The 144,179-nt window shown below is 39.3% G+C and overlaps 2 protein-coding genes across 2 annotated transcripts; one reads left to right on the top strand and one right to left on the bottom strand.

The window, feature by feature from the left end:
- Positions 1-30,809: 30,809 nt before the first annotated feature.
- otud7a (OTU deubiquitinase 7A) lies at positions 30,810-97,909 on the top strand. Its single transcript, XM_081355824.1, has 11 exons — positions 30,810-30,932; positions 46,818-47,000; positions 50,437-50,655; positions 53,831-53,932; positions 54,103-54,230; positions 56,905-57,017; positions 60,167-60,294; positions 61,620-61,769; positions 92,874-92,988; positions 93,739-93,823; positions 94,124-97,909. The coding sequence occupies exons 1-11, from the start codon at positions 30,848-30,850 to the stop codon at positions 95,639-95,641; spliced, it is 2,826 nt and encodes a 941-aa protein (XP_081211950.1). The 5' UTR covers positions 30,810-30,847; the 3' UTR covers positions 95,642-97,909.
- Positions 97,910-120,452: 22,543 nt separating this feature from the next.
- klf13 (Kruppel like factor 13) lies at positions 120,453-139,891 on the bottom strand. Its single transcript, XM_081355825.1, has 2 exons — positions 139,122-139,891; positions 120,453-122,015 (listed from the first exon to the last, which is right to left on the bottom strand). The coding sequence occupies exons 1-2, from the start codon at positions 139,570-139,572 to the stop codon at positions 121,690-121,692; spliced, it is 777 nt and encodes a 258-aa protein (XP_081211951.1). The 5' UTR covers positions 139,573-139,891; the 3' UTR covers positions 120,453-121,689.
- Positions 139,892-144,179: the final 4,288 nt, after the last annotated feature.

The raw sequence follows: 144,179 nt of genomic DNA, 5'->3' as shown, positions 1-144,179 counted from the left end.
TTCCATTGTTGTTCAAGAACAGCTGCAGGAATAAAAATCTGAATGGGACTTTTAGTACACACTTGTAATATTTAACCTACAGTAACGCCAGCCATGTTCTTGATGTCACAAGTGGACCCAGTGTTTTACAGGATGTTGCAGTAATACTGTTGTTAGCACATGTCATCTTATCACCATGAACTTTTAAGAAGTATTTCATTCCCTCCCAATGAATTCAGAAGTAAATAGTTCCGAAGTTGCCTAAGAGGTTCAATAGTGGTATGTCTTTGTCTCCTATACATTTTCACTCACAGTTAGCATGCTAGTGTTGTGCTTTAGCTCTTAGACAGGACAGTAAAATCCACATTGAGAAGCTGTCTTCAATTTTGTTGACTTTGCTGTTACAGCTAAACATTATTTAAGCCCATGTGTCAACATTTAGTTAACATGTACTGTATCTTGAGCATCTTGTGGCATGAACACTATGTTTTTACGACAGAAAGTATTTCCCTTTTCTTTTCATTATAAAGTAATGGCCACACACGTTAGTGTTAACAATGCTAACATTATCAATTGTTGTTTATCTTCAAATTGAGGAGGCGTTTGGACATTTTGAGGCTGCTTTTATTTTTATTTGACACCAGTTCATCTGTTTTGTGAACAATAGCTCTAATTTGTGGAGGGTGGTGTTGGATTAGCTCAAATAAGGAAGCTAAAATGTGCCCTTTCTGCCTTTTCTTCACTGTTGCACGTTATTCCAAATGCAGAAATCTTTCATTGAAATCTCTTCCATTTCTTAAATTACTTTCCTTTTGAGGGGTCGTTTACGTAACACATTTTTTAACTAAAAAGGAAAACTTTTAATCCATTTTGGCCGTTCATTTACACGACAACGGCATGTCGGGGGCCTGAAAATGCAAAGACCTTTGGGAATAGGTTTCAAAGTGCAAGTTTTTGAAAACTATACCGTTATTGTTTTCAAGATTCAAGATTGAAAATGGTGATGTCATGCGCATGCATATTACGTGTTCAGTCTATAGATGCGTAGACATCGCCACCTACTGGCCTGGCATTAATAATACAGCGTTTTTAGTCGTTCTCGCGGGTCTGTGTGAACGGGGATCGTTTTGACATCATTGTCGTCTGTACAAGAAAAACGAAAAGGAAAAACTTTTCAGTTTTTTGTACATCGTTGTCATGTAAACATGCCCTGAGTTAAGGTTACCTTATTATATCTCTATCCAAAGGGGCTTTTGCACTGAAGGAACAGTTTTCATAGTTTTCATAGTTCCTATTGGTGGAACAACCCCTTTTTGCCGCGTTTGCATTGGCCACTATGTGCACTCAGTGTACACTTGTTTCTGTACTATTACCCAACAGTCCATGGCAAATAGTGGACTGCAAATGCTGATGCTCCAAAACTTGAAGCTCCATATACTGTATATATACGGGGGTCTACAGCTGGGTGTAAACTTCATGTTCTTTCTATATTATACTCAATAGACGTAAGTAGGCCATTCTACTACATTTGGAAAATTTCTGCATACTTCAACTAGGCAGAAGTAGGACATGAATTAAAACAATCCGAAGAGACTGAAAGCATCTCTCAGTAGCGTAAGAGAACGGAAAGAAAAGAATGAAGGAGGGGTGAAGGATACGGATGTTTGGGCTCTTCTCTAAAGGAAGAGAGGGGGCAATGTCAACCGTATCTGGAAGAAAGCCATGTTGAGACACATAAGTGAGACAGTGAAAATTCAATTAAGAGGGACGCTGGGTGTTTTGGCACAAACAAACACACCCTCGCTGGACAAACGCAGGCACATGATGAAGGGCTGGTGGCCAGCGGTGACATTCGTACTGTGGCGTTTACTCTGTCATGGGGGATGGGTGCAAGAAAATGACAGGCCAGACACAAACTGACATGCAGCAGGCAAAGCAAGCTCAACAGACACGTCACCTCCACCCAATGTCCCTCTGAGCCATTGTTTCCCATCAGCACTGTCTCAGGAGGCAACAACGAGCTGTTGTGTACCAACACTACTACATAATTTCAAAGTCGAGTATTCAAGCAATTGAGAACCAACAAAGTTGAGAAATCAACCCTCACCCACACTGTCTGTAAATACGGTGTAATGTCATCAGTCAGATATGCTTGATCGACCTTTAAGGATGTTGTAGTTTTTGCTGTTTTACAGTGTTAGTTTGTCATGTTTGACAAAATCTAACAAGCCAGCATTGTTTATGTATACTGTACGTCCCTCAGACGTGGACAAGCACGTTATTTAGATAGTAGGGCCCTATAAAATACATTTTATTTTTCATTTTGATTGTTCTGGATTCTGTTTAATGGTTAAATTAGATTTTAGAAATCAAAAAGCATGTCTGTTTGATTGAAATTATGAAACGTATACAATTTAACAAAAACAAAAAAGGACCCTATGAAATCTGTTCTACTTTTCCCAAACTCTGTTCTATTTTTCCCAAATTCCATTTAAAATTTTCTAGATTCCGTTTTAATGGTTTAATTAAATTGATAATAATCAAAAAGCATGTCTAACCAATTCAATTTATATACGTTTAACAATTTAATAGTTTATTACAATTTTTACAGTAATTTTACAGTAAATAGGATATTTAACAATTTAAATATCTTCTAAAATGCAATCAAAAGCAATTTTAACATGCAACACAATAAAGGTTTACTTTTAAAACTAAAACATGGAGGGAATATTGTAATTCGTACAATAGTAAAAATATATCGGTCACAATTTTTATTTAGGATAAGCCAAACTTTTATTTTGACAGGTTGTCATGAAGTTTTTATGTGTATAATATATGATATGACAAGTTTTTCTCAAATGAAATGGCGAAGTGCTGGTGAAGTGGTTCTCAGAACAGCTTTGCAGATGAAGTTCATGTGTTCATGTCCTCATATAGTGAGACGGCATCATTTGTGCTTCAGTATGTGTAGAAGATGAAACTCATTCACACAGAGACATGCAGAACATGCAAACCTCATATTTAAATAGTAGTCTTTTGTATTGTAATATTCTAAGACACTTGTCCATATCATGATTTGATTTATTGTACAGCCCTGCTTTTGATTTATCTCAGCAAAATGTCTTTACAGGTTTAGCTAAAATCTCATTTGCACTTTGAGACATTTTCCGCTCCAGACAACCTGCCACCTCAGTGTCGACATTCAGCTGTGAAAAATTGCACCTTGCTCCATATGTCACTCTATAACAAATTACATTTCATTTAGGGAAATCTTTGGAATTGCCTTCATGTAAATCACCTGATGGACCCCTCTAGATTTGGGTCAACTGATGTTGCATTAGCTGAGCTCTTGTTCAGATGGCTGAAAAGTAGGACAGAAACAAGAGAGAGACACAATGAGAGAAAAGGAGAGGCCCGGTTCTGGCTCAGCCGGCCCAACCTACCGCTGCGTTCAAAGCCATGTTGGTTCTGTCTGTTCCCATGCCAATCCGTAGAGAGTCCAGGCCTAAACACAGAGCCTTTACTAGAAAAGGATTGGACCAGAGCCATGCATACAGAGAATGCTAAAGCTAGCAAGCTAAGTCTGTTTTCTGCCTTTACTTCTATGTGGACAGTAATGTCTTTTCTTTTTTTATGTAGGAAAATTTACAGGCATTAGCTGGGGATTTTATTTTGGACTAAATCAGAAAAGATAATGCGTTTCTCCCATCATTCAGAAACAAACCACCAACTCAGTTCAATTACTGATTTTTGACAAATGTTGTAATTGGTCATTTAATTCTATGCAAATCAACATCTCTGAGTTTACAAGAAGAAATTGGACCTTTTAATTTTAGGAAAATATTTTTGGACATTTTTTATTGTTGCGGTGCACGAAAATTAGTATGTTTGACAAGAACTACAGTACACGAACAAAATAATGTTCTCGTCCAAACGCAGAAAGAGAAAAAAGAAAAAGAAGAGTTTGTGTGTCAGTACCACTGTTTCCATTTGCTTTTTCCACTATTCTGTTTTTGACAAAGCAAAGGGGCATAATAAAAGCCTATTTAAAAGTCTCCAGCCTATTTCCAACCAATTAACCTTTTACCAAAAAACTTGTGTGCGTATTGATGTCTTCCTATATAAAATAATTGTCACATTTCTATACATAATTTTGTGTATATTGCAAATTCTGCACATCCAAGAAATCCACAAATCTATGTAAAATAGAGAGACTTAATGAGACCATTGAAATTAGCCAGTTTACGTCTTACTAATTCTATGAATAATTTAATATTATTAAATTAAGAAATGACGCCAAGCGGTTGTTTGTCTGATAAGACTGCTTGTAACTGCCTTCATGCAACAGCCCATTATGACGGAACTTTAATTTTGATATTTTTTATCAACTTTTGAGATTATTGATATCATACTGATTTAGAGTGAGAAAATCCAATTAACATCTTGCTAATATGTTGATGCTAATGCTAACTATGTTTAGCATTGCTGAAGTTTTGATTATGTTTGTGTAGATTCCCAACAAAATCAAACCCATTATTTCACTTCCCGGAAAATTATGTCATTAAAGGGATACTTCACCTCTGGGAAGATGAATGTGTGTTCAGTTGGAGGTTTGCATTTTTTGTTACGCTGCAACTATGACATTTCTAAAACAACTTTAACTCTTTCTAGTTTTCATTAACAGGCTTTAATATGCTGGTCCCTGATATATAAGTATACATTTTCTCCGCATAATTATTTTATTTGGAACAACCAAAATATTAAATATAAAAATAAATCTCTTTTTTTAAACAATTGGTTTGATAAAAATATACTTTTAGTGAGTCAACTTTTAGATGAAAGGGGTGTCTTGCTCTCTTATGAACACTTTATGCAAGAATTCTCTTTTCCAGTCCCCCCAAGAGAATATGCCATTGTTTTTGGGGCAATTCCTGATTGTATAAAACCTTTAGTCAATCCTGGCCCTAAAGGTCCTTTATGCCTACCACCTATATTTGACAACACTAATTTATTTGTTGATCAAACTCCTTTCAGCAGATTGTCAAACAAGAAAATTCGCTCAATTCTTAACAAGGATCAGATTTCTTTACCTGCTTGTGTAAGCTTTTGGAACAACAAATTTGATCATAATATAGTATGGGAAGATTTCTGGCTCCTTCAGAAAAAGTTATTTTTATCTAATAAAGTTGTTGAAGTATCTTTTAAAATTATTCATAATTGCTATCCAGTTAATTATAATTTTGCTAAATTTAATAATAGTATCTCCCCTTTGTGCACCTTTTGTCATCAGGTTGATGAGACAATTACTCATTTATTTTGGGAATGTATGTATTGCAAAATATTTTGGGTTGACTTTTCAAATTTTGTTAAAAGATATCTGTCTGTAAACTTTTGTATAAGCCAAAAAATTGTGTTTTTTGGTGACTCTATGAAAGTAGACCCTAATCATTTTAAATTTATTCTCAACTTATTATTTTTTCTTGCCAAATTTTATATTCACAAGTGTAAGTTTTCAAAGAAAACTCCTTCCTTTTTCATTTTTAAGAAAGATTTTGATATATATTTGAACTCCTTGAGGAATTCAAAAAACTCTGCTGCTTGTAAGACTCTACGTTGGTGTCAATCATTTAAGCTAGCTTAATATTCTTTGTTTATGTAATGTAACCCTCTTTTTCTGTGTACTGTTTATATGTTCATTTATTGCTTATTTATGGTTGTTTTGTATTTGTTATTGCATAATAATAAAAAAAAAAAGAAGATGAATGTGTATTTAAAATAGGCCATTTAAGTAGAAGAAATGTGAAGAAATTTTTGAATTTGGAGCTAGACTGAGAAAAGCCAGAAAATGTATTTTTGGCTTATGTGGATGAAAGACAACAACTCCCAGAATGCACTTGCTTCGCTGCCTTAGGAGGCCACGCCTACCGGTAAGAGTGCTCAGTTGAAAACAACAAGGCTAGCCTACACACAAGATTAAATAGTACACTTTTTAAAATGGGTAAACATGATACGGGAAGATGTTATTATTGTGGGCAAGAGGAAACAGTAGAACATGTTTTAATGCATTGTCAGAAATATGAGAATGAAAGAAGGTTGTTAATTCATAATTTAAAAAAAAATAAAAATGCAATTTATACCAAAGTATATTCTTCAAAATAACTCGAGAAATGAGTGTTATATTTTTATTCTTCAGTTTCTTGAGGAATCTAATTTGTGGGAGAGAATAAAAAAAAAAAAAAAAAAAAAGAAGTCGTCTTGATCCACACTCCATACCAGTTGGTGGCGGAAATACACCATTTTGTTGTTTGTCAACCGCCAATAAAATTCAAGAAGAAGAAGAAGAAGAAGGCTAGCCTATGTGATGAGTTTGCCAGGGATTTACAGAGCACCAAAATGTCCGTGATTCGGCTTTTGCGTTCTACAGTCGCCATTCATTATGTTTACTGTGGCGAGCAGGACGAGGCTGAATGGCCGTGGGAGAATGGCGCGAGGCCGGTGGCGTCATTACTGAGACGCGCCGGGTCTCGCATCTCTCACGCAAAATGACGATTTTTGCGTCATCGGAGGATTTTTTCCAGACTAAAAATACATAAATCTCTCCTCTCAGGGGGATATGAGGGTGGAAAACATGGTAATTCGAAAATACTACAGGTTTTCTACTAATACAAAGCTTAATGCTAAATCCTGAAGTATCCCTTTAAGAGCCTGGCTTTTGTTCGTTAAAGGGATAGTTCACCTCAAAATGAAAATATTGTCATAATTCACTCACCCTCATGTCGTTTCAAACTTGTATGAGTTTCCATCTTCTGCTAATTTCTTTTGCTAATTCTACAAATTAGCAGAATTTTGGTAACCAAACAGTTGCTGGTTGCCGGTGACTTCCATCGTTTTTTTTTTTTTTTTTTTTAACTATTCAATGGCTTTCCAACATTCTTCAAAATATCTTCTTTTGTGTTCAACAGACGAAAGAAACTCATACAGGTTTCGAACAACATGAAGGTGAGTAAATGATGAAAGAATTTTCATTTTTGGGTGAACTATCCCTTTAAAGGGATTTGTAAAAAAAAAAAAAAAAAAACTCATGCAGTCAGATGACAATTTATTCACATTGGAGGAGTTTTGTTTGTGATCCTACAAACCGAGATGGTCCTCACTGCAGAACATGAAATCCGGGGGATCCAGATCCAACTCCTCCCACCTTGCAAATACCTAAACCTACCCATTTTCACCCCCTGATCCTTAACCCCACCCCTAAACCTACCAATCTCCACCCCTTAGATCTGGATCCAACTCCGCCCCCTGGATCTCGTGTACTGCAGTGAGGTGCTACTCTACAAACCCGCAAAAAGTGCTTCTCACATTGTCAGTCACGTTCAACATTTATTTAAATGTCCTATTTAATAATAGGGAAACGCATATCTGTCTTGCTTCTTATCTCTCCAAATGATGGTGAATGTTGTCATTTTAAAAATGTGGAAATGAGCAAAAATAATCTAACACAACCTCTTATTTACATACTGTAAGGAAAACATTTGACCCAGTTACTTGTTTGACTAGTAAAATGATTTGTCGTGCAAGCCATACATGTATATAACACGTTTTACTTTTAATTTTTTTAGGTTTTTATAGTTTTTATGAACTTCACCAATATGTATTTATCAGTGTGATGAGTATCAGGTGAAAAATACATGCACTTTTGCGCTTTCAGTGCCAATCTCTCTCCGTCAGGTTTGTTTAGACACCTGTTGCTGGCTGTGAGAACTGGATTTTTGACTTTTCCGTCAGCTGTTGGAACAAACACTTGCACGGTCTGACTGGCGGCTGCAGATGCAGATCCAGATCACGAGTCGAGGCGTCAGGGACGAAGTTAGAAAGGGAAGGAGGGGGTGATGAAAAGCGCTTTCCTCACGACACTTAACCCCACTCGTTGTTTCCATGCGAAAAGACTTGACCTGAACAAGCAGAAGTTAGCCCTCTTAGTCCTCATGCAAGAGATGAGACTGATCCACCGTGGCCGACCTCATTGATCTTTGGGAATATTTGTGCAGAAATGAAAATAATGTGTCGGACGAACTTGCATTAATAAACACGTCGAAAATTAATGAAGCCATTTCCTCAAATGCCATAGATGTGAAAAGGAATCGAATATGCAGATAGATGTTTTCTCAGCTAAGAACTAATCACTCATTTCAAAGTGGTTCTTAGTCATTCTCACACAATGCTCAGTCATGATGCTTGGTTCTCATTTAATTAAATATATAATAAAAATCTGTCATCATTCTCACTGTTCCGAATCTTTCTTTTGTTGAACACAAAAGGTGAATTTCTGAGGAATATCCTGAACGCTCTATTTAGTTTCATTGAAGTAAATGAGGATTGGGGCTGTCAAGCTTCGAAATGATAAAAGCACCATAAAAGTAGTCCATATGACTACTGTACGCTCTATATGCGAGTCTTTTGACGTGATATGATGATACACTGTGAAAAAAAAGTTGCTGCCTTAAATTTTTTAAGTACAATCAACTTGGATGTTTATGTCATTTCAACTTAAATTACAATAAACTGACTTTAAAAAAATCTTGTATAACATAAAAAAGTTGAAAATTGCTTAATTTATTTTGATGAGGTAAAGCAATGTAAAAACATGTTGTCATAACATATTGATCATATCATTTTTACAGTGAACTTTGTGTGAGCAAATGCTGTTATTAAAGCGCCACTTCCCATTGTATTGGAAAAGAGCAACCTAGCACATAACTTAAAATATCTCCTTTTGTGTTCCACAGAAAAAGAAAGCCATAAGGCTTTATATTTCCAATATAAAAATAATGAACACTGAGATTTGGAATCAGTTGTTTGGTTGTACCTTGTACGACTGGAGTTATTACCGAACATGTTGACATGGTCTTGATAATGACTTGAGTCTTCAGCAGATCCGGTACATATGCTCTTTCCCGTACTTCCGTCCGGCTTTTAACACACACACACACACACACACACACACACACACACACACACACACACACACACACACACACACACACACACACGCACACACACACACACACACACACAAGCTAACCATTGTGGCTGGAGGAGGAGAGATTGGAAGTGAGTGATTGATTCAGAGGCTGAATAGCCTTTTCTATCCTGCATTGAAATTCAGTCATTGAATCTGCTGGTTTCGAGCAGGTTCCAACAGCAGAAGCACTTCCCGTGACTTAGTGTCCACTGTAACAATATCCCTTCACAAAGTCCATGGTGTGGATAACATTTTGGAACATATGTTTATAATAATAAGGCATGTGTTTGTGGTTGATATCAGTTTCATTTCGTCAATAATTTCTTTTCACAGTAAATAGGGAACTAATACTGGAATTATTCAGAACAGATGACCTTAAAAATGTTCCATTATGGTTTTTATAAGTGCATCTTGTAATAAAGCAGCTGTAAGAGATTTTTACTCATATACTGTAATATGAAATATATTCACTGAAAATCTTGACAATCTAGTTTTTTGGAGAAGTTGTCCGAATTGTAAAAGTATTATTATTATTATTATTTTAGTCAAATCTTTTCAATGAATCAGTTGATTCAGTTTACAAAACCTGTCTAAAAAAATGCATTCATAAATCATACTGATCCGGCTTTAAAGTCAATCACTGAATACGTTTAAAAAAAAAATTACATAACTTAGCGTTTTTTTATTATTATTATGTTTATAATAATATAATATAATATAATATAATTATTATCCCACAATGCAGTATATTTAGCTTGACCTTCCTTTCCAGTCTGATGAATGAACCTGAAACAAACTTTTGTGGCCACTACAAAAAAAAAAAATCAGTTTTACAAAACATTTTATTAAAACGCAAAATACAAATGCATTTCTGAATGCCATTTACAACATGCAATCTAATGAGGCCACTTTAGCATCTGTTCATATTGCATAGTTTCAGGTTTTTAACTGTGAAATGATCTTTTAGATATTTTATATTTATGGTATCCATGAAAACAATGACATTATGATCATATTGATGATGATTTTATGATGAGATCTATATACTTATCCCATTCATACATTTTTATGCACAGCTGAACCATCAGAACTCTCTAAGTGATCTAAGTGCATTTACGGCTGTGATTAATTGTTTTTAAAATCTATTTTATTGTGAGTTAAGACTTTCGTTGACCTTTCAGCCATTTAGACTTTTTTTATTGCAGCTTTGTCTTTGTCAGGAAATCAAAACAGGTTTTCAGTTCACAGCTGAGCACATTATCATAAAATGTCTGGTTTGGCAAATGTACCGTAGACTCAATGTACTGAATAAGCCTCTTACCTCATCAGTCATGTGTAGACCAGACATCATGATATTAGGCTGGAACAAGATGTCACATCTAAATCTCCATCTCTCTGTGTCTGCACATTTACCACAGACGTGAAGCACAACTTATCCAGAACTTGATTTCAAGTCCACACAAAGATAAATGCGTGTTTCGTCGTCCATTAAAAACCAGAGACCTCGTTTTACAAGCATGTCTTTTGGCTGAATTTTTACTATGTGGGTCTACATGCTTGAATTTACTGATTTTTATAATTGCATTAATAAATGTCTCTGTGTTGAGGTCTTTTATTTTGAAACAGTAAGGTTGGATGTAACACATCGAGGAGCACTTTTAAACCAAAACAAAACAAAAGACCCAGCCTGTAGGTTTTAGGGGGCGGGGCATTCTCATTCTGGAGAGCATTTGATTGGACAACAATCTGTGCAGTGCAGGATGAGTCATCAATCATTTTTATCCATTTTCCCAGGGAAGAGCAATTAATAAGCAGAAATCTTAAATCTGTATATCTTGTTAGAGTTCATTTTGTCAACTTTTTGGAGTACACCAAAATATGGAATTTACTGACACACAGACTATAAAGGCAACAAAACTGTAACTTAGATATCAAGTGATCTTTAAATAGTTTTTCAATAGATCTTTTAATCATTTGTATCGACAAAAGCATATGGGTTCTCTGTATTGAGGCCATGAAAATAACCCCTTTTTTGTCATGGCACATGAAGTGTTTAACCACATGACAGATGTGTAAACTGAAGTGCGAATGAGTCTGGTATCTGTGAAGATCTGTATCGGTGAAGAATCTGTTCCTGAGAATGCAAAGGCACGCAAAACACGATCACAGAGACAATTTATTCATAACTGTCTTTAATGTTGCATGGCTTGTCGTTTCCTCCCACATTTTTTTTTGCTGCAGTGACACACGGGTTTTGTTTTAATTTAATTTGAAAAAATGGCATGTTTAATGCTCGTCTTGTTGGTGAATATGTTTGATGAAATGAGACTGACCATCATTCACTACACTTAGTTATTTCTATTCGATCAAAATAAGAACTCAAAACGTGCTAAGATTATTATTATTAAGATCATGTAAGGATATTATTGTAACATTGTCATAATGTGATATAAATGTATCATTAAATATATAATTTAAAAAATAAGTATATAATTATAAATAATAAAATACTTTGCCAGAGTATATAAATGTATCAAATATATAAGTATTTAAAAATATAAAAATTATTATTTAATTTCTTTTCTGGCATTTTTTTTAGGATTATTTTTGATAATATTTAGCAAGAATCAACTGTAAATATAAATATCATTATATATATAATTAAATAAAAACGTATCTAATGATATATTTATATTATATATTAGAATGTAATGATATATGATATTTTAATTTGTTTTATTTTTATTCTGGAAATTTTGCATTATATTTGTATTATTTATTATTTAATTCATAATAAAATGATTAAAAAAATTTTTTTTAAAGTGTTAAAAAAAATAAAGAGGAGTTTTTTTATTATAACTTTTTTTTTCTTTTTTTTTTACATCTAAATCCTACAGTCCACAGTGGTTTCATAAATACCATGGTTTTTGTTTATATTTATGCTTGGAAAAAGTTGATGTCATGATGCCATGCTTAGTGGTGTTTTGTTTTGAATTTGTTTTCCGAAACCAAGAGTAGCGGTAGCTAATGAAAATATTATGTCATCATCACCCATCTTAGATTGCACATTAGAGTCTAACTTGAAAAGCTGGCATTAAACTGAGCCCAGCAGAGGGGTGTGGAGACTCCATCTGGTGTTCCTGGCATCCAGTGGGCACAGTGTTGCCCTGCCCAGCCTCACTGATCTCCAGAAACACAGAACACATGCTTCTGCAGGTACTTAAAGTCACCATGAAGTTGACCCTTTTAAATTTTTTTCTGGGATATTGCAGTAATTATTGTAAATGATTGATCAGTGCACATGTTTTTTTTGTTTGTTTTTTTTAAATGCATGTGCCCTCTTAATCTTTAATCAAATTAACTTCCCCTCCCTCTTGCAGCATCATCTCTTCTCTAAAAAATGTGTTTACTGGCCCGAGGGCTGGACAACCTGTCACTCACATGAGATTGAACTATAGCAAACCACAACCATTCAATCAATTCCCTATGAAAATAATCAAAATCACCCACATTTTTTGTAGTTCAACAATTTCATTCGGATATACGTCACAATAGGGAAGAAAATGCTATCGTAACTTCCGTTTCATGCCAACTTTAATGACGAGTTGTTGTATTAGGGGGTCTTAAAGGGATTGTTTATATGATGAACAGATTGAATTTAGGCTATTATTCACATATTAACATTGATCAGCGAACATAAACGGAAGCTCAGCTGAATATACTTGACCTCATTGGTTCTTACTGAAGCTCAAACCAGAGCCATATAGAGAGAGAGTTGCGACAACTCCATTGACAACAATGGAACGCTTTTTTTACAGCAATGGCGGCTCGTAGAGCCTCTCAATAGTTCCCGGAAGTAACAACAGCGCGGTAGAACAGACCGTTTGTGATGCACTTTTAAAAGGTAAGACGTTTAAAGAATAAGATTGTATATTATCAGTACATCTGAATCAAATAAACTTGTGTTTTAAAGCATGCTAGTTGATTTCGAAGCACTTCCTGGAACTATCTGAGGTCTACGCGAATCACGTGACAACGAAGCATTTTGAACTTCCGTTGTCGCAACTCTCTCTCTCTATGGCTCTGGCTCAAACGTGCTGCGTAACACGAGAATGAACCTCATTGGTTCTTGTGGAAGCTCAAACGTGCTGCGTAACACGAGAATGAACCTCATTGGTTCTTGCTAAAGCTCAAACGTGCTGCGTAACACGAGAATGAACCACATTGGTTCTTACTGAAGCTCAAACGTGCTGCGTAACACGAGAATGAACCTCATTGGTTCTTGCTAAAGCTCAAACGTGCTGCGTAACACGAGAATGAACCACATTGGTTCTTGCTGAAGCTCAAACGTGCTGCGTAACACGAGAATGAACCTCATTGGTTCTTACTGAAGCTCAAACGTGCTGCGTAACACGAGAATGAACCTCATTGGTTCTTGCTAAAGCTCAAACGTGCTGCGTAACACGAGAATGAACCACATTGGTTCTTGCTGAAGCTCAAACGTGCTGCGTAACACGAGAATGAACCACATTGGTTCTTGTGGAAGCTCAAACGTGCTGCGTAACACGAGAATGAACCTCATTGGTTCTTACTGAAGCTCAAACGTGCTGCGTAACACGAGAATGAACCTCATTGGTTCTTGCTGAAGCTCAAATGTGCTGCGTAACACGAGAATGAACCTCATTGGTTCTTGCTGAAGCTCAAACGTGCTGCGTAACACGAGAATGAACCTCATTGGTTCTTGCTGAAGCTCAAACGTGCTGCGTAACACCAGAATGAACCTCATTGGTTCTTGCTGAAGCTCAAATGTGCTGCGTAACATGAGAATGAACCTCATTGGTTCTTGCTGAAGCTCAAACGTGCTGCGTAACACGAGAATGAACCTCATTGGTTCTTGCTGAAGCTCAAACGTGCTGCGTAACACGAGAATGAACCTCATTGGTTCTTGCTGAAGCTCAAACGTGCTTCGTAACACGAGAATGAACCTCATTGGTTCTTGCTGAAGCTCAAACGTGCTGCGTAACACGAGAATGAACCTCATTGGTTCTTGCTGAAGCTCAAACGTGCTGCGTAACACGAGAATGAACCTCATTGGTTCTTGCTGAAGCTCAAACGTGCTGCGTAACACCAGAATGAACCTCATTGATTCTTGCTGAAGCTCAAACGTGCTGCGTAACACCAGAATGAACCTCATTGATTCTTGCTGAAGCTCAAACGTGCTGTGTAACACGAGAATGAACCTCATTGGTTCTTGCACTTCAAGCAAGCATGCTTGAGCTTCCATTTACCTTAATTGATGAGATGATGAATGTTTATATGTGAATAAATCAGATAATTTGAATGTTATGTATTGATTCTGAACATTTAGGAAGTGAAGAAACAGCTTACAGTTTCTATGAATAAAAAAAACAACAACTGTAATATAGTGGAGAATACTGAGAATACACGGTAGTGTTTGTTTTGGGCAAGTTGACTCATCGAGATGCCTCGAGCAGCTGGGTTGTTGCCCGATTTTAGTCAGCAAAACACAAAACCCCATACCTTCCTTGTGCTGGAAAACTTTTGAGCTCAACCTCAAACTCAAACATGTTGATAGTAGTGAGGAACACAGCAGATGATTTATGAGCCTGGGTTTCAGTGGATTTCATGCTCACCCAGGCTGCATTTATTTAATCAAATGATATATTATTACAATTTAAAATAACTGTATTCTACTTTAATATATTTTAAAAAGAAATATATTTCTGTGATAGTAAAGCTGAATTTTCAGCATCATTACTCCAGTCTTCAGTGTCACATGATCCTTCAGAAATCATTCTCATATGCTGATTTAATGCTCAAGAAACATTTCTTATAACAGTGTTAATATTTTAACAACATTCATCGGAAATAGGAACTTTGGTTACACTTTAGATTAGGTTCCAATTCTCACTATTAACTAACTATTACGACTTTTGCCTCAATAAACCTCTAATTACTGCATATTAATAATTAGTATGGTAGTTGTTAAGTTTAGGTATTGGGTAGGATAAAGGGATGTACTGTAGAATATGGTCTTGAAGAATAAGGCATTAATATGTGCTTTATTGGTTCTAATAAACAGCCAATATACTGGGAATATGCATGCTAATAAGCAACTAGTTAATAGTAAGATTTGGACCCTAAACTAAAGTGTTACCGAAACTTTTTTGTAATATTATACATCTTTACTGGGGCACTTCTGTATGATATTCAACAGCATTTTTTTTTTTTTTATTACCCTGATACTTTTTATTTCACGTTCCCAAAAATGTCAAAATGTATATTAATACAGAAATTAAAAATGCTCATCATAGAGGTATTCAAGTCACTGTATGAATTGCATTTTTTATGTATTTTTGAATAAATTACCAGATATAGACAAAAAAGAACCTTGTTTGTTCAAGTAGTTGCGATTTTGAATGTTATTGCGAAGTGTTTAGGTAAAATCTCACATTGTGACTTGCCTTTTTCCCTTTTTGTTTCCTCGAGTCCTTGTTAGCATGCCTTCACTTGAACAGAGGAGTGTTTCTCTCTAACTAGGTCTGAGAGACCGAATCTTCTCCGGCTTGTTGCTAAATATAAAGGAGGCGCCGTTTCACAGGAGGGTGCTGGTTCTTCTTTTAAATCCCTGTACACTTTAGTGTATTCTGATTTGTCTCACAGCAGCAATGAACATGGATAAATTAGGTGCTTGAAATTAGCCGTCAGCTGGGATCTGTAACCTACAGTAACAGCTAGCGATGACAACAGGCTTCTGAACGTTAGCATGCTAACAATCTGAGCAACAGATTGCATAGTATCCACTCTATATTATGGCAATTTGGATTTAATATTTTAATATTTAGGACTGATAATTAGTTATTAGATAAAGACCATCTGTTTTGCCTAGTTAGCATAGTTATCCTGTGTGTTTTTGCTGACTCACATCCTCATCCTCTGGAGAAATGCTTCTGGATACAAATCAGGCCATGTCCTTTTTTACGCGTCTCTGTGAGGATGTTTTGGTATGTTATGAGTCCATACTTTCATCATCGATCATCATCCACAGACATAGTATTGTTCGTTAACTGCTGTCCTCCAACACATTGATTATTAGGCCACACCTTTTGCTGTATGAATATTTATAAGTAGGAGGCACCAGATGGGAAATCAGTGTTAATGTTAAGAGGTGATGTTTGACGGAAATAGTGCAGTGCGAGCACCTTAGTGAAATTCTCACTTGTCAGCAGCGCAAACAAACGCTACACTGCCACAAGCAACGTGCAGCCAGAACCTTACAGCCTAAGCATGTCTACAGGGATTCAAGCTGAGAATTGGAATTTAGCCTCAATTAACGACTAGCAATTAACAACAGTTTAATTGTAACAGAACTAGATTCTTACATTTTCTGTTGAAAATGAGAGTTGGTTGTCGCTTTAACCCGCTGACTAAAAAACTGTGTAAAAGTAGCCTAATTCGGCGGGAAAACCACGTACTTGGCAACACTGCATTGTAAAAAAAAAAAAAAATTACATGATTTGTTATCACAACTTTTTTCTTTGGTCCCACTTTATATTAAGTGGCTTACTTACATGTACTTACATTGAAATTAATAATTTGATACAATGTACTTATTGTGTAACTACATGTTTTTACATTGTACTTACATTTTAAAAATGCCTGCATGTAATTACAGCTGTAATTAATTTATGTAATTACATTTGTAATTACACAGTTGACCCTTCCCTTACACCTTAAACCTACCCATTCCACCTCACCTGTCCCTAACCTTACCCGTATCACACCTCAATAGCAGCAAAAGTGTTTTACAATACAACATGAACACAATAAGTATTGTACTTATTTTTTGATGTAAGTACATAGTACTTAACGCCACTTAATATAAAGTGGGACCTTTTCTTTTGTCAAATCAACTTAGATAATTAACGTGGTTTAGATAACATCATATTTTGTGTTTCTGTTGAATAAATCAATGTCTTGCATTGTATTAACTCAATTTTTTTATTTCAACGAACTAATAATTTTAATGCAACCAGGTAACTTACTTTTTTAAGTTAAACAAACAGTCATTTTTACAGTGTGGTTATGTAGAAAGTCATTTGGCTATTGTTGGGATGTTTTGAATGGTTTTTAGGTGGTTACATACTGGCCTAAACCAAAAGTGTTCACCACGAAAGTCGATATGATATTTGATTCACTTAATGTTTGTTTTGAGTTTTCACTCTGTTGAGTATTGAGTATTAACACTCATTTGATCTTTGGACTAGTTTCTCAGTGTTGCCAAACAGTAAACAGGCTACTGTGTGGTTTTACTGTGGTCTATTTTTCTCTTCTCTCTACTCTCGCCTGATGCTTTTTCTTGTGGTGACACAAGCTTCAGCACAGAAGCAAGTTCTTCTGGTCGTGAGAAGCTTCTGCACAACACGCAGACCTACAACAGACCCTCAACATTATGCAAAAACACACTGTATCAGAGACTGAGCCAAATGAGCCAGCGCTGGAGCCATAATTACACTCATCTATTTGTTCTATCTTCATAATCGTCTTATGCTGTAACTGCAAAAGTGATTTATGAGGAAAATGTTTGTGTTTAATGTGTGTTCAGTAGTGTACAAGGCATATGGGAACATCGGGGAACAAGTTGTTTTCTCACATGATACATTAGAGTTGTGGTTATAATATTATCTATATAACAATTTAAAATAGTATATTATATTATTAATGAACAGATGACATTAAGTTTGAGATTTGAAATATTATATTACATACTTATTTTAAATTTCATTATATTATATCATTACATAATACATATGTAAATACATAATAATTTATAGTATGTTCAATTTTACATTACATTATACATCATTATATTATTATATAGATTATTATCTATATATTTTTTACAAATATTATTATATTATATTATATTAAAGTAATGTATAATGTTATCATATTTAAAATTTTTATTTTATGTCTGTTTTTTAATACAATGAAAATTTATTATTATTTTAAAAGATGATGATGATTATTATTGTGTCAACTATGTATGACAGGAGGTTGTTGACATCATAATAAAAATGTGTGAAAATTATTACATAATTATTATTTCTGCTTATATATATATATATATATATATATATATATATATATAATATGTTACTTTGTTACTAAATGATTACCATATTCCACCTATCATTTTTACGTTACTCCAAGTTATTTCAAATTATAGCATGGTATTGCCATAGTACATATCCCAAAAACATAATTGCCACAGTGTAGTAGGAAATGACAGATGCTCCGAGAACAGAATGAAGATTTGTTGCATTGAATTGAAAAATGAAAATAATAATAATAAATTGATTATGATTCTATCGAGACCTCTAAAAACAAAAAAAAAGATGAATGAATCAAAATGAATTCCTATAATCAACGTTACGCCACAAATGCTGTCAGTAGAGCTTAACCTGCAATATTTCGTCTTTAATGACTCGATTAATATGAAAAACAACTTTGACTGAACTAGAAAGCGAGTCATGAGAAGGGTTGAATGGCTCCTTGTATGCAGTCAGTGTGCGAGTCATAGAGAAGGCATCACACACTTTTGTAAACTCTGAGTCTGGCCTTGTTAAAGCACACATGGATGAATGAGCACTGCATGACATGTCCTGAGTCTTATTTTCATCGCTGGGCTTGTATCCCAGAATTCTTTGGGGTTGCTAGACCTGCAGCTGTGTCTCTTTGGCTTTGCAGGTCTATGAGGTAATCGGCTGCATGTTGAAGGCTCAGAGTCAGGGAACGCAGCCAGGTGTGTGTGTGTGTGTGTGTGTGTGTGTAATGCGTATGTACCTGAAGAGCACCTGTGGAAGCGGTAGTAAGGAACGCTTGAATAATGCAACACACACAGATGTTGTGTGAATGCTGTGTCTCTATTGGCAGGTGTGATCGATGTTGCTCATTATGTCCAGGAGTGTCAGCAGAGCTCTTTAACCTGTCTTTACCAAAGCTTCATAGATCAGTGATGGATTCATTTGAGTATGTGCATTCATCAAGTTTTACAGACATGACAGGAGTGTCGGTTCCATGTCTCTAGACAAAATATGTTGGGCATATATTGTTAGGGTGTTAGCCACACACGCACAACAACAGTGGTTAAACTCAAGACAGTAGATCGCTGGAGGTAATTAGTAGAAATCACAAACCACATCAAGTACAAAATGAGAACTGACAAAGAACAACTGAAACACAGGGGTATAAAAAAAACAATGCTGAACAAAGGCAACTAAACCAGATGCAGGTGAAACTAATGGGTGGATATAGAAACAAATCAGGGAATAATTAGTAACCAAGGAACCTAAACTAAACAGAACAGGGAAAGAGGAACTAAAGGAAACAGGACAGAAAATGAAAAATAAAATTCAACAGAACAGAACAGAACCCACAAATAAATACATGAACTGATAATATAATATAATAGCATGTTCATTTCTGTGATTGCGTTATTTTGTTATATAATATATTAAATTACATTATACTATATCATTACATATATTTGTACATAAGTACATATTAAGTTATAGTATGTTACATTTTACATTACATTATACATAATTATATTATTATATTGATTATAATCTATGTAACAATATATATATATTAAATATTATATTATATTATTAATAAACAGATGATTCATTGACATTAAGTTTGAGATTTGAACTTAGATTAGATTATATTATATTAATATCTAGTCAAATTTCATTTCATAGTGCTTAATAATAATTTAATATTAATAAGAAATATTCCATTTATAAATAATAATACAATAATATTATAATTAAATATTAATTAATACAAAATAATAATTTATGAACATATAACATTCTATTTTATAATGATTATGATACATATTGTATTGAGTTTTTATGCTTTTATTTAATTTAATTTTTAACAATAATTATATTACGTTTGTACATAACATTGCTACAGTATACCATTGCAATACTGTATATTATGCTGCATTTGTACAAAAATATATTTAATATGTCTATATACATTTAAGTTCACCTTAAAAAATTGCACTCGCACACACATGCACACCTACTCAATGTACATATTATGTAGAAATTGTGAGTAATTGCTTCCCATAATTCTCACACTTGCTTTGCATATCAGTTGGGTGCGATGGCAAATTTTTCCACCGCTGTCAGACGTCTGACACTCTGAAAATAAACCTCGCAGCCTCTGAGCGCAATTCTGAAGGTTACTGTGTTAAATTTAGCCGTGGAAACATTGATGATCAGCGGGAGAACAAGGAAATGTGATGAATGAGAAATGTTGTTGATGGTGACAACGGCTTCTCTGTCGACTGTGAGCTGTGGCAGAGGTGAGGCCCGTGTGGAAAGTGTTTTATATCGGAAATGGAGGTGAGAGCGAGGGTCTTTCTCGCGCTCACACTTTTACTGTGAATGTTTTCTAGCTTGTTAACGTGGACTCATAAATACTAGAAGGCTTCTGGTCCTTGTGCTCCCAGGTCAATGCGGCATGATGATGTGTCAACAAACTGGTTCGTGTTGTCTGTGAATGCACGTGTGGGTGGAAGTTATATTTGTTTGATAAATAAAGTATGTTCTTTTTTCAGTTTTTCTAATTACCTCCATTTATATACTTTTAAAAGCTTTCTTCAGAAACCGTGGATGTCCATTAGAGGTGGTATATCTGTACTTTATTCCTCATTTCTTACTAAAATTCAGCAGTAGCTGCGAGTTTAGCTTATTAAATTTGGTGTCAGTGAATGGAAATCAAACCTCTTTGTATTTTACTCAGTGAATTAGAAGTACTGCATTGTAGATTGTAAACCTGTGAAGAATTCATATACATATACATATATTTGAAGTGGATCAAAAATGTTCATCAAAGTTGTCCTTAAAGGGATACTTCACCTCTGGGAAGATAAATGTGTATTTAAAATAGGTCATTTAAGTAGAAGAAATGTGGAGAAATTTTTGAATTTGGAGCTTTCTAGACTGAGAAAAGCCAGAAAATGTATTTTTGGCTTATGTGGATGAAAGACAACAACTCCCAGAATGCACTTGCTTCGCTGCCTTAGGAGGCCACGCCTACCGGTTAGAGAGCACAGTTGAAAACAACAAGGCTAGCCTAAGTAAGTGATGAGTTTGCCAGGGATTTAGAGACCCAAAATGTCCGGGATTCGGCTTTTGCGTTCTACAGTCGCCATTCATCATGTTTACTGTGGCGAGCAGGACGAGGCTGACGGCCGCGGGAGAACGGCGCGAGGCCGGTGGCATCATTACTGAGACGCGCCGGGTCTCGCATCTCTCACGGAGGAGCGGGAATTTTCTTAGCAATGTTAAAACACACATCAACCGATCACTTGTTTAGCGTTCATGTAAACACTACAGTCAGATTCACCGATCGGAATTAATTCAGTTAGATTGAAACGAGAGGTGTGCATGTAAACAATGAATGGCGACCGCAGAACGCAAAAGCCGAATCCCGGACATTTTTAACAGTCTCGCCCGCCGGACAAGTCCAGGAAAAGGAAGATGGTAACACTACTTACTCAGCTTTCTCCTATTATTCAGCTTTCTCCACAGAACAAGAGCCTGCTAGCTTAGCTTCCAAAGAAAGACGGCTGATACTGTGTACATTCTGTGAGTGAGATCCCACCCTGTATGGGCGGGTTGAAAACATGCGGAACAACGCCATCTACTGGCTGTAGTCTTTAGCCTCTGGCCAGAAAATCCTCCGATGACGAAAAAAGACGATTTTTGCGTCATCGGAGGATTTTTTTCCAGACAAAAAATACATAAATCTCTCCTCTCAGGGGGATATGAGGGGGGAAAGCATGGTAATTCGAAAATACTACAGGTTTTATACTAATACAAAGCTTAATGCTAAATCCTGAAGTAACCCTTTAAACAAGAACGGGTATTGGTTAAAAATTCATGTATAACTTTGATGAGAGGTTTTGATCCACTTCAAATGTTGACTAAAAATAGTTTTGTCAGTTTTTAGGAGTACATTCGGTTACACTTTATTTTACAGTGTCCTTGCTACATATGTTACATGTAGTAATAACAGTAAGTTATGCATAGTTAACTTACATGCAATTAACCCTCAACCAAATCCTAATCCAACCATAACCCTATAGTAAGTAGGCTACATGTAGTTTCTTAATATTACTCAGTACTTAATTATATAATTACACTGTAACAATGACACCTTAAAATAAAGTGTAACTGTACATTCATAGAGGGTAGAATTTCCTAGTAGTTGTCTTTCCTCTCTTCTTCTCTCAACCTCTTTTCCTTCCCTGACCTTTGACCCTTGATCTAATGTAGATGTCCATCTCTTCCCCAGTCTAATACTGTAAAACCAGACTCAGCCATTCTATAAATGTCTTGTCAGAGCTGTGAGCCGTTCTTCGGTGTGCTGGATGAAATGACAGGGAAGAGAGGGAAATGTACAGCATGCATAGCTGTGAATTATGTCTTGTGATTCTTGCTTGTCGAGGTTACAGCAGCTCAAAGGACTCTTGCTGTAGAAACTGCTGCCGTCTGAGACTTTTGGGCCTGCTGAGGCATCAAATATGTATTGTGTATGCATAATGTTTCTGTGCCTGTAGAATGACCTCATCGCTGATAGTATACACAAACACACACACACACACACACACACACACACACACACACACACACACACACGCACACATCGCTTACAAAAAATGCCATAGTTTCCACAAAATTACATTAGTTGCTACAGTTACTACTGAAAAACTATCTCATCTCAAACTATGCATCTCTTTGGTTTTATTTCTTATTTTATATGACACTGGCTAATAGCATAATTAAAAATAATTTGTACAATTATTAAAGGAACACTCCGACTTTTTGGGACTTTAGCTTATTCACAGTATCCCCCAGAGTTAGATAAGTCCATACATACCTTTTTCATTTCTGTGCGTTCTGTAAGTGTTATTTGACGCACCCACCGCTAGCCTAGCTTAGCACAAAGACTGGATGTAAATGGATAAGGTAGCATACTAATCCCAATAAGTGACAAAATAATGCAAACATTTTCCTATTTACATGTTGTGATCTGTATAGTCACAGCGTGTACAAATAACAAGGCTATATGAGACAGAGACCATTATTAATCGTATAAATACTGGGAACTATATTCTCACTAGGCGTAGGAGCACAGCTACTTGGGCGGAGTGATTAGCGCAGCACACGAGACGCCCTGTGGTGAGGAGCAGAGAGTTCGCTCAGAGTTGGAGTAATAGAGTCAGCAATTACTAGATAGTAAATTTATAGTTTACAATCATGGGTGTTCGCTGTATCTTGTCTTACAGCTTCCAAAGTTTGTAACTCCTCGTCTGTGTATTCTGGCTCAAAACTGTATGGTTCTGGATCTTGGTTTGATACCCAGTAAAATTCCTCTGACAATTCCTCAAAGTCGGCCATGATCACGAGTCACGTTCGCTACTAGCTAGTTAGTCACGTTTGTTTTGTTTACGGAACCATCAACAGGGCGTCTCGTGTGCTGCGCTAATCACTCCGCCCAAGTAGCCACTCCGCCCAAGTAGCTGTGCTCCTACGCCTAGTGAGAATATAGTTCCCAGTATTTATACGATTAAAAATGGTCTCTGTCTCATATAGCCTTGTTATTTGTACACGCTGTGACTATACAGATCACAACATGTAAATAGGAAAATGTTTGCATTATTTTGTCACTTATTGGGATTAGTATGCTACCTTATCCATTTACATCCAGTCTTTGTGCTAAGCTAGGCTAGCGGTGGGTGCGTCAAATAACACTTACAGAACGCACAGAAATGAAAAAGGTATGTATGGACTTATCTAACTCTGGGGGATACTGTGAATAAGCTAAAGTCCCAAAAAGTCGGAGTGTTCCTTTAACCAACCTTCCTAATTAAAAAATGAGTTTATCTCAAAATGATCAAATCAAATCAAATAAAACACAGAGTAAAAAATTGCAATGATATTCTTTACTCTTTTCAATGCAAGTCTTGATTTTGAAGATTTTTACTGACAAACATAGTGTAAATGACTGTAAATGACGGTGGTGTAAATTTAAATTCATTATATTATATTATATTTTAAATAAACACATGTTTCGTTGATATTAAGTTCAAGATTTGTGTCCTCTCACAAGAAATAGTCCTATAAGCAACCACTACTCATTTTCGGTATATTGAAATTCTAGAACTGGTCCTGTGGTTTGTTCAAAATGTTAATGTGAGCAAATTTATCTAACACACACACACACACACACACACACACACACACACACACACACACACACACACACACACACACACACACACACACACACACACACACACACACACATTCTCTCACTACACTTGCTCCGTCATCTCAGAAATACCTTAATAAATTCGCTGTGATTCATGTCTGTTATTAGATGGTTGACAGGCTTTGTCAAATGTCATGAAGGAGAATGATGTTCCTCTCTCATGGGACACGAGGACTAGTTCATGTAAAGCATTACATCACCGTGATCAGTGAATACTCACTCGGTTCTCACATTCCTCATCTATACTACTTCAATTCTGTTCTAATCAAATGGTCCATCTATCAAACATGGATCTCATTTTATACATTTTTGCTTTCCCCCAGAATGTTATGAACATTTTCCCCGCAGTATCACTTTCAACACTTGAGCACCGAACTATGGAACACATATTTGAACATGTATAATATTTATGAAATAATATATATACATATTTCAACACTGAAACAGGGGGTAAACAAAAAACTATGCATTTAAATAAATGAAGGCAAAGTTTTTGACACAATTTGAACATTCAACAGCTTTCACTCTCTGTTTAGTGATGTTAGTGACTGTAAAAATGATATTTTTTACTTTTCCCTTTTCATTAGCTATGACCACTGCTGTGTTTGAACAAAAACAGCAATATAAAATTGCAGGGTTTTTTAAGAGGGTCAGTGGGATATTGGGTCACACTTGCATAATGTGCCTAGAGTCAGACAACATTACTGTGGTTTATAGGGCACAAGAGTTTATGTGAGATTTGTGCACTAATCGTTTTCTCTCTCGCTCTCTTTTTCTAGGCCTGCATTTGAGCCCGAGTCTTCCTCACCTGCCAGCTATGGACTAGACAAGTGGAGTGTGTGACCTCAGACATAACCATGGTGGTGAGATGGCTGCTCAACTTCCATTGAGAACACAGAACGTAAGAATGCCTTTGTTCATGTGCTCGTCTTTTATTTAGATGGTTTCAGAGAATCTGTTTCCGCGGAAGCTCGAGAAAAGCTCAGCAAATTTACATAGGATTTTAAAGGGATAGTTCACTTTGAAATTAAATTTTGGTATGTTTTAGCTTACCTCAAGGGCATTCAAGATGTAGGTGTCTTTGTTTCCGCAGTAGTTTCAATTTTGATATTTTTAGGTCAAACCGTTCTTGTCTGTCAGTCATATCATGCAGGTCTATGGTCACCCCCTCAAAGAGCATGCACAGAGTCCAAATTAAACAATTCCCCATCGTAAGTACACATTGATGGCCTAAGACACGAAACGAGCGGTTTGTGTGAGAAAACGAACAGTATTTATATAGTTTTTACCTCTTATACACAACCACGTCCAAGTGATCTGAGGGCGCGTGCGCATCCTGGTGTGTGACGTGTACACAGACTGGTGCATAGATACACTAGATGTCGCCTTAAAGACATTCGTTCCAATGAACTGCCGTAGACAAGGCGACATCTAGTGTATATACCTATGCACCAATCTGCGTACACGTCACACACCAGGAAGCGCTCGCGCCCTCAGACTCTGTGCATGCTCTTTGAGATAGTGACCATAGACCTGCATTATAGGACTGTTAGACAAGAACGGTTTGACCTAAAAATATCAAAATTTAATCTACTGCGGAAAAAAAGACACCTACATCTTGGATGCCCTTGAGGTAAGCTAAAACATACCAAAATTTAATTTCAAAGTGAACTATCCCTTTAATACAGGTCATTGCATAATTTCATTGACATTTTTCTGCACTGTATGTGTTGATTTACCTGTAAAAAACAAGTCTTTAGTTGTGTAAATGTTAAAATAATATACATTTTATAGTTAAAGTATGACAAACTCTAATATTTCAGCTGCCTGAAACTGCTCTTTGTACAATCTTGTACAAAAACGTTTTATAATTTTTACTAATAATTATTTTAAATAAATGTTTGTTAATCATATACAATACATACATATACATATACGCATTGTTTCAAATGGAATTCATTGGTCAAAATATACAAAAACAACCTTTTTTTTTGTAATAAATTATGCTTCAGTACAACGTTATTATATTATATTATATTATATTATATTATATTATATTATATTATATTATATTATATTATATTATATTATATTATATTATATTATATTATATTATATTATATTATATTATATTATATTATATTATAATGGTGGATGTGGATGCCAACACTGTTCATTTTTTTATTTGGCTGATTCTTACAGCAACTGTCATTTCATGCTGTAGAGATCTCAGAAATGAAAGTTAGCATGTTCACTGAAGATCTAGAGGGCTATTTCTGTTATCAGAACCCAGATGGGCACAAACCATTTTTAAAATGCATTTTGAAACGTTTTGAATTTATAATTATTATTTTTTTAATAAATTGGCTGTGGCCACTTGATAGGATAAACTCACATAAATCACACTCAATCCAGATCGTAAACACATGCTAGCAAGGACAAAGACACAGTTTTTTTGGGCTGTGGCTTTTGACATATTCATGTTTGAGTTTTATGGGATGAAGATCATTGTGATGGTATTTGCCTTACAGAACGGGTCATTCGGTGGGCAGTGGTTCCGTAATTTAAATTCATGTGAGGTGTTTTATAAACGGTTATACCCAAATACATTCCAGTGGTTTAAATATGGAACCGCTGGATATTTTGAGCTAATGGTTTGAGTGCTTTACTGAACTGGTTTTGCTTACGGTTAGGCCCAACGCAGCCTCACACGTACCTCACAAAGCAAAGAGCAGGATGTAAGTGGGTCAGCTAAACTGCTGCTAAAGTGCTGGGCTTTCTGATGAATAATGCAAGGCATATGACAAGAGAAAAGTTTCCTTATCTTGACATGATGGAGATATATACGTTTATGGTGTTTAAACACAAAATATTTGATTAAAATTTTATTTTATTTTAAATCCATAAAAAATACAATCATATTTCAAAAGCAAAATGCCTACAATTTTTACAACTGAATATTGAGTTATTATATATTTTTATGTATATATGTTATATGTATATTAAGTTCTATATTTGTATATTTTAAATTTATTTTTTATTTTCACACATGTATTAACCACACAAGTTGAGTAAAGGTCATCAGGCTTTCTGCGATTATGTCATTCTGCCATCTGTTGGAACCTGACAAGATCTGGCAGCACAGATGTGACCTATCAAAAAGCACAAAAAGAAACCAGCCGCCGGTATTGTTAATGTGCTCTGTCTCTTAGAGGGTGAATGATCTAATCTTGCGTTTAATTCTGCAGGGTTAGTCAGGCTTCTCTAATGGCTGTAGCAGAATGTTATTACAGGTATTGTAGTCTCACTCAAAGTGCAGTGGATTTGAATCATTTGGAAATTCGCTCTCGGCTGTTCAGTTTAGATTAGTGGCTGAAAACATGCTTCATGCCAGTGTGCAAAAATTAGGTAAAAATTATATTGGAAGTGTTTCTGTGGGACCTTTGCATAATATGCTCTCTTGTTTTTAAAAACAGCTAGCTATTAGCATGCTAAATACAGCACTGCTGCTAATAATTTAACTAGTGGGAAGTTAAGCCTTTTCTCCACTATGGGCAACTCCACATTCCTCTAATTTTTGTGTCATGCATGGTGCGGAAGCTGCCGGCCATCGGCCCGGTCGTCTTACACACGGCACACGCGCGCGGATAAACAGTCCTCTGTTATTGCAGCTAACCTGTAGGTGTTGCCCCCTCCCGCCAGCATAGTTGGTTTGGACTGATCTCACCACCATCAAACAATGGCGCATTTCATAAGCCACTGACAAAAATGGCCTTGAGCAGAATGTCACAGCCAATGTAGCCCAGCATAAAAATTCCACACGGCATAATGTCATCACAGTGTTGAAACATCACACCAGTCTGTCCAGTGGTATGACTCACTCACATGGCCATGTGACACTGCGAACACACCAAAACACACACACAACGGGTTATTGACTCACCACAACTTAGGGCCAGATTTACTAAACAGGGCAAATTAGTGTGGGAGCGCAATTCCATAAAAGCGCCGATGGGAGTGGAAAGTTCTGCGACTAACGACAAATTAAAGATCACAGACGCAGCCGGATCATTTCCGTAATGACCAAAGCAATCTACCAAAGCAGTGCAAATTAGCGTCTGGTTTAAGACATGCTTTTTTGGGGGTGGTAAATAATGGCGCAAATACCAGTAAATTGAAAAGCGCAAACCTTAGTAAATCACCTTGCATGATTCATTTAAATATTCTCCTCCTATAAATTTTGCGTCTTATAGGGAAACTCTTACAAATGCATATGCAATAAGGTCAGACGCAAAAAATAACTGTCCACGCCTTTTCAGCGCTTATTTTTCACTGCGTGTCTTTAGTAAATCCTGACAGTAGTTTTTTAATGCCAAAAGAGGGTTTGCGCTGGCGCAAGCTTTTAGTAAATCTGTCCCATTATGTCTTAAGGCCTGTTCACACCAAGAATGACTATAGATAACCATGTCTATAAGAATAACTATTTGTGTCCTCACCGATGCATGATATTAATCTGTTTATTATAAGCAAGTGCTGCAGTTTTGCTGTCTGTCGCTTTAAATGCTCGAGCACTTTAAAGTCGGGTGGATTCTGATTGGCTGTCAATGTTTTTATCAGTTTTCAGCTGGAATAAAATCATTTTGAAAGTGATTCCAACGATATCGTTCCTCTGTGTCGTTGTCGTTATAGTTGTGGTGTGGACTCTGCTATTCTTTTACATTTAGAAGGATATTTTAAACTATATCATTATCTTTATTGATATTAAAGTAACAATCTTTAGCAACACTGTGACCTTAGTAATGCACAATATATCTCACTTTTTCTTTTCTCTAATTAAGCCACATTATGCCCAACAGCTGCGTCCCACATTGTCTTTGGGAGTCTGGGAGTTTGTTAGTATTCCTAGCAGTACGGTGGGTTAATCATACCCAGGTGTCTCTCCGTAAGCTGTTGTGAGATCAGTTTTTAGACACTCCTCATAGTCGTATCACTCATGCCCTATTCATCTCTGATTAATCTGAATGTGATCAATGGCAAATTTCTAAGTGCAAATACTAGCTTGATGTAGCCTACTGACAATACTTCATTTTGTGCTCGGCCCATGTTGTTTTGTTGATGTTTTGTCTTTAAAGGTCCCATGACATGAAATTTTCACTTTCTGGGGTTTTTTAACATTAATATGACTTCCCCTAGCCTGTATATGGTCCCCAAGTTTCTAGAAATTTTAATCGGTGTAAATCGAGCTTTTGCTATCTTTCTCTGCCTTTGAGAAAATGGAGGCTCAATCGCGCTGATCTTGAATCTCCTCCTTATGACGTTATAAGGAGGAATGTTACCTCCCCTGTCTCTGCTTTGCCCCCCCAGAAAATATTTTCCGCCCATGAGAAAATGCGATAGGAAGTAGGAACGCGCGCGCGCGATTTTAGTTTGTCCACGAGAGATATAATGGCTTTTGAGCGAGCGAAGCATAATAATTGCTCAATAATTGGATGTACAAATGAACACCGAAGGGTTAATACAGAGCTGGGCTTGCTGAACGTCTGAAAATAAAGTCTGGATCAGTACCAACTCTCTTTGGCTCAGCTAACGTTACACACCTCGGACAAGTAAGTCAACTAATAATACAAGTTGTTGCTTTACTGTTTATGGTTACCTAGCTTGTTACACGTAGAATGTGGCTGTAACATTAGCTATGCAGTTACTTGCGCTAATGTAAAGTTAGATAGCATCAAGTATGTGTGTGAATACACACACTGTAACTCGAGTGTTGTACACTTCTTTGTTATTTGGATAGCCGTTTTCCTGTTGGTTATACGGCGCGCGCGATATCCGCATTTCAAGATCGCAGAGCTTGATGTAATTGTAATAAGATAAATTACAGATGTTACAGATCTCTCGTGAAAAGGCAACAGTAGGTTAGCGTTAGCTACATGATAATAACTAAACCATCCGAATAAAGTCCAGACATAATATTTTAAACTAACCATTCGGAAACGTCCTGCTGGAGCCGCTGAGTTGCAACTTCTTCATCAGGATCAGATTCTGGGTCAAACTGAAATGCTTGAACGACTGCGTGTCTCCGTGCCATTGCAATATATCCAATGTAAACATGCATGGTCTACCGTTGCCGCAGATGGTCAAGGCCACACCCACCCTCCACCTTGCGCCGCCTTTCTCCTCCTCATTAACATTTAAAGCTACAGACACTGAAACGGCCCGTCTGAAGGAAGCTCATTCTGGGACTGGCTTATAGTGGCTATAATTCTGCACCGAGACTGAATTTTTGGAAAGAGATTTCAGATACAGTACTAGGGACCACTAAGGCCTATATTAAAGCCTACAAAAAGTAGCATGTCATGGGACCTTTAATATGATGTTTTACATTGATGTATATGATTTTTTATGTTATTTCTTTGTAGATGAGAGTGTGAAGCTGCAGGGCAGGCAGCACAGCCACATGATCCCATGACTCTGGACATGGATGCGGTCCTGTCAGACTTTGTTCGGTCCACAGGGGCAGAACCGGGTCTGGCACGAGACCTGCTAGAAGGTAAGAGACCTGATCTGTACCTTTTTTTCTTTTTTTTGGAATGATGCTTAAGTATTGGATGATAATTTTGCTCAGATGTCATATTTTTTATATTTTATTGGTTATTAGTTGTAGATGCCTAATGTTACATTTAATGGTAATGGTGCCTAATTAAGGGCCCCAAAAATATTTAGGTCAGACCTTATGAACTTGATCCACTAATGTTTGACAACCAATCCAAATATTTTTGGTCTTAATTTTAAACCGTAAATATATTGTTCCTTGTTCCTTCAAGCCCATTGAGTTGTAATATACTTTCTAAAGCATGCTGTGGGTTTGGTGGGGGGTAATTGAGAATGAATGGGGAAAAGTCTTGTGAGAAGTGTCAGTGCCTCCATCGTGGCATGACTGGCCATTCACGCAATAAATCCCTCCCATAGTTTTTATGTGGGTTCTGCATCCACAAATCAGTTTGAACAAATATTGGTGTTAATGGGAAGAGTAATTAAAAAGTGAAGAACTTACCAACTTTATGCCTTTACACTTTACAACTGCTTTATGCCACCTTAAATTACTTAAATGTAACCATGGTTCCTTGAGAAGGGAATGAGATACTGCATCTGATGTTGACACTATGGGGATGCCTCAACTATTCAAATCCTGATTGGCACAACGTCACTCCGTGACACGAGATGGCATACCACGGAAGCTATAAAGGAAACCCTGACTAGTCTCAGCCTCAGATGTCACACCCACGGACCTTGACTGAACGTCTGATGCATATGGCACACATAACTGGATTTTCGAAGTCATCATCTGGTAGGTTGAGTTCTACAGGATGTCCGGGAGACGTTTGTGTCACTGTCTTTGTGACAATTTATTTAATGGTCCGCCTGGAAACAAATGGCGTGACGCCAAACCCCCTCCTTGAAGAAGAACACCATCGTGTTTGAAACTGTGACAATGAGCGCTTAGCAGGATCAACTAAATGCTGGATTTTCAAAAGAATGTAAAGTTCGTAGCTCCATTGTTGCAATAAACTTGCACAATGTTCTTAAATTAATAATATATAGCTGCACACCGTCTGTTATTGTAGGGACATCGACTTTACATTTTACATGATGCGGGACAAAATTAATTGTGATTGGTTGTATTACACGTCACTCAAATGTCCTCTTGGGCGGTCCTTGTCCAATGAAAGCTGCGATAGAGTCCAGACCTTCGGCTACGCGAGACTAGCTTCTGACTGGCTAAAGAAAGCCGCTCATGGGCATGCAGGAAGAATGGCAAGGTGACGCAGTGTCTCTTTCCCTTCTCAGGGAACCATGGTTACAGTTGTAACCTGAGACGTTCCTTTTGAGGGAACTCCATGCTTTGTCCGAATATTGATGCTATGGGGAACGCTATACTGACAAATGCCTGTCTTAGTGTGAAGCTCTCTGGGCACAACTTAGGACAAGAGCATTTGAGACCCCGGTGTATAGTCCAGGCCCAGGCTGTAAAAATGTATAAATGTGTGTGGGGAAGACCAGCCCTGAGCCTCAGCCCCTGCCTCGACAGGATGTCTGCTCCCTGATTCAGGAACCCAGGGATATAGACTGCTCTAAGCGAGAGCAGCTTGCCCTGAGCCCACAGGAGGTCTGATGTGCCAGTTTGCAAAGAGGCTACAATCTCAGACCTGCCTGATGATTTATGTACGAGACTACAGATGTGTCGTCTGTACAGACAAGAACATGATAGCCTCTGAGATCTGGGTAGAAGTTCCTCAGAGCTAGACATAAAGCCATCATCTCCAGTCAGTTTATTTGCAATGAGAGATGATGCCATCTCCACAGACCTCGAGTTGAGCGGCCGTCTAGGATCGCCCCCCAGCCTGTGAGGGAAGCGTCTGTCGTTAGCATTTTGCAATGACACGAAACCAATGTATCTTCCTCGTCACCAGGGAATGAAGGAATCTACGCTTAACCTTGATCACATGAAATGGGTTACCCCTTGGGGAAACCCCTTGGTTTTGAGCCACCACTGCAGTAGTATCATTTACCGAAGGCTAAAAGGAATCACATTGGACACAGCTGCCATGAGTCCCAACAGCTTTTGAAACTGATTCACATGTATGGCCTGACCTAGCCTGATTCTCTTGGGACTGGAGATGCAAGAGGAGAATGGCTTACTCCAGGACCTCTACACCTCTGTCTGGAGGCCCGGAAAGAATGGTAGGCCCAGACGTGGAGGTTGTGTTTTACAGGGCAGGAAGCGCTCATCTAGCTTTCTTTTACAACACGCCTCTTGCTTCTCGACTGGCCAATCAATGTTATGTTTGGCTACGGCACAAGCAACAACTTCCATCAGTTCCTCATAAGCAGAGGATAGAGGTGGCAAATACTCCAAATCCCCTGCCTCCATGCTAGCGATATCCACCTCCTCAGAGCTGGATAACGCTAACATCGGGTTCTTACTCGGGGCAGAAGAGCGGGCTTCCGGATCCTGAGTGAAAGCGTTGGAACCTGCAGGTGAGAGCTAAGAAAGAGAGAGCTGGGCCCGTCTCAAACTCCTCTGCAAGCTCCATCTGCGACCCCCATGATCCCAAACTACAAGGGGTGCAAACCTGGCCACTCTCATCAAAGAGGGCCTGGCGGGAGTGTCCTCAGAGGAAGATGCTCACAGTGAGCTCAGTGCATCTCTGTGTCTATGACCACCATGACACCTGCAGTGTTTACCAAGCTTTGATGACTGATGATCTAAAAATATGTTGACTAATTAAAAAGAACAGCTAAACATCTGTTCACAAATTTGTAACTGCATTTTTTAAAGTTAGTTTTTTAGAATAAATAAAAACTTAATGAGAAATATGCTTGGTTTTAATAAAGAGAGCATTTATTACATTGTTCATGTAAAAATACAAAAACTGTAATTTGTGATAGTGTAAGTAATAATGTTTATTTATTTAACCTGAAAATATGTCAAGTAAGTATAAACAGTAAGTTTAACTGGAACATGAACTTATGTTGGATTAGAAAAGATAAAAAGCAGTGAGGACTTTGCACATCATTTCAGAAAATCACTACGTGCCACTAAAATATACGTATATGTTGCTGAGAATGTAATTTTCAGTGTGTGAACGGTGCTTTTGATTTACAGTCCTCATGCTGAGTTTGCTTTTATTGCTTTAATGGCTATATTAACTGCAAGAAACGTGTAATAGTATGTCAGCTACATTATGTGCAATGATTTTTTGCAGCTCAACACTTTTTAAAGAAAGTATGCATCTTTTAAGATTTGTACCTCATCTAATATCTGAAATAAGGCATCATGTCATAGATTATTTTTGTGTTTTCTGAATACACACACACACACACACACACATATATATATGTGTATATGTATGTGTGTGTGTATACGTTTGGGGTTGGTCATGATTTTTGCCCCAAGTGTGCTTGTGTGGAGTTTATAGTTCAGTCAAGCGCAAAATGCACCGTCAAATCTACAGTGGCACTGTGCTTGAGATTTCATTCAAGCTAAGTTATTTTCTCTAGTGTAATACAGTATGTTGATGTGCAACTTCTCTTTTCATGATGTCTATTGTAATAACCTTTGTCTAGGCCAGCGCTCAGGACCTGTGTTTCAACTGCCTGGTCCCTTTAGGCTTGTTGATGACGCTTTCGACTCGTTACGGACTCACTTTAAGGTCCCTAGGCTTTTGCTTTTCTGCTGTGATAAGGGTTTTGTGGTGGTCCACTTTCTGCTCTGATTGGCAGCAAAGAGGGCCTGCCACGATGGGCGGCGGGGCAGATTTAGGGCCCCGTGTGATGGCTTTACGACCAGGCTCCCCCCAGGAGACCTTTGTGCCCATTGAGTGGAACTCATTGAGGAGTGGAGGGCCGCAGACACTGGCAGACAAGTGCTGTCTGTCCTGAAGAGATGGGCCAAATAGAGAGAGAGAGAGAGAGAGAGAGAGAGAGAGAGAGAGAGAGAGAGAGAGAGAGATCCACAAACCAAAAGGCAAGGCCAAGGGGAGAGAAATATTCCGTCTTTAGAAAAGATCAGGACGGAGAATAGAGCCAGCAAAAGAAAAGAAGTGCAGCCTTTTGAGAAACGGTGTTCAAAGAAAAACAAGAGAACATGAAGGTGGACAAGAATGAACTATTTGGCTATGTTCCATTCCTACAGCATCATAGACAGAATTACATATTAGAAAGTCATTGTACATTTTTTATGATGGCAGACTTGACTTAGGATGCTGCTTTAGAAGGTAGTACCCTATGTAGACAGCAGACAGTGAGGCAGCTCATTGGATTTTGCAAAGCCAAAAGAAAAGGGGATACAACAAGAAGAAAGAAGAAAAATAAGAGAACAGACTCCAGTATGACTTTCAGTTTTTTTAAGGCACTCAGATTATAATGGCTGAATAAGTGTACACACATGTATGTACGTAAAAACACACCTGCTTTCAGCTAGGCCCTCACTCAGCATCAGCTATATGTTATAATGGCTGTATAATTGTACATATACCTAAACACACACCTGCTTCAGCGCGGGCCTCACTCAGCATCAACTACAGGTTATAATGGCTGAATAAGTGTACATATGTACGTAAAAACACACCTGCTTCAGCAAGGGCCTTATTCAGCATCAGCTATAGGTTATGATGGCTGAATAAGTGTACATATGTACCTAAACACACACCTGCTTCAGCTAGGCCCTCACTCAGCATCAGCTACATTTGGCTGTTCAGCTGCAAGTGTTGTCCTCACCTGCCTGGCCAAAGCCACCTCAATCTGAGGCCCATACCTAAGGCTTAGACCATCACACATCATCACGTAATGATATACCTGTCTGTTTGGAGCCTGACATAGATAGAGCAGGACTGTTTTTAACTGGAGTAAGGAGAAACCAACCCGATCTCACTGCAATTCATTCGTATTTTACGAGGTGGCTAATTCGTACAAATTCATACGACCTCACTTGTACAAATTTGTATGTTTTTTGCTAAATTTGGTTGCCAAACACATTGAATTCGTACGAATCCGCTCCTAAAACTACCCATAAATGGGGTTTAGACAAATCGTACAAATTTGTAAGAGTGATGACATACGAATTCGTACGAATTAGCCACCTCGTACTCACTCGTACGAATTTGTACGAATTGGTCGTGAGACAGCTTTGGAGAAACACACCAGTCCTTGCTTTACCATCATCACACTGGTGCAATGGAAAGCACATGGAAAATAATTTTTGACAGGGTCATTAGAGCATATATGTAACTCTTATATGTAAATTATTCTAATAATTTCAGATTAATGTAAGCAGTATTTTTTTTTAGATTTGTTTAAGCATCATTATTTATTTAATTTAGTCTCATATGTTCATTAAATTGCATATTTCTTTGTTATTTTTAAAATCAAATACTATTATTTGTTATTATTGATAAATTATAAAAACACTAGTTCAGATTCATTTAAGCAGTATTATTTATTTATATCTCAAATGTTATATAATGTACTATACTATTATTTATTTATGTAACACATTTTATGCATTATACTCATTAATTATTATAGTTTATTGCCTATTGTAATTTATAATATAATGTATAGCAATTATTTATTTACTTATTATTATAACATTTTCAGATTTTAGCAATTAAGCATTATTTATTTAATTTAGTCTCGTATATTATCATTAAATTTTATAATAATTTAGGTTATGTTATGTTTCAGTATCTTTGTGGGTATTCTCCATAGACATAATGTTTTTTTATACGGTACAAACTCTATTTTCTATCCCCAACCTTAAACCTACAAATCACAGAAAACATTCTGCATTTTCAAAAAGCATTACTTATTATGATTTACAAGCTGTTTTCCTCATGAGGACCCCCCAAAAAAAGTCCCCTCAAGCATTATGGATAATGGCATCTTTGTGGGGTAACGTACATGAACCACACACACACACACACACACACACACACACACACACACACACACGATGCAACCACTACTTCATTTCCGTAGATTAAGCAGGTTGCTGAGTGTTTTGTCTGATCCAGCATTTATTCTCTATAAATCATGTCATAGAGTGCATGCACTGAACCAGCTATTTTAGATGTTGCATAAGCAATCCTACTATCTAATGTGCATTTAAGGCCCTCTCTGAGAACTGTGTTGATAGATAGCTGTTGAATGCTTATAGCAAGCATGTTCCTCAGAAAATAGATATAGGATCAGCACCTTCCTGCCCCAGTCTATCATAGCAATTGCAAAAAAAAAAACACACAAGACTGTTCTCAGATCAGTACTAACTGCTCTACTGTGAGGCACTTCTGTAAAAACAGTGAGGCTGAGGCTTGTTATTCAGAATTAGCAATTTGTTAATGCTCTTTTAATGGCCCCACCGCTGACATTTCACTGAAACCGAAAACAATCCTGCCTCTAACAAGCCGTAGTTGTGAATGAAAAGGTTATGAAGTGCCTTCAGTCCTCCCCCTAGATCCCAAATAAATGGCTCCGCTGCAGTCAAGCAAAACATGCTTTGTATCCGAAAAAGCTTGGGGAAAACACCTCTTTCCACATGTTTATGGCTTATTAGGTCTAAAAACAAAATGGTGATTTTCTCCTAATATGCTGTTATGTAATCCGTATCATGTAAAGCTTATAAATGCGAGACGGTTCCCAGAAAGTGAACAGCAGGAAGTCCTCGTCATCCTGCACATGCGCTTGAACAGATCAAATGTCGAGAACCTTTCACCTCCATCTCCTTCATGCATACGTGCAGGAAGAAGTGGATCTATTGAACGGGAACAGCATCCCAGCCGCCATCACGCACACTCCAAGTGTTCACAAAGCACTGCACGGACCTTGATATTTATGTAACGTGCACTCAATAACCTCTGTATATGTCTGCAATGCCATTTGTGCCGCCGCCATGTTGCTATTATTACTAGTAGGCGTTTTTGCCGCTGGATGTTTCATTTGTGGCCTGTGGAGTTGTTCATAGCTTCTGAAAGTCTGATCACAGATTATTTGGAAACACCCACAACACGCCACTAATGGTCTCTGTTGCTCATGCCGCTTGATCCCAGCGGTTTGTTCACTTCAAGTCACTGTGAGTGTGAACAGCCCTTTATTGGTCAGTCCTAGAGATCCAGGCACTCTGTTTAAAGCTGACTGGAGTGCTTCCTAGCAAACACAGAACGTTCTCTTAAGTCTAGTCCCAGGCTAAAATGCATGTTTGAGCTGTTTTAACTGAAAGCAACTTGCACTGACAGATCTTAAAATACTGTTTTGTATTGTCTCAAGATGCACACCAGTAATGTTTTTTCTAAGACACGTTTATAAAAGCTGTTTAAATGCCCTAATTGAACTAAGGCCTAATCCTGGCTTAATCTAAGCCTGGTCTGTGAAACAGGGCCAATGTGTGCAAAAAAAAATATGGGAATCATAAATCCATGGGTTTGATTCCATTTCCTTTCCTGCCGCCTCCGATCTTGTCTTCCTCAAAAAAGACAGGTTTTGGTTTTACAGCCGACTTTTTGAACGTCTGCTTGTTGAACTTCATCTTGTTGTGCTATCCATCTGGATAAAGTACTATGTTCCTGTTATCATGATTATTGTGCTGATATGCTAGACTTTAGTCTAAGTAAACTGAATATTTTATTTGACAGGAATGAAAACTAGGTTAAAAGAGGGTCACCGTGATTTTGCCAAGTAGGACACGCAATGGTTCCCTCACTGTCTGTGTGACATAATTTTCGTCATCAGGAGGAAGGTGCCCATGCGCGAGTAACTTGAGCGCTTGAAAACAAAGTCCACTAGATAGTATGCACGGTCCAACGCGTCTAAAATCAAAATGAAATGATAGGTTGAATAACACTGATGTAGAACCACCTTACCCTGGTTGTAAGCCTAAACTCAACATAAACTGTAAACTTCAAACCCTCAAATCTAATTGGTTGATTGAAATGTTGTTCCAGTATCAGGAACATACTTAGTGAATTTCACCTACTTGATGAAATCACGTTCACCGTTAAACGAGACAAGAATGCAGTCATACAATGTCTGTTTCAATTCAACCAAATAAGACGGACACTGCATTTCCATTAATATCTTCGGGACATATCCAGTTGCAACATACTGGACCTCATTCATGAAACACAAGCAGAAGTTTCTGTAAAAACAATAAATTCATTGCAAGAATTTAAATAAGAATGGTTTTACACACAGTTTAAACAGAAAAATACCTTGCGAACTAACAATCAGGAGTAATAGCATACAAGCAGGGATGTTAGCTAGGCTATTTTTTTCAGTAGCATGACTAGCCTAGCTGTTTTCAAAATAGCGTTTACAGTAATAAACTTTTTTTGCTAGTAATTTGCCTTTTATGCTACAAATAAGTGTATTTTCTTTGCCCAAGTGAGCTGAGGAAATAATCAAACTGGAAAAACAGCTGGGCTAGTCATGCCACTGAAAAATTTATAGCTAGCATAACTGCTTTTATGCTAGTTACTCCTGATCAGCAGTTTGTAGGTCAGGTGTTTTTTCTTTTTCAGATCTCTTAAGACACACTCTAGAGATTCACTCTCATAAAAATGTCTCTCTTTCCCAAGTAGCATTGGGAAGTCTGATCTTTTTAATGTGCTGTCACCCTTTCTGACATGCTTTTTGATTTTGTAACCAAAAACATACAGCTGTTTTTTCAAGTAAATTCTTAAGATATATAAAATATCTGTATATACAATATCTGATATTTATATAATTGAATATACATTGCCCCCTACATGAAAAAGAAGTGCACTTAATTGTAGTGAGTGTGCACTTGTAGTGCACTTCAAATCCTAAAAGTACTTGTAGATATTATAATATTAATTAAATGAAAGACCACTTAAAGAGAGTACACTCATGGCTGTTTATGAAATAGGCCTATTTTTTTCACAAGGGAAGCTAACATACCTAGCTACTTTTTGTTAGCAACTTGTAGTGTTGTCTAGCTACATACCAAATATGAGCTTAACAGTAGCTTAACTACTGTAAAAGTGCACTTAGTAATACATTGGTCTTGGATTTCGCACTGACACCTGCTGGCGTGGACGGTTGGCAGTATTGCTATGCGGTTGCTAATGGTGCATACCAATCCATGTACTTATGCACTATTCTATGCTGTTTTGTAGTTTAAATAGTGAGAGTAGTGTGTGCACACACACTATTCCCAAAAGAAAAGTTGCACTTTAAAATACCTGGAAGATGCACTTAAAGGTGTTCTAAGCAATAGCCGCTTTCCGACCAAGTAGTTACAGGAACTTAGTTCTAGGAACTGTCCACTTCTAAACAGTTCTAAGAACTACTCTCCCCCAAACTCGGTTTTGCTGTTTGCGTTCGCACTGGCCAAGTGGCCATAGGAACTGGTAGGAGGGGTAAGGGAGTGACGCAAGCACGGTGACTTTTATTTTGACGGCGCGACTGACCTTTATTTTGGCGGCGCTGAGAACGCCAGAGCAAACAATGCTCGCATACTTGTGTTTATTATTTAGCGATCTGTCTTACAATACTGTTTAACATGTTATTAGATAGAACTGTTATAGAAAGTAGACAGTATATGAAAAAAGGTTATTAGCCTAACGTTATGCTGTGTGGTTGATGTCCAGTGTCGCTAGCTGGGCAGATAAACATAATCATGTTTGGCTTGGTCCCCTCAAAGTTGCGTTGGATTTTCTCTTCAGTATAAAGGTTTAGAGACCCATCTATCACTGTTTTCCATGTTTGTATAGTTAGTTTATGGAGTATATATATAGGCTATAATCTGTGTGTTTACATTCTAGCTGTTTTAAAAATTGCGGGTGCTGGTGTTCCGCGTGCGTTCGGTCAATCAGCGTACACTAACGTCACGGGTAGTTCCTATAGTGCTGGTTTAGACCCTACTCTGAAGCAGGACCTAAATTAGTTCCTAGAACTAAAATCGTTCCTAGTTCCTGCGGTGCGAACACGCCGACATCCGGGTACTTTAGCCACTTTTAGGAACTGTAAAAAGGTTCGGTCGGAAAGTGGCTAATGTCATGTGTTTTTTAGGCCAAAACATTTTTTGTCACATACAGCAAACATCTCCTCACTATCCGCTAGCTGGCTGTCCCCTGAACACTGTAAAAAAAACACGGTCTCTGTAGACAGCCCAGGCTCCGCAAACGGCAAGAAAAACAAACTGGCCCAGCCTTGGCCACGAAACATAACAAACAGTGTTCCAGCCAATAACCGACAAGAATGATTTGGGGGTGGGGTTTGTGTGCGTGCACATGAAGGGGGGTGTGGGGAGTGGAGGAGAAAGAAGCATGAAGAGGGAAGTTAGCTAGAGGACAGATGTCCTAGACAACGACTAACGTTAAAATGGTATATTCTTGAGAATTTTGATATGGCCGACACACGACCAAAGAGACGACGTTCCGATGAACAAATAACAAAGAATAGGGAAAAGGAGAAGGAACGCGAAGTCCCGAATTTACATTGGAAAAGTGTTCAAAAGGTGGCGAGAACTCCGCCGGCAGAAGGGCTTCTTATCCGACATTCAGGTGGCTAAATCCAGTTTGTTTTTTCTAAATGGTTCATGACTGTTTCAGGAAACACGGAAGGGAGGGGGAGGGGACGGGATGTGGGGGAGGGAGGGTCGAGCTAGCCTCCGTCATGTTTGACAATACTTCGAACGTCAACAAGAAAACATCGCTTAGAGCACCTTTAATTAACCGGATAAAAACTAAGTATGGAATGTTGGACACTTCATGCACTCGACTGTCGCAGCTTTAATTACATCAGACTCCAATGACAAAATGACCTTATCAAATTCATACATTGTACATACTAGTGCATAAGTGCATAGTACATACAGTAGTTTGGAATGTCATTTGGGACGCGACTTAAGTGTTTTTAGCATGTCCCGAGCATGCTGGGAAATTCCGGCGGGTGTTGCTTCTCTAATACTGTTATAAAGCTAATATATTCACAACAAAAATCGTACTCTTTCACCTTGACAAGACAAATAGTTGGAGCTCTTTGAGAACTAAATTTCTACCAAACCTCACAAAACAGCTCTCAGATCAGATCAAAGATCTGCCACAAGGCTCAAATGATCCTTGGCTGTGTGTGTTTAGGTCGGATTGACAGATTGATTGTGGCAGTGGAATGATTTGTCCCTGGTTGTCAGCGCCACTCATCATTAACACGTCATCCCACCTGGCTGTCGTTGCCCTCCAACGGCTCCCTGCGGAACCACCGTCACAGAAGCTGTTGTGGAAAGCTGAGTGGGAAGGGCCTCGGCGTTTCATCTCAGGCACAGGCCCTTTGTGTGGTTGTTCTCGGAAAAATGACTCAGTCGACACTGGCAGACATTTTGGTATGAGAGTCACTATTGAGATAGAGATTACATTTCATGATGGCAATTCAACAAGACCCATTATAAATATTTAAATTTAAAATTCTTTAGTTGTGTCACCAATGAATCTACATTTGTGGTTTGTGAGGGGTGTATTGTATCACCCTCTAAAGGACTGATAAGGTATCACAACTACTTGTTTTATTTCTGCAGTATGTACTGTATACAGTGCATAGTATGCAAATATTTCTATATTTCTGTAGTACACTACTGTTTGAAACATTTGTTGTTAAATAATGTGTTTTACATACTATACTAGTTGAATACAGTGTATAGTGTGCAGTATGCAGAATGTAGTCAGCTTAAAGATTTTCATAGTGTTCGTCGCTGTGAGATATTCGGTGTGTCGTCCCTTCACATCACATGGGTGACTGACCATTCGCACGTGTCACTGTATTAACAAAGTCTCCCCATTGAGATAAAGCGGAGTAACAGATTGATGGGAAAAGAAAAGGTTAATTACTGAAGGAACATCTTGCAGAAGGACTGCGAATGTCCTCATTCATTAGCAAAGACACAGAGGAGCACCAAATTAGAGTTGTCCAGTTCCATTCTTTACCTGCTCATTTTGTCTTGTTTGAACAAGGAAATTAGCACTGAAAGTTGGTTGTACTGCTTTAACTTTGAATTACAGCCAGGCCCTTGCAGAATATATAATATAATATAATATAATGTAATATAATATAGTACTATAATTAGTGCTGTCTAATTATGATAAATCACATCTAATATAAAAGTTTGTAAATATATATATAGACACATATATTATATATTTACAAACTTTTACTTTAGATGAGACAAATAATCGATTTGACCGCACCAAATAAAATACTATACTATAAAAATACTATATATATATAATATAATAAAAATAACTAAATATAACATGAATATTATATTTTTATTGTATTCATATTTACTAAAGCAGTACAGTAAACATTGCAAAATATTATTAGAAATAAATAGTATTATCTGAAATATATATGAAAATATAAATTAATTTTATTTATATATTTTTTATATGTGTATATATATTTAAGTAAATAAGTAAATGTAAATAAAAGTAAATTGTTAAAAGACACACACACACACACATATATATATATATAAACTCAATACTCAAGTCTCAAACTCACATATAAGGATATCTGGGATCAGTTCAATATCATTATTGAATATTATTGAACAGAATTGAACAGGATGTTTTCCTTTAAAACCCTGCAAACCTTTTGCTGTCAAAGCTCCCAAGGGTACTTGTTTAATTAAATTGTGTGTTTGATCATGTTTGGAACCGGAAAACTTCCAGCTCTAGAATTTAAAAGCACTGATTATTGACATATTTTATATATTTATGTGGTCTGATTGTACCCGCAATATGTGATGATGTCTACAAAATCAAATTGTACACCTAAAGGACAGACAGAGGAGTGATAGTCAACAGGAAGCTTCCATCCACCGCCTTCAGCACATTGATTGAGACACATAATGCTTAGTAAACCGCAAAACGCGTGTATCAGAGGTGCTGAGTGGTCATTCGATTAAACCTTAAAATGTCTTTTAAAATTTCAGGCTGGTCAGAGGATGTACAAATCCATAAACTACAATGAGATTTGTATTGATTGATGTGGGTTCTGGTGCTACTAAGATTACAGTGAGAATGTAATAACCCTGTTCAGACTGCTGGATAGAAATCTAGCCAGTTTGCAGGAAAATGTATGCTAGGCTTCAAATTATAAAATATTTTAGTTTTAGTAAGATTTTATTTATTTATTATATAAAATATATTGTAAATTCTACATATTTCATGTAATTAAATTCATGCTGTCAAATCGATTAATCACGATTAATCGTATCTAACATAAACGTTTTTAAGTGTACTGTATATATATATATATATATATATATATATATATATATATATATATATATATATATATATATATATATATATATATATATATGATTAATCGATTCGACAGCACTAAATTAAATCCATACAAATTGGGGTCACTGGTCATTAACTTTGATGTATTTAAATTAGGGCTGTCAAACGATTAATCGTGATTAATCGCATTCAAAATAAAAGTTTGTGTTTACATAATTTATGTCTGTGTACGGAGTATAATTATTTTCTATATATAAATACACACACATGCATATATATATTTAAGAAAATGTGTTATTTATATATAAATTATTTATTTTATTTTCTATATATAAATACACACACATGCATATATATTTAAGAAAATGTGTTATTTATATATAAATTATTTATATATAATATAAATTATATATAATATAAATATATATACACAGTATATACATGCAAATATTTCTTAAATATATACATGCATGATGTGTGTGTATTTATATATAGAAAATAATTATACACCGTACACACACATGTATTATGTAAAAACAAACTTTTATTTTGGATGCGATTAATCGCGATTAATCGTTTGACAGCCCTAATTTAAATATATTTTTAATATTTACATGAAAAATTACATTTAAGCAACTTTAAGCATTATAAATGTGCAGTTATATAGGCATTTAAATATATTGGACCTGCACAGTGGGTATATAAAATATTGTGTAGTATATTACTGTATATAGTATACAAAAAGTTAACATTTTTCATTATGTAGGAATATAGGTTTTGCTTTCCTTGCAGGGACATTTGGTTTCCACAAATCCTGAAACACACACACACACACACACACACACACACACACACACACACACACACACACACACAGGCTCTCGACGGTTAGAAGGACCTGTTTCTTTGGTCCCTGCAAAGCCTTTGGGTTACGGAGATAAGACAGTAGCTGGAGGACATGGAAGCAGCTGTGTTTGTGCGTAGGAGTCTTGAGGTGACTGTCATTTCACATTAGAGGGTTTGGCTTCTGTGTCTTTCCTGTGATCGTACTCCAGTTTTCCTTGGTATGAACTTTCCCTATTTCTGAACACAAAACGAACTGAACAAAAACAAATCTTTATTGTCATTTCATCAAACTGTCTTTACTCAGAGCATGCTGGATAAATACCACAAGCGTTTTGTCTCCCTTTATTATCAGGCTTGATGTGAAGCTGAGCATCATTGTTTAGGGTTTGTGGCACTCGTGTTGGCAGATGATGTAATTGGGATTAAACTGAAAAGCCTTATGGGAGTTGGCAGGAGTACACAAACAATGGCTTGGGGAAATGAAAGAGGAAGACCATGCAGGCAACGTTCATTAACAATGACCTCCCATTTAGTGGGCATGAAAACATTGTTCTTGATTTTCGATTTTCGAAGTCTTTTAATATATTTGCATATTTATATTGTAGACAACATTGCTTTACTTATATGTATGTATGTATATATGAAGAGTTCAGATGCAAAAACCTCTAAATGCCATCTGAAATTTCCTCCTAGAATGATCATTTTTACAAAGCTTGTATATTTAAGTTCAGTAATTTCACTTAAATGGCAATGAAAATTACCTATTAATTGCCATTTAAGTGAAATTTTTGAACTTAAATATACGAGCTTGATAAAAATGATCATTCTAGAAGAAAATTTCAGATGGCATTTAGAGGTTTTTGCATCTGAACTCTTCATATATATATATATATATATGTGTGTGTGTGTGTGTGTGTGTGTGTGTGTGTGTGTGTGTGTGATACTTAAATGTATTATAAGCATTATAGTTTTATAGTACATTACATTATTATAATGTTCTGATGTCTGATTTCACTTCCTTTTCCTTGTAAATTGGTATAGATTAAAAATCTTATTTTTTATCAGTGTTAACAAAGGACTAATTTTGGGATATTTGGTGCACAGCATGGTTTGGAGTGTGTGTGTACTATTATCTCATCAGTTTTATTGCAGATTAATGTGGCGCTAACAAACTACGGCCCTCAAGGGGGCGATAGACTTAATTTGTCTGAATTAATAAACAGGGTGTGCTGTTGTTGAGTTAGCTAACTATGGCTGCGTCTTGATTAGGTGCTTTTTTGAATATGTATTTACTTAGCGACCTCTAAAAAATGTACGTTCTATATAGTATGAATGTAATCTTGGATGTACTACATTCGCCATGTTTTCATTATCATGTATCCTACCAGTGTCAGTTGCGTTGCTTCACTGTCATTCACAAATCCTCTCCCGTGGCCTCATGGGATAGTCAAGTGTATATGCACACTTAAGAATCTCACTGGAAGTGGTAGGTCATCCAGGTACTTTTTGCCTACTCTTTTATACTGTGAATTCTTTCGGACATACTTCTTGTCACATGCTTTTTCACCTACTATATAGTAGGGAAGTATGTGATTTAGGATGCGGCCTTTAACTTTTTCTGCAAGATTATTTTCGTTGCTGCTCTGCCATGACAGTTTTCAGTTTGACCTGCAAGAGAAAATGAAAAGTAAGACCTTTTACGCTTAAGTATTACTATATGCTCACCATGTATTCATGAATTCTGTTGTTTGTCTGTGGTGGATCAGGTAAAAACTGGGACCTGAGCGCCGCTCTCAATGACTATGAGCAGCTCCGGCAGGTCCACACGGCCAACCTGCCCCACGTCTTCAATGAGGGCCGTTTCTACAAGCAGCCGGAACGTAGCGGCACCCCGCAGCACATCAGCAAGCCTGAGCAATGCCCCCAAAAACAAGAAGACAACACTCAGGGTGAGCAGAGCTCTCTATCAGATCCTCCTGTTTTGACTTATTGGTGTGTTTTCTCCGTATTTTCTCTTGTACCAGTTTAAAGTTGTCATGAAATGAAATATTTTTCATATAATTTTCTAAATATTATTTATCTGATTGTGAACAATTCATCTATGCATGTGTAGCGCCCCCTACCTGTCTTTCTTGTAAGTAGGACAGCGCTTCAGATTCCTTAACACAGCCTTTCTCAAAGTGGGTGCCGCGGCACACTGGGGTGCCTCCTGACTGTGTCAGGGGTGCCGCCAAAAAAATACGTAGGCTAAAAAAAAAAAAAAAAAAAAAAAAATCTGACATTTCATTTATAAATATATTTGAATTTACATAAATACATTCTTCTTCTTTTAACCCTTTCGCACGTACGATCAGTCTAGGCTGGTCCCTGGAGCACCGGTGTGATTAGAACCATAGACATAATATACATAGACGCCCTATTGGCCGCTTTGGAACGTTGCTGCGATACGTCAACGCGTCCGCCATTTTGTGGAGGGCAAGACTGCGCTGTAATCAAATGCAAGTAAACTGCTGAGCTGCGGTTTTTCTGTATAAAAACCAAAAAAAATTACATTTATCAACCGATTTCAGTGGTTTGTATGTGGTGTACAAAAAAAGTTCCATCTGTAGTTAGTTAAACTCTCGATAGTTAGACTTATATATTATTATTATTTTTTTTAATAAGGAATGGCCAAAGCTCTGGCTTGTCATGTATTTAGCTTTTCATTCTTGGATAAGAATTGTGAACACCCCCATACTGAGATATAATTTAATTTTCACATTAAATTAAATAAAGTTTTCTTATTGTGGGAAAAGCATATTCTGTCATTGACCCGATTTTAGCAATAACAAAGATAACTGATGGATCCTTTATGGTAATATGATATGGTACAACTACAGTGCAATGCAAATAGTAAATATAAGATAAAGTGAGAGGTAGGCTAATAGTAAATAGTTTAGTCAATAAAATAAACAAACAGTATACAGTAAATAAAATAGTAATGAAAAGTATAATTATATAATATCATAAGTACTAATATAATAATAATAATAATAATAATAATATATTGATAATAGCATATAGTTTATGTATACTTTAATAATAGCAATATGAAATATCAATTACAGAATATAGACAATAAAAAATAATAGGTTAAATAGTTACTATGAATAGTAAAATAATTTGACAGCATAACTATAATAGATTGATAATTGTAAGTGGTATATTATTATAATAACAATAATAAATAATGTAAATTTATACATTTTAAAATATTATTACATAGGCTATATAAAATAAAAAATGACGCAACCCTGTCTCTTTTTGTTAAATTTCAGTTTTTAAAAGGTATAAGAAGCTATACAAATCAAGAAATAAAGTAAACGATCCAGTCAAACATACAGCAGGCTACACTGTTATAATAGCCTAAATATATTAAGTTATGAAACTTCACTTTGCCCTCAGCCAAAACAATCTGCCAAGGAACAAATTATAGATCAATGAAACCAAAGATCGCCCGTTAGATAAACACAAGACGAATTATTCTCACTAGACTGACAGCGACTAACGTCAGAACTCAGAAGCGGTGTACGACAGGCACTATAGCCGAGGCAAGGCTGTTCTCGGCGGGGTACATGAGCGCTGAGCGCCCGCGGGGATCGCTGGATCTCACAACTCCGAAACCGTCAGATAACATTTTTAAAAAGGCGCTATCTTTATAAATAAACCACAGATTTGAGCTTTAAACAACTACATTGTCGACTGAAAAACTCTTAAAACTACATTTCGTGACACAATAACAGCAGTATTTTTAAATTTCGTGGCCTTTCTCCTCTGAAAATAAAAATAGTAAATGAAATGCAACCAGAAACAAATTTTCAGTTTTGCTTGAGAAAGGTAATTCCCTGAGACCTGTTTTCAATTGTGTGGCGATTTGTAAAGCCCCAAGCAGCACAAGAAATAGGCATTTTTCTCAATTCTCGTTATGAGAGGTATGGGAAAGTTGCCCTCCGCAGTATGGCGGCGCCGTTGACGTACGATCCAGCGGCCAATAGGGCGTCTATGTATATTATGTCTATGATTAGAACGGTCAGTGCATGACGTGATCAACTGCTAAATTCAAATGTGCTTTCGCGCGTTGGCTGGCGCTGAGCCAGAGGCGCGCGCAGCTGTCATATATCACAACTTTTCAGTGTTTTCATCCACATAATGTTTGTTTTAGGTTGCAGACATAATTACTAAAAAAAAACAATACATTTAGAGTTTGTTAAATACACACTGATGTCAAAGGAAGAGGCAATAATAATAACTTATATTATAATTAGTTTTATTCATATCAGATACACATTGTGTAAGTAACTTTAAAATTTACTCTATTCTTCTCCCAGTTCACCTGCCACTTACTTTTATGTATTTCGGGAGAAGTGGATGAATTCACTTGTTGTAAATCCAACAGATCCGATTCTCTGAACTGCGTCTGCGGCACAAACTAACATGGCGGCGCCCATCGCGCATACAGCTCAACTAACGCGATCGTTATAATGGTGTTCAAAAAACAAAACACTTCCACTTGCATATATTTGACAATCGGAATATCAGATATTTCATGCCATATCTAACAAATTTGTGGATATTTTGAATAAAAAAGTAAAAATGACATAAAAGCAGATCATAATTCATTCATCTCTTTTGTTGCTGCGGTGTGTCACGTGACAAGCAATGACGCGTCACCATGGAAACCATAAAGTGACACATTCTAAATAACGGTCCCCTTGAAAAACTCACGCTGGGGGGGTCAGCCAGAATATATTAAATTTACGTGTGAAAGGGTTAAACATATTATGAACGGATTAATAAAATTGTCAATTCATTTTAGATAAATATATATATATATAAATATATAATATATAGATAATATATATATATATATATATATATATATATATATATATATATATATATATATATATATATATATATATATATATATATATATAAAATTTGCATTTGCATTTGGGTTATGCAATGTTTTTAAATTATATTTTACACTGGGGTGCCTTGAGATTTTATGCACTTTTGAAAGGTGCCCTGACTGAAAAAAGTTTGAGAAAGGCTGCCTTAACAATATGCCTACAGATGTTGAAGTTAGGCCCATCTGACAATTTCCTGCAGAAAATTATAATAAAAATCTATACTCACATATGCTTAAACTGTCTGGTATAAACTCTTTTGAAAGAATAAAACTCTTTGAAAGTACCAAAATGTAAAGGATTTGATTTGTATAAAATAAAAAAAGTCAGTTTAGTTCATATAAACAAATTAACAGTATGGGATTCATTCACAGGAACATTTATTAAGCAAGTGAATCTTTATTTCTAATCTCTTGCCCCTCTCTCTCTTTTCTAGAGAAGCGTCTGTCTCGGGGCATTTCCCATGCCAGCTCTGCCATCATGTCTCTGGCGCGGCTGCAGGTTTCAGGGGATTGTGGCAGGGAGCAGTTCCCCCTAGAGATGCCCATCTACACATTCCAGCTGCCCGACCTGAGCGTGTACAGCGAGGACTTCCGCAGCTTCATCGAGCGCGACCTCATCGAGCAATCCACCATGGTGGCCCTGGAGCAAGCCGGTGAGCCACAAACACTGCGCTCAGATCAGTGATGGAGCGAATACAAAGCCTAGCCTTTCATTACAGTGATGATAAACACAGGTTTATGATCAGTACTAATGTCAGCTTGGATTGCACAAGATTAACTAGATTGTTAGAGTCAACGCAACACAGCAGCAACAGAATTAAACTAATCCCTGATCTTGGATCAACTGGAAAGCCAAGCGGACCAATGAACAAAAACATGCACTTACCAAATAACATAGCTCATGCCAACACCAAAATTTAAGATTTAAACGGATAGTTCACCCAAAAATTCATCATTTAAATATCACTTTTTCTTCAGTGAAACTCTAAAGATTGTACTTACAAGTATGGGTCAATGACATGTCTCTTATTTAAATGTATTAATTTATCTATTTTAACTTTGTCTATTAGGCATGTAGTACAATTAACATGCACAAAAAATAATAATAATCATAAAACAGGAAATTATATCATAGAAGACCCCATACGGACCCCAAAGTCAATAAGTCTCTTAAAATATAGGTTAGTTTTATAAAAAGGAAAGGTTAGTTCAGTTCAGTAATTATTTTTTATTATAATTATAATTTAAATTTAATATTAAATTAAATATTTAAAAAAATTACTTTGAAATAGATAACTTATTTTTTGTTTATGATTAGGATGCACTTACAGGTTTTCAGAGTGTAAGAAAAATATGTTTACATAATAATTACACCACTTTGCATTTTTAGAGTCATTACACTGAATCTTTTCTTGAAAATGGTACAAAACCACATGAAACCAACAAAGTTTCTAAGAAATTGGCACATGTGTTTTAAACTAGATTTAAATCCAGAAATGTTGTGACATTTTGTAAAATGCAATAAAATCAAGAATTATTTAATTTTTATTTAACTGACAAAAGTACAAAGAAAAGATTTAAAAAATGTTCACTGACCATCTTAATTGTATTTTGTAAATATAAACAAACTTTTGATTTTGATGACTGCAACACACTCCAAAAGTTGGGACAGATGCAAAATAAAAGTGAAAAGCTTATAGAATGTCCAAGTTAAACTCTTTTTACACAGTCCACAATAAATAGTAATATGTGAGGGTATTGTGATTGAGTGTAAGTGTTCAAGCATCTCAAGTCTTTGCAAGCAAAGATGGGTCATGGCTCATGGGTCCCAACTTTTCTAGATTTGGGGTTGTATATAGTTAATTAGCAAAAGATCAGATATTACAAGGATGCAATTCCAGTCTGTGTAAGCAAAATAATATTATAGCAATATGTTAACTGGTTGGGAATGGCCTCGGGACTTTGGAAATGCTTTGGACTGTGGGAGGAAGACCCTGTCCCAAGGGAGGGCAGAAGGGCTGAGAGTAGAGGCACTGACGTTCCCTCGCGGTGAGCTTTACCAGCTTCAGAGAAAAGAGTGGGTGATAGGTCAATGCCCAGTGCAAACCGCCTCAGGGCCGAGAGCTTGCAGAGGACTACTTATTCTGCTACTGCTTGCCATGAAAAAAGAAAAAATGCTTGGTGAGCTATATATGTAAAAAATAATAAATACCTTTTCAGCGGAATAATGTTAGCGTACTTAAAGACGCCACCCACACTGCTGAGAGTGACTGTTAGATGTGTACATTTGTACTGCACACTTTCCTCTCAATGACTAAATAAACAGAACAAAAACACAGCGGTGAAAAAGCAGCAGTTAAGAAAGCATCTGATCATAGTGAAGAGGATATGTTTGCACAAGCTCTGCAATTCGGCTCTCCAATAAAGTCACGTTGTGTTTATTTAGAGACCACTTGATTACAATAGTATGCTTTAAAGCAAGCAGCTATATATAGTATTGTATTATATAACATGTCTCTTTCAATTAGAATTCCAACCTAAATTTCTACTATAAAGTGGCTCTCTAGTGTGTTCATGTTTTTACTCATGTCTGACCTTGATGGACAAAATAATGCTTCGCAAAAAATAAAGCGAAAATGGCGAACGAATGACAAGGAAGCACAAAAAAATTAACACAGTACACGAGTATATACGAGCAATAGTTGGTTGTTAGTCACACACACTCAAAACCATGTTACTCACATATGGAGCAGAAACAACGCAATCTCAGCGTCTGTTTTCAGGCCTTCTCGCTGAGGTCTCTCCAGTGCTGGAAAGTTTTTCTAATTTTAACTAAAGCTCTTGCCTGATCATGACCCTTCTTTTTCCAGTGATATTCCTCTGAGCTTTTCTCTTTTGTAATGTCTCTCAGCCATCTCTCTTTCTACAGTCTTCAAATCTCCCAAATCTCTTGCTCAGCTCACTTTCATCTCCCATTATGAGTAGACACCCCCCCTACTGCTGATTGGCTACAAGTTTGTTGTGGTTCTCGGTCAAATCCACTTTCAACAGTTTCTTGCAAAAATCGCTTACTGCACATTTAAAGGTAGGATAGGCAATTTTCGGAGCGGCTAGCAATAGCAAATTAGCTTTGAAAGCATGAGATCCCTTCAGAGCGTCTCCAAAGCCATGCCTCCTTTAAAACACATGAACGCACACAGCAAAGTCTGCAAAGCGTTATGAGATGATAGACAGCGTTAAACTCATGTTTCAAAGCACATAACATTTCAAATAATAATGAACATAAACAACTTAAAGAGCTCTAACCTGTATCATCTGACTGCTTCAGATTCATTTCAGCATTGATAGTGTTGATATAGAAACACAATTGAGTCACAAACCGCTCTGAGTATAATGTCACAGGTTTCCATGTCTTCAAATGACAGTAGTTATGGGGTGAATACAACATACGCTTGTTGTTTTCGTCATGGAGGAACTATAAAAGGTGTTAAAGGTGGCTAACAAAAATCTGGACCGAATGCAATGATTGGACAAACTTTTTATGGTCCAACATCTTCCACAGACGATACACATATGAATACATTTAGACCTCTTAACCTAGTGATTGCTATCAGGGTGTGAAGAGACTTTCAACCAGCATGACAAAAAATGTTTTTTTTAACAAATTGCCTACCCTGCCTTTAACTAAAGAAAATTGTCAGTATGCCTATGACCAGTAACTTTATAAACTTTAAGACTAAGTTTTAGCTTTGAGAGTGTGATGAAATGTTGAATGGTGTTTATAAATCCAAGTTTAAGTAATTTCAGTGTGTTTAAACTGTGCCGTAGGTCGTTTGAACTGGTGGTCCACCATGTGCACCAGCTGTAAGAAGCTATTACCATTAGCCACAACAGGAGACGGCAACTGCCTTCTCCATGCAGCTTCTTTAGGTGAGACTTTCACAATTCACTTTCATACTCACATGTCACATGTATTACATGAACACCTGCAACATCTGGAAAGAAGAGAAGTGTTCAGTCTCAGATTTTATGTGATGTTCCTTTAATTAGAAATACAAGATAAATATGGAGTTGTATGTCTGGCTTTCCGTGTTTTCCAGGAATGTGGGGCTTCCATGACCGGGATCTGGTGCTGCGGAAGAGTCTGTATGCCATGATGAAGAGCGGAGCAGAGAGAGAAGCTCTGAAGAGGAGGTGGAGGTGGCAGCAGACTCAACAGAACAAAGAGGTTGGCAACTATCCAGCTAACAAGAATATGTTCTAAGAAGTTTTGAAAATGTTACTTTGACTTTTCTTTGAACGTTCAAAAAGTCCATTGTTTCTTGGTTATGCGAACGTTAGGCGAACATTACATTTTATAATTTTGGAAACATTATGAGAACGTTACTTTTGAATGTTCTCTGAACATTCTGAAACAAGTAGTAATATAAATTTTTTAAAAGTTATATAAATATATTTTTTAAAAAAAGTTCAAAAGACGAACAATATATAAATAATGGTTTTGTGCTAACGTTTTGAGAACATTATTAAAGACCAGATAACTTCTTATGAACATTTAAGTTACTGGAAGAAAGTTTGTTCATAAATCTCTCTCCAAAAGTTATGAGCAATTAAAAATATCTCTTAAATCCCTCACACAAGGGCTCAGCTATGCAGTAGTTTGTTGTTAGTCTGTCTCATTAATTTCTTTTTTTGTGTTGCCAGTGTTGCCACCTTGTGGACAAAGTAATTGTTGCAACAAAAAAAAGATAATCAAGGTGTATGTACGAGAAAACGCTGGCTGCACACGTTATGCCAATGTAGCCTAATATATGTGTAAAAACTGAGGTATACTTTGGGAATTTTTGCTTTTTTTTAGATAGTAGGCTATAGCTGAGAGAGGACAGGAAGCGAATTGGTAGAGAGAGGGGGGCGGGGTTAAGAAAGGACCACAAACCGGGACTTGAACTTGGGTCACCCGAAGCGCAACATCGCTACATGCCGGAGTATTGCCTTTCCCTTTCAACATTGTTTATTTAATATAATAATCATCACCATTATCATTTTATTTCTGTTCTAAATGACTTCTTCTGTTATAGATATCGACAGTTATAAGAGAACAAAATCAAGTCTTTCCTTGACCCAATTTTTTTTTGCCATTTTGCACCTAGCCAATTACAAGTTTTTGCTATTTTAGCATCTGTTAAACAAGGCCTCAGACACACAAATAATACTGTTTTTATTTAACATTCAAAACATATGCTAGCCATAAAGGATTTAAAAAAACCTTTTGTGTAGATAAACTGCCACTTCCATTACTGTACCAAATAGCAGCACTGCATGTTATGCTATTACTGTGTCCGTGATGGTTTTGTCGACGTTTACATTCCTTTTAGTTCTCAATTTGTTTCCTTAGCTGCCTACTTAGATAATACAAACTCAATAAATGCACTTCTTGCAAGTACTTTGGTAAGAAGCTGCCTGCCAAGTGAGTAGCGTAAACATTAGCCTGCAGTTCATAATGGCTTTCCCCATAAACACCCCTGCTGATTAGCTTGTGCGTTTCCTCCACAGCTTTTAGCGTAAGAGCTTATTGCTGTAACAGCATACCGGAGGACAGACAATCAGCAGTGTGATCGATAGCAGATCCTTGAATTTTTTATTAGCAGTACTCTTTTCATTGTTCTGAAGGCCCAGAGCTCTTGAATCAGCTTTTGCTGAATGAGGATCACTGGTTAAAGTCGCATGAAATGAGTGGGTGTGGAAATGTTTGTGCGCATATGGGAGTGTGAGAGGTGGATGAGTGTGAACGAGTGGGTGTGTTTCCTTTAGAACTTGTGCATATTGATGCCACTGAGATAACACAGGGTAGAAAACCAAAGAATTAAAAGTGCATGTGCAGAGGAATTATTTTAAATGTGTTGAATACGTTCAGAGGTGTTTTCTTATGTTTACACAACCTTCTGCTTTTCTATTCAGTGACAATTTATTTTCTTGCTGTAACTCAAGCGTGTAAGTGTCAGTGTATACAATAATTATGTGTACTGACAAATAAAGGGAAGTTTAGCAAATAATTGAGACTATAGTCAGCTCTCAAACTGATTTTCAGCCCAATTTATTGGATTGCCATCAGGCAGAGCGATAATGTATAGCAAATGCATTCTATTTAATCACACATGAATTGTAGAGCAGCCATTTAGATTCACTGGTGTCCCTAATAGGACATACTTAGAATAAGAAATTATCTTTGAAATCATCTAAAAATCCCAATTTCTTTTTTACAGTTGTTGTGACAAAAGTGATTGTTTGAAAATTTTCGGCTTTCTGTGTTTTCACTGTTATACGGAAGGGGGCGCTATTACGCATATTCTGAAAGAGTACCAAATCTCCTGAGCAAAACACAGGCGAAAAAGATGCAGAAACATGCAATGTATCATGCATCATATGTAAGCAGATGCATATGTAAAAAAAAAAGGAAAATAGGAAAGATGTCAGTCAATAAACGGGAAAACAAAGTAACTTGCATTACTTATTTGAAAAAGTAACTCGTTGTAAAATTAAAAGTAATGCGTTATAAAAAAATATATAAATATATAAAAAATATATAAATTATATAAAATAATATATATATATTTTATATAAAAAATAAAATAAATATAATAAAGTAAAATAAAGCAATTCAGCTAAAGAATATCTAGAAAATTTATTAAATTATATATAGATTTAATAGATTAAATTATAAAATTCAATATATAAATTTTTTAGTTGAATGGGTTTTTAATAAGTATTAATTTATGGTATAAGGACAGGTGGTTTTGACAGGTGTGATGGATATAAATGGAGCATCTCCAGTAATATCAAGAGGAAATGTTGCAAGTGATATTGTGGGACGTTGCAAATCAGAAATCTCTTTCCCTCTGTAGTCGGGGCTGGTGTACACTGAGGAGGAATGGGAGAGAGAGTGGAACGAATTGCTGAAGCTGGCCTCCAGTGAGCCACGCACACACTTCAGCAAGAACGGCAACTCCAGTGGAGGGTAATGCTCACCCACACACCCTCACACATTTACATATTATGTTGTTATGTCACTTTCGGTTGTCTTTCCATTCCCACCTGCTGTATAGATATTCCGTTTCACTACAAACATGTAGTCTTGTGCCAATTTTGTAACCATTTACAACAATACAACATCAAATGCTTCGGAATAAAAAAATCATATCAGCCTCCAACACACATTTACCCATCATAATGTACACATACACACATTACATTTTGTAAGACATGAGTATGTCAGAGATAATGTGCAATGATTTCCACTCAAACTGTGGGCGAGCTATGGGCTGTCCCAGCATGCCCATCTTCAGATCCCATAGATCACTCACACTGCACTCAGACTGCTATTAGAGGCCACTAGAGATTAACTCCATACAGCAGCTACACTTAACACATGACTTTTAGACACTATGTCATTTTTAAAACACAAAGAACCCATAAACCTTCTTTAGCAATTTGAGGGACTGTTATAATGCATGGAGAATAATGCAGTGCATGGTATTGAGCTTATTATGTGATTGAAAAACCACTTTATGCTCATTTAAAGGTGTGCCACTGCCACCTGGTGGCACTAATTGGAGTGTTACATTGTATTTGGCTTAATTCAGAATTGCATATTGCTAATACTCTTTCTGCAGTATGTATACTGTGCACAATATGTACATTTTCTGAAAGGCTATATCCTACTGCATTTGCCAAATTGTACGCTGTGTCGAACATTGTATCCCACAATAATTTGTGCTTGAAATGAACTTCCATTTCCAGTGGGACACATGAACCAGAAGTAATGTCAGCCTTAAAGGGAAAGTTCACCCAAATTTGAAAAGTCTGTCATCAATTCCTCACCCTCATGTCATTCCAAACCCGTAAGACTTTCGTTCATCTTCGGAACACAAATGAAGATCTTTCTGATGAAATCTAAGAGCTTTCTGTCCCTCCATTGACAGTTACGCAACTACTTCATAAAGAGATCGCAAAACTATATGAATCGAGCGGTTTAGTCCAAATTTTCTGAAGAGACTCGATTGAATTATGATGAACAGATTAAATTTTGGCTTTTGTTCACATATAAACATTCATCTACTCTCACATCAGTTGTGGGAAACGGAAGCTCAAGCATGTTCGCTTGACATGCAAGAACCAAAGAGGTTTATTCTCATGATACACAGAACATTTAAGCTTCTGCAAGAACCAACAAGGTTCATTCTCGTGTTACGCAGCACGTTTGAGCTTCCAGAAGAGGTTTGTTCTTGTGCGTAAAGCAGGTTCGGTTCAACTTCTCTTTAATAAAAGCCTAAATTCAATCTATCCATCATATAAAGCGATCAAGACTTTTCAGAAAATTTGGACTAAACCAGATTTTTAGGAAATTTTAGGTTGTTGAGGAAAGTTTAAACTATCCCTTTAATTTCTAAGATGATAGCAACAATGTAGCATGCTAATATCAGAATCATTTATAGTTGCATATTACTGTTTCACATACTATATTTATTTTAACACTATTTTTATTTTAAACTAATATGTATTCAGTATACACTGAGTACTGTAGTATGCATAAGCAATATGCTAATATTCCATCCTGAACATCCATAGCTCTGAGAGCATTTAGAAAATTCTGAAAAACCATTATAAGTGGGAAAACTCACCTTAAATATGAAAGATGTAATTTCATGTTAAAAATTGTAAAATTCTAGTTTTATATGCTGAGGAAGCCACTGATTTTCTCTAGGCTAATTCTTCTAAAAAATGTAGTTCTGTGTCTCGGTGGTGTTTTCAAAACATTTTTCTGTTGTTTGAGAATTCTGACCAGCCCAGCATAGCAACAGTGGCTCAACCAATTGCATGCATTTGGGGTGGAGCTATCTATTTGTTCAACCAATGGCAGAAAATGCGATTGTTAGGGTAACCTGTTTGAAAACAGTCAATATTTGTGCAGTTCCATTTGGTGACGCTAGTGCTGCAGAATAAAACCCAGAACAGTTGATCTCAGGTCACAGATCAGCGAGGTGGAAACTCTTCGCTGGAAGTCAACAGGTTTCTCCTCAGTAGTGTCAACTGAAGCGTTGCGGTTGAATTCAAGTTTCGACCGCAAATTCAAGAATCTTGCTTCAGAAGGAAACGTACCCCTTACCTTTAATCTGCCTTCTGAAGTCACACTGACTGGAAAGTGAAAGCATCAACCGCCAGGTCTCTGGTCATGCTTCAGTCTTCTGGCTTGGAAAATGCAGCTTCCTGTTTTTCTCAGAGAGATCAGGGTTGTGTGTGCTCTCACAATAGTGAGCTAAATATGAACGGCTTCCTTTTTACCTGTATACAAGGACTAAGAGGTTGAAACATCAGTCACTTTATTCAGCTATAAACAACGACATAAACAGCTATATACAATGTTTTGTAAGTCTGGTAGAGTATTTTAAAAGTCTAATAAAGTTTCTATATAATACTATACAACACTTAAGGGAAGTGTTAATAAGTGCCATGAAGGTTATTAATTGGAACGGTTTGCCTATTAAAAAGCTTTTTATGAGTTTTGGCAGCATTTCCACAATGGAAAGAGGAAAGTTTTACATCAATACTGTAGATGATCCATTTAAATTTGAATCCTTATTAATTCTGAAATGTTTTAGTGACATTTTATGAACAGTTAGGTACGAGATGTTACAGTATATACAGTGAATATTGTCACATGGTCATTTTCTGTGCTATTTAGCTGCTACACATACTTTGCATACTATTTTTTTTTTATTAGTCGAGATTATTCAGTATATACTGTACAGTACGCAGTAACAGTGTGCAAGAAGTCCATTCTGAATGCAGCCATATTTCTAAGTGCTTTACAATGCATTTAGAAAATATGATGATCCAAAATGTCTTCTTCAGATTATTATTTAGGCATTAAGTGTCTGCTGTCTGAGTCTAAAGCTCACTCAAATTTGTTGTAGATCATTAGACGTGACATTGTGGTGAATTGGAAGCTGCACACATTGTTAACAAAATGCTGCTTTAATTATAAAGTATTGCCTGTATTGTTTTAATTTCCTTACTTTCACCATTACACAACCGCTCTTATGTCATGAGAATTATATTGTACATCAAATATACCACTATATGTGTCTGTGTGTGTTTCTCCTAAAGTGTGGACAACTCAGAGGACCCGGTTTACGAGAGTTTGGAGGAGTTCCATGTGTTTGTATTGGCCCATGTTCTGAGAAGACCTATCGTGGTGATAGCTGACACCATGCTCAGAGACTCCGGAGGGGAAGGTAAGATTCACAACCACAGTCACTTTTCCTGCCAGAATATGTGCATTTATTTATTCAGACCACTAGAGGGCTTTATCGTTTTCTTTTTAACCCTGTTTAAATAGAAAACAACTTTATTTCCAATTAAAGCTGTTATCAAGAGTTATTAAATACCTCAACTTTGTGTGACTGTAATTACATGCTTGAATGCTTTTAAGGGATTAGTATGAACCAAACCACGACTTTCTTATGGAAGCTTGTTTCCGCCACTGAATAAAACATAAAAAGGGTAATTGCGACTTTTTATCTCACAATTCAGAAATTTTTTATATAAACTCGCAATTCTCACTTTTTTTCCTCAGAATTGTGATATAACTCACAATTGCGAGTTATTAAGTCAGAATTGTGTAATATAAAGTTGCAACTGCAAGTTATAAAGTCAGAATTGTGAGATAGAAACGTGCAATTCTTTTTCCCTCAGAATTGGACTTTATAACTCTTAATTGTGAGTTTATATCTCGCAATTCTGACATAACCTGCAATTGCGAGTTTATATCTCGCAATTTTGGAAAAAAAAGTCAGAATTGTGAGGGAAAATCATTATGTTAAATGTTTTTATTTCATGGCGAAAACAAGTTACCATACTTTCTTTTGTGAAGAAAAAAAAAGACCTTTAAAACTTCAAAAAGGAAACAAAACCTTGATATTTACATATGACTTGAGCACTGGCACCAGTCTTTATATGAAAACTTTGTTAGAAACAGTTTAAAATTATTTCATTTTTCACTGAAAATATTGTCTTCTGCCCTAGTTTTCCATGTTACATTAATGAGAGTAGTTTCATGAACAAACCTATTCTTTTGAATCAAACCTTTTCAGTTCAACAACTATGTAAAGTTCATTCATTATGAGACAACTTAAATTCAGTGATAAAGCAGCTCTACAGAAAACAGTAGTGTCATTATTCAGCTCAATTCAGTTCAAGTTTTGTTTTCATCCTATAGTGTAGTGTAGTTGGATCAAGAATATTGCAGAACATTAATTGGCCACAATTAAGCAAGCCAAAGGCAACAATGGCAAGGAACCCAAACTCCATCAGGTTCCATTCATTTACAAATTTGGACTAATCTGTTCAACTCGCTGTTTCAATGATCCAAAGATGATCCAATGGAGCGGAAGATTTGCTTTTATTTTATTTTTGAATGAACTTATTCCTTTAAGATTCAGTTCCACCAGTGTCAACGAAACATTGTAGTATGAATTTAGTCTTTAAATTAAAAGTAGATGAATTGAAGTTTCATATAGACAAATGAACTTCTACCATTTTTGTTGTGCTTACCTTGCAGCTTTTGCCCCCATTCCCTTTGGAGGGTTGTACCTGCCGCTGGAGGTTCCTCCCAACCGTTGTCACTGTTCCCCGCTGGTTCTGGCCTACGATCAGGCCCACTTCTCCGCCCTGGTGTCCATGGAGCAGAGAGACCAGCAGAGAGAGCAAGGTAGACACCAAAACCATCAACCGATCTCAGCAGATTGAATTAAACAATGACACAATGAGATGATACAGCAGTGGTTAAGTAGGTATGTCTAATTGATATTAACCCTTAAATGCATGAATGTTTCGCCAATCATTATTACATATTCGGCTCTTTAGCGACCCGGATCTATATCTAACACGGATGGATCTCTACCTGTCGCAATTACATAGATTATATTGGAAGGGTTCAGTTTGAGCAGATGTTTTATTCAATCATCACTGTCCTCATCAGAGCTCATGTCCCTGTACATTCAGCATCTGCCTCATATTCTCGAACTCAAACATATTCACAAAACTATCATTTTCAACATCTTCAAAATCAATATTTTGATCGCTGACAGCTTCTTCACCAGATCCACCATCAAGTGACAATGACACTAATATTAGTCTGCGTTCAGTACTTGCTCTGCAGTAAATAGCTGAGCCATTTCAAGTTTTGCTGATGATACTTACTATTCTTTTGTTTTCTCTTTGCGGTAACTATGAGTGAAATGTCACTTCATCATTGTATCAGACTTCACTGTATATCAAACATGGAATTGCAAAGTCAATGAGTAATCAATGATTCAATTATTGTTGTGCAGAAAAATATACTTACACTGTTACACACCTCGGGTCGTTAGCGTTAACGACCCTATACAATTTTTACAAAAAAATGCATGGGAAAGCATTTTTTTGTTGTTATATTGTTTATTATGAATTTCTTGAGGAATGCTAAGAAGGTTGATGTCTAACTTTAAAAAATGAATGAGGGGGAGGGTGGTGAATGACATCCCTGGTCACTAAAGACCTGAGGTATGCGTTTAAGGGTCAAAGTAAACCTAGACTCTCCAGATTTTATGGTTAATTCCAGCCAGATATTTAGGAAGGAATGTTTAGTGATTAAATAGTGTTAGAAGTTTAAATACGAGGTCAAACCTTAGTAAATTATCTTGCATGATTCATTTAAATATTTTCCTCCCATAAATTTTGCTTCTGAAAGGGAAACTCCTACAAATGCATATGCAATAAGGTCAGCCGCAAAAATAACTGTCCACGCCTTTTCAGCCCAATTTTTTCACTGCGTCTTTAGTAAATCCTGACAGTAGTTTTTTAATGCCAAAAGAGGGTTTGCGCTGGCTCAAGTTAGTAAATCTGGCCCAAAATGCTAAAAATCACAGTGCACATTTTGTATACTGCATACTGTAGAAATGAAATGGTATGAAAATCCTGTTAGTATGCAATACTAAATGTGTGTGAACCTGAAGTCAGTGAGGTTTAATTATTTTATTTGCTGATTCATTCATCCAATTCAAGCTAGTAGTTTTAGCAAAGAACCGACTCGAATCCATCTCATGCTGAATGAATAATGCAGACCTGAAATCTAATTACCTTTTATCAATTATTAAACGCACATTTCGTAGACTCCAGTCGATCAGAGACTGAAACAGGAAAAAAAAGGAACTATATTGTTTAATACTGTTTCAGACTCTCTCAGGGAGTCTGGCTGCAAGTTAAGTACATAATTCGCTGTCTGTCTGAATTAGAGCCTCCATTCTAGATCATTATGGTTTATCTTGTAATCTGTATAGTATAGTGTAATGTGCAATACAATGTGCCCCCTCAGAAGTATAGTCTGTACACTGCAGTGTTTCCAGTGTGAGGTAAAAAAACAACACACAACACACAACAGGCTGATGTTGTCTAGGGCTGAATGGGAATGCAGGCAGAGATCCTCTCTCTCTCTCTCTCTCTCTCTCTCTCTCTCTCTCTCTCTCTCTCTCTCTCTCTCTCTCTCTCTCTCTCTCTCTCTCTCTCTCTCTCTCTCTCTCTCTCTCTCCAACCCCCATTTCACGGACACACTGAGGCTGTCAATACATTAAAAGCTGTTCTCCTCACACACACACACACACACACACACACACACAATCTTTTAAATCAGAATATGTTTTGTGAATTTTTGTGAAAATTTTACTTTTTTAATGGAGGGAGTTTGAATGCCTTGTTGGCTGAGTTAGAGACATGTTGAATGCCTTATAACGTTATAGAAAAAAAGCACATTCTTTTTTTTTTTTCTTAAATATGTCCGAAAGTCATGTAATGACTTGCAATTGTGACAACTTGCCCCACATCGTGTGATAACATGCCCTTTAGAGTGCTGGTTCCCTCGACAAAAACCCAATTTAACCTCTGTAGTCCCATTTTGCCACTTGTTAGCAACCGCCAAAAGCTTCAAAACATGACAAGAGGGTATTACTGGTGTATTTTATGTTGTAGAATAAAACATGAAAATATCTTGAGCTTGTGTTTACCACAGACCTTATTTCAAGCATTTAACCCTTTAAAAAAAACATTCAGGACAATGGAACCAGAAGAGCTAAAATGCTAACTCATTTCTGGGTTTTGGCCTACAAAAATACCTGCAAATTTCAATTGCTTTTCAGTAAACCCTGATTAGAAAAAAGTAAAAGTTTGATAACTAGCCCCCAAAAGTTAACTCTGATTTGTTTCATTAAAGAACATATTAGATTAAGTTTTGTGCCATAAAAATGGATAGAGACAGCATTGTCTGTAGTTTATGTAAATAACATGTCTGGGTGATGTTTTTTTTTTATAAGACAACGGCTTGGTTGAGTGTTTATCCCACTAGATGGCGCTCTCTCCTTCTGTTAACCGCAAGAAACCTCCTTGCACGTACCCGATGACCCCAAAAGCATGTGGTCGGTTTGAAGCAGCGGGTTGTTGACAGATTAGAGGTCTTCGCTGTAGTCCCATTTTTCCAGGATATGAATGACTGACTCCTCTGAAAATAAAATAAAAACACCTTGCTCACTCCCGTCTGGAATACAGGAAATTGGTGGGTTGCCTATCTTTTTCTTTTTTAAACGTGTCATACTGGATATCATTTAACATTCATTCATATATTATATGATTATAACTTTTAAACTGAACTAAACACAATTGATTAAATAACTCACCAAGTAGTTTCCTCTTGCACAATTGATAAACACAATTGATTAAATAACTCACTAAGTAGTTTCCTCTTGCTTTATGAGGCACCTGAGCTACTTTATCTGATAAAGTTTTGACAGGTTAAAAACTTTCCTCAAGAATGACCTAATAGCAAATTAATGTATAAATGAAATCCAGATGGGAAAGTCATTTGCAGTTGTGTGTGGTGGAATTAAATTATCTCAACAAGTATGGAAAATCACACAGAAGTCCCATCCACACAAATTGACAACATACACTATTTTGTTTTCTTTCCTTTAATGAAAAAAAAAGGCATTGAAGAAAAATCATGAGATTGCAATTTTTTTTAAACTATCAACAACCCTAAAATTTAACTCTAATTTATGTTTTTAATGATCTTAAAAAAAAAATAAAAAAAAAAATCAAAGTAATCCTAGTTGGGAATTACTGCTTGTGCTATGCAGAGAGGTGAAGGAGCGTTTGCCTCGGTTTCTTCTGAGCCAAATTAGGTCAAATGATGCAGCGTGTCTGGAGACAGTTAGTACCATGAGGCTCCACATACACATTCACCAGTCCTTTACACAAATGTACACACACAACAGGGCATCTCCCTCTGACTCATTTCCCCTGATTCTATTCTTACCCGATCCCTCTCCCTCTTTCTCTCTCTGTCCCTAAAGAACCACTTGGTCTCTGCCGTTTAGGGCAGATCAGTCCAGGCCAACCCCTACATGTGGTTTAGACCCTAATCTGCTCCTCCCAAACCCCTACCTCCCTTCTTCCACTTCCCGACAGAGAGTCTGTGTGGCTGTCTTGGTGGGTGATACCCCTCCCCCCTCCTCCCTCCCGGATCTTCCGCTCGGGTCTGCCAGGGAGTGCCCGTCTGCCCAGTGTGTGTACAGGTGCCAGCGGTTTGCCGAGAACACTGAGACTCTTTTGTGTATGTGTGTGTGTGTGTAAAAGAGAGAGAGAGTGAGAGAAGAGAGAGAGTCAGAGTTGTGTGTCAAAGACTCTGTGACATTTTTCACGAGTTTTGTGGCTTTTGGTGTTTGCTATCTTTGAAAATCTATAATGTTAGTCTGAAAGTTTATAAAAGAATTTGCATTCGGCATTAAAAAATTACACTCTTTCTCTTGCAGAAAAGCAGAGCAAAAATTTGGATGTCTCATTCTGCACTCGTGGACGGGTCAATTTTTTGCTCAATAAAATTCTTTAGAATGAAAATGCTTCACCCTAAAATTAATTACTCACCCTCATGTCGTTCAAATTAAGACCTTTTTGATATTTTTTTCTGTCCCTCCATTGACCAGCTACGCAACCAGCACTTTGACGCTTCAAAAAGTTCATAAAGAAATCATAAAACGAATCCATATGAATTCAGCGGTTTAGTCCAAATTTTCTTAAGAGACTTGATCGCTTTATATGATGAACAGATTCAATTTAGGCTTTTATTCATATAAACAGAAGCTCAACCAAACCTCATTGGTTCTTGCTGAAGCTCAAACGTGCTGCGTAACACGAGAATGAACCTCATTGGTTCTTGCTGAAGCTCAAACGTGCTGCATAACACGAGAATGAACCTCATTGGTTCTTGCTGAAGCTCAAACGTGCTGCGTAACACGAGAATGAACCTCATTGGTTCTTGCTGAAGCTCAAACGTGCTGCATAACACGAGAATGAACCTCATTGGTTCTTGCTGAAGCTCAAACGTGCTGTGTAAAACGAGAATGAACCTCATTGGTTCTTACTGAAGCTCAAACGTGCTGCGTAACACGAGAATGAACCTCATTGGTTCTTGCTGAAGCTCAAACGTGCTGCGTAACACGAGAATGAACCTCATTGGTTCTTACTGAAGCTCAAACGTGCTGCGTAACACGAGAATGAACCTCATTGGTTCTTACTGAAGCTCAAACGTGCTGCGTAACACGAGAATGAACCTCATTGGTTCTTGCTGAAGCTCAAACGTGCTGCGTAACACGAGAATGAACCTCATTGGTTCTTGCTGAAGCTCAAACGTGCTGCGCAACACGAGAATGAACCTCATTGGTTCTTACTGAAGCTCAAACGTGCTGCGTAACACGAGAATGAACCTCATTGGTTCTTGCTGAAGCTCAAACGTGCTGCGTAACACCAGAATGAACCTCATTGGTTCTTACTGAAGCTCAAACGTGCTGCGTAACACGAGAATGAACCTCATTGGTTCTTGCTGAAGCTCAAACGTGCTGCGTAACACCAGAATGAACCTCATTGGTTCTTGCAGAAGCTCAAACGTGCTGCGTAACACGAGAATGAACCTCATTGGTTCTTGCTGAAGCTCAAACGTGCTGCGTAACACGAGAATGAACCTCATTGGTTCTTACTGAAGCTCAAACGTGCTGCGTAACACGAGAATGAACCTCATTGGTTCTTACTGAAGCTCAAACGTGCTGCGTAACACGAGAATGAACCTCATTGGTTCTTGCTGAAGCTCAAACGTGCTGCGTAACACCAGAATGAACCTCATTGGTTCTTGCAGAAGCTCAAACGTGCTGCGCAACACGAGAATTAACCTCATTGGTTCTTGCAGAAGCTCAAACGTGCTGCGTAACACGAGAATGAACCTCATTGGTTCTTACTGAAGCTCAAACGTGCTGCGTAACACGAGAATGAACCTCACTGATTCTTGCTGAAGCTCAAACGTGCTGCGTAACATGAGAATGAACCTCATTGGTTCTTGCTGAAGCTCAAACGTGCTGCGTAACACGAGAATGAACCTCATTGGTTCTTGCTGAAGCTCAAACGTGCTGCGTAACACCAGAATGAACCTCATTGGTTCTTGCAGAAGCTCAAACGTGCTGCGCAACACGAGAATGAACCTCATTGATTCTTGCTGAAGCTCAAACGTGCTGCGTAACACGAGAATGAACCTCATTGGTTCTTACTGAAGCTCAAACGTGCTGCGTAACACGAGAATGAACCTCATTGGTTCTTGCAGAAGCTCAAACGTGCTGCGCAACACGAGAATGAACCTCATTGATTCTTGCTGAAGCTCAAACGTGCTGCGCAACACGAGAATGAACCTCATTGATTCTTGCTGAAGCTCAAACGTGCTGCGTAACACGAGAATGAACCTCATTGGTTCTTGCTGAAGCTCAAACGTGCTGCGTAACACGAGAATGAACCTAATTGGTTCTTGCTGAAGCTCAAACGTGCTGCGCAACACGAGAATGAACCTCATTGGTTCTTGCTGAAGCTCAAACGTGCTGCGTAACACGAGAATGAACCTCATTGGTTCTTGCTGAAGCTCAAACGTGCTGCGTAACACGAGAATGAACCTAATTGGTTCTTGCTGAAGCTCAAACGTGCTGCGTAACACGAGAATGAACCTCATTGGTTCTTGCTGAAGCTCAAACGTGCTGCGTAACACCAGAATGAACCTCATTGGTTCTTGCAGAAGCTCAAACGTGCTGCGTAACACGAGAATGAACCTCATTGGTTCTTGCAGAAGCTCAAACGTGCTGCGTAACACGAGAATGAACCTCATTGGTTCTTGCTGAAGCTCAAACGTGCTGCGTAACACGAGAATGAACCTCATTGGTTCTTACTGAAGCTCAAACGTGCTGCGTAACACCAGAATGAACCTCATTGGTTCTTGCTGAAGCTCAAACGTGCTGCGTAACACGAGAATGAACCTCATTGGTTCTTGCAGAAGCTCAAACGTGCTGCGTAACATGATAATGAACCTCATTGGTTCTTGCTGAAGCTCAAACGTGCTGCGTAACACGAGAATGAACCTCATTGGTTCTTGCAGAAGCTCAAACGTGCTGCGTAACACGATAATGAACCTCATTGGTTCTTACTGAAGCTCAAACGTGCTGCGTAACACCAGAATGAACCTCATTGGTTCTTGCTGAAGCTCAAACGTGCTGCGTAACACCAGAATGAACCTCATTGGTTCTTGCAGAAGCTCAAACGTGCTGCGTAACACGAGAATGAACCTCATTGGTTCTTGCAGAAGCTCAAACGTGCTGCGTAACACGAGAATGAACCTCATTGGTTCTTGCTGAAGCTCAAACGTGCTGCATAACACGAGAATGAACCTCATTGGTTCTTGCAGAAGCTCAAACGTGCTGCATAACACGAGAATGAACCTCATTGGTTCTTGCAGAAGCTCAAACGTGCTGCGTAACACGAGAATGAACCTCATTGGTTCTTGCTGAAGCTCAAACGTGCTGCGTAACACGAGAATGAACCTCATTGGTTCTTGCTGAAGCTCAAACGTGCTGCGTAACACGAGAATGAACCTCATTGGTTCTTACTGAAGCTCAAACGTGCTGCGTAACACCAGAATGAACCTCATTGGTTCTTGCTGAAGCTCAAACGTGCTGCGTAACACCAGAATGAACCTCATTGGTTCTTGCAGAAGCTCAAACGTGCTGCGTAACACGAGAATGAACCTCATTGGTTCTTGCAGAAGCTCAAACGTGCTGCGTAACACGAGAATGAACCTCATTGGTTCTTGCAGAAGCTCAAACGTGCTGCATAACACGAGAATGAACCTCATTGGTTCTTGCAGAAGCTCAAACGTGCTGCATAACACGAGAATGAACCTCATTGGTTCTTGCAGAAGCTCAAACGTGCTGCGTAACACGAGAATGAACCTCATTGGTTCTTGCTGAAGCTCAAACGTGCTGCGTAACACGAGAATGAACCTCATTGGTTCTTACTGAAGCTCAAACGTGCTGCGTAACACGAGAATGAACCTCATTGGTTCTTGCAGAAGCTCAAACGTGCTGCGTAACACGATAATGAACCTCATTGGTTCTTACTGAAGCTCAAACGTGCTGCGTAACACGATAATGAACCTCATTGGTTCTTACTGAAGCTCAAACGTGCTGCGTAACACGAGAATGAACCTCATTGGTTCTTGCTGAAGCTCAAACGTGCTGCCTAACACCAGAATGAACCTCATTGGTTCTTGCTGAAGCTCAAACGTGCTGCGTAACACCAGAATGAACCTCATTGGTCCTTGCTGAAACTCAAACGTGCTGCGTAACACGAGAATGAACCTCATTGGTTCTTGCTGAAACTCAAACGTGCTGCGTAACACGAGAATGAACCTCATTGGTTCTTGCTGAAGCTCAAACGTGCTGCGTAACACGAGAATGAACCTAATTGGTTCTTGCTGAAGCTCAAACGTGCTGCGCAACACGAGAATGAACCTCATTGGTTCTTGCTGAAGCTCAAACGTGCTGCGTAACACGAGAATGAACCTCATTGGTTCTTGCTGAAGCTCAAACGTGCTGCGTAACACGAGAATGAACCTAATTGGTTCTTGCTGAAGCTCAAACGTGCTGCGTAACACGAGAATGAACCTCATTGGTTCTTGCTGAAGCTCAAACGTGCTGCGTAACACCAGAATGAACCTCATTGGTTCTTGCAGAAGCTCAAACGTGCTGCGTAACACGAGAATGAACCTCATTGGTTCTTGCAGAAGCTCAAACGTGCTGCGTAACACGAGAATGAACCTCATTGGTTCTTGCTGAAGCTCAAACGTGCTGCGTAACACGAGAATGAACCTCATTGGTTCTTACTGAAGCTCAAACGTGCTGCGTAACACCAGAATGAACCTCATTGGTTCTTGCTGAAGCTCAAACGTGCTGCGTAACACGAGAATGAACCTCATTGGTTCTTGCAGAAGCTCAAACGTGCTGCGTAACATGATAATGAACCTCATTGGTTCTTGCTGAAGCTCAAACGTGCTGCGTAACACGAGAATGAACCTCATTGGTTCTTACTGAAGCTCAAACGTGCTGCGCAACACGAGAATGAACCTCATTGGTTCTTGCTGAAGCTCAAACGTGCTGCGTAACACCAGAATGAACCTCATTGGTTCTTGCAGAAGCTCAAACGTGCTGCGCAACACGATAATGAACCTCATTGGTTCTTACTGAAGCTCAAACGTGCTGCGTAACACGAGAATGAACCTCATTGGTTCTTGCTGAAGCTCAAACGTGCTGCCTAACACCAGAATGAACCTCATTGGTTCTTGCTGAAGCTCAAACGTGCTGCGTAACACCAGAATGAACCTCATTGGTCCTTGCTGAAACTCAAACGTGCTGCGTAACACGAGAATGAACCTCATTGGTTCTTGCTGAAACTCAAACGTGCTGCGTAACACGAGAATGAACCTCATTGGTTCTTGCTGAAGCTCAAACGTGCTGCGTAACACGAGAATGAACCTAATTGGTTCTTGCTGAAGCTCAAACGTGCTGCGCAACACGAGAATGAACCTCATTGGTTCTTGCTGAAGCTCAAACGTGCTGCGTAACACGAGAATGAACCTCATTGGTTCTTGCTGAAGCTCAAACGTGCTGCGTAACACGAGAATGAACCTAATTGGTTCTTGCTGAAGCTCAAACGTGCTGCGTAACACGAGAATGAACCTCATTGGTTCTTGCTGAAGCTCAAACGTGCTGCGTAACACCAGAATGAACCTCATTGGTTCTTGCAGAAGCTCAAACGTGCTGCGTAACACGAGAATGAACCTCATTGGTTCTTGCAGAAGCTCAAACGTGCTGCGTAACACGAGAATGAACCTCATTGGTTCTTGCTGAAGCTCAAACGTGCTGCGTAACACGAGAATGAACCTCATTGGTTCTTACTGAAGCTCAAACGTGCTGCGTAACACCAGAATGAACCTCATTGGTTCTTGCTGAAGCTCAAACGTGCTGCGTAACACGAGAATGAACCTCATTGGTTCTTGCAGAAGCTCAAACGTGCTGCGTAACATGATAATGAACCTCATTGGTTCTTGCTGAAGCTCAAACGTGCTGCGTAACACGAGAATGAACCTCATTGGTTCTTGCAGAAGCTCAAACGTGCTGCGTAACACGATAATGAACCTCATTGGTTCTTACTGAAGCTCAAACGTGCTGCGTAACACCAGAATGAACCTCATTGGTTCTTGCTGAAGCTCAAACGTGCTGCGTAACACCAGAATGAACCTCATTGGTTCTTGCAGAAGCTCAAACGTGCTGCGTAACACGAGAATGAACCTCATTGGTTCTTGCAGAAGCTCAAACGTGCTGCGTAACACGAGAATGAACCTCATTGGTTCTTGCTGAAGCTCAAACGTGCTGCATAACACGAGAATGAACCTCATTGATTCTTGCTGAAGCTCAAACGTGCTGCGCAACACGAGAATGAACCTCATTGATTCTTGCTGAAGCTCAAACGTGCTGCGTAACACGAGAATGAACCTCATTGGTTCTTGCTGAAGCTCAAACGTGCTGCGTAACACGAGAATGAACCTAATTGGTTCTTGCTGAAGCTCAAACGTGCTGCGCAACACGAGAATGAACCTCATTGGTTCTTGCTGAAGCTCAAACGTGCTGCGTAACACGAGAATGAACCTCATTGGTTCTTGCTGAAGCTCAAACGTGCTGCGTAACACGAGAATGAACCTAATTGGTTCTTGCTGAAGCTCAAACGTGCTGCGTAACACGAGAATGAACCTCATTGGTTCTTGCTGAAGCTCAAACGTGCTGCGTAACACCAGAATGAACCTCATTGGTTCTTGCAGAAGCTCAAACGTGCTGCGTAACACGAGAATGAACCTCATTGGTTCTTGCAGAAGCTCAAACGTGCTGCGTAACACGAGAATGAACCTCATTGGTTCTTGCTGAAGCTCAAACGTGCTGCGTAACACGAGAATGAACCTCATTGGTTCTTACTGAAGCTCAAACGTGCTGCGTAACACCAGAATGAACCTCATTGGTTCTTGCTGAAGCTCAAACGTGCTGCGTAACACGAGAATGAACCTCATTGGTTCTTGCAGAAGCTCAAACGTGCTGCGTAACATGATAATGAACCTCATTGGTTCTTGCTGAAGCTCAAACGTGCTGCGTAACACGAGAATGAACCTCATTGGTTCTTGCAGAAGCTCAAACGTGCTGCGTAACACGATAATGAACCTCATTGGTTCTTACTGAAGCTCAAACGTGCTGCGTAACACCAGAATGAACCTCATTGGTTCTTGCTGAAGCTCAAACGTGCTGCGTAACACCAGAATGAACCTCATTGGTTCTTGCAGAAGCTCAAACGTGCTGCGTAACACGAGAATGAACCTCATTGGTTCTTGCAGAAGCTCAAACGTGCTGCGTAACACGAGAATGAACCTCATTGGTTCTTGCTGAAGCTCAAACGTGCTGCATAACACGAGAATGAACCTCATTGGTTCTTGCAGAAGCTCAAACGTGCTGCATAACACGAGAATGAACCTCATTGGTTCTTGCAGAAGCTCAAACGTGCTGCGTAACACGAGAATGAACCTCATTGGTTCTTGCTGAAGCTCAAACGTGCTGCGTAACACGAGAATGAACCTCATTGGTTCTTGCTGAAGCTCAAACGTGCTGCGTAACACGAGAATGAACCTCATTGGTTCTTACTGAAGCTCAAACGTGCTGCGTAACACCAGAATGAACCTCATTGGTTCTTGCTGAAGCTCAAACGTGCTGCGTAACACCAGAATGAACCTCATTGGTTCTTGCAGAAGCTCAAACGTGCTGCGTAACACGAGAATGAACCTCATTGGTTCTTGCAGAAGCTCAAACGTGCTGCGTAACACGAGAATGAACCTCATTGGTTCTTGCAGAAGCTCAAACGTGCTGCATAACACGAGAATGAACCTCATTGGTTCTTGCAGAAGCTCAAACGTGCTGCATAACACGAGAATGAACCTCATTGGTTCTTGCAGAAGCTCAAACGTGCTGCGTAACACGAGAATGAACCTCATTGGTTCTTGCTGAAGCTCAAACGTGCTGCGTAACACGAGAATGAACCTCATTGGTTCTTACTGAAGCTCAAACGTGCTGCGTAACACGAGAATGAACCTCATTGGTTCTTGCAGAAGCTCAAACGTGCTGCGTAACACGATAATGAACCTCATTGGTTCTTACTGAAGCTCAAACGTGCTGCGTAACACGATAATGAACCTCATTGGTTCTTACTGAAGCTCAAACGTGCTGCGTAACACGAGAATGAACCTCATTGGTTCTTGCTGAAGCTCAAACGTGCTGCCTAACACCAGAATGAACCTCATTGGTTCTTGCTGAAGCTCAAACGTGCTGCGTAACACCAGAATGAACCTCATTGGTCCTTGCTGAAACTCAAACGTGCTGCGTAACACGAGAATGAACCTCATTGGTTCTTGCTGAAACTCAAACGTGCTGCGTAACACGAGAATGAACCTCATTGGTTCTTGCTGAAGCTCAAACGTGCTGCGTAACACGAGAATGAACCTAATTGGTTCTTGCTGAAGCTCAAACGTGCTGCGCAACACGAGAATGAACCTCATTGGTTCTTGCTGAAGCTCAAACGTGCTGCGTAACACGAGAATGAACCTCATTGGTTCTTGCTGAAGCTCAAACGTGCTGCGTAACACGAGAATGAACCTAATTGGTTCTTGCTGAAGCTCAAACGTGCTGCGTAACACGAGAATGAACCTCATTGGTTCTTGCTGAAGCTCAAACGTGCTGCGTAACACCAGAATGAACCTCATTGGTTCTTGCAGAAGCTCAAACGTGCTGCGTAACACGAGAATGAACCTCATTGGTTCTTGCAGAAGCTCAAACGTGCTGCGTAACACGAGAATGAACCTCATTGGTTCTTGCTGAAGCTCAAACGTGCTGCGTAACACGAGAATGAACCTCATTGGTTCTTACTGAAGCTCAAACGTGCTGCGTAACACCAGAATGAACCTCATTGGTTCTTGCTGAAGCTCAAACGTGCTGCGTAACACGAGAATGAACCTCATTGGTTCTTGCAGAAGCTCAAACGTGCTGCGTAACATGATAATGAACCTCATTGGTTCTTGCTGAAGCTCAAACGTGCTGCGTAACACGAGAATGAACCTCATTGGTTCTTACTGAAGCTCAAACGTGCTGCGCAACACGAGAATGAACCTCATTGGTTCTTGCTGAAGCTCAAACGTGCTGCGTAACACCAGAATGAACCTCATTGGTTCTTGCAGAAGCTCAAACGTGCTGCGCAACACGATAATGAACCTCATTGGTTCTTACTGAAGCTCAAACGTGCTGCGTAACACGAGAATGAACCTCATTGGTTCTTGCTGAAGCTCAAACGTGCTGCCTAACACCAGAATGAACCTCATTGGTTCTTGCTGAAGCTCAAACGTGCTGCGTAACACCAGAATGAACCTCATTGGTCCTTGCTGAAACTCAAACGTGCTGCGTAACACGAGAATGAACCTCATTGGTTCTTGCTGAAACTCAAACGTGCTGCGTAACACGAGAATGAACCTCATTGGTTCTTGCTGAAGCTCAAACGTGCTGCGTAACACGAGAATGAACCTAATTGGTTCTTGCTGAAGCTCAAACGTGCTGCGCAACACGAGAATGAACCTCATTGGTTCTTGCTGAAGCTCAAACGTGCTGCGTAACACGAGAATGAACCTCATTGGTTCTTGCTGAAGCTCAAACGTGCTGCGTAACACGAGAATGAACCTAATTGGTTCTTGCTGAAGCTCAAACGTGCTGCGTAACACGAGAATGAACCTCATTGGTTCTTGCTGAAGCTCAAACGTGCTGCGTAACACCAGAATGAACCTCATTGGTTCTTGCAGAAGCTCAAACGTGCTGCGTAACACGAGAATGAACCTCATTGGTTCTTGCAGAAGCTCAAACGTGCTGCGTAACACGAGAATGAACCTCATTGGTTCTTGCTGAAGCTCAAACGTGCTGCGTAACACGAGAATGAACCTCATTGGTTCTTACTGAAGCTCAAACGTGCTGCGTAACACCAGAATGAACCTCATTGGTTCTTGCTGAAGCTCAAACGTGCTGCGTAACACGAGAATGAACCTCATTGGTTCTTGCAGAAGCTCAAACGTGCTGCGTAACATGATAATGAACCTCATTGGTTCTTGCTGAAGCTCAAACGTGCTGCGTAACACGAGAATGAACCTCATTGGTTCTTGCAGAAGCTCAAACGTGCTGCGTAACACGATAATGAACCTCATTGGTTCTTACTGAAGCTCAAACGTGCTGCGTAACACCAGAATGAACCTCATTGGTTCTTGCTGAAGCTCAAACGTGCTGCGTAACACCAGAATGAACCTCATTGGTTCTTGCAGAAGCTCAAACGTGCTGCGTAACACGAGAATGAACCTCATTGGTTCTTGCAGAAGCTCAAACGTGCTGCGTAACACGAGAATGAACCTCATTGGTTCTTGCTGAAGCTCAAACGTGCTGCATAACACGAGAATGAACCTCATTGGTTCTTGCAGAAGCTCAAACGTGCTGCATAACACGAGAATGAACCTCATTGGTTCTTGCAGAAGCTCAAACGTGCTGCGTAACACGAGAATGAACCTCATTGGTTCTTGCTGAAGCTCAAACGTGCTGCGTAACACGAGAATGAACCTCATTGGTTCTTGCTGAAGCTCAAACGTGCTGCGTAACACGAGAATGAACCTCATTGGTTCTTACTGAAGCTCAAACGTGCTGCGTAACACCAGAATGAACCTCATTGGTTCTTGCTGAAGCTCAAACGTGCTGCGTAACACCAGAATGAACCTCATTGGTTCTTGCAGAAGCTCAAACGTGCTGCGTAACACGAGAATGAACCTCATTGGTTCTTGCAGAAGCTCAAACGTGCTGCGTAACACGAGAATGAACCTCATTGGTTCTTGCAGAAGCTCAAACGTGCTGCATAACACGAGAATGAACCTCATTGGTTCTTGCAGAAGCTCAAACGTGCTGCGTAACACGAGAATGAACCTCATTGGTTCTTGCTGAAGCTCAAACGTGCTGCGTAACACGAGAATGAACCTCATTGGTTCTTACTGAAGCTCAAACGTGCTGCGTAACACGAGAATGAACCTCATTGGTTCTTGCAGAAGCTCAAACGTGCTGCGTAACACGATAATGAACCTCATTGGTTCTTACTGAAGCTCAAACGTGCTGCGTAACACGATAATGAACCTCATTGGTTCTTACTGAAGCTCAAACGTGCTGCGTAACACGAGAATGAACCTCATTGGTTCTTGCTGAAGCTCAAACGTGCTGCCTAACACCAGAATGAACCTCATTGGTTCTTGCTGAAGCTCAAACGTGCTGCGTAACACCAGAATGAACCTCATTGGTTCTTGCTGAAGCTCAAACGTGCTGCGTAACACCAGAATGAACCTCATTGGTCCTTGCTGAAACTCAAACGTGCTGCGTAACACGAGAATGAACCTCATTGGTTCTTGCTGAAACTCAAACGTGCTGCGTAACACGAGAATGAACCTCATTGGTCCTTGCTGAAACTCAAACGTGCTGCGTAACACCAGAATGAACCTCATTGGTTCTTGCTGAAGCTCAAACGTGCTGCGTAACACGAGAATGAACCTCATTGGTTCTTACTGAAGCTCAAACGTGCTGCGTAACACGAGAATGAACCTCATTGGTTCTTGTGGAAGCTCAAACGTGCTGCGTAACACGAGAATGAACCTCATTGGTTCTTACTGAAGCTCAAACGTGCTGCGTAACACCAGAATGAACCTCATTGGTTCTTGCTGAAGCTCAAACGTGCTGCGTAACACGAGAATGAACCTCATTGGTTCTCTCTGAATCTCAAACGTGCTGCGTAACACCAGAATGAACCTCATTGGTTCTTGCTGAAGCTCAAACGTGCTGCGTAACACCAGAATGAACCTCATTGGTTCTCTCTGAATCTCAAACGTGCTGCGTAACACCAGAATGAACCTCATTGGTTCTTGCTGAAGCTCAAACATGCTGCGTAACACCAGAATGAACCTCATTGGTTCTTGCTGAAGCTCAAACGTGCTGCGTAACACCAGAATGAACCTCATTGGTTCTTGCTGAAGCTCAAACGTGCTGCGTAACACCAGAATGAACCTCATTGGTTCTTACAGAAGCTCAAACGTGCTGCGTAACACCATAATGAACCTCATTGTTCTCGCTTATCAAGAAAACATGCTTGAGCTTCCGTTTAGCACAACTGATGTGAGTTGATGAATGTTTAAATGTGAATAAAAGCATAAATTCAATCTGTTCATCATATAAAGCGATCGTATCTCTTCAGAAAATTACTAAACCTCTCTATTCATATGGATTAGTTTTACGATCTCTTTAGCTGTCTCGGAGCTGTCAATGGAGGGACAGAAAGGTCTCCGATTTCTTCAAAAAGATCTTCATTTGTGTTCTGAAGATGAACGAAAGTCTTACGGTTTGGAACGTGTTGTGGAAATAATTCTATTCGAAAAGTGAGGAGGAAGGAGACAAATACAAAAACCTTTGAAAGGTCAAAGTATCAAGATCTTTTATTTCTTGCAAGAAATTGGCAGTTCACATACAGAGAATGTCTGTCATGAGAAGAGCAAAGCTACTTCCAGTTGGCATCATTATATACCCTTAACACATCCTGGGTCCGTTGCATCCAGTCTTGTTTACCTTAAAAGGAAACATCTTGGTTCAAGACCCCCCCTGTCTCACATAAATTTATCTAGACAGCACAATACCTACGTCTGCAAAAGTTCCTGTTTTTAAGCTACTTGGTTTTCACACATTCTGCCTATCGCTATTTTGATCGAAGCTGCTCAAATCTACGCACATGCTTTTCACACTTCAAGTACAATAGGTCACTTGAAGTGCACATTGTCTCTTTGTTACTTAGTCTTCTAACCCAGAACATTTTGTTCCCGCAAGCTTGTCTTCACTTATGCATTTCTAAAAACTTGGTTACATATCTTCAATAATGTATTTTTAGCTTATATGATTATATTTCTTTAACTCCTTCACGAGTACAAATACATGTTCAATGTTAAATGTCTTATGTCAAAACCAGTGATACACATCTAAGAGTAAAAGAACACATCTATAAGTGTTAAATGTTAATACAAGTGATACACATGAGTAAAAGGTTCACATCTATAAGTAAAGAACACATCTAAGTAAAATGAACACTTCTAATAGTAAAAACACATCTAAGAGTCAAACACATGTCTAAATGTAAAATTTCCCTTACAATCCACCCCATGTTCATTTTCAAAGAACATACACACTAAATTTGACATTTACTTCTCCATAATCATAGTAATTTACATCAAGTAAATTTTTCCCATGGCTACTTCATTTCTTAGTCAAACGCATGTTCGCTCTCATTCTCATATTCTTCAGTCTCGGGCACTGTGGCATCCGCCTCAGGTTCCCTACGTATCATTGTGACGTACTCTCCTGTAGTTATTCTAACCATCGTGGTAGACACTGTTCTAGCAGTGATTGTAGAGATACAATTTATCAAACATGGGATCATCAAAATCAAAATCAAACATGCTATCGGCATAACAGTACTTATTACCCATTTAGTCCACCCCTGGAGGCCAGAAAACCAAGCATCCAGAGAAGATGACATTTCTGGTGGAGTGGCCACAGCCAGTTTCATGTGCTCTATTATGTCTGTTACATTTTGATAGACGTCAGGCAGATTGAAGCAACAGGAAGTCCCTAACATTTTGCACACGCCCCCTCGCTCTGACGTGAGGATGTCGAGCACGATACGATGTTGTACGACTGCCTGTCTGACGCCTCTAAGTTCATAATTCAGTTGTCCTAAAGCATCTTCAGTTTCGTTAGCTAAGCGTAATACCTGCCAGGCTAAGCCATTTATTTTTAACAAGCTGGCAGCAGTACCTGCCCCACCAAGGAAAGACCATCCGGTCATCGATATTCTACTTGTCCAAGGATTCCAAAGTTTGGTACCTTGAAACATTATCGGTATCTTTTCATCAGCTAAGCTTCTCTTTGATCTCATAGAAGTTTGCTTATAGTCGTCATTTTCTTTATTTACATAAACGTCCGTTCCTATATCTAAAAGTCCTGGATAACAGCACCCCATCCAGTTCTTAGGAAGGGAATGGAAAGCAGTTTGACCGCAGACCCATACTGTTCCAGCTGTAGTTTCTCTTAGATCATCGTCGTTACCTGGACACGCAATAAACACACCATCTGATGTTATACATTTGTTATTATGCATTGTTATCGTAGTTTTGCAATGGGATGTACCTGTCATTACTGCCCCTCTTTGGAACTCTAATTTGCATAAACATACGTCGCCTAATTGCGGTTTTACTGCCCATACATTGTCAAAGTCTTTGGTGCTGTGTTCTGATGGATTCTGACACGCAACCCCCTTTCGAGACATTGATTTGTTTTCGTCAGTGTTTACTCCATTCAGTAATTTCCACATAGCACACGGAATTAATCCTTTTAATTCTCCTAGATTAGTTGATCTTAACGGATGAACCCTCCAGGTCCTATCCATTCTCAGACACCACCAACATGATTGATTAATTTCCAAAGCTTGTCGTTGAAGTAAACTTAACATACATGCTCTATTGCCCCCACATTGTATTCTGCTATGTGCAATAGTCGTGTCTTCATGATGCAAATTAAACTGTCTTTCTAATTCAGCATCTTCTTCTTCAGGTATGCTAGAATGAGTTATCAGTTCAGACAAGCTATGGGTTTCCGTTGGTGGATCTACCATTGTAATGTCTATTGGAACATAAGTGTCAGTACCTGCTGTCCACCATGCACAGAAAAATTTTCCTTCCCACTGAGCTGCACCATCATTTCCTGTTGACAGAGTGACTTTCAATTTAATTTTACGGTTTTCAGTGATTTCTTCGAATTCAATAAGACCTGAAATCATCTTTCTGATTTGACTATTAGGTGATTTATAGTCTGCTCTCGTCATTAAACCATCAAGCATAGCATCTTTATTACCCCCGTATACATCTAGCCATTCACATGGTTCTTTACAAAAATACATGGCTTTGCCCCATTTGCTCAAGCTGGTGGGATTATACCCAGGTCCTGCTGCTGAAATAGGATCACATATTATAATCAGTTTACTTTCTTTCCCCTTTGTCATTTGTACCTGTATACTACCATCCTGTGCTAGACCCATGGTCAGACTAGTTAAGAGGATAAGATTTAGTAGCATATTCCCACAATTTACAACCTTGCCAGGCAAGAAAATGTTGTTGTGAAAAAGATATGAGTCCCTTTTCTCTATCTATTGTTGGTCTCAGGGCAGGTCTGGTGGCTATTAATAGACAAGTCACTCCAATGCCCTCACCATCAAAACTCCACAAAGTTCTTGACTCAGTTCTAATGATTCCTAGAATGGCTGAATCGTCTTCAATTAAAGATTCGTCCTCCCTCCAGAGATGATAGTGTTTGAATTGGAAACTTACAGGATGACAAGCCGCACCCTTTAGTTTGTAACCTGTTAGGTACTCGTTGGCTGTATATGGAATTCTTCTTCCGTTGCAGCTACCGCATGAGCTGATGCCTGGGATTCGTCCTCCGTTGCAGCTACCGCATGAGCTGATACCTGGGATTCTTCTTCCGCTGCAGCTACCGCAGGAGCTGGCACTTTCCGACAGTGCGTCCCGTGAATCCACGGAGCCCTCTCCTCGACTTTCACTGCAGTGTGAGTTGTCAGCAAAACTTGAAATGGTCCCTGCCACCGTTTTGCTCTCCAGTGTTTCCGCCTCAGATCCTTTATCAGCACGAAATCACCTGGTCTGATGCTGTGCAGGGCTGTCTCAGCCGGTTCTGGAGCCGCTGCCTGTACCTGTTTTGAGATATCACAGAACACCTTATCCAGTTCAACACAATATTGCAACATGTCATGTTCACAAAGAGTGGTGTCAGGCAGTGGTCTAGGTTTGTGTGGTTCCCAGCCCATGTGAGGTGGACGAGCAAACAGAATCTCGAATGGTGAGAGTTGTGCTCGCCCCCTCTTTCTCATTCTCATATAAGTCAAAGCAATGGGCAGAGCCTTAGGCCATGAGAGCCCTGTCTCATCGCAAATTTTTACCAGCTTGTTTTTCAGAACCTGGTTCTGTCTCTCTACCGCTCCAGCTGATTCTGGATGATAGGAACAAAAGTGTTTCCAGGGTGTACCCAGAAACGCTTCAACTGCTGAAATTGCACTGTTCACAAAATGCGAGCCATTATCACTTGATAATCTCTCAGGAATTCCCCATCGTGGGATTATCTCCTGTAGGAGTAATTTTGCCATCCCTTGTGCATCTGCTTTTGATGTTGGTAAAACTTCAACCCATCCTGAAAAAAGATCTACAGCAACTATGCAGTATTTCTTCTTATCTGATTGTGTCAACTCAATATAATCAAGCATTACATGTGAGAATGGTCTTGGCGGCCTGGGATGCCCCGCCTGTCTCATTGCCTGACCCCTGGCCACATTGTTCGTTCCGCAAATCAGACACCTGCTGCAAAAATCTGCTGCCACTGTGGAAAAACCTTTGGTAAACCAGTTATTTTTCATAATGGAAAACATTCCTGTCTTGGAAGCGTGGTCCAAACCGTGTGTCAGTTTCGCATATGCCTGAAAGAAATGAGAAGGTAAACATGGTTTTTCATTGGGGCCCCACCACTGATTATTTTTATACACACAGCCTGCATCTCTCCATTTTCTCTTGTCATCAGCAGATGCATGCTGCTGCATAGCTTCTATGTCCCCTAGTTCCTCATCCAGCCGTGCTGCTGTGGTTATCTGAACAGGAAGCAGAGCCGCAGCCTTTGCAGCTAAATCAGCTTGTCTGTTTCCTTTAGAAACATCATCACTGCCTGAAGTATGGGCCAGACATTTGCACACTGCCACTTCTTTTGGTAACATCAAAGCATCCAATAATTGACCCACTAGCTGGTGATTCAATATTGGCTTACCATCCGCTTTCAAAAACTTTCGATGTCTCCACAACGAGCCAAAGTCATGTACAACACCAAAAGCATACCTTGAGTCAGTGTAAATTGTAACACGTTGGCCACTTGCCAATTTGCATGCTGCAGTCAGAGCAACCAATTCAGCAGCTTGTGCAGAAAAATGTGATGGCAGTGGTTGTTGTTCCAGAACCTCAGTTAATGAAACAACTGCATAACCTGCTCTGTTCTTGCCAAAAGCATCTTTGCTGGATGATCCATCCACAAAAAGAATCATATCACTGTTGGGTAAAGCCTCGTCTGTCAAGTCTGGTCTTGGACTACATATCTGTTCCAAAGCTGAAACACAACAGTGTGGTTCTCCGTCTTCCTCTGTGGGGAGCAGATTTGCGGGATTCAAAACATTACATCGTTTTACAGTAATGTTAGGCATTTCTAGCAGCACAAAATTATATCTCAGCCAGCGAGCTGCAGATAAGTGAGAAGTCTTTTGTTCTAACAAAATCAGAGACACAGCATGTGGTACAAGCAGTGTTAAATCACTGAAACCCACAAAATCTCTGGAAGCCATCACAGCTCTCTCCGCTGCCGCCACAGCTCTCAGACAAGCAGGAAGTCCCCTTGCAACTGCGTCTAACCTGGTGGAAAAGTACGCTACAGGTCTCTGTCTCCCAGCATGTTCTTGTAACAAGACAGAAGACATATAACCATCTTTTTCAGCTACTGTCTGCGTAAACTTTTTCTCTGGATTCGGAATTCCGAGGGTAGGAGAACTCTGCAAAGCTTGTTTCATTTCGCAAAAAGCCCTTTCTGCCTCTTCGGTCCATGTCAGTTTGTCAGAGGCTGCCATCTCCTGCCCGTATATTAATGCTGACAGAGGCCCTTCCTTTTCACTGTAGCTAGGAATGAATGTTCTGCAATACGAAGTCATTCCCAAAAACGACATCATTTGCTTTTTCGTGATCGGTTTAGGAATGTTTTGTATTGCAGTGACCCTTTTGTCAGATAATGACTTCCCATTTGCTGTCAACACGTGACCTAAAAAGGTAACTTTGGATTGATTTATAGCTACTTTACTTGGGTTGACCTTGTGGCCCCGTTCTGCCAAGTAGGTTAACAATGTGATTGTAGCCTGCTTACAGACCTGTTCGTTTGGACAGCAAAGTAACAAGTCATCAACATACTGCAACAGAGCCACGCCAGGTGGAAGTATCAAATCTTCTAAACTGCGTTTTAAAGCTTCGTTGAATATTGTTGGACTTTCACAAAAACCCTGACACAATCGTGTAAAGGTGTATGCTTTACCATTGAAATTAAAAGCAAACCAAAATTGTGAGTCAGGATGCACTGGAACGCTGAAAAAAGCATTCGAAATGTCAACAAGTGTGTAACACTTAGTGTCAGCCGGAATTTGAGCGAGGATCGTATAAGCGTTCGGTACGTTTGGAGCGCGAGCCTCCACGGCGTCATTAACCGCTTTAAGATCCTGGACAAATCTATATTCAACAGCTTGATTTGCGTCCCTAATTTTCTTTACCGGAAAAATGGGAGTACGGACAGGTGAGTCCGGACACTCAACAATGACCCCTTTTTCCAACAAAGAATTAAACACTGGCGTAATGCCTTCAATCGCTTCCTTTTTCAATGGATACTGCATTTTCTTTGGTCTGTAATCAGATTTAGGTTTGATTCGAACAGGCTCACAACCTGCAATCAGACCCACATCATACTTATCTTTAGCCCACAGACAACTCGGAACTCCCTCCAACCCCTCAGGGATGATAGGGAGATGCAATAAAGTCAGACCGTCAAAGTTCACTTCCTCCTCCAAGACTGTGACTGATCTCAAACCTCTCAATGTTTTATGACATGGTTGTTTAAACCATCCGGTACTTTCACTTTGGCAGATCATTCTTTGTTGATCTATTATGACCCAGTCGGTCAGTTCATGGCACTTGGTCATGAAGGGACCTGCGTCACGCCATTCAGCCTTCACTGGTTTAGCCAGTGAGATATGAGGCTGTGCATCTTCCACGTCATAAAACATTGCCTGTTTGTCAGTCAGTTTCACCCCCAAAACACACCAGTGGTTTGTCCAATACAAGTAATCTGTCTTTATATTTTCCACCTCAACATTAAACCAACGCTGCTCAAATTCATCATCAGGTTCAATGCTGACATGTGAAGTACAGTGCAGATCTGAGTCATTCATAAAATCAGATGATGACAACACTCTGTCATGAGCCTTTGTGGTCAGACACGTGTTAGAAACTTGCCATTCATAAACAAACATATGGGTTTCCTCTGCTTCTAAATGCAGCATTCTCATGTCAGCCTGAAGCCCCTTAGCAGTACAGTGAACAGAAATACCCAGTTTGCACATTAAATCTCTTCCCATCAGATTAACTGGACATGACTGAGAAATCAGGAAACGGTGCTTGAATTTTCTCTCATTAATTGAACACTCAAACGGCGTTGAGAATGGTTCAACAACCACATGACCAGTAGCACTTCTAGAAGAAGTCATTTTCCCAGAATATGAAATAGGTTGTGTTAATTCTGTTTCTTGAATAATGGAGTTACTCGCGCCTGTATCTAACAAAAATAATAATGTTTTGTCCAAAACATTTACTTCTATCAAAGGTAAGGAATCTTTAGCCCTATAGAAAACATTAGCAAGCACTTCTTCTTTGCAGAGAGCAGAGTCAGAAACGAAAGGAGAATGATACTTATCTGATGGAGAGTCAGGAAACCCGTTGCTCGCACCCCCCTCCTCTCAGTCTGCCTGCCCCGTGTTGAACGCCGCTTGCGGGCAAGTGTCACGCCAATGTCCCTTTTGTCCGCAGATAAAGCAAGTGTCCCGATCTGGACGCTGCTGGTTTTGTGTAAAATGTCTATCTTTTCCACGACCTCGTCCTCTGCCTTTTCCCCCACTACTACTTTGGTTGCGTAGATAGTGGTTTTGCTTGAGATTGTTGTTATGCAGCGCTATCAGAGCTAGAGTAAGATCTTTGTCTTGTTTGGTGATTTTGGCTGTTTTCTGCTTCTTGATGATTGTTTCGTGATGTTTTGCATGTCGTCTGATTTCAACTGTGGAGGCCAGTTGCCATCCAACACAGCTTCTTTCAATTTCTTTTGAAATTTCTCTGTCCATTCCATCCATGAACAAAGTTCTCAAATAGTCATCATAAGGATCAGACCCCATAGCTTCTGCATTCTGGCCTGTTGGTGGTGGTCTTTTTTCGATACCACCATGGCGATCAAAGCACTCTTTCAGCCGAAGAAAATATGCTTCAGTGGTTTCATCTTTCCCTTGAATGCATTGACGAACTTGGTTAATGTCCATCGTGCGTGGAAATACTTTCTGTAAAGCGTTGATGATTCCCTCGACTTTAATTTTATAGTCACCGTTTGTCTGATGGTTGTAGTCGACATGTATCATTCGGGCATCTTCTGGCCAGTGCTCAGACATTTTAGCCATCTGCACTGCTCCATATCTCAAAATCAGTAGTCTCCACAGTTCACCGAGAGTCGGTCTGAATTCTCTGCAGAAAAGAGCTAAATCAGCCCCCAGTTTTGCCCCACCTGCTTCGATGTTTGGCAGGTGTTCAGAAGCTTGCTTCAGTTCCTCTTGGGTCCATGGTCGCATCACCAGAACCGATCCATTTGGTCCCGCCACTTCGAGCATCGGTGCCTGAAAATTCTGGAGACTTTCGTCGTCATCGTCGCTTTCACTCTTTATCTCTGTCTCTGAATCATCAGTCTGATAACGTTGGTTTCGCAGGGTCTGTTGCCGCCCCATTTGCCGTCTTAACGTGGCTCTGGTCAAATCTTGATCAGCTTTTCTTTTTTGCTGCCTTCGTGAGTGCAAAGTCAATTTTCTCATGTTTGTGCTTAGCAGGTCTTCTAAGTCTTTGTTGCATTTCTGCTGCTTGGCTTCTCTGAACAGTGCACCAGAGCGCGTTGTCGATGCGTCACTTCTTCCTTCCTCTGTTGGAGTGTATTCGGGCGGCGGTGCAGTTGGTGCGCTGGCTTGCACCTCTCCCGCAACTTGAGCAACATCCCCCGGGGCAGGAAAGAGAGCAGGTGGTGGATGTCGAGCCGGATATCCCTCGTCCTCCACCGTCATTCTCGCGTAGTGACCGAAAAAGGGAGAAGAAGAGTCAGCAATAGCACTACAGTCATTTTTAAGATTCAATAGTGCTTTCTTTGAAGCCTCCTGTCTTTCCTCATCAGAGTACAATGGTGCGATAGCCCGACAGACTTGTTTTTGTTGTCTGCGTGTTGCTTCATCCAACCATTTTACTATGATTTCACCACATTTATCATATTGCTCTTTGTCCTTCTTTTTTACAATATGAGTCGCCCAATTTATTTTGGTTTGAGTCAAATGTGACACACTTAAACCCCCGTTAAACCCATATTGACTTATCAAAAACGGCACAAAAGCATGATACCAGGTTCCCATTATTTTATCCATTGCTTTATATGAGCCCTTAGAGAAATTAACCTGTTCCTCCACGCTTTTCGAATTTTCATTACCCATTGGGTTTATCTACAGTATTTATATTTGCGTATTTGAATCTTTTCTCTCACGTGGTCACCACGTTACTTTATTTACTGTGTTAATTCTTCCCCCCAGCGTGGCCACCACGCCTGCCTAAATTCGTCAATTTAGGACTTTCAAAATGCCCACACCCGTCGATGTTAGGTCTTTTTCCCAAACAAGTGCTTTCTTAAAATGTCCGAAAATTACTATCAGGCTTATTTCGAACAGCCCCTTGTTTGGACGCTTGAGAAACCCTCTTTCTCAAACTCTGGCCCTTCTGGGAAAACAATTAACACCTGGCATTTGAGACTATTACTTTCAGGCTTATTCTCAAATCCTTTTGGAAGTTACTTTCAAGCTTATTCCAAAACTCCTGACCCTTTTAGGAAAAATATTCAATACGCAAATAATTTTCTTATATCTTATTTACCACGTAAATAATTTTCTCTCACCGTCTTTTGATGACCTCGTGAGTTCAGTTCTGGGAGTACGTTCACCTCCGTTCGTCGTGATGAGTAGAACAATTCTCTCTCCTTAAACTTGAGGATTTTGAGCCGCAGAGCTGGTCTCTCGGGATGATCAATTCAATTGTCCCTCTATCACGGCGATCGGTTGGTTCACGGTTATCCCATCCTCGTCGCCATTTGTTGTGGAAATAATTCTATTCGAAAAGTGAGGAGGAAGGAGACAAATACAAAAACCTTTGAAAGGTCAAAGTATCAAGATCTTTTATTTCTTGCAAGAAATTGGCAGTTCACATACAGAGAATGTCTGTCATGAGAAGAGCAAAGCTACTTCCAGTTGGCATCATTATATACCCTTAACACATCCTGGGTCCGTTGCATCCAGTCTTGTTTACCTTAAAAGGAAACATCTTGGTTCAAGACCCCCCCTGTCTCACATAAATTTATCTAGACAGCACAATACCTACGTCTGCAAAAGTTCCTGTTTTTAAGCTACTTGGTTTTCACACATTCTGCCTATCGCTATTTTGATCGAAGCTGCTCAAATCTACGCACATGCTTTTCACACTTCAAGTACAATAGGTCACTTGAAGTGCACATTGTCTCTTTGTTACTTAGTCTTCTAACCCAGAACATTTTGTTCCCGCAAGCTTGTCTTCACTTATGCATTTCTAAAAACTTGGTTACATATCTTCAATAATGTATTTTTAGCTTATATGATTATATTTCTTTAACTCCTTCACGAGTACAAATACATGTTCAATGTTAAATGTCTTATGTCAAAACCAGTGATACACATCTAAGAGTAAAAGAACACATCTATAAGTGTTAAATGTTAATACAAGTGATACACATGAGTAAAAGGTTCACATCTATAAGTAAAGAACACATCTAAGTAAAATGAACACTTCTAATAGTAAAAACACATCTAAGAGTCAAACACATGTCTAAATGTAAAATTTCCCTTACAAACGACATGAGGGTGAGTAATTATTGACTGAATTTTCATTTTTGGGTGAACTATCCCTTTAATACCACATTCCTCTGACTAGCAATACAGAATACAGCTGTGATGTAAATTAAAGCGGTTTGTAAAAAAAAGAAAAGGGACAAGCCTGTCAGTATGTCTATAGCTCAAACTTCCTGTTTTAAAATGCGTCACCAAAAAGAAGAAAATTGTGTCAAGTCAATTCATGGGGTTTTTACATTAGTAGTCTACTTTTGGTTCTCTTTGCTGTCCTAATTTTTCCTAAAAATAAAAACAAATCCTCAGACTCTTATTCACCCATGCACACACACACATTTGTTATTTTATCATGGTGAGGACTTCCCATTGACTATGTTAAGCTAATTGTAGTAGCTATACCTCAACCCTACCTCAACAGGTGTGTCCTTTAATTTTGTAAATAAGATGTTATTTAGTTATTTTATTTAGATGGTTTCATGAAATCATCATTTAGGCACTATACAGATAGCAGAACCTTTACCTATTCCTTATGGTTAGACATAAGCTACAAAATAATAGTCAAGGTGAACAAAATGGGGTCCTATACCTTTCATTCCATTTTCTCTTTTTACTCGTGTAATCATTCTTTAACCACAGGGCAGTTGCTCTCACTGATTTTAGTCATTGATTTAAAGTCAGTTAATTTAAGCTGTTTTTGTGTTTTAAGGCCCTTTAGAATCTTTTTTTTTTTTTGTAATAGAGGCACTTTTCCTGCGGGTTGCAGACATACTAAATGGCTTCCCTGTGACGTGCCATGCTAGTACTGCTTTAATGCACCTTCATTTTTCTGTGGTTACACTTTATATGACACCAGTCAACCAATAGGAAACTTGCGTTGCTATTTTGAGTCACGCCTCTCCAGTTTTATGAAGACCTCTATTTTCTTTGGCATCTGGCGGGCAGCTTTTAAAGTTTCATCTTGTAAGAATGAAAAACCTTCTTGTGCCATGACCAGCTCACACCATGCTTGGGTTAAAAACATCCAAACTGCAGATTCCATCAGCAGTAATTATCAGGAGTCTTTCGGATATTTCTGTAAACAGTTTGCGTGGTTTATGTGGCCCTGGAAAATATGTTAGGCAATCAGATTCCCTCTCAGAATCTCCCTCTGAGATTCATGTCGAAGCTTTGTTTAGCTGCATGATTATTGTTTACAATGGCTGTAAAATACACAGCTGCGAACGAAACTCCTGAATTCACACCTCATCAAGCACAAGCACGGTTTGCGTGACTAAAGAGGACTAATTGTTTTCTTTAGTGGGCGCAACTGCAGTGATTGATATCACCCACCAGAGGGGGGAGAGTCAAGAAAACCTCAACGATCCTAGGAAATAATGCCTCGGGATCATTCTCAAAAGGATTATATCACACATGCCGCACATGACAGATATTCCCGCTCATTGCCTGTCTAACTTTCCTCAGGCGGTGCCATGTCGTGCAGCCAGACCCACTCGGCATACATCAACCTCCACATCCTGCCAACAGAATAAACTCTGCAAGTAATGCGCTTGTAATGTAGCATGTCAGACTCCATGAGCAATGTTGTCTGTCAACAACTTCTGTTTGTATTATCACGGCAGCGCTCAGCAAAAGACCTTATTTACAGTCTCGTCATCTTCTGGTTACTTGTCTATTATCACTCGCACTGATGTCTCCTGTTTATTCAGTCAGTGTATTTGGGTTATAATAACAGTACCGAATACAAACAAATATTCCAGGAATCAACGGCCCTTGTTCCTTGAGAGCGGCCCTCGACGTCACAGTTTTCGAACGTATGCGTTTGAAGTGGGTCAGTCAAGGACAGGTCTGCATGACTGCCAGAAGGGATACAAAATACATTATGCTCCAGTCCCTCAGGGTAGAACTGGCAGTTGTGGTGTTTGGACCTGGAATAAGCCCAACTGGTAACAACAGTGAAGCGTGTGAGTGTGTATGCTAGGCCAGAGAAAGGAGGACAGCTGCAGTGTAGGAGTGGGGACACAACCCCACATAGCTCCAGCGTTCACCGTCTGACCCCAGTCTGGTGGGAAACTGTATCTATGTGTGTGCAATGGGGAACACAATGGGGTACTTGTTGGCCCATGTGTATGAATTGTATGTTATTCCGAACAGTGTGTGCTCTACTTTGGGAATTCCACCTACATTTCTTTCAGTTTGGACTTTGGATGCTCTTTCTTGTCCTGGTGTGACTCCCCAAGAATTTGACCCACAAAATGCTGGAAGAAACATCATAGCCTCACATGCGCCAGCAGTTTGTGTTTCAATAATATTGAACAGAACGTGATGGTTGGGGTAAATGATTTTGGCAGCTTTGATGTTTTCTTGGATCAAATTTTTTTGTTGGGCTTGGAACTACAGTCCTATCAAAGAAACATAGTTGTATATGAGCTTTGAGATTGTATAGCAATGATGTATGTTTCTGTTAGTCAGTGTTATTCTGACATTATTTTCAAAGTTTTTTTGTTTAATTGCCAAATTTCTGTTGTATAACTACACTACCCATAATCCCAAGAGATCCGACTTTAATCCACCAATCAGAGAAGTTCATGTTACTATGAAAACTAGAAACACGTCATAACAGCTCAGCAGTGACCTTCCACTCCCATGCAATAGTGTGAATGGCAGTCTTTCTATACTCTTAAGCAACATATTTCTATCAGAATAATTTTGCAATAAACTTTTTTACTTTTTACTTTATAATCAACGAGTACAAATCAGTAGTTTAATATGAATGTTTGGACATTCAAGACAAAATTTCTTGCTGAAGTGAAAAAGTTGGAAATTCTTAGAGGGTGGACTGAGATTTTGGATTATATGAATGTTCAGTAGACCAGCTGGACATTTTTGGCGCTTGTTGTTGCCAGGATTGTGAACTAAAAGACGTGAGTGGGAGGCAAAGTCGTGTGCTGATTGAAAATTTAAAAAGGAGGAAGGGAGGAAGAAAATTTAACAGGGAGGACTTCTCTACACACTATAGTTTAATAATTTGGCAAAAAAAAAACATACTGTGATTATTTTGACATATTGTGATTTGAACTGCTCTAAGATAAACTGTTTTTTTTTTTGTTTTGTTTTTATAATAATAGGTTTTAAATGTTCCTCAGTCCATGTCTTGTGAAATACTGGTGTATTTTTCTCCTTTTGTGATCTTGTGTCATATTATTAGATTTGTATAATAACTTGTTAGAAATTGTTAGAATTTTGTATTATGATCTTAAGCGCAAATCTTGAGTGTAAATTTTGTGGTAAAATAATCCTATGTGGACTTATCATGAACTGTTTTTTTTTTGTACTTTTTTTCTGCCTTACTACACAAAATGTATCTCTCCTTGACCTTTTCTTTCACACACACACATTCATTCAGTACTGTGACTCGATGTCTCTCACTCCTACTCTGCGTAGTGTCATTTAAATGAGTCACTGAAGAGCATTATGTTCACTGTGAGTTCTACCCAGCAGTCACCTGGCAAATGGCAGGCCGTTCATGAGGAGAGGAGACAGTTTGTTCTATCAGTGAGAGCATGTTTGTGAGAGGATGGTCACAACCAGAAGGGGCTGGAATGTCCTCTGTTCAAACATGCTGTATTTTCCAACAGTCACGAGAACTGAATCTCTCTCTTTATCTATTTTGCTTCAACCCATTCTCTCTTTTCAATTCCATGCCTGTGGTCTGAAAAGACTAGTCAGGTACAGTGATGAATAGAGTGACGTGAAAGGGGGGAAAATGGAAGTAGTTAGAACGGATGGAAGGCTGTGTTATTTTCTTTTTAGGAAACAGTGCCGCACCCAGGCCTTTTCACGTATGTCTCGCGTACCCCTTGATTAATGTTGAAATGTTTTTCCTGTCAAATGGGTGTTGGAAGCATTGAAATATGATTTTTGTTTCTCTAACAAGTTTTTTTTAGTTTTTTCATACCTAGTAGTGAAGGAGTAATGGATGATTCTTTGTGAGGAGCAGCCCACTGAGTCAGTTTTTAGGAATAATTCCCCTGAAAATAAAAAAATCTTACATTATTTATTCACTTTTTGTGAAAGTGAAAGACAGCATTATGCACTGATAATCTCCACCTGTTAAATTAAATATTGTGCCTACGATACAGGTTGGATGTCAGTTTAATCAAAAATAATGACAAAACCTTAAGTTTTGGGTGAACTATCCCTTTAAGAGAAGCTAAGCAGTGTAGTCATTAATCCCTTTCCCTAGTCGTAATATCTACCTATTTGCTTCAAAAATTGAAACTAGTTTGTTTTGAAACTAGTTGCAACCTGGTTTGCATCCCATTTCTGAATGTTACATCTAAATCTTTCATGTTTTCTATATGTCCCTCCCTTTCAGCCGTCATCCCACTGACTGACTCTGAGCACAAGCTGCTAGCGCTGCACTTCGCGGTGGACCCTGGAAGGGACTGGGAGTGGGGGAGGGATGACAATGACAATGCTAAGCTGGCAAAGTAAGACCCCACTTTTTCTCTCTCTCATCCTCCATCCACCACTATAGCAAGTTTAGCTAAATTAAATTAAGAACTTGTGAGCATGCTCTAGCTTGAATGAGAGGTAATTGAGACAAAGGTCAGGTAGGGCCAAATGAGGGCATCTATCTATATGTTATCTTTACCATATGAGGGATTTAAAAGGGTTAAATCTGTCCAGAATGGCACCAGGCCAAATTATTCTCACAGAGGTTGATCTGAACTTGAATGACTCATCTTAAAGCCTCATTCAACAATTAAAGCCTGTGCATGTTCCAAACTTTTATCAGTTGCATATTCTTGCATTTTGTCTTATGGTTGAAAAGATTTATGCAGGATCTTTCCAGTGACTTTCCAGAGGTCAGCCAATTAAAGCATATAAATAAATTGCAGCAGCGCCACCCCAGCTATGATTTACAGAAGGAAGAACTGAGACACAAAACAAACATCTGCGATAAAGCAACTGTAATGAGTTGGCCCCCCACTCCATTGGCTCCATAATGGACTGATGAATACAAACTAATTGCTGTCATTCTCTGGAAACAAGATTTATGCACTGATTGAGTTCCTAGTTGCATGCCTCAAATGGTTTGTAATTTCTGCCATTCCTTCACTGGCACGTAAGAGATGACAAGAAATTACAGCGGGCCTCATTCGAGCTGATAAAAACCTTTTGTGCTACAAATCAGGTTTTTAGAAAAGATGTTTGACTATGTTCTCCTCTCACTCTAGTCTTATTCTATCACTGGAAGCTAAACTAAACCTTCTGCACAACTACATGAATGTAACATGGATTCGAATTCCTTCTGAAACAAGGGTAAGTGGTCATCCATTTATTAGTTGACAAAATTTCTCCTGGAGGCAGGGCCATGCACATATATTTTGAGGGGCATTTCGGCCAACCCCTGAAGTTCCAACCCTGCTCCAACACATTTGACTGTTTTTTTCACATATTCCTAAAGACCTTGGTTAGGTAGTTCAGGTTTGTTTGATTAGGGTTGGCACTAAAATCTACAGGATGGTAGCCCTCCAGGAAAAGTTTTGTAATATTTGACAACATTACTTTGCTAAAGGTAACCTCAGTTTTGAGTCCTTATGACCGATCTGTGTATTACAGGCTCCCTTGGCTCAGCCCGAGTCGCCAACTGCCTCTGCAGGTGAGGATGTACAGTCTCTGGCAGAATCCATGGACTCGGATCGGGAGTCTGTTTGCAGTAACTCCAACCTCAATAATGGAAAGTCAATGAAGGAGAAAGACAAGGACAAACAGCGAAAGGACAAAGACAAAACACGGGCAGACTCAGTGGCCAACAAACTGGGCAGCTTCAGCAAAACTCTGGGTATCAAACTTAAGAAGAATATGGGTGGACTTGGAGGACTTGTCCATGGCAAGATCAGCAAGTCCACCTCAACAAATGGTAGAACGGTAGAGAACGGAGAGCAGAAATCTAAGAAAAAGGACTCAAAAACACGAAAAGGGAGCAAAGAGGAGTCAGGCCAGTCAGCCAGCACATCCTCCTCAGAGAAGACAACCAGTCCCTCGCCTACAGACCGCGCTTCTGGTAGCTCACCTGTTGAGAGACCGCCAGGATCAGGCAAAATCTCGGGTGATCGGACACTGGACAACTGGAAGTACAGCACAGATGTCAAACTCAGCCTGAACATCCTTCGAGCAGCCATGCAGGGTGAGCGCAAATTCATCTTTGCTGGGTTGCTGCTCACCAGCCATCGACACCAATTTCATGAAGAGATGATCAGCTTCTACCTAAGCAGCGCCCAAGAACGCTTCAGTGCTGAGCAGGAACAGAAGAGAAAGGCTGAGGCTGAGAAGAAGCCTCAGACCAATGGGGTGGCGCTAAAGAAGCCTGAGCAGGAGAGTGTTTTCCAAAGGGAGCGTTCAGATAGCTCTCCACCTGAGAGTTGCTCACCGGTGTTGCACCCTAGCCATAATCTTTCCCAGGCTGTTAAGGTCCAAGAAAGGGGAAGCCCAAAGCTTGCTGCTTCTCCCATCCCGATACCCATCCCAGTCTCCATCCCAGGATCCTCCATGTCCCCTGTCCCTTTCTCCTCCCCTAGTAACGGTGCTAAGAGACCTGGACCAGTCCCTGTTTCAGCTCACTATAGCCATACACCACCTATCCAGAGGCACAGTGTCATCCACCTGAGGGATGTCAATGTGCAATCATCCAGCTATCAAGATGAGTCCTACAAGCCAATGATAGGCACTCTCAAAACTTGTGCCACCTACCCCCAGCAAAACCGCTCACTGTCCTCTCAGAGCTACAGCCCAGCCCGCATGTCTGGCATCCGTACTGTCAATGCCGTAGACATCCTACCATACAACATGCCTGGGGAACATAAATCCCACACTTATACCAACGGCTTCAACACTGGCGACATCCGGGACTGTCTGGAGTTCGCAGATGAGGAGCCGATGCCCCACGCCTGGCTGGGGCAGGACAAAACCAAAGGGCAGAGTGGTGTTTGCCCAATGTACTGTTTTCAGCAGAAACGCTGCAGGAGGGAGAACTGCACCTTCTATGGCCGACCCGAGACAGAGAACTTTTGCTCCTACTGTTATAGAGAGGAGCTGAAACGCAGGGAACGAGAGTTGAAGGTGCACCGACCTGGATAGCCCTGCAAACATGCACACATATATAGCCACCCCCCAATGTGTGTGAAAAGAACAGCAACACCACCACCTTTTTTGCACTTTGCAAGTGATACAAAGAACTGGCATAACATTTTCCTACTATATTTAAGATCGGCCTCCTTGTATTCTTGTTACTTTACTCTCAATAGTGAACAGACATTGCTTTACAATGACAGGAAGTGCAACCAGAATCAGTTTACAGCTTTGGCCAGAGATTGTGTTATTGTTTGTTCTATGTCCAATTGAATTCAGTCTTTTACTTGTTCTAGAGTAAAAGCTCTCGTCTGTGCATTTTGCTCAATCTGTGTTGTAAAAATCCTTGTACATGCAGAAAGAGATGTAAAAGCATATGTCAGTCTCTAATGGAGTTTCCCAAATCATAGAAAGGAAAACTCAGTTTAGAGGTCGTTATAATGCAATACTTCACAGCATAGCTCTTTGGAATCTTAATACTGAATAACATTGATTTTGCTGTGCATTGCAAATAATTACAAGGGAGGGAGGTCCACTGTTCAGCACTCTGATTTTTTTGAAAGCAATAAGTTTGTTAACAACCGCCACCCCTCCCCCCTTTTATCTATGCATTCATGACGTCAGCCATATTCTACTTTTCACCATATGATTCTAAGGGATATCGATATGATTGTAAAAGGTCTGCTGTACAAGGATTATTATGGTGGAAAATATTCAATATGTGTGCTCTCAAATTGATCTTGTGACTTTCCATCATGCACTATATTGTAATATAAAGCCTTTTCATAGGAGGGTTTGCATTCCATCATGATGATATCAAATGAAACCTCACTATTGTGTGCTACTTGACATCCGATACAGTAAGCATTTGACTTCCACTCACTGCTGTCTGTATTTGCAATATATAACAGTCATGCTAGCGAATGCTAAGTTACAAGAACCACCTTACCTGAGGATGTAAGTATGAAATGCAAACCCTAACAGTATATACTTCAGCAGTGGACTGAAGGTGGAAAGCTTATGAAACTGTGTATGTGTAAACTGTTTAATACCTGTTGGCACAGCTTGGCTACAAGCAACTGGCAACTGCTCATCAACATTCTGTAGCTAACTCATGCTAACACTGCCATGCTTGCCTCTCATGTGCCAAAAAGGTCCCTCACCTCCATTTAATTTGTCCTCAGGTATATTAGTCTTAACCACACAATTTTGATGATCATATACATAGAAGCAACTAAATCTATAAATGTAAAATTGGTTATTTAAAGGTTCAAATCTACCTCTGAAAAGCATTTTAGATTTTTGACTCGTATATTACACAGCAGCGTAAAATCATGTTCTGACAAGGCAATGTGGAATATATATATATATATAACTTCACTTTTCATGTCTACAATGGAAATGAAAAATGTGGTGACACAACAAATTCATAGCCAATCAGAACATGTTTTACGTTTAATAGACCAATTAGATTGCACTTTGGGTGGAGCTGCCCAGTTAAACCAAGCTATGGACAACATTTTCATATGTTGCTTGGTGCAGTAATATTTAGTTTGGACATAAGCTCATATTATTTTACTTTGTCAATTTGTAGGATACGTTGTTTAACCAAATCTCTACATGTAAAAACTGGACATTTAATGGTACAAGCCTACCTTTTTCTTTTCTTTAAAAAAAAAAATCATTTCAGATTTTGCTCACGGCAGTGCAAAAACAGTCACATACAACAACATGCTAAGCTACTGACTGACTAACTGGCTAACAAACATACAAATGTACCACAGCTCACAGTGCTAGTTCTCATTGTGTGCTAGAAAATCAGGATGTTACAGGTAGCTGCACCAATCAAGTTAACTAGCATGACTAGCGTGTTAGCCACTTTGTGTGCCTCTGCTAAGCAAAGGCCCCACCAAGTGCTTTTCTACTCAATGGACAAGATTATCATAAGAGCAGCGCTTGTTGTGTTTTGTTGTGTGGCAGTGTCCAGGTAACCAACTCCGTGTCTCTGTGAGTGTTTTGTCTTTCCTGGCCAAGGATGTCCACTGCTTTGTTCTCTTCCCACATTTCTACACCTTCACAATTATGTGTCTTTTGCCTCCCATCCTCCTGCTTTTCCTCTCCCTCCTTTATATTGGACAAGCTCATGGACTCTCACTGTCTTAGAATTGTAAAATATGATTTTGTATTCATTTGAGAGTTTTACACTACTTTAAATTATTAATTTGCACATTAGGTACCGATGTAAATAGCAGGAGAAAAAGAGACAAAATAAGATTAGTTGTTAACTATGGTGTCCGTGTGGTTCTTTTAATAGTTCTTGTGGAAGAAAGGTGTGTGCTTGAGTGCTAGCAGACTTGCGTGCCTGCATGTGTGTTTTTCCTCAACGTTCTGTAATTTGAGCAGCGCCCTAGGCTGTTGTTTCAGGCTACAGCGTACAACACCCATATTAGACTGTCTGCCTTCTCATAGGATTGAGCCTTGAAACTGGAATAAAATCCAGTATATCCACAGGTCTTGTGGTGGTCAGCTTCCACGACTTTGCTGTCAGTCGTGGAACATGGCATTAGCATGAAACAGCACCAAACAGCTGCCCCTCAGTTCACCTGTCTAACATCTGCCAGAAAAGCCTCGCCCTGACAGTGAACTCTCTGTTATGTTGTACGTTCATTTAAGATGAACATTTTTCGCATACTGTACATAGAAGGATTTTAATGGCCTGGGATTTAAAGCACAAATCAGGTCACTCTAAAGAACGGGAGGTAAATAGCTTAATAATTTGGGTCACCCCTAAAATTTTAATCATGCATATTTTAAGCCCCTTTACCTTTGAGACTCTGAGATATTATGAATTGCGAAATACACCGGTGGCTTATCTGTTATTGACAAATGTCATCTGCATCATGCGTGAGTGACTTTACAACTGTCTGAAATAAGATACTCTCAAGTTTTGCAAAAGTATCACAGACACACCCACACGTTTTACTGAGAGCTGATCTAATGGCACATGGAAGGGAAGATATAATTCTGCTGATGTAGAAGCTAGGTCACTTTGCCAAGAACTGAACTGTTCCAGCTGTCATAAAGATGTAAAAATGACTTTGCATTCAGCAAACCTGTTCACTGTAGTTTTATCAGTGGATTTCAAATTTAAAAAGAGGTACTTAGTATCAAGTAGTCGAGGTTTTTCATTTTGTTTATATACTTTTATGATGATAAAATAAACAATACAAATTTAAATTTAGTAATAATGGAAATCTCATTTATGTTTTATTTAAGCATTGTGGTCTTCATGTGGGTGGACTGTCAGGGGTTTTTTTTACCTTATAATCGTACAGAAGCACTGCACACAACTGTACAACTATACATTATCTCTGACATTCACATAAAAGTCAACCTTCGCCGGGACTTTTATTGACAGGAAATGGCCGAATCCGCCCTTTTGTCTGACAAAGCAGTCAGGAGAGTTAAGCCCTATTCGGGCGGGGGTTTGCACACCAATCTTGGCATGCTTTCATTTAGTTTCAAAATGGATGGTATCCGATGAAAAAATAACGTAGCCTATACAATCAATAAATAGAGCCAAATTGCAGAAACTGCGAAGACTGCCCATTTTAATATCAGTGTCAGGTACGAGTAAAATACTTGTCTAGATGTCTCTGCTCACGTATGTAGGTTTACTATAAACAGCCAAAACAGAATTGTAGCCTAACTCAAACATTGTTTAGAAAACTAGTCCCATCCGAATAGGGCTTAGTAGATTAACGTCGGTGGACTTGAACTTGAAAAACGCTGTGTTCCGCGGTTGAAACAACGTTCCTTCTGATGTTTATTTGATGCTATAAATTAACTATTATTATCTAAATTCATATCAAAAGTAACCTTAAGTAAACCATGGCGTGTTGTCCACTCTGATGTGTTTTTCACTGCGTGAGAACATGATGTGTGGCGTGAGAGCGCCATGGCTTGTTGGACATAGCAACGGTAACTAAAGAGGGTGGGTCTTTGCGAAGTCAATTGTCGCATCAAACCTTAATGATGTTTTATTAACAAAGTTAGGGAGGAGCACATTCAGATTATCTCCCCAGTCAGTGCGAGAGCAGGCATATATATATATATATATATATATATATATATATATATATATATATATATATATATATATATATATACAGTGCAATGCATAAGTGAATACACCCATGCTAAAGTTGACTAAAAAGAGGAATAAAAAAATCATATTTTGGAAATTGAACTTAATGCCTTAATTTAAAAAAATAGGAAAAATCCAACCTTTAAGGACACCAATTTTCTTTGTGAATGAATAATGTATCGTAAATAAATAAATGTTCCTCCTTAAAATAAATGGTGCATAAGTGAGTAAACCCCTATGTTAAATTCCCATAGAGGCAGGCAGATTTTTATTTTTAAGTATTTTGTTTTGGGTTTTTTTTAGGATACTATGCATCCTGATAAAGTTCCCTTGGCCTTTGGAATTAAAATAGCCCTACATCATCACATAGCCTTCACCATACCTGGAGATTGGCATGATTTTATTTCAGTTAGCCAAAAGCTAGTTTGATTTGCATTGAGAGATGATCTTATGGAAAGTACCCCATGCCAATCTCTAGGTATGGTGAAGGCTATGTGATGATGTGGGGCTATTTTAATTCCAGAGGCCAAGGGAACTTTATCAGGATGCATAGTATCCTAAAATTAAAAAAAAAAAAATACTTAAAAATAAAATTCTGCCTGCCTCTATGGGAATTTAACATAGGGGTTTACTCACTTATGCACCATGTATTTTAAGGAAGAACATTTATTTATTTACGATACATTATTCATTCACAAAGAAAATTGGTGTCCTTAAAGGTTGGATTTTTACTAATTTTTTAAATTAAGGCATTAAGTTCAATTTCCAAAATATGATTTTTTATTCCTCTTTTTAGTCAACTTTAGCATGGGTGTATTCACTTATGCATTGCACTGTATATATAGAGCCGACTTACCTCGTGAATTTGTGAAATGGCAGTCGACGTTTTGATTACACCACATCTGGACTGCTGGTCTCATACAGTTTAGCCTCAAAATATAAAATGTTTCAATGCACACGGAAAAAAATTCCATTTACGCAGATCGGAACTTCATGCAGCTTCCGTAGGCTACTACTCCATTGTATTACTTCTGGTCTGTCAGTTGTCGGAGAAAAGAAAAGGCAGCTTAACTAGAGCTTTTGGTCTTTCTTTGCCTGTTTCGACAATTGCGACAATTCATGGGATTGTTGTCGGAACTCGCCAGGTCATCTATCTACAATCTTTTAGTGTTCCACAGCTTCTGTGGATATCAAATAAAATGACCCATAACGTGTGTTCCTTACCTCCCGATTGTTGGAACTTGCACTGTAAAAAATGCTGAAATCATGATTCAAGTTAATTAAATTTAAGTATTTGAGTTCATATTAAAACCTCTGACTCGGTGGCGTGCACAGACTGCGATATGACTGAAAAGGCACTTTACTATTAGCGATTAAAGGGGCAGGGGCTCAAGCCCCCCCTGTGCACACCACTGCTCTGACTTTTGATCAGAAACTTGGCACATTCAAGCAGTGTGAGATGTTATCTCTTCTGAACTTCTCAAAGAGACCTGTGAGTTTACTTAGATCTTTTTCTTAGAAAACTCTGAGACCTTTCCTGAATGCGAAAACCAAAATACTACTGACATACGTGTAGCGCCCTGACCTCTCGAGGGCGAAGCAGAAGGGGAAAGATGTTTTTCCTTTCAAGCAGGCCACATGATCTCGGCTCTCCCATGACCTAGTTTGCGTTTGTGCGCAGCTCTCTTCAAAACATCACCCAGCCTGTGATTTTTTTTCTCTCAGAAGTCTCTTGTCAATAATCCAACTTTCTCTTCAACGGTTTACTTTTTCAAAAAAATTTGAAAAATTTGAGAAGAAAAACAGGAGAGACAGTATAAGGTCATGCAGTTCTTTGCTAAAATGTTGTTTGTGAATGTGATCCATGTCTTTCCTGCATTGGTGGAGAGGAAGACGGTGAATGTGCTCAACTTGGGCATGGCATGCCGTCATGTGTTTATTGGACTGAATGTTAAGAGGTCTTGTGACACGGCAGCCAATGCTTTATTGTGCCTTACAGTACGTAGCAGCACGAGGCAGCGATAGTGTACCATTGTACGCGGTCCCCGGCGGAAACACTTTACAATCGTGACTCTCCTGACTGTTGATACCACAAATAGATTTCATACTGTTAAAGCAATAAGCCATTCTTTAACATGGGTAAAGAGGGGTTCTTAGGCATTATGTGAAGCAGAGTACTTACTGTAAAACAAGCTTGCCTGTGGTAATTTTATGGTGACATGCAGCCTTGAATGGCTTATTGCTTTTAAAAATAGTAATAAATCATAAAAACAACAACAGCAATAAAATAAGTGTTCATTATTTTCAATAAATAATGTTCAACAAAAAATTGTGGATAAATATTATAATTAATAAATGTATAAAATGTTACATTATGCAACACAGTACATACATAGGTCTAACAGATGTTCGGTCTTTTATTCTGATCATTTAAATGAATAATTTTAATTATTTGTTAAACAAATGTTCAATAAATAATTAAAATGATTCATTTAAATAATCAGAATGAAAAACAAAATGTCTGTTATGTATGTGCTGCGTTGGATAATGTAAAAATGAAAAACAAGAAAAGGAGTGCGGATAATTCAGTTCTTTTGAAAAATATTCAGCATAAACAATTAATTTAGTTCAATTGTGTCAAATAATATAGTTTGCCTATAGCACAGTGTCCTAAAAAGGCTCTGTTCTAAATTGCAGTGCGCAAAAGCTAAAGTATCTCTGCCATGTAAATCGTCCTCATGTTTTTAAACCAAAAAAAAGTTGTTTTTTTCTGTAGACTGTTTGTTTACAGCAAGGTTTAGCAGGTTAGCATGGCTATTTTAGCCCGGTTAACGCACTAAATGCTAAAACATCACATGTAATTCTGTGTCCATCCATTTTCCCAAGTATTTTCTTGTGTGTGTGTTTTTTCTCTCTCCTTTCTGTGGGTTGTTTACAGCAAGGGGTAAAGTTTAGAAGGTTAGCATATAGCTACTCCACATTAGCCTGGTGGGCATGCTAAAAAGCTAAAGGATCTTCCATATAAATCTATTTTTGTACTGACTTTTCCCCTATGTGTATTCTTTTTCTGTAGTCTGTTTATCCACCTTATTTTAACGTTATTTCCCTATAGCCAGGCTTGACATTAACTCCTGCGAAATGCGGGTGGATTTCAACAGTGGCGTGTAACACTGTCACTCCTACTTGCCACTTTGGCAGCTTGAATTATATAATATATACATTTTACAATAGTAGTCTTTTAAAAAGGCATCTGAAATAATAAACTAAGTGCAGTGTAGTGTTGTCAAAAATTCGGTACGCATCAATATATATTGAATATCTGAAACGCTTCCAATACTCGATTTACACAGAATAGATACATGATACCAGCTGCGCGTTTTCGCTCTCATCTCTCCGACAGCAAGTTGACACACAAACCATCCTCACCTCACTCACTTGTTTCATTTGCTCCGGATGAATATTGTTACTGTTACAGGGCTTGAATTTCAGCGTGGGATTGCGGTGCAGATTTTGTGCTCACACCCAAAGTGTGTGTTATGTTATGTTTTAAGTGAACGGTTGAGAAAGAAAACGCATGTGTAACAGTATATTGGATCCGTACATCAGATCTTAAAGTGACACCAGCCTAATATACCTGCTGCCAAATTATGAGATAATATTAAACATATCTATATGGCCATTTTTCCCCATGTTATCGATGTCAAAATTGTGACCTGTGAAAATCCTGAGTGGCTAGTAACTTTAGAAAACCACTAGCCACAGTGTCTGGTTAGAAAAAAGTTAATGTCAAGCCATGTAGCAGTAAATCAATCTGAAGTCTTGCACATTCACAAAAAAATAGCTTAATTCCGCATTGCAAAATAAGGTGGATAACAAGGGGGCAAGGCTAGCAGGTTAGTATGTCGTATTCCTCGTTTGTAAGTCGCATTGAATAAAAGCTTATGCTAAATTAATAAATGTAAATGTACATTTGTGTGCTAAAAGCTCTTCCATGAAATATATGCTTTTGTCCTAACCATGTCCCCAACCATTTTATTTTTCTATAGGCTGTTTACAGCAAAGGTTTAGCAGGTTAGCATGGCTATATTAGCCCGATTAGCGCACTAAAAGCTAAAGTATCTCTTCCATAAAAAACATGTTCTAAAGCATTTTCTTGTCATTTTTCTGTAGACTATTTACAGCACGGAGTCAAAGTTTAGCAGGTTTGCATGGCCTCATTAGCCTGTTAGCTGATGCCATAACTATGCTTCTTATTAATTTCTTACTCTGTTGATGGCCTTTTTTGCACACTAATTGTCTATGTGTAGCCATTCAAAAAAAAAGATCAAGATGTTAGAAAGATTGGAGGAGAACATAAAGGTCTTTGTGCAGGTGAATCAGCCCAGCCTGTGTAGGCGGTGTATGAGCAGAGAAAGGAAACAACCAAAATACTCACTGGTGGGAGTGTCTTTTCACTGGTTATTCTGAAAGAGACAGTGAGACAGAGAAAGACTTTTCTTCGTGTGTGTGTGTCTGCAAGATTTATGGTTGCAATTGAAACCATCAACAGCTTTTGCTCTTTTGGCAGAGACCGGAGAAGCCCTGAGATGGAGACACACCCTGTGATCTGTGTTGCCAGTTGTATGGAAACAATTTTCCAACAAAAACCCTTATCAGAAATGCTAATTATCATCTTTATGTTGGTAACAGCGGTGTCTGTTTTGGCTCTGACATGATGAGACCAGAGGAAATTAAGCTTCTAATAAATATGTATGCTTATTTTTTGCCAAGATCGACAAGCATTTAAATTAAAACAAGACTGACTGTAACAGCATGGATCATCTCTGTTTTAGCAATGCTTTTACCTCTACATCTTGAAAAAAAGCTGCAGTTTTTCACTGATTAGGTATATGTATGTGTTTTTTTTTAATGGACACAAATATCCAGATCGGTCTAGACCATTTTAAATGGACAGAAGATGAAGAAATTACCTTGATTCTGGACTTTCTTGCTGAGATCTACAGGAAATAGTAAATTCTGGCCAAAAAGTACAATTTTAGCTACATATGGTAGTTTTTCTTGTTTGATTTGTGCAGTCGTAGAAGAACAGTGTGCACCAGGCTTTAGCCGCCCTGCTTGGCAATGATTTATAAGGCAATGAAAAATAATTTACAGCACCTTAAATGAAAAACCTTCACATGTAAGTCTGCTTTGATGCAGAAGTCTGAAGTGTTAATTGGTTTCAGAACTGTGTCCACTATACTGTACAAGCCAGACGGTTCATATACACAAGTCTTTTTAGCTTGTAGATGCTAGATGAGGTGTGTCTGTGATATATGTGTCCTCAGAGACAGATGTTCCCTCTCACTGTGAGAGAGAGAGAGAATGTGATAACATTTTAACCATACTAATAAATAAATAATGAATAAATAATAAAATTCATAATATCTAGTAAAATGGAATGCATGAGTGTTATTTGTGTTACTGTTATTGCATTTATTAATATATCCAGGCCACATCTGGTACATGCGGATTCCACAGGGTGGAATGGGGTACTGTCATTAAAGTCCAACTGAAATCAAAATTGACCCTATTTACTTTGTTAGCGCATATTACTAGTCTTGTGGTGAACAATTAATCCGTGCAAGTTAAAACACAGAAAAAAATTGTTTGCCGTCGTAATCTTTAATCAAAGTCTGAAAAGTTACTTCCGGTCTGGAATGGCGTCCCTTCTCTGATGACGTAGGTTTGAGGACTTGGGTTGGGAAACGCTTAACCACTCCCCTCAAACCGTTAGTCTGTTATGAGCGAGAGATGGAGAGGAGGAGCGCTAGAGTAAAACCCTGCCCTCTGTTCAATATTCCGTTTCACTGGGAAATACGTCACAGCACTGGAGAAAAGTTGTTTGCAACTTCCGGTTCACGCGGACTTTAAAAATGGGGTACTGTTTTGTTTAGGTTTTAGTTTTGTTATGTGCTGTTGTCTTTCTATTAATTTGTGTTTTTAAATATTTCTATTTAGCTTTAATTTATTTTATTCAAGTTTTACTTATTTAACTTAGTAATTAGTTTAATTTTAGTACTTCAACTTCAGTTAAGGTCAGTTAATTGCCAAGGCAACATTTCTAGTTTCAAAGTTTTTTCAAGTTTTTTTTTAAGTTTAAGTTTTTCATCTGATAAATATATTAAAACATTTTCAGCTTATAATTTCAATTACCAAAAAACATTTTAATAGTTTTAATCGCTCACGTTCAACGTCGACGTGACAACGTAATTGGGATCACATCAGGGAGCCCTATCATCTTCGAGTGTCTACAGAACGAGCCAGTGACTGTTGCCCTGTGTGAATCACGTCACGCGCCCCGCCCCGCAGCGCGGGTATAAACAGGAAGCGGGCGACCGCACACATTGTCTTTCACTTTCGGAGCCGAGAGGTTATTTGACTTCACGAGTGCTGCAAGAAGAGACTACAGTTGGAAATTCATCTTCAACTCTGTTCCAGCGTTGGTGTGACGGTACGATCAGCCGTGGCCGCGAGCAGTACAGCTCACAACTGCTGTTTTCACAGCACTACACTGTGTGTGTGAGTCGGTTCGGTGGGCGTTTCCTAAGTTATACTCATTACAGCCGCGGCTACCCCTGGGTGCCTCAGCGCGGAAAGAGTTTTATTTTCTCTTTTTTGTTTTCAACTAAAAGAGCAACACAAGCGTGACCCTGCGTCCTTTTCAGGATGTTATTCCGCTTGTGCGTTTCTGGATGCGGTCGTTCCCTGGCGCCGGCAGACGGCCACAATAAAAAAAAAAAAGTTTGTGTTCCCACAGCGAGAATATGACTATGGCCGCGTTGAGATCGAGACTTGCTTACCTCAAGGGGGGTGCAGTCCCCTCGCCTATGCCCCGATCTAGCGTCTATTCTGCCCCGCAGAATAGGCCTACTTCGGCGCTTAGCCAGGGTGATCTAAGGATTACCGTGAGGGCTTCCCCGCTGAGGCAATCTCTGTGGACCCCTCACATCTTCACAAACGTGGCCGCCATTGGAGCTTCCAAAAGAATGTGCTGGTCCTTCTCATGAACATGTCTTTAGGGGCTCCTCCTGACGACCAGATGTCAATCTCAGCATCGGAGGGGGAGCTTCGCTCCTCTGGAGATGAAGATTCGGCTGCGTTGCCCCCTTCCGGGAGTGTAGCGATGCCAGAGTCCGATCCAGAGTGGGCAGCTATGCTTTCCTGGGCCGTCGGGAAGGTCGGGAAAACCCTCTACCACATCACAAACCTTCTCGGCTGTACGATTGGTTTCTCGGGGTGGGTCGTGCTGGTTCTCAGCAAGAAGGGTTAGTTCTCAGTTAGTTGGGGGTCTGAGAGTCTTGCGTAGGGCGCTGGATGTGGCAGCAACCGTGGCGTTTTCCAAGGGATCCCAATTACCTCGTCACGTCGATGTTACGTTGAACGTGAGCAACTGAAAGGGAACGTCTCGCAGGAGGGAATGGGAGATGTAACGTCCTGTCGCCACCATTGCTGACCATCGTTGTACGGCCGTCACTATCTCGGCTCCTCAGCAAAAAACAATGTGTGCGTGCGCCCACTTCCTGTTTATACCCACGCTGCGGGGCGGGGCGCATGACGCGATTCATGCACGCCAACGGTCATTGGCTTCTTCTCTAGACACTCGAAGATGATAGGGCTCCCTAAAGTGATCCCAATTACGTCTCCCCTTCCCTCCTTCACGGAACAAGGGTTACATTAGTAACCGAGACGTTTTATATAATAATAACTACACAGTAATGCGCATTGGAAACTACCGACAGTTTTTATTTCTTCTCTTTTTTTCTTCTACTCTTTTTTTTTTTTTGGCTTGGTGCTTTGAAGCTATATAAAGCTGTTAAAAATCTGTGTTTCTGTTTCAACAGTCCACCATAAAAAAAAAATATATATATATATATATATATATATATATATATATATATATATATTTACTTTCTTCTGTGGAACAAAAAATGGGAGAAATCCTGAAGAATGTGCTGGTCATTCTTTTTCCATGCAATGCAAGAGCATTCTTCTAAAAGGATGTAAATCAACATAAAAGCATCATAAAATTCCCAGACAGTGTACCAGATGTGGGCCAGATCTGGGCCGACACTGTTGCTGTCTGGGTTAGTTCATATGACTAATGTGACTAATATTACTTAATCTGTAGGTGTTCTGTTCCTTTAAGTAAAAAGTTCTGAAAGAGCATCAAAATATTGCTTCCAGATTCCTGCACAACTGTATATTCTGCTTTGTTTCAGTGTTTTATCTCTGAAATATTCAGAACTGCATCTGAATGGCGTGTAAAAAAATCTATTGGTTGTTGTCAGCAGAACAGAATATGGGGTCATATTATGAAGGATTCCAGCTTAATAGGCTAAAGGATCCAGAGTAAGCCAATAGACAGTGCAACTTTATGCCTGAAATTCGTAAGTCATGCAAGTTTACATCTTTTTAGCCTACATTGAAAGGAGAGAAAAGCTAGACAGGAAGTGTGTAAGCGAGAGGGTGATCGGGATCAGCAGTATAATTTCCTGGACGGGCGTACAGTAAGCACCAGTGCCACCCGGTGCCGTCCCTTTGCCATGTTGGAGTACGTGAGGGACAGAAGAGCATCACACCACGACGGCACCCACAGAGACGCCCACTCACAGTCTGAGCTCATGAAGCTCGAATCCTGATCATAAAGTACACGATTTCACCCACTCTTTTATCTCACTGCCTTTCTCTCTCTCTCACACCCACACACACCTTCTTTTCTTTTATCTTTGCAGTTTATCTGTTTTAATCTCACACTCGCACTGATGCTCTAAAACCACTGTGCCACAAAACTGAATGAAATGCTTGTCAAATGATTGCCGACCTCACATCAATTGACCACAAGCTGCCGTTTAGCATCCCAGCTGGCGAAAACCAAAAGCAGATAGAGACAGAGAAATAAAAGGAAAAGATTCAGCTATCTTCTCTCCTTCTTCTTACCCCTCCACCCACCAGCAGTCACTGTATACACACACACACACACACACACACACACACACACTCACACACAGTCAGCAGAGGAACAGTTCGTTCTCTGGGCTCACATGGTCTGTCTGTCTCTCTCTCACTGCAGTTTGATTATTCACTGAGGGTGAGAGAACTAAATGATGCGTATTCCTGTCTCTCTGTCTGTCTGGACATTCAAGGTACAAGTGGTGCAAAACTTCCACCCGGATCTATTGATTAATAAAAAAATAAATTAAAAAAAAACATTAAAGAGGACCTTTTATGCCTTTTTTCAATGCCATGTCTTAATTTTGTTTTTGGAGTCTTCGAGGTTTTCATGCTTGAATGTTCAAAAAACGTATTTTTCACATTATTGCAGCACCTCTCTTCCCAGTCTGTCAGTAACGCTCTGTTTAGTACCTGTCTCTATGAAGCCCCTCCTTCCGAAAAGCACAATGTGCTCTGATTGGTCAGCTGGATCATGGTGTGATTGGTTGACCGTTTTGAGCGTGTTTACCACGCCCCTTACCATAACCGTGAGTTTCAACACACTATTAACTCATCTCAACCAGGCCTCATCCCTTTTGTTCTGCGCATGCCTTGAGCGGGAATTATTTAAAGGGATATTGTGAAGTGTTCATTCCCAGAAGAAAACTCAAGACAACAATCAAAGTGTTTCAGGGAGTTCAGAAACAGTGTGCACTGATATAGAAAATAGCTCCCTTTTATGTGACTGTGCTTCATACCTTTTTTTTTTCATGCTCAAACAGCAACATTAATCAACATCAACATTGATAAACATCGCTTTTATAAAATAACGCAGTTCTACTGCATAGCCATACAGTGCTGAGGCTTACTCGCACGCTATTGGCTGGTCAGTGGGAACTGCACGAACCAATGGGAGAGCGGCGTAACAGCGCAAACCAATCGAATTGCCATGGATTCAGATTTATCTCCTTCAGCGACGATCTTCGGACCTTGCTGATCTTCTCTCGAAGCCTACGCCTTCTCGCCAAGTCAAGCAGAGCCTGCAGCCGGCCTGATCCAGCAGCGAGCCAGCGGCCTGACTGATTAGCGCGCTCAATCGCCAGCGATCCCTTGCACTATCCGTTGAAACACTGCCGTATCCTTATTTCTTCTCTGCTTATCGTAAAAGAGCAGTGGCGTTGTTTCAAAGGCCGTGCCACACATGTGGCAAATGCAGAGCCCCTCTGCATGATTACGACGGTCATGGCGAGTGTGTTGTCTGCCTGGGTAAGGCCCATGCTGACGCCGTTTCCTACATAAACCGCCAAGGCGGACTCAGGTCGAGACGGCAATACAAACTGGCCAGAGACCTCATCCTATGGGCGAGTGGCAACCCTCCGTTCTCTGAGAGCAGCGCATGTGTCAGGCAGACTGAACCAGGGAGCAGACATGCTGTCCAGGGGCCAGGTGTCCCCCGGAGAATGGACTCTCCATCCTCAAACGGTTCAATTGATATGGAGTGTTTTCGGGAGGGCAGAGGTCGACCTCTTTGCCTCTGAAGACAATTGTCATTGCCCAATATTTTTCTCGAAGAGCAGAGACGCGCTGGCCCACAATTGGCCCAGCTGTTTACTTATGCTTTTCCTCTGGTCTTGCTCCTTCCCCAGGTCTTAAAGAGGATCAGGGAAGGCAGACATGTAGTCCTACTAGTGGCCCCTCTTTGGCGGACCCAGCCTTGGTTCCCCAAGATGATTCAGCTGCTCGCAGCAGCCCCATGGCCAATTCCCCTGAGGAAAGACCTCCTTTCCCAGGCGAAAAGGACGATCTGGCACCCCTGTCCCAAACTATGGGGGCTAAATGTGTGGCCCAGCGAGCGTCATGAGTACTATCAGCGAGGCTAGAGCTCCATCTACCTGGCGCCTCTATGCTCTTAAGTGGTCTGTGTTCTCTAGCTGGTGCGCAGCCAGAAACCAGGACCCAGTCTTGTTTGAGGTATCACAGATACTCTCATTTCTTCAAGAGATGTTGAATGCAGGCCATTCTCCATCCACACTTAAAGTCTATGTGGCAGCCATCTCAGCCTTTCACGTACCGACAGCTGGCCAGTCAGTGGGCAGGACGACATGATTGTCCATTTCCTGAAGTGGAGCCAGGAGGCTTAACCCCACACGGCCCCCTACGGTGCCCTCCTGGGACCTGTCAATGGTCCTTCGAGCACTGAAGGGGCCCCCGTTTGAACCATTGCAAACAGTTGAACTAAAGCCACTCTCACTGAAAACTGCGCTGCTGCTAGCTTTAGCATCAGTCAAGCGAGTTGGTGACCTGCAAGCGCTCTCTGTGAGTGCTTCCTGTCTGGAGTTTGGCCCGGGTGACTCTAAAGTCATACTCAAACCAAGACACTGCTATGTGCCCAAAGTGCTTTCAACCCCGTTCAAAGCACAATTGATCACGCTCTCTGCCCTCCCCTCCGCGGAGGACGAGCAGCAGTTGCACCTGCTCTGCCCAGTCAGGGCTCTGAGAACATACATTGAGCGCTCCGCTTAGTACAGGCAGTCAGAGCAGCTTTTTGTGAGCTTCGGTGGCCGCACCAAAGGGCTTCTGGTCACGAAGCAAAGACTATCTAGATGGTTGGTGGATGCTATTGCTTTAGCCTACATTTCTATGGGCCTCCAGTGCCCCATAGTCGTAAGGGCTCACTCTACGAGAGGCATGGCCTCCTCCTGGGCATGGTCCAGCAGGGTGTCCACCTATATATATATTGTCGATTCTATTGCCAAGATGTGCTTAGAGGGTTGGGCTTTGTTTGTGCAAAAAAATATAATTTACCACTTTATTTAACAAAATATTAATCTCCAACACGCTTTCCCGCAACAACATCAGGGCTGTGCTTAAGTAATTTTTTACGCCCTTCCCTCGCAAACTTTTTTTTTATTTTTTTTTTTTTATTATGCAATAATAACAAATACAAAACAAGACAATAATAAACAATGAACAATACACAATACAGAGGGTTACATTACATAAACATAAAGAATATAGCTTAAATGATTGACACCATTGCAGAGTTAGGGTTAGGGTTGCATACTATGCAGCCCCTCGCAAATTCCCCTTCTTGCTTACGTTGCGCGAGTGCACTACTGGCGGAACCTTGGAAATGTGTTTTGGAATCTTTAATCTTCATAAAGACACCACTGTCTGTTTCACTGCTTTTTGCTTCATAGAATATCGAACTGAGTCAATATAAAGCTCCATTTCTTTCTTTCTTTATTACAGGAAAATTTACATTTGTGAACATGGAATTCCACCATTAAAAGAAAAACATTTATTATAAATGGAAGTTTGCGAGCGTAGTTAAACGCAGCCCTGCTCTCGCGTCCTCACAACACACATGCGTGGTGCTCTCGTGAACGCGCACACACATACACTACAGTTCAAAAGTTTTAGATCAAAAACAGATTTAATACACAGAAGCAGGAGAGTGTGAAACTATTGTGTCTCTGATATAGAAAGAGGGATAAAGTAGGAGAAAGCCCTCATGTACAGACAGAGCGACAGTGGTGAGCAGATGTAAAAACACACGTGCCTTCTCTCAGCATATTTTTAGCATTTTTCTTAAGAAGCTTGGAAATTAGAATAACCAGAAAAGGAATGGCCACTCAGTGTGGGTGGTTGTGAATTTTGAAAGTGTTGCTTCATTACATAACTGAGTGGGACAAAATGTGGGCCACTCACTCTCTAGTTTTGAATCAGCCCATATTTGATATTCCAATGGTCCAGATTTTCAGTTGTGAGAACTATATGACTTTACACACATGGCGTATGATGCAGCGCACATGTTCCAGGCACATTGTTCCTTTGATGTCCCACCATCTTGACCCTCTATATATTCAACACCGGCCTTGTCCAGTGTTGCAAATGACAAGACAGAAAACACAAATGTCACCTGTTTTGTAGTCTCTGTTGACAAGTCCCTGCATCAGTTACAGTAAATATTTGCATGAGTGCACAAATGTCAAAAACAAGCTGTACTTCCTGCAGACGAATGTATCTGAGCGCATCGTTTTACACAACAGGCGTCTCTCTGTTCTTGGTTCTTATAGAGCTGGTAAGTCGCGTCCCTTCCGCTAACCCCACTGGACCTCTAGGTTGAAAAATCATCAATGCAAGTGAATGGGAGAAAATAATTATTTTCTGGTTCCGTTTGAATTGTGCCATGAATGTGAACATATGTTGTCTGTGAATTTTTAATATAATTTTTCGTGTAAAGAATGCTACAATTTAGCGGGTAGAAGTTTGATACGGTTAGACTTTGTGTGAGAGCACTTTGTAGACTACAACTCTTCGCTGCTTTCGACGCGTTTGAAACGTCAACACCACACGCACATGAACACTAGCTCACGGATCCCGCTAAACATGGCTGTGTCTTTGGTGCTCTTCACCGCCTTCTTTCAGGGAGAGGACAAAATCGTTGAGGTTGGCGAAAACCACGGGTAAGTCAACTTTGTGGTGTGACGTCACATAGGCGACATGTAGTCTTTCTCGTTATGTCTTTTCCACAACTGCTTGCCGAAGAATCGTACCATATACTGTCAAACTCGTAACATGAAAAATTATATAAAAAATTCTCAGACAACATATGTTCACATTCATGGCACAATTCAAACGGGACCAGAAAATAATTATTTTCTCCCATTCACTTGCATTGATGATTTTTCAACCTAGAGGTCCAGTGGGTTTTTATGGATGGGCGGGACTTACCAGCTCTATTGGCATCCTGCTGAGCAACAAGTGCAGCCATTGGCTGTGCACTAAAGGGTTCGGTGAATATGTGATGCAAAGTCTGCCTAGAATTGGGCTCTTCATGCCAGAGCTTTTGAAATTCAGAGCCAAGGACTGCAGTGCACCCAGAGCTGCCAAAAACTGTATATGTCAAGGGTATCTTTAAGGAGTACAGCCTGTATTGAAGTTAGGCCTACTGAGCATGCAAATAAGCAAGTCATTATAGTTTGATGGATTTTTCTAGTCTTAATTCGGATCACTTTGATAAGAATAAATCTGTTTTACAACTTTTTCTTAAGAAACAAATTTTATAGTGTAAAATCAGTTCATTATCACGATGTAAACCCCTTATATCACCCTGTCCGGGTTTATATGCGATAATAACAGGCTGACTGTAAAATATCCAGTTTATTATATGGGTAATAAGATAAATAAATGCACATAAACATGAAAGATACATTTATTTAAATGAAATAAATGAAATAATTTACATTTTATTTTTAAATGTATTTAAAAATATGACATTTTATAGATTGTATATATTTAAATATGAGCTGTATATATATATATATATATATATATATATATATATATATATATATATATATATATATATATAACATTTGAATATATATTTAATATATGAAACATTTTATAATAACATAAAACAAATTAAAATAATTTATTCAAATTAATGTAATGCTTGCATTAAATTAAAGATTTTTGTATAACTATTTTTTTAAATATGTAAATATTATATTTATTTTCAAATTTTAAATAGCTGTGCACACCTATGCTTAAACATTAAAATTAAATCCATATTGTACAAAATAAAAAATAAAAAATACACAAAAAGAGACAATCCTAGTGATGCTTCTTATTTATGAATTTATTCTCAAATGTAAACTTCACTATTTCATGCATACAAGTTAAGACAGACAACATACATTATTTGACAAATTCTTGTTAATTCTCATATTTGCATAGGACATAGTCACAATATTGTCTAACATGTAAAAAAAAAGGTCATAAAAAGATACAGCAGAGCAACCATAGACCAGCAACAATAATATAATCTGAATAATTCAAGGAACTGTACAACTGTAATACTTCACTGTAGTGATTTGGTTGATTGCAAATCAAAATAAAATCAAAAATAGTTTCATTATGCGGCAGTTGTTTTGAATGAGGTTATGGAGAACAGAACTGGCCATTGCTAAAGAAGAGCTATTGTACAAAGTACAGAGGTGCTGGGACATAGAAACCCAGCGCAATGTAGTCACTGGAGCAGGCATCACACGGTGTCGTTAAAAGAGATTGTTAAAATACAGACGAATACGTACAATAGGAAGGCAAGTCGAGTTCACGCGGCGAACGTCTACAGGACAGCATGAGGCCGCTAGTGCCTCATTACGATTCAATATACAACATTTATTGAAATCTCTACTATAGGAGAGTGTTAGCACACGATGTGCTTATCTGGTATGTATGAAGAGGGAGGAATTAGAAATAATTTCGTTCCCATATCCGGAACATCGAACACATGATTTCACAGGTGTCGGAGAGAAAAGTCATATGGAAGCGAGGATGCGTTCAGTCTTTCAGATGGCTCTTTCACAGTGTCTTATTTTCAGACTGGGGTTTAATCATATGGGAAATGTTGGCGTATTAATTTGAAATGAGTTTCGGTGTTCGTTAGGGGGTCGTCTGCGCGATTCCCCCCAAATTAGGGGAGTTAGGTCACCACACCTGGGGATCAGAGACAAATGGGCGCCCTTCGCTTTTTACAGGCGTGAGGTTGTGCGAACCCAACCACACGATTTGGCAGACGACCAGACTAACAGAAATGACCACAGCCCTCAAAAGCAGTTAGTGTCTCCTGTGCAGAGCAAGAGACGAAACATAAACAACAGTCGAAACTAAGCCACGGCTAAGACTTCAATCCACATCCACCATTAGAGGTTACCATTACACAGACCAAAACTTTTTAGGCCATGACATCTTAAATATCCATTTCTGAAGTTACGCTCACTGTCTAGTGATTCCCGAAGCGTGTCAATGTCTCTGAAGCTTTATTAACCTGGATACACAATCACTGAATAGCATTTAAACATCCATAGGTTCTTTGGAGAAACATCTAACTGCAAAAACACAGTGTAACTTTCACCAGTACGGGATCTTTGACTGCACGGTGGGACTATAAAGACAATGCTGTACAGTTGTTTTGTATGTGGATTTATTCCCAGATATGTATTCCTTGGGACTATATTAAATAAATAAAAAAGCCTTTCCAATGGCTTAGAATGTGTGAATAATGGTCAACCAAGTCAAACATTTTTGCATATCCATGTTGAAAACAGCCTAGTTTGATTGATTCCACTAAAAATGAGTTTAGGGTGCATTAATCTTTTGCTTAAAATCTTTCAGTAAAACAAATATTCTTCTGAAACTTTCCAACTAACACGGCATGAACATTCATTATTTCGATCTTGAAGCCTTTGGTAACATCTTTAAAATAAGAATTCAATAAGAGACTTCCAATGCACCCAATGCCAGAAGTGAGGGCGAAATTACATGTCGTGGCACTATACAGCATCCTTGGCAATCGCATCCTACAGCTCTTTAAACTAAAACGTCATCCTCCTTCAGCACTGAGAACATCAGTTATTCAAACTGACCTTATTTTGCATGGGAAGACAATATTGGAACTGATTACTGCACACTTGTATGGAAGCCATCTTGTCTGTTCTCTATTCTGAGAGGGTCAAGGGTTCTGTTTATTGTATCAGAACATGGCTGTTTCTTTAGGTAAAGAGAGTATGTAGCAGTTTACAGACAAATAAATGTCAGAAGGACAGCAAATAGGAAAAAAAGTTAAGTACCAAATTCAACTATAGTAACAAAAGTCATGTAATACATATATCACAGTCAAAAAAAGTAATTGCAAAATAAATACATGAAGAAATTAAGCTTTGATGCATTGGTTGGATATAAGCAGCATATTTATAGCAAATGTAAATTGCAATCCTTTGGAATGGTAGAGCTTTCACGTAGGATGGTGGACAGGTTAATATCTGAGTTTTCACTTTTACTAATATGTGCATTTGTTCTGTACAACATTGACATATTAAGAAAAACAACTAAAGGAAACAAAAACTACATCGAGAACACGGCAAAGGGGGAAAATTAGAAATACTTGCGAATCTAAAAACATCATTCACCCCGCTACATACACATAAAAACATACATCACTCATAGAAAACTGTACAAGGTCATTTTTATCTTGACTATCACTGTATATGATCAAAAAAAATCACCCTTCTAATGCCTTTGGCACGTTTTATTGAACTAACATGCAGTTTGTTGAATGTTGGATTCAAATGCAATCAAAATCATTTTTTGGATTTCGTGAACAAATAGCCTTATACAAAACTTATCGTTTCTGGATGAGTCGGGAGTGTGGGTTTATGCAATCCACTGGTAGAATGAGTTTCACGAAAGATGATTCGCTTTCAATATGATGCTCTGTGGCTCATAAGACCCTGATAATTCATAAAAAATATTGTTTTAAATCGACAATTCTTTCAGATATGAATTCCCCTACCCCACCCCATCAAAAAAATAAAATAATAATAATAATCATTTTCATAACCTTCTTGATTTCTTTAGAGGTATGAGTTTGAAAAGATACATGACAGAAAAAAATTAACACATAGGTGGAATTCTAATGTTAAATAACAAAGAAAACAATAAAACACGAATGTGACTATCTACTCACAATGCTGTGGTCTCTATGGTAATGCGATATCGAACTTGATTGTGCGAATCGCACTCAGTCTCATGCAATGCTTTTGAGAAGTCAGGATATTTCCTTTTTTTCCCCAACTAAAACCACCGTTTACCCTCCATGTTTCTGAACTTGGTGGTTGTACACCTATATCCTGCTCCTGACAAAGAGCTTTCAGTGTCAGTCAAGTGTCCAATTTTACTAGCATCGTTGCAGCAGACCGAAAAGAAAGCCTTATGAAACACTAACAAACTTCGCAAGAAATATCAGTAATAATAATAATAATAACAGCTAAGATCTGAACATAAAGAAAATAATCAGAAAAATTACACCACAATGCAGAAATATAACAAGTAAAGAGAAATGAGTACATCCATGGGTTGTAAGCCGAGAAACGTAGCAGGTACAGTTTGACTTGTCATGACCTAGACATGTTTCCACCTGTGTTCAATGGTCTTGCTTCGCATTCAAGTAGTATCGGTACAGTGAAAAATACAGAAACATAAGCACACGTGTTCGGTTTTACATGTAATTCACACTAACCCGGGCTGAGTGAATTTCCATTGAGAAAATACATTTTTTCAGTAAATATTATAAGGAAAAAAATATATATTTAGTCGTGTATACTCTTATCTAACCAGTACCCAAATGCGAGAGACTTCTGTTGCCTGCAGGTTTCGGGTTTTCAAGGTTCACTGAACGATACCCAACATGTTTTACCGGGTTTGAGAAGTACTAATGAAGAAGCGGTTGGTTCAGACCGGCCTTATTCCGCCCTTGTATTCCCTGAAATACCCTCTCCTAACCAGCAGTTGGGGGAATTTGCAGATACAATCAAGGGCGGTTGAACAGATACTAATATAAAATGTCTACAAATGAGTAAAGATTCTTGCACACAGTGAACATACTGTACGTGTCCAGCTTGCTTTGGAGGTAAAGCTGACATGAAATTCTGGAGGAGAAATACGCTAAAGTTGGCAACGTCGCAATGGCGATGGTTAACGTCGCATCTGAAATGACTGTCGGGGCGAAGGGAGTGTGCAACCACAGCTAGACGGCTTTACGGGTGGGTTTATTGCAGAAATAATGCCGCCGTGGCACTGTTTATTTTGATTAGGGCTGTTTTCTTTTGCTGAAAGCCGTGATTATGTGGATTTGTTTTTTTTTTAGGGCTATGAGAGAGGCCCTGGGAGGGGGATGGGGGACTGTTAGGAAGGATAAAGGGGGGGACAAGGCCTGGCATTCACAGGCCTCCCCACCTGCTCCTCAAACCCCGGAGCGCTCGTCCAGCTGGGTGGCTCTGATGCTGGTCTCCCTGCACTGGGCATGGAGGGTGTGCAAGGAAAACGTGTAAGATCATATGAGACAAGACAAGATGGCTGGTTTTGACTAATGAGCTTATGAATATAAAGTGAAAAAATGTTACAGAAAAGTTGCTAAACGAATAATAAAGTGTCACTTTAGGAACATTGCGTGTGTGGGAAAGTAAGACCGTGAATGAGGCGGCACCACAACAGTTTTGATAGCGGTGCCTCAGTTCCTGGAGGGTCTTGTATGCCTTTCGCCTGAGCGAGTAAGGCCCGGTCGACAGTTTCTCATGGTGTCCCTTCATCCTCGGAGGCTGAAGCGACAAAGGACGGCAAATTCATTGTTCACTTGATATGTATGAATATGTACAAATCGAGTAGTAATGCCTAAAGCCCCGTTTTTAATGAGTTAAGTTTGAAAGCAGCTGTTCATTGAGGTAATGAGTGGTCACACTGATGTATCAGTGCTCCGTAACAGTAAAAAAAAAGGATGTGCGATTGTTTCCCTGTGCTTGTGAAAAAGTACAGTCATTTAAGGAAAGTGTGACTGATCTCGTCTGAGAAGTCGACGGTGCCGAACTGGAGGAAAAAAACACTGATAACATCTCATTTGAAAATTCCCAACATGCTCAACTCTGATAGCATATCATACCCATTGTCTGTGAGACGTTATGATTTGGGCCTCAACTTCCTCTATTACAACCCCCCCACCCCCCTGCCGGCTGCTTGGATGCTATCCAATCAGACGAGGCCATTTTCCCTCTTTAAGCTCCTGCAATGCATTGTGGGATGCTGTTGGCGGGTGAGAGGGGAGTAGTGCAGAAGGGAGGGAGGTTTCTCTGTGAGAGAGAGAGGGAGCTGACTGGGTGTTTCTTCTGCTGGAGTGCTCAGCTCCTGATAAAGCTTCAGTCTTTATCTGTCTCGCTATGGGTCAACCCCCTCTTTCCTGCCTCCTGCAGATAGCACTCTTTGTTCTCATGGAGGCCTGTTGCTCTCCTCACCATAAAGTGAGTTGGCCCTGATCATACACACTCTGACAATCTAATTCACATGAGCTGTATTATCTGTGTCCCAACTAGTGATCGACTGATATATCCGGTTAATCTGATGATAACTGGCCATTCTGGCGATAACAGTGTCTGACAGATGAATATATATATAAATATATATTGGCCAGACCGATTAATCAGCCAATATTTGATAGCTTTGAGATTATCGGTATTGGATGATAACCTAAGTAGATTTTAGAAATCATTGGCACCAATGGACTCTACGATCTACTTAGGCTCACAATATTTTTGGAAAATGCAACCAAGGGCAATTATTCAGTCAACATTTCTCCATTTTGTGATTAGACAGACCAATATATATCAACCAGACTGGTTAATAAGCCGATTTTTGGCATTCGACATGTCAATTACATGGTTTTGATTTTCGTATGCTTTGCTGGATAGCTCTGCCCACAGTGCAATATCATTGGCCAAAATTCCAGATTCACATAGCTGTATATTAATCTTCAAATATGGCAGCAATATTGTAATTTCACAAATTTTTGCATGCCACCTGGTTGTGACACTGATATCTTTCTTTTAAACTTTTGCTTTGGCCCTCCATCCATCTCTCTCATACGCCCACTCCTTCTCATCAGCTAGAGTGAGCGAGACAGAGTGCGTAAAGCTCCACTGTAATGCTCTCGTCTCCCTGGCTAGTGTGCTATGAATAGCCCTGTGTAGGATGATGCAGTTTCCTAAGTGGAAGGCCTCTGCAGATGGACTTCTGCTGCCAGGACTTCTGCTGTTACCTGAGAAGATGCCAACATCCCTCCCTCCCTCCCTTCCTTCTTCCTTTGGGTGGAATAAAAAAAAAAAAACTCTGTTCTCTCGTTCACACCTTGGTCTTTGGTGGATTCTGCTCATGTGCTTTTTGTCTTTATTTGTATCTGAAGTAGGCGTACATCCAGACGAGTCCCTTTGAATGTGTCGTACTGTAGTGAAAAACCCTGAAGTTGATGAATGTGCTGTTTTTATTGAGGAAACAGCTGCTTTGAAACTTCAGCCTCCAAAATTTCAAGGGGAGTTTAGTTTAGTCCACTGAGAAAAGTGGTGCTGTCTGTTCTCTTCATTGGGTGGCTCAAGCATGTAAAAGTGGATTGATCACGACATTCATGCTATATTGAGAGGATTCCCTTTGAAACATGGACCCAGGCCAGCACAGCTCTTTGTGAGTACAGGGTTATGGGGAGATAGAGATGTTGAAAATAAAGTCATTTCCAGTCTCAAGACAGAATTACCCCCCAACCCTTCGTATCTGGCGAGTGGTTCTGCTACTCTCTTTAAAAGACTAATTTACAAACATCAAAGAGTATGAATGACTGTTAAAACCCAGAATTTGCTTCCCCTGATGTGAAAACCAACCAACCAACCAACTCAAAAAAAAAAAAAAAAGAGTGCAAAAGTTCCTTTTGTCCAAGTGTAAGGCTGTTTCTTAACGTATGTTTATCTTCATCATGTTCATTCTTTCAAGCTAACGAGGCCATCCCTGAGCAGGGCGCAAAATTCAACCTCTGTTGAACTTCGGAGTAAAGTGATGCTTGTATTGTGCAGTCAATGTGAGTATTAAAGGAGAAAAAAACTGTTCTGAATCCTGAGGTGTGTGTGTGCCCCTCTCCCTCACCCGTTTTAAATAAAAAAGAAACATCTTTACCTGTCAAACCTTTCAACTTTTTAGTTCACTTGAACAGAGCGGTTGTATATGAAAGAATCAGCAAAAAAAAAAAAAAAAAACATAATAGAAAGAGGCTGTGGCCAGAAGCTATAAAAATACAGACATATGGTACATCATGTAAATATTGCCATGTGGAAAAGGCATTTTCTTTTTTGTGTTTTTTTTTTCTCTTTTAGGGGTTGCACAAGAAAATTGCACTACAAGAAGCAGTTATGTACAGTACAGTACACCACAGCAAGCGGCGGGGTTTAGCATGGGCGCTTATTACACCGGTTATTTTTTTGGGGAAAGAAAAACAATGGATAGAGAAGAAAAAATCAGCCTGGAGACCCAGGCGCTGTGGGCAGAAAGTGCGGCCAGGTTAAGGCGAGTTGGCTGGGCTGAGGGCGGGGCTAAGGGTGGGGCTTGAGGCATCAGATCGACTGTAATCGCTGAGGGAGCCGGGACGCGTGTTGCTCGAAATGGTGGCATTGCCACCACCATGCTGCCTCTTCAGCATGGCCGGCTGGAAGTCGGAGTGACGGCGTGCATGTTTCATCAGGTGGTCGCTCCGCATGAATCGCTTGTCGCAGAGGGGGCAGCCGAACTTCTTCTCGCCTGTATGGGTGCGATAGTGCCGTGCCAGCTCATCAGAGCGAGCAAACTTCTTACTGCAGTCGGGCCAGGTGCAAGGAAAGGGGCGCTCTCCTGTGACAAACACAAAAAGAAAGCAGAGCACACAGCTGTTAGAGTTATTACATACATTCATGGTCAGTCAGACATATGTGATACTTTCAAAACAGAAGAATCAGTAAAGATATACAAGCATCTACAAATAAGAAGTTGCTGCTGTGCTTCAGAAATTTAATTGTTGAGACTTTGCTTTGAATCCGTTTTTGAAAAAGTAAAAAACAAGGTGTTAAGGAGGCCACATCATAAACACCACCAAGCGTCGCTAACAGTGATAAATAGGGCCAACGGTGCCAACTGATGTGAACCCATTTCTTTTTTTTCAGTCCTTATGTGGACAATGAACTCTTTCAGTAAAGAAAGTCCTACTGCGGCCTTTTTATTCTACATAGCCCCCGTTAAGCCCGTGCCGACATGCCTCATTGGTATAATATGCTCTTTTACACTGATGTTGAAGCAGTTTTGTGGTTTCTCTTGGTATGCTAACGTGTAGCATTCACTGAAGAAAAGGCAAACCTTGAACAGAGCACAAAAGCCATACAGGTCCCATACAACCCAAGTTCACACACTAGAACAGCTAAACCACCACAGAATCGAGATCAGTTCACACTAAAAACAACGGTGAATGACCCAGACCATTCAGGTCCAGGTCATGCAGGGGTTTACCTTCCATGGATGGCTTTTAAATCCCAAAATCAACAGTCTTTAACCAGATGTGAAAGACCTGATGTGGCACAACTATTTAGAAGTGGCTTGTGAGAGTGTGCTAATCCTCTCCTATAGAAGTCTGCAAAAAACTTTCTTTTTTTTTTTTACAATCGCTAAGCTGAGTGAAAAGCCCACACATTAAACCAGGAATGCACTGCATTCAAAATGAACCATATGTTCCAGTCCAGTAAGCATTGCATCATGCTAATTGGAGAATCATGAGTATACTAGAGGGACATGTATCATTTTGACTGCTCCAAAGAGGCTTATAGGATTTACTGACTCATTATTGAGATAACTGATGGACACACAAACACATACTCACTGGTTTATGTGGAACTGGCACACATCTCGAAACGGCCTAGCAAAGTATTTTTTCTTCCCCCCATTACCGCCACATGTTGCAAAGCCAGACAGCGAGTTTAATTAGGCAGGTTAACAGTCTCTACTCTGGTACCCTGCCCCAACTTGTACTCAAACATGAAACTAGCAATGAGCCAAAAGCATGGGAAATTATACCCTACCCTTTCCCCTTCAGGCAATAAAAGTGGGCTTTGACACAAATCTACCCAAAGCCAGATGGGACCATATATCTCGGTGCGGTATCCTCAGAGTTTCATGTAAGGCGAGTAGATGTGGTACTAACGCCCTATTTCTTTGTGCACAAAAGGGCCCACATGTCAGATACAGCATGCATTTTATTTCCATTTCATTTGTTGTCTTCCCCCATGAATGTGCGAACTGCTTTACTTATTTTACCAGCTTTTCAACAGCCGCTTCACTCCCTGAGCAGTGCCACCACAAAGGTCTGGAAACCACCGTTGGAAATCATATGGGTTCTGTATCTGCACTTTGCATAATTTTTGAAAAGCAAAGAACAGGAAAAATATCCAGACATCTCAGTCATTACTTGGTTAAATTAGACAGAGTAACACAGTGATCCAGACAGCTTGTTGCTGCTGCCTTTGTTTTGTGGTTTCCCCTTAAGGCCCCAATGAAAAACAACTTCAAACGAAACATATACGTGATACCAAATTTATGTGTGGGACGACAGCTTTGCTGGGGTCCCTTCCCCCTACTATAAAACACTGAGAAAGTGAGAGAAACAGCAGGCAGAGTCGTATCTATGATCTATCACTCACTTTCAGACAGATTTGCTCCCACCATTTGCTCAAACACACATACAAAAATGCATGATGGCATATGCACCTCACACATAGACCCTTTCAACATTGTCAACAAATAAAACCTTCACACACACACGAGAATAAAATCTGTGTGAAGCTTTATGTCCATAACAATGTCTGTGCAGGTTCACTTGTATCGGCCATATTATATCCTCCCACACACCCATGCGACAAAATGCACAAAAATACAGTTACGCACACACAAACACTCACTCCCACTCTAAAGCAAATAACCTCTCAGCACTCTCATTGCTTCAAAAACACATCATCTGATACTCATTTGCCACACACATATTCAAGCCCATCCAAACATACCATAAGTATACAAAACCACAATTTAAATCCTCTAACCTTCAAATGTGCCACACCGACGAGAACTAATTTGAGAGGGCCACTGTTGTTTGACCTGTTTTAAACATCCTGGATCTAGTCATGATTGTGGCGTATAAACATAAATACACAAGATCTAACATTAGCGTAGTAGGAATGGGACAGAGCGTTGGGCGGTTTAAGATTCTTCCTTCAGTGACGACAGGAGCCAACCTGTAATTTACAGTCTAATTAATTCAAGAAAGCGTCTGTGAGAACTCAAGGTTGTAAAGTGTGTGTTATGAGTCAGGGAAAAAAATGGAGGAGCTTCACAGAGTTGCAATAGAATGAAATTGAATATTTTACAGGTTAAAACAGAGATGAGCAGGACTAGGCCATGTAATGGTGTGAATGGTGACATCAATAGAATGCACAGGTGTTAGTAAGTCTAATCCTCACGCGAGCAAAGCAGTCGAATAGGGCAGGTTTAAAAAAATCTCAAATTCTAATCTTTGCTGTCAGTATTTTAAAATTATTTATATCCTATTATAGTATTTATGAATATTTTAAAATTCGTTTTTGTCATTTTATCAGTTTGTTTTGTTATTTATATAGCTTTATATAGCTATTCATTTTTATTTCAGTTTTAGTTTAATAATTTTGGTACTTCAACTTGAACATATCTATTTCAGTTCAAAAGTTTTTTAAGTTTAAGCTTTTCATCTATTTTAATCTTCATTTTCTGCTTGCATGGTGCGACCATAACTTTCAACTGGGACACATTTCCGGGAATATTATTTTCACCAATGAGGACACTCTTGATGTGGCTCAGAAGTAGGCTTATGTAAAAAGATCGCACTGTCCAGCGTGGGGCAGTTTCATAACAGATGGAAGTTGCTGCGGCACTATCCAGCACATCAAGAACCATGCAAAAGGGACAATGAGGACGCTTCTGCTTTTTGTCCCTCTGGGAAAACAATAGTGAGTCCGCAACCCATGGTGAAACTGTGTCATGCTGTTCATGCAAATGTCCATGCCAAAATTTATGTAAACTTTACTTTATTGACCCCTTGCCCGTGGTCATTTTTTTTTAACCGCAGCATTGCAACATGTCTATATTAATAATAATAATAATGGTTTGTACGCCATAGGCACTGGCATGTCATCATACTGATGGGCTATAGACTCTCTGGTGTGGTGCAACTAGCTCTGCATGTGTTTTCGCAATTGGGGAAGGTAATTAGGAGAGATTAAGATTTGACCTCCATGTTAACGAACACAGTGACCCAGTTACCCTTTGCAGCAGTTACGTCACACCTGCTAGTATGGACATCCCATAATGAAGGTAACTGGGCAACAGTGTTTCCCTTCAGAGGCGATACCATTATGTCACAGACAGCAGCCTTACATAAATGTTCCCTTTCAGGGCCACTGGGTCAGTAAATAAACTCATACTTATGTCTTCTCTCATGTACAAAAACACATCGCAAATGCTCGATTGCACAGAGGCCCGAATAAAGAACAACTTCAGACTCCCTTGAATCTGTAGGAAACAGGAGAAAAGGGGCTTTTGAGGTGAACAGTCTGTGGCACAGACATCTGATCAGGCCACTATCTGAGCAACACAAGTGCAGACCGAATGTCGATCCAGGAGACTTGGTGTCGCTCACCTGTTCCAACAAGAGCTACCAGCATCTCTGTGTGGGTGAGATAAAATTCCTCAGGTTTATTCAACCGTGAGGCCACTTACGCAGGCAGAGACGTAGGTAGGAATGGAGACAGCCAGACACTGTGTGAGAAAGGCAGGCAGACATTAAGACAGGCAGGGAGGACCTCCAGTGGGAGGTCTTACAAATCCTTTATAACCATGAGCTCAAAGTGCACTCTAGGCTTGCTCAAGGGCAGCACACACTTGAACGTGCCCTAGAACGTGCTCTGAAAAGATGTATTCCAGAGATCAAACTCTGCAAGTCCCACGTCAGCTGCTGTCATTCGGAAAACTGAGAAAATGTTTATACTGAAGTAATTAGACAAAGATTTTACATTAATCCTACAGATACCAAACCGCACCCATGCATAATGCCCACACAATATGGAAGACAGGAGTTTATAGCAGAAACCGTTTGCTATTTGTTCTTTTTAACTTGCAGGAACGTCCGGTCAGGACCAGGAGAGTGGAAACTGATCTTAGATTAGTATAAAAGACTTCATTTATAACCATAAGTATCAAGAAGGTTACTGTGAATTTGTCCTTGTTTTTGCAAGGTTTATTCCCAAGAATTTTACAGACAGTACACATGTGCCTTCAGTTACCTTTAGCCAGAGGCAAAGCAAAAACAATACAACAAATACAGATGTAAACTTGAACTAGACAGGATGCTTTCAATATCATATGTATTAGATCCCAATGTTGCAGATGGTGATCCCAATTAGATCAAAAGTTCTGTATCAGGGGCACTGTCCTAGCCTCTGGTCGTCCTCTGGATTCATTATCTGTGGAAAACCATAAGAAGCTCCAAAATGGCACCACAAATGTAGTTGCAGCACTTACACAGCAGGTTATAATTTGTTCCTGGTGGGTAATACAGGAATCTGCCAGCTCAAGCCCTCAATGTTAATGATAAGACTGCTTTGGGACACTGACAATCTAGACAGGCCTCTTTGCAATCCCAAAGCTTCCTAAACTGTCTGCAAGTAAGTTCTCAGCTTGTCTCAGCACAGCAAACTGGGGAATTTTTGCCAACTACCCAGCTTCCCCTTTCTGCTAAGGCTAAGATGTTTGCCAAGATGACCTCATTACTACCCCATAGGAGCAGGGAATTTTGGAAGTGGATGTAATCCCATCAGCAACCAAGTTGGGAGAGAGCATGGGTCACGCCCTCCATCACACAGAGGTTGCCAAGAAGTGAGTTCACAGAGACCGCAACACACCATGGAGAACAAAAACCACAAAGTTGGGCACAAACATAGTTTTTACTTACACTATAATTGTGGGTAATTTAGCAAATTATCGTCATATCTGCATTAGACACAACTTTATATTAATCTCGTGAAGGTCTAGTCAGAAGATTGCTGACTGAGCAAAAATTTTCCAGCATTCAGAGACGAGTGTTGGAATGAAACAAAAAACAGAAGTACAACACAAATATGTATGTGCTAATGGAGGGAGGGGGCGCAGGGTTGACTAACCACATTGAGACTTGGTGAGTCACATCAGGCTCTCAGTACTCTGTTCGTGCCAGTGACTTTGAGAAACTGAGGATTAATGCTAATGGATGTGGGTGTAACAAAGACATTACGGCTAGGTCAGGTGCAACGATTAGGACTGGAACAGACTTGTCCAGAGACATTGTGACAAAGGCAACTATGTTTAATTTATCACCTCTATTGTCTTTGATGAAAAACGCCAAAAACCACTTGCTTTTCAATTGCACATACTCCTCCCAGGGTTTTAATGCTGTTGAGAAACAATAGTGCTGGCCTTGTGTCTGGCAAGAGAGCCTTCACCATCAGGCATTTCAATCAAGCCTAGTAGACATAACTCACTCCTCCCAGTCTCTACAGCACATGTGCACACAGAGTCTATGACACATTGTATGAGAAAGCAGCCACAACTGCTGCAGATTTACGTCCCCTCCTCTCTCTTTTCCCACCTTGTGAGGAGCACATCTCACAGCATTGCCCTACTCATGATTACAGCCTTGGAATAGACCTTTCTGCGGGTCCTGGCCTAACTGGGCCACTAGGATTGTTTTGCAACACAGCTTAATTATTTTAACTCCATTTAACGAGGGACATTAAGACAGCTGTAACCATAAGCCTACAAATGGTAACAGGCAAGAGCAGGTGGGTGGGGTCACCCATTGCTCTGACACTCATGTACAGACACAAAGCCTGCTAAATGTCAGGACACTGAGCTAAAATTATATTTTTATATCTACAGCTAATAACAGAAATTGCTTATGAAGGCTGATCTTGAACAAGCGTCCTCTTTTCAAATCCCAATTTTTATGGACAAATCTTCCTGTCCAGCTGGATCATTTATTTTGTCAACCATGAAATCGTCCAAACATTAAACAAAGCTGTTTGAGATTCTGTTAACATCCTTGAATGATGCAAAACTTAAAAGGGATAGTTCCACCCAAAAGGAAAATTCAGTTCTCACCTTCATGCTTATGGAATATCCCCATAAAACATGAAAACCCAATGCGTGTGTGTGTGTGTATGTCTGTATGAGTGAGTGAAGAACAACGCAGTGCTTACATCAAACGTGTTTACGTGAATACCCACCAAGTTAGGCATTTTGACATACTTCTGTGCGTATTTGACTATTAAGGCGCGCAACCGAAGACAAAGGCTACTATGCTTGAGCTCACACAGAAAACAACCTGTCAGTAGTGGATTCAGTTCTCTTTCACGGCTTATTGCACTTTTAAAATGTATTTTTAATATCAAGCACATCCCGATCTTTCTCATTCATCCATGTGTCGTTTTTAATATCTTCAAACAGTTCCACCCACTGAAAGCTGCACGGATTATCATACGGTCATAAATACGACACCCAGTGAAATATTTTGAAATGTCTCTTGGCACAGCAGGGCACCTTTTTCAATAAAAGGATGCATTTTAGTCCAGTTACTTTTTTATGTACTTTTAAATTTTCAATACTGTTCTAAAAATCTTTTTTTTTTTCACCATTACCTCAAATAAGTTACGTAGCTGCTTGAATCGGAGTGCTGGAGCTCTAAGTTACCATAGAAATGTAAGTGGTTTGCTGCTGATTGCTGTCGCAACACTAGCGAACAACACTGAACACATACTATGGCCGGTACAACTTGAAATATATTATTATTATAAACTTTTCATTAACTTCGGTAGGCAGTAGTGTACAACCAAAGGAACTGTAATTAGCTGATTATTCGGGAAAGAGACCTGATCTTTAGTGAAGCGTCTAATTTTGAATCGATCATTTGTTGGTAAAGGGTGAGAGACCTGGCTAGCCACATGATTTTTGTCAGGAGCCAGGTGTGGCTTGTGAGCCATAGGTTCCCGACCACTGCTTTAAGGCCTGTTCACACCGGGACGAATTTCGCCTCGTGACTAAACAAAGGGTGCCAATGTGAGTGTGCACACCGACGCGAAAAACGCCACGCATAAAAGCGTCATTTGTAAAAAAATGCCTCAGGTTTCGTTTTTTTGGTTTGACGCGCTGCGTCAAAAACTATCCGACCAATGAGATTGCCGCTTTTGCTCACGTGTATGGAGCTTCTGAAGTTACAGTAAAACACAACTTGGGGGCGCTCAAACACAAAACGGTCTTGCCGAGCACACATACGTAACGCGAAGAAGATATACGCCAAGTAGCGTCTACACTGCCGGGAAGAAATAAGACGAGGAAGATGCAAGGCAAGATGATTGTAGAGCTGCTGGTCTCGTTGGTGTCGGAACATAAAGAACTAGGCTATATGACAAACGCGACAGCGACTACAAAAATCTTGATGAAAGAGAACTGTTATGGAGTATTTCTGTTTTACATTAAGCGCCATCTAATGTCAGGGAATGAATTTGCATGTTCACTCGGCTCATCGTCAGCGAAAATCGCTTGGGTGTGAACACAAAAAGCGCGTTGAAAAACGCTGCCGGATAATGCGCGCCGATATTTGTCCAGGTGTGTACGGCCCTTTAGACTATAATTTATTTATTTGTTTTCTGCAAAAGAAAACAAAAGTTATTCATTTTTTGAACAAAATGTAACAAGGTTAAGTAAATAGAGTAAATGTTCATTTTTGGGTGAACTACACCTTGAGCATATCTAGTTCCTGAAGATTTACCTTGAGTAGACACCACTGACAGTGAGATCTTCTCTATGCGAAACCACTAAGGCAACCCTTCCCCCATGACTGTCCACTGAATGATCCTTTTCATCCCACAGCCACGCCTGGCAGAGCACACAGGCCGGGGTCCTCCACATACAGATTTATTAGACAGTAAAGGGGTCAAACATCTCACTGGAAAGAGCTAATGTCAATATAAAAGCCTAGGAGGCAACCAAGGTTCTGGCACAGAGCAAAGAACAACCTCTCTCCTTTTCTTTTTTGGCTCCCCTCAATTTTCATTTCAAAAACCCAAATGCATGCATTGCTTCTGCAACTGCAGAGGATCCTCAAATCAGATTGCCAGCAGATGAAGCTGAGCAAGTGACCTACATCAATGGAGGGCTTTGACAACGGATTCCACCCTGTACCCACCCCCACACTTCTGCCTTTCCGTAAAGTACATCCCCACCCACAAATTGCAGGGTTAGCGCCCCACGTTGAGTTTGCGTGAGACTCCAAGTCAGCAGCTCATGCTTTAGCAAGCTGAAAATACAGCTCCACTCTAGCTCCAGATCCCCTTCTTCCTGCACAGAGACATCGACACCCATACATAGTAAATGTATGAAAGAAAAATAGCTCAAACTATACAACGCTTCAGCAGTTCTTTCACCTTACACCCTCATGGGTGGGTGGAGAGGACACAGGGCATTGGGGGATGGTTGAGTAGGAACAGACTGGCTTTTATATGACGCTGCCAAAGCTAACTTAAATAACCATAAGTTCAGCAGAGTACGTAAGGTACTTATAGGAAGCTGAGGCCTAACACCAACTCTATGGTGAGATATGGCTGAGTTGGTCTAATGTATGGTGAATTCTGAGTGGTTTTTTGGTTTTTATAGTTGCTAAAGACTGTATGCTTTTCTTCATATGAAAGAAAAATAAGAGAGCTGTATTCCCGTCAGTGAGGGCTGCTTCAGGAGAGATGGATGACTGCAAAAGGGCGGATAAGCGCATGATGAAACACCCAGGGGGCTTTAGCACTTCAGCCAATCATATTTGAGTGAGAGAGAGATGCACCAAAGCAAGGTTTCTACCATTCACACAGGAGAATGACTGTAAAAATCTGACACAAAGAGACTTTATCTTCACAGAAATGAGAAATGCTAAGTGGACAGAACCGGTGTGTATAGTTAACTGGGTCAGTAGCTATGTTTCCATCCAAAGTTACGAATTTAACTTATGTGCAAAATGGGAATATTGCATAAAACATACGCGAATAAAGCAGCGTTTTCATTCAGAGAGTCGAAGAGAACAACTGACGCTAAATATCACTAAGAAAAGTAGGAGAAGCCATTGTAATAATTTTCATAAATAATAAATTACTTGCGTCTCAGAGCACACAGACGAAACGCAATAAACGCATTTCGGAGGAAGATGCCTGCTGTTTAGGAATGTAGTAGTCTAACCGTGTAAAGATCGGCCCGCTGGTTAATCTAGTTATGCCATCCAATCGTGCAGTCGCATGATTTTTTGATGCGCATCAAGGACTTTATTCTGTAAATGTGTTTCCATCGTTGTTTATGCTCATGGTTTCTTATCGGGTAAAAAATTACCAGACTCAACATTTTTTGAATTTATGTGCATCTTGGCGTTTCCATTCAGCAGTTTTTATGCAATATCCCAAAATGTGCATAAAAATAGGTGGATGGAAACATAGCTAATGTCATGAAGAGTGTCCATGATAAATAAAAGCAAAAATCTTTAAAATAAAATAAAAATTTAGTAAAGCACATAGAAATGTTTAGTTCTTATGATGTTCCAAGTTCTTAGAAATTAAATTTAATATGGATTTAAAAAAACTTGTATACCATTTAAGAAGTTTAAAATGCTAATATTATGCTCTAAAAAATGCCATGTGGTGAAACATTTGGTAACACTTTATTTTAATGTAACCTTGTTACACGTTACATGTATTTACTATAGTAATAACTATAAATTAGGCATAATTACATGCAATAACCCTAAACCAAACCATAATCCTACCCTAACCCTATAGTAAGTACATTTAATCACTATTACTCAGTACTTAAAATGTATAATTACACTGTACCAGGGACACATTAAAATAAAGTGTAAAAGTTTTGGGGAGTAGCAACATAAGACATTTTACAACCTAAACTAAAACATTAAAACAATTATGTTTCTGATATTTTTAAAGGCTAATTGACCTATTATAACTAATTTCTTTTAACTTCTCTTTATTCTAATCTTCTCTCAAACATAAACACAAGTAAACACATAAAACTCATGTGACCCCTGCTTAACAGCATTCCAAATTAACAAGCATTGCGTGTATCCTGAATGACAAGTGGGTCAGCCAAGCCCATGCACTCTTGGGCATCTAACATATATTCTGGTTACAAGGTATCAGGCCAGGGGTGTGGAACGGAAAATAGTTTTAGTCAGAGAGAGCAGATTCCTTGTTGTGAAGCAATCACCCTCACACTGCGCCCAGACCCACCCCACCCATGGCACTGCGCCCAGCACAGGGCAAAAGTGCCCAGGTCCAGCCCATCCTCTAAACCCTCCACCTGAACTGCACAGGATGTCATGTCTGTAAATAACCCAGTGCAGAGGAAAGAAAAATGGCTGACAAGTCAGTTTAATTTTGCACGTATTTGCTATAAACGTGGGAGGATGGTGTGCTTTAATGTGCACTTTAACCAATGGTCCGATCTATTGTTCGAGTGAAAACATTTGACTACGTACACTGTTTTTATCCATACGCTGAATTCTGTAGCAAAACAATGTCATCTATACATTGTGCACACTACTATATCTCCTGGGACTCTTGAACACAATATAAAGGATCACGTAAGGAACATAATGGTTCACCGGCCGAAACAAAAAATCTAACCAACTGTGAAATATGTGATTATGGGCTTTGTTTATGTGTATGTTAAAGAGGGGTGCTACTGATGATTGAAGCTAATGCATACTAGCCACACACAGAGGCAGCATGACCTTTCCTAATGACCCTATAATCACGTAATTCATAACAGTCAAGGCAAGTGGTGGACAACAGAACTACATCATGCCGAGTTGTGATTCCAAATTAAACATGTTTTAATTTGAACAATCTTGTTCAAATTAGTTAAGGATAAGTGTGAGGTTATCAGTTTGTAAAAAGCCAATCCTGTCTTTGGTGGCACAATATACTTGTTAGTATCCTTCTCCCAACAAAGCTGCTTTAGCCAATCTTGCTCATCAATTTGTGACCAATTCTGTCCTCTTATTCTCCTTCGGTCTGAAGAGGAACCCCGCCTCCTCATATTCACAGGAGATCAGACAAAGCTGTCTGGTAACCTTAGACCCTCAACCTGCTGTGTTCCCCTTCTCTTCCCCATCCCACTCAGCAGAATGAGCAATTTGTGTACCGCGTTTGCACTCATCTTCTATGTCCCACCGCTCCGCTCGCTCAAACTTACCATCTCAATGCTACGGAGGATTACAAAAAAACCTCGGAGGCCTTGGAGGTGATCTCATTTAATCTCCCTCGCACAGCACATCATGCAACAGTGTGATCTGAGGCGTGCTATCAATATTCAAGACTCTCTCAAGTACTTAGTGGCTTGATGTGGTAACATGCCCCTCCACTTCCTTGGAGATATTCCCATGAGTACAAGGACTAGTGATTCAGGTCCTGAGTATCCCAATCAGAATAATGAGTCTAGGATCTGGGCTCAGATGACATTATAGAGTTGTACCGGGAGAAGATTAAATTATGGGGTGAGGGAGATTAACCAAGAACACAGGGGCCACATGTACCCATTCTGATCACGAGGGTCTGTCATGGGTTTGCCACTGAAAGCAATTTGTGAACCTAATGAACTTGTTCATTTAACCTTGACTTTCAGAAAGCATCAGAAGAGAATGCTAACAAGCACAATTATGGTGAAAACCTTTGGATAGAATTATATTGGAAAGTGACTTAATCGAATGCAAGCCAAAGGAATATTTCGGGTACAATTTCTGTAAAGTTCAATTGGCCGCATCTGTGGCATAATGTTGAGTTTTGTGGGTTTTTTTAGGTTTTCAAAATTTTCAAGTGAATTATGCATATTCAGGGACATTAAAATACTCACTGTTTTAATAGTACAGACATAAGACAAACAAAACACATGGAAACCTGCAAAAAAAAAAAATTCTGCTTTTAAATTCTCAAAAAATTGGCCCCATTGTAAGTACCTCAAAATTTTCTTTTCTTTTTTTTTTGACTAGTTGAAATTATATTTTGAAGTAATCAGCATTATTGAACCCAACATATTTCATATTTCAACATATTTAATGCTGAAAGGAAAATAATGTTGTTGTTGTTTTTGCATTGCATTGCATTAGGCTAAATCTTTAAATGTGTAGAAACCGAACACTGTAGAGGTAAAATACTAATCCAGTGGTTTCACTTTGAAAGTCAGGTGTCACTGTCGCATGCAGAATACTTTCAGAGGAACTACATTTACGAGAAAAGTCACATGCACTGAAAGGACACCATGTCTTTTTTTTGCATACTGAACCGCCAGAATACGTCACAGTCATGGCCTTGGCTTTCTTCTCAAGCCATGTCACTTCCTCTTACTGAACCGAAACTTGCAGGTTTCGTGAAAATCTTTTTGCTCCCGGATGGCCCCACACCCATTTCATCTGCATATGCCTACCACAAGTTCCTTTTCTCATCACAAGTCAACTGCAGTCTAATAAAGTAATGATAATGTTATAAATTATCATCTGCAAGCACAATGTGCACCATTACAGTTAACAACTCATCGAATGCAAACCAAGCATCTCTGAATCTGTCCATCTGTGTTTATTAGGATGATTAATGAGCCCTTCCTTATTCAGCCACATGCTGGTTGGAATCTTTTCCTTTCTTTCTACCCTCTCCAACTTTTCCTGTGTGTCCTCCTTTCTTGCCTTGAGACTCTGCACAGCCATAAAACATCTGTCAAATATTACGCTTGATGCTCTCCTAGGCCAAGATCTAATCTTAACTTGACTATAACATTTTAGATAAAAGTTCATAATGACACCCAGACAACAGAAGCAGGGCTAGTACAGATTAAACTGAAACCATCCTCTCAAAAGGTCAAAAGAAGGTCATTTTAGCAGACTTAACTAAGTAAGGGACACTCTGTAACCACAGGTTACCACAGAATTACTGAGGGCAAGAACTTACAATACATAGTCTTTCTTTAAAAAGAAAACAAAGCTACAAATAGATCCTGAACCTAAAATTGTTGGCTTGGCAAACGTATGTGGTTTGAGACAGTTGGAGATGGAAAGGGTCTTTTCAGTCTGCAAACAAGTGCTTTACAAAGTTATGTGAGCTAGTAACAAATTCCTGGGAAGGGACATAAAACTTAAAAAAAAAAGACTCTGACGCTGACATAGTTATCTCTATTAATGCAATACTGTCTTCAAAAGTACAAAGTCAAAGGTTCCTTCCATTTAAGAACATTACAGTTTAAAAAACTGCATTTTGGCAGTGCATTTCAAAGCATTAAGTTGAGCCCTTTGCAATATTTCAATGTTGTATAATCATGAGAGTACATCTGCTCCAGCTCTATCATAAAACGCCTTCTTTTTCCAGCAAGCTTGCACTTGTGATGGTTGGGCCCTCCCCCCTTTCCCCAAGATTTACTCATTCAACCGTATAGCACAACACTGCCAAGGTCCTGCAAACAAATGAAATATTTACACTTTATTACGAAGTTGCCATGACAGAAACATGCAACAAAGAAACATATCAAGACCTGTTGCACTCGTCAGAAATTACTAATCGTTTTTATGAAAGCAGTTTGACTAGAGTGACTGCATCTCTGCGCATGAAAGAAAGCCCAAGCTTCTATCCTACCACTGTACAATATGACTCCATCGACCACACTGTGCTCTGAATAGAAAACTGGATGCAACCCTGTGCCCGATTCCTTCTAGATTAAAACAAATGATCCAAAGCAGGGTTCAAACCAGAACCAGCAGGGAATTCAGGGCGTTTGCAGCAGTCAAATGAGGACTTCAGTACTTTTGGCTCCCCCAAGTTTGTTTTTATAACTCTGTGTTCCCCCTTCAGTTCAAAAAGCGGCGTGTTGCTGAGAGAAAGATCCATTCTCTCTTTGCTCCATTGGTAGAGACTGATGGAGAATCTGCTGAGTACTTAAGAAAGGCTTCCATAACAGAGCAGGTTGGCTGAGCCTGAACTCAAATGACCTACATTCTCTGATTACCAAAACAAATGAGATGGAACACTCATTGTTTAACCGAATCATGGTCCGATCGCAGCCCGGTGACTACAGTGAAACCCAATCTAAAGTCTGGAACTTAGAGAATAACCCAACTGAAAGACAGGAAGTGAGGGAGGTCTTAAATGCACACCATAAACAAAATCACCACAAATTATGAATTGTGCTGTTTATCTGCTCTAGATGACTTATCCTGTCAACACAAAACTAGACACATATAACCAACACCATACACTGGACCACAACTGGAGCTAGAGTTTTACAGAACAATATGCCTGAATGCAGGGTGGTATGTGGTGTGTTTCGACATAAACATGTCATTATATATACTGTAAAAGGCCAAACCTATTATCAAGCAAAGTAAAAACTAAAAGAAACAGCAACTGTGTAGATGACACGCCCTCAAGTACTTCAAAGCTTACAGTATTATATACAAGGCGTGTACTGAAAATCTGGTCAATCCACACTATATCATTATTTTAATGTATCTATGTAATCGTTTAAACTATAAACATTCTTTTAATGTTAAGGTAAGGTTTTGGGGGTTGTCTTGCCAGCCTCACAAGATATGATTTTTGTGGTGGCAGCAAATCCTGATAAGCATGCAAGACAAGATGTGCAACCACCATTTTCAACACATTTATTGTTGCGTACATCCTGGTTGTATATCTGATGCGACGTTCTGCCTTTGTTGAAGTTTCAAAGATGACAGTTTAAAGTCATCGTAAGCAGATATGTCAGATTTTCAGAACACCAGAACCACATGAGATGAGTCACTATGGTTGATTAGTTAGGTTCTGGATTAGTGAGAATGACTAGTTTACTCACATTTGTGTTATATTGTTTTACTTTTTATATGTTTAACTCTAGTGCTTTAATTAGAATGCTAACAATGTGCTGTGATTTACTTGTTCAGTCTGCACAATAGCTTTACTTCAAAAAAATGTGTACAGGACTACCTTAAGATCGATTAATTAATGTGCAGAACTGCATGTTTTCAGTCAGTGGATTGCCCAAAACAACTAGTTTGAAAATAAGTAGGCTACACTGTAAAAATTTAAGGCAGCAACTTTTTTTAGTGATGTCTCCTCCCCCAATATTCAGATAAGTGATCAACCAACAATTATAATTACACATTCTTAAACTTCTACATCTGGTAAATCAGGCAAAGAAGATGATAAAGAATGGTTTCACGGACAAGGCTTAAGCTAGTCACAGACTTAAATGAATGTTTGAGTTGTCACTGTCAGTGCTAGTTGCTTTCAGTTTAGACATCTCTCAAAATATGTTACTGCCATTGCTTTGTGTCAAGATGCAAATCAGTCATGTTTTTTTTTTCTAAGGCACGTTTATAAAAGCTACTTAAATGTCCTAATTGAGCTAAAGTCTAATCCTGGCTTAATCTAAACCCTGTATGTGAAACCAGGCCTGGGTGTATCAAATTTGAATCATCACACATTGACACCAGATAATTGAAAGAAACAGTTGCTGCGGCTGAACATTCATCATTTTAAGTAACTAGGTTGTGTTTCGGGAAACCCAGACACAATTTTCACACTTATGCTATTTATCTCTGATCAGAGGCCATAAGGTGTCAAGAACGTTTATTTAGCACATCTATTGTCTGACATGAAGACAGCAACACATAAAATGATAGCGGCGGCTTTGCACGCCACGACGCGTGAAAACGTGGTACAGAACGTGCAATTACTCTCCTAAATGTATTTTACATCCTAACGGTCAATTATAAAGGCTTGAGGTGTGCGCGCCGAGGGCGGGCACTCTGTCTGCGCGACTCCGCGCTCGGCTGGTCGAGTCTGTTGCTGGCCAGATCAGCTGGCAGTCTGTCTGACGGGGGTGTGGCACATCACAACAAAGAGCTTAACAGTCAAACAAGCAACCGCAGAAGTCTCACCAACCCCCATCTTTTATTCAGTTTTCATTTTAACCCCCTTGAATATATCTAACGGACTAACGCAAAGAAAAAAAAAACGAAGTATACGCGAATCTGCTGTTTTGAACCGTTGCTGTCAGCACCGCGAGCTACTAGTGCACTTTTCGCAAACCAACCACCACCATCGACTCCTGAAACTATAGAATACAAGACTTTTATGAGTGATTACATCATGGGGTTCTTGGCTTCTTTGCTGCAGTGTTACATTTAATTGCGTGCAGATTTTGTTTATGCCAAGGTATTCATATAGAGTAGCCTACAATAAGTCTGTATGCACGAGCACGCGCGCATATGTTGTAAATGGTTTGTTATGCAATAATGTCTTGTTGAATGTTTATTTTATAGTATTCTTTAATCGTATTTCTTTAATATTATATAATATAATATTTCTTTAATTTAATTTACTATTATTTTTATTGTATTGTTTTCTTCGCTGTCACCGTTCTTGATGTGTGTATTAATGTTTGGGGAATATTATTCGCAGAATAATCATGCCAATAAAGTGCTTTTTGAAACTCCAAACTGGTGGGCTTGTGTGTGTGTGTGTGTGTGTGTGTGTGTGTGTGTGTGTGTGTGAGGTGGCTCATATAGGCGAGGCTCTGATGGAGAAGAACTGTTGCTGTTTACCATATTCCTCATGGTGGGCGTGACAATATTTACGAGGCTACATCGAATAATACTATTCCCTTCAAACAACAAGTTAGAGTAAATGCACGTTTTATAAAAGATACCATAGTATTCAGTGCGACAACAGTTGTCCCGTCAAGTAAAACTGAGCTTGTGCGGAACATGTGTCGCGATGTTTACATTGGATCTGCGAAACGGCAAAACACTTGGCAGGAATGGAAACTGACCTGTATGTGTCCTTAGGTGGGCTTTGAGATGGGACGATTTGCCATAAACTTTTTCACAACCTGAATAGTGGCATTTGTGCTTTTTCTGTGGGGGTTCTTGTTCAATTCGCCCCCTAAATCGTTTGTTTCTTTGTTTAAGAGCAGGGTCGCCGGTGATGGTGGTAGGTGTGGCAGAGTTCCCATCATCTCTGGTCGGGGTTGCTGTTGGTGGCGTGCTCTCCTCTTTTACTTTTGCCTGCTCGGCAAAATTGGTGGGGGTCTGTTGATTAAAATCCGCCAGAATTCTCGCCACCACAAAAAGAGATGAGTTGTCTTTCAAAGGCTCCTTGGTTTCTTCTCCATTCCTCTGTGCAGACGCAGTTTCGGGCTTGATCTCTCTATTCCCTTTTGGACCGTGGACAATTGCTTGGCTGGACATTGACACAAGGCACTCTGCTGCGAAGTGATCCATTTCGTTTTAAGAGTAGAAAATTTTTATGACATTCAAACCCAATGACAGCAGACCACTGAACTCAGTAGATCCCCTTTGTGTGGTGCTGAATAGGCAGCTCTCATAAGCAAAATCACTTTGCACTATCTTACCGGCTTTTCAGCAACACTGACATCCTGCATGTAAATCATGCGAGATCAAGCCGTGAGCGCGCGACACCGACTGCTTTCTTCCTTTAGAGAGAAGTTTCCGGTGATGAGAGCTCTGAAAACTTGTCTTGATTGAGTATCAAAACTCCCATCGTGGCTGTAGTCCTCACAACGTTAAAGTGACAGTATGCCGTGCGCCGATTAGTGCTGATTGTATCCATGCTGGGGGCGTGTCGCCGGTAGCGCTTGGCAACGTCATCCGAGCCACGCGCACCCATTGGATGGCGACGTGTCCCTGAGTTCGCTACCTTACTTGCCCCCACCAAACTTTTACAAAGTATAAAAAGGAACTCCACTCAGGAAGGAGATTACTTTAAAGCATTATATTTTTATCCATAGCCTAATTTAAATGGCAAAGTAATTGGTGGTTATCATATAGTGAAAAATGGTCTAGACAGAATATGTGAATGGAGCAAAGCAATAAAGATTTCCCCTCACCCTCTCAAAGCATTCTGATCAAGATTAGTAATGTAAAAAAAGCAGGATTAGGACCTACACTATATTAAATGATCTACTGAATGACGAAACAGTACTGCTATAATAGCTATAATATGCTTCCCCCCTCCCCCTGCCCCTCCCCCTCCCTCTCCCTCTCTCCCTCTCCAACTGAATCCCAGACTGGAAAATATATTCATATTCCTGCATTACACAAGCAGACTGTGGGGGTGAAAATGGAGATCAGTGTTTCAAAAGTTACTTAATCTTTTATTCCATATGAAAGCATGCAGGAGAGGAGAAAATAAAGGGCTGAAGCCCAACACTTCAGCTCTAACGATGCACTGTTCTCCTGTGGGAAAGCAATGTACTCTCTTTCAGTCCTATTCACAGTACTTCTCTGGAAAGTTCTAAGTGTTCATTGAGAGCAAGGCTACATGGCATTCAGAGAGCCATCTGGTTGTATTACTTTACATATTCTTTCACCACCACAAGAACTGGCTGTTTTCATGCAGTGTTTCTAAAGCAAATCACAGGATAACGACAAGACGGCAGTTCAAATTTCACAAGATGGCTGCCTCAGGTCTCAAATGGAAGAAAATGACCCCTAAAAAGATAAATGATATAAAAATATGTATTCATAATTGTAATTAATTCTATTTTGTGTTATTATTTTATATTAATTTGATATATTTTACAGAATTATTTTTGCTCTTTATATAATATTCTGTAAATGATATTCTGCACCTAAATGAGCATTTCATATTAGAATGCATTTAAATTAACATGTCTGTGATTCAATAATAAGTGTAAGATTCTCCAAGAACACACCACAGGATGTATATGTGCACCTCACCATACAATTTGACACCAAATGCATTTTTGATGCCAGTGAGAAAATTTAAATGAAACTCAATGTTCCACACATTGAATATTTGTGTTCTTCTCTCATTAATCAATAAAACGTTTCAGGAGTGTTGAATCACATCCTCAATTTCACCATGTGAGTGAGATGACTCAGCCATCCTTCTATACTATCAAGAAATATTGTATTCCCCTGGGGCTCTGCATCATTAGGCTACTGAAGATTGTTACACTTGTCCTCTCTGGCTTTTGAGATGTAATCCCATTGGACTTACAAACAGTTTGTGAGGACAGCCTGACCGTACGAACAGGTGGAACTGCCCATTCAAGGCCATGCTGTCCTAGAACACAAGGCCCATATAGCCACATGGGCTGATTAGACTTTTTAGATTAGTTTCCTTGTATGGCACATGGAAAATTTAATATAACCTTTTTATTGTTTATATAGAACTTGACTTAATGAGGCTCTTTCTGCCTTTGTCAATATAGGAAAAAAGAAAAAGTGGTTAGGACAGACAGACAGATAGACAGATAGACAGATAGATAGATAGATAGATAGATAGATAGATAGATAGATAGATAGATAGATAGATAGATAGATAGATAGATAGATAGATAGATAGATAGATAGATAGATAGATAGATAGATAGATAGATAGATAGATAGATAGATAGATAGATAAAACTCCCTCAAAGCCCTGTCAGCTTTACCTAAGCAAGTTGATACGTTTTACGCAGTCATTATAGGTGGAAACTGATACTTTCCAGTCATGACTCATGTGGGTTGTGCATGTGATTCCTTTCCCTCACTAAACAAGCAAAGAAGGACTATAATGTGGCAGCTCTTACAGTGTCTATCATAATCACCACTTGACTGCACGCTTCCTAACAACGTGTCATCGTGATCTGAGAGTCTGATTGGCAAACACACCTCAAAGGACTGAAGGTCACATAATACAGTTCAGTTTGTCTCCTTTCTGTGGAAGCCATAAATTAGAAATGACCTGCACTCTCATCACGGCCTGACTCTGATAACCAGGGCTTGATTGCTGCAGAGGATTTTGTGTGGCCGTTTCTTTTTCTCTTTTTGCTCTTTCTCTCGGTCATGTTTTTGTGTGTTTTTACATTGACCTTACTGTAGCATTTAAATGTCAATTCAGCAGCTCTGGCACATGTGAAACTCAGAGGCTGTTTACTACTTGTGGTTAAGCTTTGTACTTTTGATCTAGAGTTGGGAAACATATAATTTCCCATCATGCATGTGATCTTGGACCAGCTTTGTCTCAGACCAATTCTGATTTTAACCATCAAAAGACAAACCACAGATCTGGTCTCAGATCAGCACCCAAAGACAACTTCAACGACACCCCTCTGCAGACTTCAGCAGCACACGACATATAACAAATGTGCTTATACCTACAAAACAAACCCGATCGTGAGAATAACAACCTGCATGAACTTCCCGGATAACATCAACAGTGCTCTTGCATAATATACTGACTGGTCAATCATTTCACATGGTGAAATTTCCTCCCTTGTCCTTGGCATGATTTCTGACCTCAATGACTACTGTGGATCACGCTGTTCTGCACTGTCCCAAACACTCCAGAACAAACATCCAACAAAAAGGTACAAGAGCTGAGCTTCAACCAGATGCTGCGCTATTGTTTTGTCTGTTCAAGGAGACTAAAGCACAATATAAAACATTACGCACGGACAGCTTGTCCAAAATATTAAGCAGCTTCTAGATAAACTGAGAACAAAGAGATGTATCATAGATGTTAAAGGGAAAGTTGACCTAAAATTAAAAATTCATAAGTGTCTCTGATTTATGTGAGCATAAGTTAAGGATTTAATGCTTCTGAGAGACAAACACAAGTCCAAACTGCAGTTTATTCAATCAGTGTCCAAAACTTGGCTTTGGTCCAGCTGGATATTTAGGTTACACATGCCACAAAGTTATTTTGTCTGTCTCAACAATAAAGTAGCGAATTGTCATTTACAGTTCAAGTTGTAACAATTAAGTCACTTTAAAGCTACACTGTGTAATTTTTTAAGTTGATTCTTAGCAAAAAACACTTTGTTCTTTGAAAATGATATGTGCTCATTAATGTGTAATTACTTCTACCAACTAATCATGTATTCTCGTAAGTGTAGAATCTGCCATTTAGAATACATACGAGCGAGTCGCTCGAATGGCGGCAGCCATGTTGCGCCTCCATCTTGAAAATACATTAGCCAAAGAGGGACATACCTGGAAATTCAAGCTTCGCCTTTCGCATTTTAACACTCAGTGACACCGTGACGAATGCGAGGGGGAGATTACTCGCGACTGCCGGCAGATTTGAAATAATACGGCCATCGTAGGAGTTAAAACGCCCTCGGAATGGGAGGGGCTAGAAAGTAATATTCAGTTGGTAGTCATAAACAATTTCAACGCTAGATGGGAGAAAATCCTACACAGTGTAGCTTTAATGACTCCATGAAATCAAAATTGCCTTATTCCTTGTGCTATACTCACATAAATGTGTATTTGAAATATATTGTCTGTCGTCTGGAAAAACAGACCAAAAATGTTGATGACTTATCCTGCACCACACAGATTTTTGTCCAATCAAATGCTCTCTAGAATTAGAAAGTCCGGCCCCTAAATGAGTAGCAAGTAGAACATTGTGCAAGTGATTACTAAAAAAGTACGTTCTATGTATATGAATGTGTGTGAATGTAAATCGGATGTACTAAATTCATCATGTTGTCATTATCACGTGACCTACTAGTATCAGTTGGGTCACTTCACTGCCATTCATTAATCCGCTCCCGTGGCCTCATGTGTCCATATGCACACTTCAGAATCTCACCGGAAGAAGTAGGTCACCCAGGTACTTTTTGCCTACTTTTTTTTTTTAAGTACTGTGAATTCAGACACACTTTTTTGTGACCTACTGTTTTTCACCTACTATACTTTAGGGAAGTATGCGATTTCAGATGCAGCATTTTCATTTTTTTTTTCAATACTTGAATGTTGCGTTTTTGTCAAAATCATCGTCTAAATCAGATTCAGAACAATGATCAGTACATTGCAGTCCTATACCTCTTCCTGGGTTCGATATTTCATTTGGT

Source organism: Scardinius erythrophthalmus, assembly GCF_964197995.2.
Source record: "Scardinius erythrophthalmus genome assembly, chromosome: 24".
NCBI classification, from domain to species: Eukaryota; Metazoa; Chordata; class Actinopteri; order Cypriniformes; family Leuciscidae; genus Scardinius; species Scardinius erythrophthalmus.
This window is presented reverse-complemented; position numbering and strand designations above follow the sequence as displayed.

What these genes read in the sequence shown, in the direction of transcription:
- otud7a (XM_081355824.1), top strand. Translation starts at nt 30,848, where the DNA reads ATGACTCTGGACATGGATGCGGTCCTGTCAGACTTTGTTCGGTCCACA. An exon ending in GGCACGAGACCTGCTAGAAG is followed by an intron (nt 30,933 to 46,817) that starts GTAAGAGACCTG and finishes GTGGTGGATCAG; the next exon opens with GTAAAAACTGGGACCTGAGC. An exon ending in TCTCCATGCAGCTTCTTTAG is followed by an intron (nt 53,933 to 54,102) that starts GTGAGACTTTCA and finishes CGTGTTTTCCAG; the next exon opens with GAATGTGGGGCTTCCATGAC.
- klf13 (XM_081355825.1), bottom strand. Translation starts at nt 139,572, where the DNA reads ATGGATCACTTCGCAGCAGAGTGCCTTGTGTCAATGTCCAGCCAAGCA. An exon ending in CCACCTAAGGACACATACAG is followed by an intron (nt 122,016 to 139,121) that starts GTCAGTTTCCAT and finishes TGTTTGTCACAG; the next exon opens with GAGAGCGCCCCTTTCCTTGC.